The sequence below is a fragment of the Ostrea edulis genome, chromosome 2 (assembly GCF_947568905.1).
Source record: "Ostrea edulis chromosome 2, xbOstEdul1.1, whole genome shotgun sequence".
Classification (NCBI taxonomy): domain Eukaryota; kingdom Metazoa; phylum Mollusca; class Bivalvia; order Ostreida; family Ostreidae; genus Ostrea; species Ostrea edulis.
The window spans coordinates 91,613,992-91,758,170 of record NC_079165.1 but is presented as its reverse complement, the minus strand read 5'-3'; the positions used below and the strand labels follow the sequence as shown (position 1 = coordinate 91,758,170).

The 144,179-nt window shown below is 36.1% G+C and overlaps 6 protein-coding genes and 1 long non-coding RNA gene across 9 annotated transcripts; 3 read left to right on the top strand and 4 right to left on the bottom strand.

Annotated features, from left to right (window-relative positions):
• Positions 1 to 541: 541 nt before the first annotated feature.
• On the bottom strand, positions 542 to 15,545 carry LOC125681417 (uncharacterized). The gene is made up of 7 exons (XM_048921493.2): positions 15,482 to 15,545; positions 10,229 to 10,383; positions 8,866 to 10,081; positions 8,069 to 8,206; positions 7,168 to 7,266; positions 4,436 to 4,527; positions 542 to 1,131 (listed from the first exon to the last, which is right to left on the bottom strand). Exons 1-7 carry the CDS (start codon positions 15,543 to 15,545, stop codon positions 724 to 726), a joined length of 2,172 nt encoding a protein of 723 aa, XP_048777450.2. The 3' UTR covers positions 542 to 723.
• A 13,275-nt stretch (positions 15,546 to 28,820) lies between these two features.
• Positions 28,821 to 47,082, top strand: LOC125681440 (receptor-type guanylate cyclase daf-11-like). Its single transcript, XM_048921540.2, has 7 exons — positions 28,821 to 28,884; positions 39,988 to 40,142; positions 40,312 to 41,527; positions 41,683 to 41,820; positions 42,504 to 42,602; positions 42,789 to 42,880; positions 46,252 to 47,082. The coding sequence occupies exons 1-7, from the start codon at positions 28,821 to 28,823 to the stop codon at positions 46,660 to 46,662; spliced, it is 2,175 nt and encodes a 724-aa protein (XP_048777497.2). The 3' UTR covers positions 46,663 to 47,082.
• Positions 47,083 to 54,299: 7,217 nt separating this feature from the next.
• On the top strand, positions 54,300 to 59,724 carry LOC125679706 (uncharacterized). Its single transcript, XM_048919143.2, has 7 exons — positions 54,300 to 54,375; positions 56,094 to 56,251; positions 56,336 to 57,548; positions 57,673 to 57,810; positions 57,911 to 58,009; positions 58,108 to 58,199; positions 58,383 to 59,724. The coding sequence occupies exons 1-7, from the start codon at positions 54,300 to 54,302 to the stop codon at positions 58,731 to 58,733; spliced, it is 2,127 nt and encodes a 708-aa protein (XP_048775100.2). The 3' UTR covers positions 58,734 to 59,724.
• A 12,027-nt stretch (positions 59,725 to 71,751) lies between these two features.
• On the bottom strand, positions 71,752 to 85,188 carry LOC125679707 (nucleolar protein 58-like). Of its 2 annotated transcripts, XM_048919144.2 has the most exons (14): positions 85,069 to 85,175; positions 84,839 to 84,915; positions 84,443 to 84,495; positions 84,156 to 84,280; positions 83,908 to 84,044; positions 83,751 to 83,815; positions 81,310 to 81,444; positions 80,850 to 80,995; positions 73,681 to 73,807; positions 73,353 to 73,516; positions 73,022 to 73,156; positions 72,805 to 72,866; positions 72,488 to 72,687; positions 71,752 to 72,024 (listed from the first exon to the last, which is right to left on the bottom strand). In XM_048919144.2, exons 1-14 carry the CDS (start codon positions 85,111 to 85,113, stop codon positions 71,951 to 71,953), a joined length of 1,545 nt encoding a protein of 514 aa, XP_048775101.1. In that variant the 5' UTR covers positions 85,114 to 85,175; the 3' UTR covers positions 71,752 to 71,950. The 2 variants fall into 2 exon arrangements, with proteins under 2 accessions (XP_048775101.1, XP_056011440.1); XM_056155465.1 differs by having other exon boundaries at positions 71,752 to 72,687; positions 85,069 to 85,188.
• Positions 85,189 to 88,165: 2,977 nt separating this feature from the next.
• LOC125680666 (uncharacterized) lies at positions 88,166 to 117,226 on the bottom strand. Its single transcript, XM_048920365.2, has 54 exons — positions 116,561 to 117,226; positions 116,204 to 116,293; positions 115,148 to 115,224; positions 114,854 to 115,027; positions 114,504 to 114,647; positions 114,291 to 114,404; positions 113,889 to 114,149; positions 113,644 to 113,767; positions 113,380 to 113,566; positions 113,127 to 113,267; positions 112,669 to 113,023; positions 112,280 to 112,583; positions 112,052 to 112,175; positions 111,773 to 111,979; positions 111,463 to 111,675; positions 111,107 to 111,375; positions 110,858 to 111,008; positions 110,408 to 110,626; positions 110,136 to 110,289; positions 109,771 to 110,027; positions 109,642 to 109,668; positions 109,359 to 109,556; positions 106,327 to 106,462; positions 106,199 to 106,236; positions 105,940 to 106,081; positions 103,860 to 104,083; positions 103,606 to 103,767; positions 103,283 to 103,475; positions 102,925 to 103,170; positions 102,608 to 102,828; positions 102,385 to 102,490; positions 102,184 to 102,300; positions 101,949 to 102,087; positions 101,650 to 101,827; positions 101,290 to 101,563; positions 99,562 to 99,748; positions 99,249 to 99,466; positions 98,744 to 98,988; positions 98,443 to 98,596; positions 97,654 to 97,841; positions 97,402 to 97,545; positions 95,729 to 95,900; positions 95,418 to 95,550; positions 93,919 to 94,040; positions 92,867 to 93,006; positions 92,335 to 92,482; positions 92,001 to 92,204; positions 91,585 to 91,794; positions 90,684 to 91,460; positions 90,390 to 90,602; positions 90,203 to 90,298; positions 89,787 to 90,112; positions 89,416 to 89,626; positions 88,166 to 89,064 (listed from the first exon to the last, which is right to left on the bottom strand). Exons 1-54 carry the CDS (start codon positions 116,707 to 116,709, stop codon positions 88,775 to 88,777), a joined length of 10,293 nt encoding a protein of 3,430 aa, XP_048776322.2. The 5' UTR covers positions 116,710 to 117,226; the 3' UTR covers positions 88,166 to 88,774.
• On the top strand, positions 104,866 to 114,863 carry LOC125680668 (uncharacterized). Of its 2 annotated transcripts, none has more exons than XR_008800265.1 (5): positions 104,866 to 105,197; positions 105,889 to 106,045; positions 110,835 to 111,709; positions 111,787 to 111,952; positions 114,302 to 114,863. It is a non-coding gene; the product is annotated as an uncharacterized LOC125680668 (long non-coding RNA). The 2 variants fall into 2 exon arrangements; XR_008800264.1 differs by having other exon boundaries at positions 105,889 to 107,029.
• Positions 117,227 to 120,759: 3,533 nt separating the features above from the next.
• On the bottom strand, positions 120,760 to 136,779 carry LOC125680884 (MAGUK p55 subfamily member 7-like). The gene is made up of 17 exons (XM_056155464.1): positions 136,670 to 136,779; positions 135,792 to 135,910; positions 134,836 to 134,913; positions 133,879 to 133,962; positions 126,720 to 126,851; positions 126,553 to 126,634; positions 126,226 to 126,311; positions 125,674 to 125,748; positions 125,382 to 125,578; positions 124,796 to 124,851; positions 124,617 to 124,703; positions 124,450 to 124,536; positions 123,576 to 123,656; positions 123,189 to 123,282; positions 122,938 to 123,046; positions 121,153 to 121,293; positions 120,760 to 121,034 (listed from the first exon to the last, which is right to left on the bottom strand). The coding sequence occupies exons 1-17, from the start codon at positions 136,710 to 136,712 to the stop codon at positions 120,858 to 120,860; spliced, it is 1,728 nt and encodes a 575-aa protein (XP_056011439.1). The 5' UTR covers positions 136,713 to 136,779; the 3' UTR covers positions 120,760 to 120,857.
• Positions 136,780 to 144,179: the final 7,400 nt, after the last annotated feature.

Sequence of the window (144,179 nt, the reverse complement as noted above, 5' to 3'; positions counted from 1 at the left end):
CAAAAATGCCTGCATCTCGTCATTTCCAACTTCTGTCATGTAGCAGAATTTTGGAGCGCTTCCGCTTTGGGAAGCATTCCATGTGTATCTAAGAATAATTCTTAAAAATCATGAGATATTTCTTTCAGTTAGAGAGATATCTCTTTTAAACTCACAAAAAGATATCTTTTTCTGTTTTAAGAGATATCTTTCATTCAAGATCTTATAAAGATAGTTCTTAAAGTAAAACGGTACCAATTTTAAGTGAAAGAGATATATCGTTAACTTAAAGAGATATGTCTCTAAATGAAAGAAATATCTCTCAAAGTCAAAGAGATATCTCTCTGATCTAAGTAGAGATATCTTACTTTAAAGAGATATGTCTTAAGATTAAGACATATCTCTCAACTTTGAGAGATATATCTTAACTCGAAGAAATATCTTTTTTTTTAAATTAAACAGATATTTCTCAAAGTTAATGAGATATCTCTTTTTAGAAAAATATCAAAACGGCTTGCCATATATTTAATGGATCTTCACTTGAATACAGAAAGGGGTGTAATCAATGGTTCTTTATTCCATTCTTTATCGCATTTTTAATCAGCGGGTGATTACAGGTCAATGTCACGATTCACTCAATGACGACATCAATTTAATGAAAAGCTACTGTTTGGATACCCGTAGCACTTGAACAAACTACGTCTTCATGGTCAGCCTATTTATTTTGGCTCCTCCTCGAAGTACCTACATTGTAGACGTTTCAATATATGTATAGTCATCGAGGCCAATGTTCATACCAAGTTTCTCGCCTTTTTCTTCTGTTTGCGAAGCCCCGTTTCCGTCTCCATTTTCCTCGCTCTCTGTTCCATCTTCAAGTATTTTTCTCGTGGTATTTTGTTTAACAATAGTATGTTTCTTGGCGGCAACTTTCGTCACACCGCTAGGTGGCACTCTCGCAGTAACTTTCTCTTCTTTCTTTGTTTTTCTTCCAGGCAAAGGATTGTAACTCAGAGCGCCAAGGGCATATTTATTGTGAGTTATCTCCCCTGGGAGATCGTTGTTGGCGCTACTGTTAGACACGGGACTCTGGGGTAGACTTTCGTTGCTGGTGGAGGATCCTGTCAACCAATACGTCATCATTTCTCCTTTACCCTGGACATTTAAAAGAATTAGGATAATGTGTTTAATACGTGTATTTCAATTATACAGAATTTTATATTTTTCTTGTAAAAATGGCCCATTCTTCAAGGTGCTTTGTGATGTCATATTAACTGCAGTATCTTTTTTCCTTTCAAAACAATCAATTATCAACAACTTATGGAGGGATGAGAAAGTTTGTCTGAAATACTTTTCAAACAAGTTATCTATATCTTAGCTATGGGGCTGTTAATCAAGTATACCAAAGTGATAGTGGCAGTTTTTCAGGACACTATGGATAATCTTCATTTTTCAGCTAATGAAGAGCAAACACTAACTCAAATGTGTGATAATTGGAACGAGCTCATCGCGTTGGTTCCCGATACATATATTTTCAAGAAATAAAAGCTAGTTTGAGGTCATCTCCAACATTAACTAGTCTATTGTGCCAAAATGAAACAAATCTCCTAAGTAGATCTCCCAAGTTCGCACATTTAATTCTATATACCTTTACTGGAAATTGTTACTATGCGTGGAGAAATCAAACTCAATAGTTCATGATTTCAAATTCAAAAAGTTTTTTAAAGTTAATTATCTCCCTGCAATTTACAAATTATTGACGTGGACTGAGCAAAATTTTTATTAAACTGTATCTTTTCTGACTATACTTTGATGATTATTATGAAAATATGTGGTGTCATTTGTAGTTTTAAAATCTGTAATTCTTTGTCTTTTGACGCTTTACACCATGATATGTGACGTTCTGTCTAAAAGGCTTCTATGGAAGTTAGGTTAAAAGCAACCATGTTCACTGGTCCGATTGGAGATACACCAGATAGCATATAGACAGAGGATATCTATATTGCGTATTTTGATATTTGGTTTATCCAACGAGCTGATATGGTGTATTTATTCGCGGAGCTTGCCGAGCGAATAAATACACCATATCAACGAGTTGGATAAACCAAAATACGCAATTATAGATGTTCTATTTATCTCATATGTCTTCTTTTTGCTTACTTTTGAGATGATCCCCAGTATGGTAGAAACAGCTGATTGAATTTGTTTTGAATCTGTGGCTCAGACGTCGTACTTATTAATAATCCTTACGCGGAAAAAAAAAGTGCGCTTATAATCGATTCATGTATTATTACAAAGGACATTTTTATAAAAGAAACCATGTATGAAAATTGTTGTCGAAGGGATTATAGTTTATAATTAATAGTGGCTTTGCCATTCCAACAAAATAACAACTAGTAAACGAGTATTTATTTTTTGACGTAGATCTGACCTTCTCATAAAAGTTTGATGTCGCCGTCTTTTTTAAATAAACACGTGTAACAACGATCAATGAAAATAATATTTTAATCCAGCGTTATTAGAATGTTCAACAGTTACAATGAAAAGTAGAAGTGTTTGTGTATTTGGATTTTATTCGCGTGGTTTCTTTTTATCTGAGGGTGAGAGGAAATCCTGAGGCACTTCAGTAAGTAAAGCTGTTGGTATTTATTAATTCAATATGGCTCCAAAGAAAAGAGACTGTGCTTGTGATGCTTGGTACCGCAACATGTCGAGGTAATTTCGATTAGGCTTGTCCAGCAGGCGTTTGATTCATTGTTGATGATAATAGTGTGAACATCTCTTTGTTTTCTTATCGTAATTTTTGAGTAGTTACAGACCGAGTTGGCATTTTTGTGGCCGGTAACTTGCATTATATGTCAGTGGGGCAACATCATTTTAGTTTTGCTATAACACAAATTCTAAATAAATACAGAATAATAAGTTTTACGCTTTATTTCATGCATGGATATGCATAAACACAGAAAATATGTCATCCAAGCGGGGACAGTGTCAAAAGTAGTTCGAACCGGAAGTGCTTTATCAAACGGGCGTGTGATAAAGCTAATGCTTTATCTCACTTTCAATATACACCACACGTATGAGATAAATATTCATCTATATATTCTTATCATTCTTGACTTTGTTTTGAAAATGCGTTAAACTAATGATATCAATCTGTAATTTCATTCCAACAGTTCTACCGATAACATTCATGATTATTAACAATTATTTTTTCGCCATAGAGAAAAGTTGTTAATAGTTATCAATGTTGTAAATCAAAATTTCGATGTTCCACAGAATCTATTACAATTAATTATGGTAATATTTTATTGAAGAAGCTGAGAGGAATCAAAAGCATTTTCAGTATCAGCGTGGATATGTACAACCTCCGGAGTGATCTTTGACTTCCACTCTAATAAAGACGTCGGTGAGATAGTGAGCTTGAGAACTCGGGATTTCCCAGTAAGCAGACAGAGTTGTCACAGACGCCTGGTAATCAATGTCCTCCTGACATCGTTTACGATTGTCCTAAAATTAATTTAACTTAGTTATTGATCGAATTGACATTTTTATGGCCGGTAACCTCCATTATATGTCAGTGGGGGGAATATCATTTTAATTTTGCTATAACAAATTCTAAATAAATACAGAATAACAAGTTGTTAGCCTTAAACTATGTCATCCAAGCGGGGACAGTGTCAAAAGTAGTTCGGACCAGAAGTGCTTGGTCAAACGGGTGTGTGATAAAGCTAGGCTTTATCTCACTTGCAATATACACTACATGTATGAGATAAATGCATGTATTTGTTTAGGCTCATTTGGACAAAGGGGCTAATATAAAACTTATACGGTACCAATTTTGATGCACCAGATGCGCATTTCGACTAATAATGTCTCTTCAGTGATGCTCAACCGAAATGGAATAAAGAAAAATGATGACGTTACTAAATTATGATTTCATTTTTGAAAATACATGAGGCTATGAACTACACCGCTTCTCGCCGGCGTACTTCATAAAACGCATTAGTGCTCTATGAAAAGTATGGCGGCGTGAAACCTTTGTGCCTCAGGTGATAATGTTATAGAGAGGTTACTAATTTCGTGTACCACATCAAATATAGTTATTGTGTTTGCCCAACTATCTATTTTGTATTGCTTATAGGAGTTATGAGATTGATCACTGTTCATTATCTTCACCTTTCAAATGTCATCAACCTTGAGTGATTTGATGATGTCAGTAGTAGCAGTTAATGTTTCTTATTCACTTCAAATATGAATTTTTGAAAACTGAATCAAATACTGTTACTTTAGAAAACCTGTTCTTTTATACATTATATTCAATTGTAACTACTTGTATTTATGTCATAATATTTTCTTGAATCGTTTTATAACCTCTATCCTTATTTAGAACGTAACACATATCCCATTATCTATATCAATGTATTAAGAAATGTAAGCATTTTCTAAATCAATTCACCTTAATATCAATGGTGCCCCGTTTCTTCATTGTGTAGCATCCAGTCTTTGAGAGAAGCACGTAGGTGGTATGACTGATATGTATCTTGTTTGCTGTAAAGACAGGTTAATAGTACAATTGCGAATATTTGTCAGTTGTTTCCCCTATTTCAAACATAGGTGACGCAAGACTCGTTTACGTCCTTGTTGACTTCCGGTGTACATAAGATTTATAAGAGAGTGTAAGGTTTTTGTTGTGCAAATAGGGAGCGGGGGTAGAATTCCCGAGATATGAAGCTTTTAAAAAATTCAATTGGTTCATTGTCATCAAATGTGACAGCGACAACGATCATTTTAAGTTCCACTCAGCGTCGTGCACTATAAACTTCGGTCTTCAGTTCAGTCCGACTTCACAGAAATCAGATGACGACTTTGTTGCAGAAAGTATTTAACGGGGGGCTAAACATTTGCTCTGTAGATCGTAAAATTCTGCATGAATGTTTTATGCTAAAATTTTATCTATCCTTAGTGATACAGTCATCAATGATCTTATAATTCTATGACTCTCACCCCCCCCCCCCCTTTCTAGACTAGATCTATATAATCGAACAGGGGAAATTTGAGTCATCAATATATAAACGAAGTATGGTACAAAAATACATTTCAGATGCCATTTAAAAATTAATTTTAGAGTTAACCAAGGTCGTCAAAATATGGACGCGACTGTAATGGAAGGGTGGCTATAATCAGACTGTAACTGTAAGGCAGTGAATATTCCTAGATCTTGTTTTCGTTTTTGATGACTGGATTGTAAATCAATTTCAACACTTTACTTTCATTGTTAATTTTGTTATAATTCAAAAAGTGTTGTAAAATATTGTTTGAATTTCAGGGAAAACGAGTCTGGATTCTTCAATAGTCAATACGTATGAAATTAATCAAAATATGGGATGAAATTAATGTCAAACTTTCATAACTTATCAAAGTTTGCATTATCATAGTTATGTTGTTATGTCATGTTTATCAACTGACCCACGGAAGTACAGTCCAATACGTCAAAGAAACGAATACCAGTCCTAGCCTATTTTAACTGTTGACGCAAACCAGAAGAAAAATGCATCTCAAGAGATTAAGATATTTCTGAATTTTTTAGAAATAAAATTTGAATCATATCTACTTTTATCAAAATTAAATGCAAATTCATAAAGCTATAAATTTATCCAAGTGAAGTAAATTACAAATTTCACTGTCATACAATGTTGTGTTTATAATAAAAGCCACACATAGGCCTATTGTTCATTGTGGTTTTTATTTTAAAAAATCATTGCATTACGTTTTTCAATATTCACTTGTAACTTCGATTTCAATCTGAAGTACGAACATTCAAATTGACCTTCAAATTGAAAAGTGTACTACATTTGTTAAGTAATGTATTTTAGTATTAAATCATTCATATCATGAACTGTCATGGTACATATAAACATGATAAATCCTTATACATGAAAGTAAACACGGGTCAAATTATATAGGCCTACATCAGTTTCCTGCAACACCATGGACAAACGTCATTTGGATACAACCATTCCTATACGCAGGATACAGTCGTGCTTTTCACGCAGAGTACAACCAACTCATAGTATATCAATCATAGTATATGGATGGAGACGTGAATTTAGAAGTTGAAAGAAAGCTTGGACTTCCGTCTTAAACTTGCAATCCCAATTGTAATATTCAATTAAAATGTAAAAACTCGAAATTTTGAATCATTATTGTACAGCTAGCATATGGGGTAGTAAAATTTATTTGACCTGCCAATTTTTATGCTCTCGCTTGCCCTATGGACGAATAAAAAAGTTAATCGCAAAGACTGTTTACCTACCGTGACGTCATCACGTAAGTGATATAAGTTAAAACATGCAAATAAACTGTTTAATGTGGTATGATATATCATGTACTTTGTATACATGTGCCTTCTCTATCGTGAATTTTATTTCATAAAGAGAAGTTATACATATACATTCACTATTTACTACACATTTTAACAGCTTAATAATAGAAATTCAGATATATATGGATATATTTAATAATTGATATTCTTAATCATCGATCGAGAGAGAGAGAGAGAGAGGGGGGGGAGGGGGGGGGGGTGTCCGCATCTTATTGTTTTAAACATGTAGTTCAACAACTTATAAAGAATTATGATGTATTGTATATTATATATTCAACCTAAACTACTGTTTAAGCATGTAAGCTTCACCACGGAAGTAGTTTATAATGAAAAACGTTCAATGTGTATTGAATGTCTTTATTTAATCGATGTGACAGAGAAAATTCGGTTACAGCTGAAACTCTCAACGTGCTTTCCTTTCCGCCCAGAGAGTCTTGTAATGCGTTTTCTAAGTTCGTCTCTAAGCGCAGTGAGGTCCTACGAACCGTAATCCGCCGTCGTTACTAAATATTCAACAACTTTCTAATCTAAACATGTCCTTCCGACGCTCTCTTAAACTTGAGGTTAGAAACGCCTTGGACGTTAACGGATCGTGCGCCACCTGTAATCAAGGGCGAGTAATTTGAAGTTTTATTTGCCATACCGTAATTGATTACTATTTCATCAACTATGACTTACGAAAATGTTTAAATTCTGAGGTATTCAGATAATGCTACCATGGAGACAGCACACATTGATAAACAACACAGGGATCCTTAAGGAATAACGAAAGTAGGTTACGAGATCGAAAACGAGGTCAGCCTTACCTTGACTGTGAGACTTCATCCTGGACGCTGTGTTGACGGTATCTCCGAAAAGGCAGTAGCGCGGCAATTTGGAACCCACAATGCCCGCCATGCAAGAACCTGTAGTAAAAATTTGATATTTGTAAAGGACTATGTATGATAAAGGTCTTTCTGAACCATCGCAAAACTCAAAAAGACTAAAATAAAATCTTTTTCAAAAACGAAATCAGGTCCTATAGTTTCACACAATGTGTCTCTGATATTTACAGTCATCATAGTACTGAACATCTAAAGTGACGCTATTTCTCAGTTTCAAAAAACAATCAGTCAAATTTCTGACTTTTGTCAATGTTTTTCTTTCAGAAAACTTAGAGTGTGGCTTTCGACAGATACAATATAAGGGTTTGTTGAAGAAACATGGCTTGAAAAATTGTTACTTTAAACTCAAAATACCGAAAATAGAGGCAAATTGTCACGTTTGATATTTCATTATTCAGGTTGTACGTCATTTTTATCAAATTAAAAATGAAAATGGAATTCCATCAGGATACCTGTACATAATACATGCAATGTGAAGATAACGAACAGTGATCAATCTCATAACTCCTATAAGCAATACAAAATAGATAGTTGGGCAAACACGGACCCCTGGACACACCAGAGGTGGGATCAGGTGCCTAGGAGGAGTAAGCATCCCCTGTTGACCGGTCACAACCGCCGTGAGCCCTACATCTAATTTTAAAACAAAGGCACTAATGTTGCATTTGGTTGCCAAATCAAGCCTTTATTATCTTTAGACACATAATAAAACCTTATTCTTCGGTCTTGAAATGTTATAAAATCCTTTTCATTGGTATTTTCGTATCAATATTGTTCTCCTTTATCTCTAAATACTTGCTTTTTTAAAAGCTATTTTGCTTACCTGTGTTTATTCCAATTCGCAATTGGACGCTTCCCTTTTCATTGTTGATAAACATTTCTTCCTTCATCATCCTCTGAATAGACAATGCAAATTCAGCGATCTCATAAGCATGCTTATTGTTGTTGCGATGTGGAAGACCTTCAAGAGATGTCCATCGATAAATGAATTACACCGAGATGAATCACAAAAAATCTTAAACATAAACATGCATTTTACACTTTTGATTACTTTCGATCTCTAACAAAGGAGGGGCGCTAAGATTTATTTACCGAAAAAATAAATAAATCGATAAATGAATTACACCAAGATATTTTTACACTTGCATATTATTAGTATTATAGGTGGTTAAATCTTTATAGTTTCTCTACCATCAATTTTAACATGACTTTTTTCAAGTGTATATTTTGTAAATTTATTTCAACTATTGTATTTTATATCATTTGATTGTACGGCGTGGAACTTTCATAATGCACAGCATGTTTTAAATTTTAGTAATCTAACTTAAGATTATTGATGTTTTGCTAGCATTGTTTTGATATTATCTGTCTTAATGCTATTGTAATTTCCTTTTACTTCTTTTATAACATGCTGTATCATTTTTATTGTGTGCAGCGCTTTAGAGTGGTTATCTATAGTCATATAAGGCACAATATAAATAATAATTATTATTGTTATCATTAAGATTGATCACAAAACCTTAAAGTTAAACATGCATTTCACACTTTTAGATTACATTCTTTTACTAACTGCAGAGTGGCGCGAAGATTTATTTACTGAAAAGGTTCACTAATACCAACCTGAGACGACCATGTACGAATCGTTGATGGTTTCAACTTTGTAAAGATCTCTGTTGTCAAGTAGAATGTCGATGGCACCATAAAGTGCATTTAACAGCTGGACAATCTCCAGCGGCTGCAAGGTGTTGGAGAAGACGGAAAATCCGTGAATATCCGAAAATAGAACGGTGACTGATTTGAAAAATTCGGCTTCAATCCCTTCCCTCTTCTTCAGTTTGTCTGCCACTTCTTTCGGTACCATTTGATACAAAAGAGAGTCAGTTCTTTTCTTCTCGAAATTCAGTTCCTTAGTTTTGTCCACAAGAATAACGGCATACTTTTGAATGTTGCTGGTCAAATTTTCGGTGCTTATGATTACTAATGAACACGAGATTAAAACAAAGACTAGGACACAAGAGCTTATGATCAGATCTCTGCTGGAATCGTTTAGTATTGTTTTGACTTTTCCCAAACAAATGTTGCCCAAAGTTGTTTGAAGGTTGAGAAGTGTATCCAAATAAAGTGACGTGTTGTCATAAAACCAGCGGGCACTTGACAGACTAATTTTGGTCGGATCTTGTTCTACTTCTCCGTGGTTTTGGATATAAGTGCGATAGTTATCTAAAATGATGCTGACGTTTCTACCGTTTGAAAAGATGCCATATGATCCGATAAAGTCGATATCAGGGGAGTACAAACGGGCGGTTTTGTAATTGGACTGAAAACCAAATATTTTCATGTTGTACCTCTCATACTGAAGGTGTGTTTCAAACCCACCGCGTGCGAAGAACATAGTTCCCAATGCTCTCTCTAGTCCCATGTCCTCTTTGGCAGCTGTCATTTTCTGGAAACCAACGAGAGACTTCCAAACCACGGCAAACTTCGACTCCACAATGGATGAATAGCCCCAGTATATGATGACATCAATAACGGAAGTGTAGAATAGCATTTCCTTATTGATGCTTGAAGACTGATGGTTCAGCTGTTGACGATGTTGACCTATATGTTGCATCATCTTGCTCTTGGACTTGAATTCCTCTCGATTATACCTATCCAAGTTACCAGGCCATCTAGCAATGCTTTCAATTGAATCGTCAGTGATTTGGTACTCCTTGATCAGGAATGTTTTAGTTTCTGGTCCCAGAGCGCTTAGATACAGAATACTTAAATCTCGTTCCTTCTGAAGATGATGTATCAGTCGTCCAACTTCAATGCTGAACTCTAGAGATTCCTTCATCTGTAGAATAAAACACAATCAAAGATTTTATAAGTAAGGGTTTGAAACATTACGAAAATGTCATAATCAATATGCCAAGTCAGTTAATTGTCACATAGTTCATATTCTTTCACTTATTTTCTGGTGTATGCTTTGCACTTATGCCACCTTTTCGTTATCCGTTTTGGTGGCGATGAGGTCTGCTAGCTGATACACACAGTAGCTCCACAGCGCCAGTATCGGTAGGACAGTCAGGCACAACATCTTGACCATCTGAATCCTTTTCCCGCGGTCACTGACTGGCACGGTGTTGCATATATTTCCTGAAAGGTTACAATCTTGTATATGAATTGGAACAAAACTATTCTTAAAATCCAACAGAAACCCAACATGAGAGATATTTAAGTGTAAGGGACTTTCAAATATTTGAAATATTGTAAATTCATTAATTCAGTCAATATATTTTCTCAAACAGAATATCGATTCTTAAACACATCCATTGTAATTCACCCAAAAATTTGTTTAAAATCTTTCTTCTTTCTTTCTTGGCCAATAATTCACCATTTTGATTTATAACCCCAACTTTCTTTCATCTTAAATTTTGAGACAAGTCATTGCAATCTATAAGCAAATTCAAAACAGACGACAGTTCTCGATTCCTAGTTCTGTATAAAGAAATTTTGGTGAATTTTAGGTGAAAAAAATGTTATTACTTCCAATATGCTAGAATTAAACGGGTTTCTTTTCAAATCTACATTGTTTGAAGATACGAGTGCGTATTTCTTCATTATTTTCATATTCAGAGGAAAAAGTGCATTCACAGAAATTCAATGCGAGTGTTGAGAAGATAAAATGAAAACATCGATTTTTGTGCGATGTAGTAAAAGTAAGGCGTTTCACCCCCTCGTGGGCCTCTCGATATCTTCCAAAATGAGGCGACGTATGCACTAAAGTCATTGTTTATTATGGAGGAAAATTTGACAGTGGAAAAGATGTATTATTTGAAACAACGACTATTATCAACGATTTAGTGTGAAAATGAATGGTTTCAATTGGGTTTACTGGTGGACTATTCATTCATGGATTGAGTTAGGTAAGTTTTCAAACAATTCACATAAAATGTAACCTGAAATAAAATCGAACCGAAGCTGATTTCTAACATACTTTATGAAGACCTGGACGAAATGAGGGGGTAGGACAGACCGAATATGAAATAACCACAGGAAAACTATTTCTTAAACAACATATCTTATTTCCTTTCTCATCAATCATCGTTGAACGCATTTTTTTTTAAATTTCAGCTTGCCTAGATTGACGAGCTATCGAGCGTGCTGGTCACGCTCTGCTGGGAGTTTTGGTTCCGCAGGTGATGAGTTCCACCCCTTGGTAAAAATATATAGTTAAGAAAAGAGAGATTTCAAACGTTTCGGTTGAGCATCACTGAAGAGACATTATTTGTCGAAATGTGCATCTGCTGCATCAAAATTGATACCGTATAAGTTTTACATTATGACCCCTGGGTCGAGGCCTCTGCTGGTGGACTGTTAGTCCCCGAGGTTCTCTACAGCCCAGTAGCTAAGTACTTCGTTACTAGCTTGAAAAAACGGATATATATTTAATTGCTGTTATAAAATTTAGAAATTCATTTCAAAATTAAGGATTATCTCCCTCATGCATAGCTCTTATCCTTAGACGAATTTGACTCCACTTTTTTGGCACGCTGTTTTTGGCTATAATAGCTCTAAAACTTCATTGTTATTTCGGATTTCAAACATTTCGGTTGAGCATCACTGAAGAGACATTATTTGTCGAAATGCGCATCTGGTGCATCAAAATTGGTACCGTATAAGTTTTACATGAATGAAGTCTTAAAAAACATATTTTTTCAATGCTAGTTTTCAGGTGTATATATGTGTGTGTGTTTGCTGCTTTGAAATATCGTGAACAACTCTTATCTCGCACAAAGTTTGAGTAATTGACTTTATGTTGGTTGCGTTGGTCATCCCCCTAATGAAAGGTGACGATAACGAGCAGTGATCAATCTCATAACTCTTACAAAGAATACAAATTGAAGAGTTGGGAAACACGGAACCCTGGACATACCAGACGTGCGATCGGCTGCTTTGGAGGAGTAAGCATCCGTTGTCGACAGGTCACACCAGCCGTGAGGCCTATGTCTTGATCAGGTAAACGGAGCAATCCGCAAAATAGATCATTATAACGACCTTAGAATTTTCAAAATGCTGACTTTAAACAAGACTTTTGAAACCTCTGTAACATCAACTTGTTTGTAGGTAGCCTGTCTCGATTTAAAAACTGACCATATGCAGAACAAGCTCTTGCATATCGAATCAGTTGAGATACATAAACACCATATGCAGGTGATAGTGGAATATTGCTACATAAATATGGGAAGTTCACGATGGAGAAGCTAAAATCATCCCGTTTGTCATAAAGTTGAATTGTTAGTTTCCCGTTGATATTCATTTTCAATAAAATATTTAAGTACCAAGCAAATGCGGAGGACTCTGTGGTGTCTTTTATCTCGAGTTCACGGGGATTTATCGAATCAATATATAAATGAACATGGTTATTGGTAATAGATAAAGTGTCGTCGATATGTTTAAACGTCGAGCTGAAGACCACAGCAAGCTATTTTTTCTTCTCATGTAGAAACTTATAAAGAAACTGCTTCATACGAATATAAAAACAGGTCAGCCAAGAAAGGAGCACAATTCGTGCCCATGTGAATTCAAACAGACTGTTGAAAGACGACTTGATCACCAAAGACTACGAAGGTATTGTTAATGAGGAACTCCAACACATTTTTATCTTTCAAACTCAGAGTACTTGTGTGTGGAATCGGAGTGGTGTTTAAAAAAGTAATTTTTTGGATGATTGATCGCTAAATACGTATAGTTCCTTTTCCCATTTTTGTTAAAGAAGCAACTGTCTATGATGTCAAAAAGTCCAGTCTTTGATTTATCTTGAGGAATGGTCGGGTAAAGTGTTGAAAAGTCATACGTATTGATGTTGTTGATTTGAGAAAAGTTTTGCAATTACAGATTTACTAAGTTCTTTAGAATATCTTAGAATCCTTATTTGATTTACACCACTTCTGGCATATGTAGTGGCACAGTACGTTTGAAGTTTCTCCTTCGCAGCTATTGATATTTTCGCGAGGAGCTAACACAGATTTTTGTAGTGATAATTAAAAGCACATCTACCTACATTAAATACAAATATCACGTTCCCCATACTTTCAAAGTACACCATGTCATTGATCTTATCTATACACGTATACTCTGCAGGGAATACATTGTCATTATACTGTGTAGTGAGTATGTCGACATTATCAGGTCGGAAGTTACGAACTCTCTTACAAAACAAATGCAGGTGCTCCCAATCCTTTACTGTAAAGTCACCTATCAACTACTGTGTATGTACATTTCTTATATTTAAGAGGATATTGATAAATATTGTCTTGAGTTTATCGACATCGAAGTTTAAAGTGGATTCCTGCATGTAGCAACATCTTAATTAGATTAATGTAATTCTAATCTGGTAACATATTTAAGAATTTATCATCGATATTGATCAAGTGAATTAGCTAAATCGTATTAGATGGTCCTGTAATTAACAGGAGAGAATTAATCAAAGTGGTGTTCTTACAAGTTCATCACATTACCTGGACTTTTCAAAATGACGAGAACATATATTACTGTAGCAGACAGTCCAGATCAACTAATTGATTAAAGAACTATCACATTATTTGGCCCTGCTCATTTCTTTTTCAAACAATTTCTGGTTAGTACTTAATGATGTACGCATAACTGTAAAGGGGAGACCTAAGAGCTTAGGAAGCTAGGGATATTTTCTTAAATGAAGTTTATATATGGAATAACAGCACATAAAAGTGAAAAGTGCTTATCCTTATGATAAAATACCACATAAGCACATCCCTTGATCCGATACTAAAGACAGTCATATTTAGTGTCAAAAACAGCTGAACGAAGAAGTATAAACGCAATCTTTAAAAATGTCGAAAACTGTTTTTCAAGAATGAAAATGGTTATGCTGAAATAATTTGTGATATCTTGATAAACAAACTACCGTGAAAGTACGTGAATTACGCTTTATTTTCTAGATATTACCAACATGGGATTAGGAAAAAATGGCAAAGCCAAATAAGGTCCTATATTGATTATTCGAAAAATGTCATGATTTTCCAAATGGATGCGATCAAACAACCAAGGAAAATTCACCTGGACGTGTCTTCAAGGGTAATATAACACATTTGATTTCTCCAACATCGGGCCAAAAATAAATTGGGAATTGGAAAATGGATCGCGTCTCTACTCAAAATTGACTAGCTTGCACTATAATTGTAAGAGAGGATTACTAGTTTGCCTATACAACCTATCATTGGGTCAAATGCTGTCTGAAGTGTTTTATACCGATTTTAGGCCGTTTTTGGCATATTTATTTTGACTACGGATTACTCCGTTTACTTCATTAAGATATAGGGCTCACGGCGGATGTGACCGGTCGACAGAGGACGCTTACTCCTTTGGTTGTTATAATGACTCGAGAAAATTTAACAGACTGAGTAAAATCCACGGTAGACGAAATAAAAGTTACTTACTAAAATTTATTTTTGTTTGGCTATCCGCTACCAAACATAAGAAAAATCTACAAACTCATGATTTTAGTACTCTGATATATACCCTGTATGCTTTCTATAAAAAAAAAAGATTCATCTTTAGTCATCACTAATTTATATATGCAAGAGTTGCCCAAATGTTCAACGCAAAATTTGTTCTTGTGAAAAGTTCCATATAGGTAAATTCTACATATTCCAGTGGCCGGATTTGATGTTTTGAATTATCAAGTCCTATAAAAAAAACTTCACGTCTCTAATCACTTTCTACCACTCTTCCAGTCTAGCTGTATGCAAAGACGGCGAACTTGGTATCGTTTAAGCAGACAGTTTCAATTTTTTGAATTATTCAATCTTATAATAAAACATACTGTACTTCTCAAGTAGTAAAATCATCCCATTGACCTAAAAATATCAATAATTGTATAATATGAACCTTGTTCTTTAATGGGCAAATGTTAAAATCCGTGGTTTACCTGTTGTCATGGTTTTATGATAAACCTTTCAATTTCCAAAAATACATTCTTTGATTATCTTAGTATATATTGATTGAAAATATAGTGGATTAAAAATTTTTGCTTTACTTTATTTCATAAAACAATAATATCATATTCAATACAAACACGAAAGAGAAAGATAGGGGTATTTTATTTGCGTCGTTCCTTATATGCATATAATGAGAATGAAGAGGAATAAACCATTTGATAATAAATATACATCATACTGTGGAAGAGAGGGTGAGAGGGGGTATTCAATTTTACCTTTTCCATTTAGAGTGAGGTTCGTAATGGCAAAGGAACTCAAACTTGAACTTGAGTTGTCCATATTTCAAATGAATTGCACTGGACCTATAAATTAAAATTCACCATCTCGATTTACAAAATACACCGGAAATAAGATGCAAAAATCAAAATATTTTGTTTCTTTGACAACAATGAACTGTTTACCTTGGGAACTGTTGACTTCGTCGTCTGTTCTTCGATAACATTCATTAGGTAATGGCATGTGATATTAAAGACCAGGAATTCATCTGTTAACTTGATAACCAATCGTTGATTCTGATTGGTGGAAATTTGAGACTTATGCTAAGAAAATACTTACATACCAGGTAAAGGAATATGGGAATAGAGAATGTTGATGATTTTGAAAATGAGTTCGCAAATGTTTTCCTGGAATCAGGGAAATAATGAAATACATATACCCATTATCCAATGAACAGTTTTCAGGAATTGATGAACATACATGTACATCTGAGTAATATAAGCCTGCTATTTTTAATTTGTAGACAAATACATTCACAACATGAGACTGTCATTCAAAATACATTTATTATTGATATTTTTCTGGGGAATTTGTGTTGACTTAGAAATGTAAATGGTTTTATTACATAATTTAATAATTTATATCATTTAATACGAGGGCGAGTCAATAAGTAACCAGCCTATCCCATTTCTGATTGATCGAGACGGTCACGATTTTCATGCCTTGTCTCAGTACATGTTTTATACCTGGATACAAAATTACACACGTATCGAGTCATTCTTTAATAAGATATTGAATGTCAAACATGGCTAGTGTTACAAAGGCATACGTTTCATTTAAAGTTGAGTACCGTGCTATAATTCGGTAGATGTATTTAAAACAGGTAAGGAAATACAAGGCGAGTTAGCCGATGTTTAGGAGTCTTCTGCACTATCTTATGATCAGGTTAAATTCTGGGTAGGGGAATTCAAACGCGTTAGAACGTCTTTAGAAAATGAAGCCAGGTATGGACGCCCACTGGATGTCACCGACGAAGAAATGCGCAAGGAAGTTCGGGATCTGGAATACTCTGATAGACAAATTCAGGTGGAAGAAATAGCGCAGGCATTAGACATTTTACATGGTAGCGTTTCAACAATCTTACATGATCGTTTAAATATGCGCAAGCTAACAGTCCGCTGGGTCCCCAAATCCCTTAGCGATGAGCAAATGGCAACCAGAGCATCAGTATGCAGTGCCTTGTTGAAGCCTTTTAGGTCAAAAGATGATTTTCTTTTGCGTCAGGTGACTGTAGATGAGACTTGGGTTCATTATTGTGATCCAGAGAATGAAGCCCAGAGTCGTCAGTGGGTAGGGCCTGGGTCCCCGGGGCCAAAGAATTTCAAGACGCAACCATCTGCTGGCAGGGTGATTGTCACAGTATTTTGTGACGCAAAAGGCGTTATGGTATAAGTTGGACTTTTTACCCAAGAGAAGTACAATAACTGGGGTGTAGAAGTACAATAACTGGGGTGTATTATGCAAACTTGCTAGACCAGCTGAGAACCGTGAAAAAACGCCGAGGTAAACTCTTAATAAGGTGTTTTGCTGCAACAGGACAACGCGAGAGTCCACACTTACAAAGTTGCAATGGATGCTGTAAAGCGAAACGGGTATGAATTAATACCACATCCTGCTTACCCAGGGTATTCGCCTGCCCTAGCTCCTAGCGACTTCTTTCTAATCTCAAACTTGAAAAAGGATATTCGTGGACGTCATTTCCGATCTGACAAAGAAGTCGTGATGGCATTTGAGGAGTGGGTCAGTTCTGGGCTGATGGTACTTGATCACCATTGGTCTAAGTACATTACACTAGAGGGCAATTGCATCGAAAAAGAAGAGGTGGATCTCAACCGGAAATAAGTAAGGCTGGTTACTTATTGACTCGCCCTCGTAGTTAAAAGACACAACTAAAACGCCTACAATAGCCTACAAAACGATAACTGATCGGCCATTTTTGTTGATTGTTTGTTTGTTTTACGTCCCGTCGAGAACTTTTCACTCATATTGAGACGTCACCAGCTGTAGGTGAAGATAACGAACAGTGATCAATCTCATACCTCCCATAAGCAATACAAATTAGATAGTTGGGCAAACACAGACTCCTGGATATACCAGAAGTGGGATCAGGTGCCTAGGAGGAATAAGCATCCCCTGTCGACCGGTCACACCCGCGTGAGCTCTACATCTTGATCAGGTAAACGAAGTTAATCAGTGCGCCAAGAACGGCCTAACAATCTGCATGAAACAAGTCTTACAGCGTTTGACCCAATGATAGGTTGAATTGGCAAACTAGATTGTTATAACGACCATGCTGACTTTAAACGAGACTGTTGAAACCCCTGAACCATCAAGTAAAGTACTATGCATAGTAGTGAGGGCTCTTTAACGGGCCAACGCCTGTTGCGATATGGGACCTCCGTTTTTAAGGTCATATCCTTAAGACCCGTGATTCTCACTTCTGAATGCCCAGTGTTTGGTGAAGGAGCAATCACTACCTATGTTAACGTCTTAGATTTGACGGGTTCGAACTCACGATATCTAGGTAACGAACCGAACACTCGAACACTGTGGTACCGAGACAGATGTCATCTTTGTTTTAATGAGTATTATAAAAATAATAATAATAACTGGACATAAAATTGTTGCGAGTAACGAATAAGTCTTCCGTTCGATATTGAGACGATCAAACTCCATTTTCTCCCTCTCCTTTCGACGACCGGAGATTTTAAAGACAATTTTGCTGAAAAAGGAGGAGGGGGGGGGGGTTAGAAAACAATCCTGTGAAATATGAACCACTGTGTCAATACACACTGTGTCAATACACACTCTGCATTAAGGAAAAGCATGTTTTATCTACATTGTCTAGCGTATAAAGGTTACGGCACAGGGGTCACTGGAACAAAAAGTGTGCGCGTGGAACTTCTTTTTTTTTTTAAAACTAGGGTGCAATTTCTTCACCTTTTTGACCTTCGCTTTCTTCTATGTTTTGTCTTTCTTTCGATGCCCGGATGTGTGTGTGCCTATTCAGCAGAACCTATACCGGTATTTCGAAGAGTATGTAAATCCGGAAACTGCTAGATGCTTGTCGCATTTTTCAAGATCTGTCTATAGAATTGGACAGCATTGTAGCATACCTTTGTACTTTTAACAAATGCAACAAAACTAATATGTATACGGTGTGACCGTTGGACCGAGCGAAGCATGTAATGGTCATTGGAGTGTCCCAAGTGCAGTCTGATTAAAATCAGACCCCATACTCATATATACACCCAACGATATGATAATGAGTATGGGGTCTGATTTTAATCAGATTGTCCCAAGTGGTAATCATAATTCCGTTAAGTACGGTAGATTATGATTCATTTAAAAATATATATTTTTAATGAAATTTTCGTTGCGCTAAACACCCAGTAACATCTCAATATTAAAGGAGTTTATATGGGGACAACAGTTTTACAGGATCCGCCTATTCATTGAACGCGGGAAATAAAACGCAAGGCGACGTAAAGTATGCATTGTGACGTCACATTTAGCCTCAACCTTTTTCTCTTTTTCAAAGCAAACAATTATAAACAACAATAATACATTCCGTATGCAATGAAAAAGGCCGTTAAAACTAAACAAAGTTAACCAATCAATTAAAATTGGTAAAAAAAGTAACGTAATATTTTATCGTATATTCTTATTCAAAGAAACTCATGAACTCGTTCATCTATTTAGTCGTATTACGGTTTTATATGTAATTATTTGCTAAAACCTGTTACAATGATAATTATACTATTCACTTTGAACAAACTGGGTGTTTAAATTACGAATTGCACGTCAGAGTCTTCTATTATTGGCATTCAAAATAAAACACGAATAACTGTTGAAACAGGTAATAAAAAAATAAATGGCGGCGCCCATATGGATCACGAAAATTTCAGTGAACGTATATAGAGATTATCTCTTTTTCTTTTGCTGATTTTGACTTTTTTCTTTTACATACGTGTTACCTTTAGAGCCTTGCTTCGCGGACGGGCCTTCGGCCCGTCCGAGCTTCGCTCGGTATTGACGTCTAAATAAATACGCTTTCCAGATTTTGAACTGGACATTTTCAGCTTGTTACAAGACGACACTGCTTATGTTTCATTAAATACATGTATGGGATGAGTGCATTAAATAGATAGAAATTCTACAAGATTTGTCATTGCGACTCTATTCGTATAAAGATGGCAGCCAAAAAGGGAGTGCAAAATGGCCGGTTTCTCCTTTTGTTTAAATCTGTTATGAACACTTTTTCTCCTATTTTCAAGGAATTTAAACTAAAACCATTTGATTAGTCTTCATTCACATTGTTCGCAGCACAAAATTTCTCGAAGAAATAAATCGCAACTGAATTAAAGCCGATTTAGTGAATTCGAAATATTGCGCATACTTTTTTGCTCTAATTTGTGTCAAAAGTGTATCGCATTGAAATTTTTTGCTAATTAGTAGTTTATTTGCCTATACTGAATTGATATCAAGCTAAATAAACCAAACAACACTTGTTTTCTAAACAAAACATAGGATAATGTATGTTGATGTTTAATTCCCCTCGGCCCCTTATTTAAGAGACTGGGCCCTAAAACTTGATATGGTCGAGTAGGTCTCGTCATAATCTACAACTTGTGTTCCATAACGTTTAACAAACTGTTTTTAGTTTTCAAGATAGAAAGGATATTTAGTTTTACGGGCCATCCCCTGAATTCCTTAAAAGGGAAGATAAGACCAAATTTAAGGATTGCATATTGTTTAGAGTTACATTCTGACCAATTTATATTATATAACGCTTTACAAAATATTTCTTGTTTAAGAGATAGAAGGCATCAAAGTTTCGTATATCATTCCTCTTCAAATCCCTTATTACGTAATCAATGTAAATTTGCAATTGCAAAACGTCAAAACGAACTACTTTGCTTCAATAATGCTTAACAAATTCTCTTTAGTTTTTTGAGATGTCTAGAAAATATTTTTGACCCCTCTCGGCCCTTTATTGGAGAGACTGGCCCCTAAACATCGTCGAATAGGTATCGTCATTATTTACAAATTTTGTTCTACATGTCTTGTCAAATTATTTCTGCATAAAAAGATATGAAAGAAAATGTGTTCAAAAATGCAGTTAAAAATTGTGACGTTCTTTTTGGGCCCAAGTGAGCTCTGATGTTTTTGCGTTAAACAAATTTGAATGCTGTTCTGCACAACTATGAAGTATCTTCTACAATCGCTGAAAAGTTAAAGTTGATATCTTTAATAGTTTCTGAGAACACTCTCGGACAAAGTGACCCTCCCCCCAAATTTCACTAAAACGTCAATATCTTACGTTATAATTGACGTAGAAAAAAATCTTTTAAAAAAAAACCGTGTCGCGTTTAAGTGAATATCTATCAATCCTGAAAATGTGACGCTAATCGGTGGACCCATATTCGAGAAATCGCGTGCACAAAAATTGTAAGAAAAAAATAATAATAGAGAACTAGACTCGATCTCGTTGCGAGAACGAGTAGGTCTTCCGTCCGCTTTCTGCCGAGATAGATCTTGACTGGAACAATTCAATTAGCAAGAACGACTATACATGAAAGGAATAAACACCCAAATTCTTAAAAATAGAGCGATAAACACACAAGAAATATGATTTGTCAATTATGAACAACTTCCGGTTTTCTTTTATTCACCTCCGGTATCTCAGAAGTTCATAAAACAACTGAAAAGTCCTCATTGAGCGTGCAGGAACCCCCACTAAAAGTTTCGATGAAAAATAATGATTTTTCGGACAACTTCTGGTTCCTAACAACTAACTTCCGGTTGAAATATAATGACCTTTTACACTCTTTTAGACGATGTTATGAGCATTAGAAATGAAAAAAAAAATGAAAAAATTACATAATATTTCAACACATTTCCTGTGGACGACAGAAGTGACTGCAACAGAACTGAAACACGTCTATTACATTTACGAGTCACCATTTAACAATTCTGAAAGTTTCAAGACTCAATCTTTGATCGTTTACGTGAAAATGCCTGGACAAAATCTCAACGGATGTTGGACGTATCTCACGAACGGAGGTGAATATTGGAAAAAGATTTTGACGGTACTTTAGAGATTGATAGTGTTAATAATATATGTAAAATTCATATCAAACACTTGATTTTTAGGCTATATATATAAGGACAAAGAAACAACAATTTTTCGAAGTTTTTCTCAATAAACCGGAAGTTGCTGTTTTAACTTCCGGTAAATGTAACATTTTTTGAAACGACAAAAGAGACCTTATTTTACGATACAAGTTTCATTTCTAGCGAATAATTTTGATATTTGACGTTTTCTTTCTTCCCTTCCGGTATAGACCAGAAGTGATGGCGTAAAAAAACATGCGTATGTCACATCTACAAGTCGAAATCTATCATCCCTGAAAGTTTCATGATTATATCTTTAATCATTTATAAGAAAATGCCTGGACAAAATCTCTTTTTAAAAACGGAAATCAGACATATCTCACGAACGGAAGTGAACTTTAAAAAATATTCAATGTTACTCTAGAGATCGACAATATCAACAGTATATGTGAAAATCAAATCAAACACTTGATTTATAAGCGAGATACATGGAGACAAAAGAAAAACCAATTTTTCAATTTTTTTCTCAATAAACCGGAAGTTACTGTTTTACTTCCGGTAAGTATCACATTTTCTAAAACTACAAGAGAGACTTAATTATGCTATGCAAGGTGAAGATAACGAACAGTGATCAATCTCATAACTCCTACAAGCAATACAAAATAGATAGTTGGGCAAACACGTACCCCTGGACACACCAGAGGTGGGATCAGGTGCCTAGGAGGAATAAGCATCCCCTGTTGACCGGTCACACCCGCCGTCAGCCCTATATCCTGATCAGGTAAACGGAGTTATCCGCAGTCAAAATCAGTGTGCCAAGAAGTGTGCAAGTTTCGTTTTTGACGGATAATTTTGAAATTTGACGTTTTCTTTGTTCACTTCCGGTGACGACAGGAAGTGACGGACGAAAAAATGACTTGCAGATCTACAAGTCGAGATGTATTATCCCCGAAAATTTCATGACTCTATCTTCAACCTTTTATGAAAAAATGTCTGGACAAATTGTCATTTTAAGAACGGTAAATCGAACGTAACTTGCTACCGGAAGTGAGATTTCCAAAATTGAACCGGCGGTATAAACTTCAGATAGCTACGCATCAACTCTGAAAATTTGAAGCAAATATCGATCAAGCCATCTCCTAGAAATCCTCTGCACTATATCGGTAAGGAAAAAAAAAAGAATAATAATAAAAGTGAAAAAGAAATAATATAATAATAGAAGGGTCTTCCGCTGAAAAAAAAACTTAAGAATAACAATAAGGTATTGGAAATGGAAGGCCTTAGTAATAATAAGCTTTATTCAGGAATATGAATACAAATTTGACATGGTAGCAAAATATCTTATAATAAAAGATATATGAGTGCAAGAAAATAGATAAATTAATAAAATAAAACAGAATAATTTAATTCTTATTGTATCCTTGTCTCTGATTGGTCAATTTCAAATTGAGGAACACAAGATATTTTTTTATAATCTGGTTTGTTATGGGGACACACCTCCTTGACAACCAGATGCCGGAACTATCCCCCCCTCTCTCTCTCTAAATTTACATCGCAGCACTGTTTTCAGCCTTCTATGGAATAGAAAGTCAACTTGTACAATAAGATACTTCGGTTTGATACAGATGTTATTTTCTCGTTGTCAATATTAGCATCTACTTGTACGCAAATCACTGTTGTAAAACATCTTTCTCTGTATGTATGGTCGAATGATAGATTGAAACAAAGATATTATATTCGAATTAAAGATTTGCCAAGTAAGCATTACTTTGTTCATTTTGAAATACATTTCTCACTGGGGAAAAGGAGGGGGGGGGGGGTGCTTCATTGCTTGTTCCGTCTTTCAACACATCAAACAAAAATTCATACGTCACATTTTATTACATGACGTCAGACACATTGACATGTGGATCACGATTTGTCACTTGCTTACATAGTTTCTTGTGTTGGATTTACTATTAGCGACAACGTTGCATACAAGGGTAAGTTTTTATGTAGTAGAAGTTTTCACAGAGTTAAAGCCGCAAATTATTGCAATTTTGTTTTTATATTTTAAGATTTATTTTGGGTAGGCCTAAGCAATGCAATTTCCCGTATTTTGTCAATTTGTCGGAGATGAGCGACTTCAAAGTCGATCTCTATATCTAAAGGGCAGCGAAATACGCATTGCATGCATAATCTACACATATTTTCTATCATGACAAACTTCACTTTCGATACAAATATTTTGATAAATGGCTAGGCTCTGTAGAACTAAGATTAAAGATGGCGACCTTCACAGCTAGAGGTTTTTTGTCGTTGTTGCTAGTGAATCATTGCGCGGCTCAGTTGTCTTGTATTTTTCCGAGTTTATGTACATTTTGATAAACGAAGGTTAGCATCTTTGTCTCTTGTATTAAATTATAAGGAATGACTTTAATTCTGGGGCAAGTTATATGAGTATAACCTGGTTTGGGTCAGTTTACGTTTTTTTTATATTCCGCTTCGCGGATTATAAAGCGTAAACTGACCCAAACCAGGTTATACTCGTATAACTTGCCCCAGAATTAAAGTCATTCCTTAAATACATCGGGAGTAATATGACATAGAAATAGTTTTAGCTACATATATATTCTACTACTGTATGTGAGGAAATTCTTAAACTCAAGAATAACAGATAACTTTTCCAAGTCTTATGACTTATTTTCGAAAGTGTCCTTATTCTATGAAAAATGAAAATAGCGAAATGTGATCAATCTCATAACTCAGGTACCTAGGAGGAGTAAGCATCCCCTGTCGACCGGTCACACTCTCCGTGAATCCCATGTCTTGATCAGGTAAACGGAGCAATCCGTAGTCAATATCAATGTGACACAATATTGTGCTGAGGGTGCAACTTCCCAAACATACAATTTGTTCTTCGTTTGTTTAATTCAATAGTACATTATGTTCAACAATAAAAGAAATTACCCGTTTAGTTTTAAAAAACCTACAAACTTATATCCATCTCTTGTAATGTATATAGGATTATATAAAAATTATGTACTTGTCCATTTAATCTTCATCTAAGAATAGATTTTAGTTACAAACATAAAGGTTTTCTAAAAAGTTGTTTAATATATATCTGATGTATTATATTTAATGGTATGTAGACTGGAGAAAAAACCCACATCCCAATAATTATATTAGTTCTTTTCACTTCTCGTCCTGCATTCTAAAAATAAAGAATATTTTTAATCGAAGAAGCTGAGTTTTTCAAGGAAAGGGTCCATATCTTCTTATTTTTCTTTTTCTGATGAAGAAACAGACTGCCTAGTAACTATTTAGGAGAAAGTTAAGTTTCTACCTGAAAAAACGGTAGATATTACAGGTAGATATCTAAATCTGAATCATTTAATAACTTTTAAACTTTCAAACTGACAACCCAACTGTATGACCATCGTCGGAAACCCACGGTTGATTACGCTTCGTTCCTCTCTCCCGTAGGTCCATTCATTCCTACTCGCTCGTTCTCATGAATAAATTTTTTAAAATATCGTCCAATCAAAGTAATCGTAATAGTAATGGAACTCTTCTGTTTTTAAAGGTAGCGCTAACTTAACTTTGCTATCACAGCAATTGTATACCGAAATTGGGCTGAAAGCGTCTTTTTGATTGAACAAATTCGTTTAGGGTTTTCCATGAGCGCCCAATAAAATTGCCTCATTAATTATTCATGAGAACGAGCGAGTAGGAATGAATGGACCCACGGGTGATGGAGAGAGAGGAACGAAGCGTAATCAACCGTGGGTTTCCGACGAAGCTGTATGACAAACGGGGTGATTTCAGCCTCTCCATCGTCAACTTCCCATATTTATGTAGCAATATTCCATTATCACCTGCATATGGTATTTATATCTCGCAACTGATTCGATACACAAGAGCTTGTTCTGCGTATGGTCAGTGTTTAAGTCCAGGCAAATTACTGACAAACAAGTTGATGGTATAGGGATTCAAAGATTCTCGATGAAAGTCAGCATTTCGCAAATTCTATGGTCATTATTACGATCTAGTTTGCCAATACAACTTATCATTGGGTCAAATGCTGTCTGACGTGTTTCATGCCAATTGTTAAACCGTTCTTGGCACACTAATTTTGACTACGGATAAATCCGTTTACCTGATCAGGATATAGGGCTCACAGCGGGTGTGACCGGACGATAGGGGATGCTTACTCCTCCTAGGCACCAGATCCCACCTCTGGTGTGTCCAGGGGTACGTGTTTGCCCAACTATCTATTTGATTACACGAGTTCCCGGTATGTAGGCCTATCATCTGCTCACGAGTTCGATAACATGACGGAGCAAGCAGCGACTTTTGATCTGCGAGATATTAATGAAATTGAACTGCGTTATATGGGGCTCAGTCAACGAAGGCAGTTCAGATGAAGAGGTGGTGAGCTTTTTACTTGATTGAAGTGGAGCCGAGTCGCATTCCACCGTTCCTACGATACAACTATTGTTCAACGTCTCCTCGAATGCAGCATGCGTTCAGTTACCCCTTGTTCTCTTCCTTTATTTTAGCCATCGCACCTTTAATTTGGCGTATAATCCATTTAATTCTGCAAAGTAAACTCTACCTGACCTGAACGCACAGTCAGTTTTGTTATTTTCATTGTTACATGTAGGTATTCCGACACGCCATTTTAAAAACGTTAATTCAAGCTTTTTTGATAAGAGAAACTATTTGTTTTTCTATTTTAAAAACATAGTTAAATGGTACGAAATAAAACTTATAATTCTTTATTTGATGCATGTATCAAACGAAAAATTGAAGGGAAATCTTTTTCATCAATGCGCTACGCATTCTTAAGGAATTATCAAATAAGACCTCGGTAGCTTAACGAAAAAGAGGGAATCATCGAGGGTAAGAGATATATGTGTGGCTGGGGCCAAAGCAAGGGAGGAAGTTCTATGTTAATCATTGCATATTTCTTTCAGAATATTTATTTTTGACTGTATGCTAATAAATTACGTGTACATGTGAAATATATGCGGTATTTTTGTACAGCTCATTGACACATCATCAAGAAGTTCTGAATGCATTGCTGTGTAGGTACAGCGACATCACGTAGGCTTTGTTTTTTGATGGAAATCGATAAATGAAAATTTAAAGCAATTACATATAAAAAATAATCCATATTATATATGACAATACATTTATACTTTCTAGGTTTTTATGAGGCACTTTTATTCCATTTGGTTTGTTATTATGTAGATAAAACCATTGCACTTCTAAACTTTTCACCCATGCATCTATATTTTAGAAATATCTTATTCTCTTTAATTCGTCTTTTGTCAATGAAGCACCCTGAAATCGATGGTTGTGGTGGTTTCCAACATGCTAGTATATCAAGTGGTATGATGCAATACTATAATATTTCACTTTTACGAAGCATTAAGATTGTATTATATATCCCCTTGAACTCGAAATAAAAGACACCACAGAGTCCTCCGCATCTGCTTCGTACTTAGATATTTTATTGAAAGTAGATTTTAACAGCAAACCAAGAGCTCAACTTCATGACAAAACGGGACGAGTTCAGCTTCTCCACCGTCAACTTCCCATATTTGTGTAGCAATATCCCATTATCACCTGGATTAAAAGTGGATATAATGTTTATATCTCTCAACTGATTCGTTACGCAAGAGTTTGTTCTAGGTATGATCAGTTTCAAAATAGAGACAGACTACTGACAAACAATACTGACAAACAAGATGATGTTACAGGGATTTAAACAGTCTCGTTTAAAGTCAGCATTTTGCAAATTCTATGGTCGAATGCTGTCTGATGTGTTTCAAACCGATTGTTAGGCCGTTCTTGATACACTGATTTTAACTACGGATGACTCCGTTTACCTGATCAAGATATAGGGTTCATGGGGGTTATGACAGGTGGACAGGGGTTGCTTACTCCTCCTAGACACCTGATCCCACCTCTGGTATATCGAGAGGTCCGTGTTTGCCCAACTCTCTATTTGGTATTCGTTAAAGGAGTTCTAAGATTGATCACTGTTCGTTATTTTCTTCTTTCATAATATCATATATTCAACTGAAATATTTCTATAGATTATCATTTCTATGACATTGGTTTTATTTGATCAATTTATTTATTTTCTTAGACTCATTATATTTGTTTCATATGAAAGAACATTTTGTCATCATGTCAAATATCCATATTCCTGAATAAAGACGTTTATTATTATTATTATTATTTTATCATTTTATTATCATTATTCTCTTCGAAAGAAAGATATCACGTGGGAATCCTAACTAAAATAGGTCTTTAGTTTCCCTTGCTTGTCGTAAGAGGCGACTAAATCGGGTGGTCCTTCGGATGAGACAACAAAAGCCAAGGTCCCGTGCCACAGCAGGTGTGGCACGATATAAGATTCCCCTCTGAAAGGTCCGTAAGCGCCAATCATAGATGAAAATCTTGCTGTTTTCACCGGTAATGGACGTCTCTATATGAGGGAAGAATTTTCGAGCGGGAAGTTAAACAATACACAATAAATCAACCAACAACCAAAACAGGGCTGGCTGATCAGGGATCGTTTCGTAGGCTATTGTAGGAGGTTTCGATTTTTTCGTATGCTATTTTGAATGACAGTCTACTGGCATGTATGTCTCCGCCTACTAATACAAAAATAGCAAGATCACAATATCAAAATGTATGTTCATCAATTCCTGAAAACTGTTCATTGAAGAATGGGTATATGCATTCATAATTCATAATTTCCCCGACTCAAGAAAAACATTTCCGAACTTATTTTCAAAATTATCAACGTTTGTTATTCCCATATACCTAGATGATGGTGTAGATTTATAGCCCAGTAGGGGCCCTACTACACTATCCATATACCTAATTGTAGGCATTTTCTTAGTATATGTCTAGAATTTCTACCAATCAGAATCAACGATTGGTTATCAAGTTAACAGATGAATTCCTGGTCTTTAATACCACATGTCATCACCTAATGAATGTTATCAAAGAACAGACGACGCAGTCAACAGTTCCCAAGGTAAACAGTTCATTGTTGTCAAAGAAACAAAATATTTAGATTTTTACAACTTATTGAAGGTGTATTTTATAAATCCTGATAAGGTATTTTAATTCACAGGTCCAGTGCAATTCATTTCAAATATGGACAACTCAAGCTCAAGTTTGAGTTCCTTTGCCATTACGAATCTCACTCTAACTGGAAAAGGTAAAATTAGACTCTCCCTTCTTTCCATCCTTTCTCTCTCTCTCTCTCTCTCTCTCTCTCTTGTGCACGGAAGTATGATGTATATGTATATTCAAATCTTACGGTACCTGTTGTCATTTCAAGATGGTTTATTTCTCTTCATTCTTATTATATAAGTAAATAACTTATAAATATCATTTCTTTCAGTTTCGTTAATCCCATTTCGTGCTTGTATTCAATATCTTCATGTCGAAAGTTCATTAGCTGTTTAAAAAAAACCCTTAAAACAAATCCTTTTCAAACTTGCATTTAATCTGTAATTGGGTATTTATGGATACAGTTTTTACAACAACAAAAACAAACCCAAAAAACAATTGTTACTGTGCTAACCTCAGCTTTAGTATTATTGTGTTCCCTTTTCTGTGTATTTGATGTTCTTTCTTTTAGATTGTCTTTATTGCACTGTATTAGATGTAAAGCGTTTTAGGGTAATTGTCTTGATTAGATAAAGCGCCATATAAATTTACAATAGTAAAATATAATATTACTTTTATAAAATATAGTATCATTTTATGAAATAGATAAATGCGTAAATTCTCAAAATTCATTATAATTTAAATCAATAAATCATGTTATTTAGGTTAGTGAGTATATTGGAACTTATCTATTTATATAATGGGGGCAACTGACTCGATAGAATGGCAGTACTAAACAGAGGTACCCAAAATAAGATGAACAAAGATTGTATTTTTGGAAATCGTCGCGTTTATTTTAAAGCCATAGCAACCAGTAAAATACGAATTCTATCATTTGCTCACTAAAGAACAAAATTTCATATCATACAATTATTGATATTTTTATATCAATGTTATTGGTTTTGCTGCTTGAGAAGTACTGTGTGTTTTGTTTTATGATTGAATATTCAAAAAATTGAAACTGGCTACTTGAACGATACCAAGTTGGCCGTCTTTGCATACAGCTAGACTGCAAGGATGGTGGAAAGGGATTAGAGACGCGAATTTTTGTGGGTTTTTTTTTTTATAGGACTGATTCAAAACACCAAATCCAGCCACTGGAACATGTAGAACTTACCAAATGATGTCTGATTCGTCATCTGTAGATTAGGTTAGACGTTACTATCGAGATATCAAACCTGATCCGTCATCTGTAGATCAGGTTAGATGTTTCTATCGAGATATCAGACCTGATCCGTCAGCTGTAGATCAGGTTAGATGTTTCTATCGAGATATCAGACCTGATCCGTCATCTGTAGATCAGGTTAGATGTTTCTATCGAGATATCAGACCTGATCCGTCAGCTGTAGATCAGGTTAGATGTTTCTATCGAGATATCAGACCTGATCCGTCAGCTGTAGATCAGGTTAGATGTTTCTATCGAGATATCAGACCTGATCCGTCATCTGTAGATCAGGTTAGACGTTTCTATCGAGATATCAGACCTGATCCGTCATCTGTAGATCAGGTTAGATGTTCTTTTCGAGATATCAGAACAATAAGGATCTTCAGATGTCATTCTATCGCAGAAAACGAAGTTACAAAAACACATGGGTAACTCATGAATCTATAAACTAATGATGACTAAAGATTAGTAAATATTTATACAAAGCGTATATCAGAGTGCCAAAATCATGAGTTGGTAGATCTCTGATGTTAAAGTAGTGGATAGCAACACTGAACATCGCAGTAACTTTTATTTCGCCTACCGTGGATTTTACTCAGTCTGTTAGATTTTCTCGAGTCATTATAACAACCAACAGCTATGCGACGATGTCATTAAATTTATATCCATCAATCTCTAGGCACGTATCAACAGGAGGGAGAACACTTTCTTGACAACGTACACATCTCGTCGTTATTACATGCAAAGGTTCGTTATTTTTACATGTAAAGATCGATTTATTGGCTGGTCACTTTTTATAGTGGTGAATGATGTGGAATGTGAGGTGGAAGCAATAAAATAAACTCATGTACTGTGTGTATTGAAGTGTACACCCATACACACCATCAACGATTTTCAGTCGGTGACAGACCTTCTTGTTTTGCTAGTCAAAAACTTTCAGATAAATGTGAAATTAACTTTCCCTCCGTCTGTTTCCATCCCACTTTTAAAAAGGATACTACTTGTCTGAACTCAATAGATTTTGTAGTTATGTGTACATGTTTACTGAAAATAATCGTTTCCACTATCAATAAATATTATTTATAACTCGCGGAAGTGGCTGAGTTACAACGGTTGTACTGAAAGTTGCCCAAGCTAACACAAAAAACGAGATCTTATCGGACATATCCACGACATAATGGTTCTAATCTACCACATTGTTTCTCCAGTTCGTGATACAAATTATTCTTATCTACAATTATAGTGCAAGAAAGTCGAATTTGAGTAGAGACACTAGTTTTCGTTAAGTGGCCAAAATTGATATCCATTGTGTAATTTCCAATATATTTGGCCCGATGTTGGAGATATTAAAGATGCTATATTACCCTTAACGGCACGTGCAGGTGAAGTTTCCTTGGTTGTTATCACTGTTCGTTATCTTCACCTTTCATATGCAAGGTGAAGATAACGAAGTGATCAATCTCATAACTCCTACAAGCAATACAAAATAGATATTTGGGCAAACACGGACCCCTGGACACACCAGAGGTGGGATCAGTTGCCTAGGAGTAGTAAGCATCCCCTGTTGACCTGTCACACCCGCCGTGAGCTCTATATCCTGATCAGGTAAACGAGTTATCCGCAGTCAACATCAGTGTGCCAAGAACGGCTTAACAGTCGGTATGAAACACGCCAGACAGCATTTGACCCAATGATAGGTTGTATTGACGAACTAAATCGTTATAACGACCATAGAATATCATATTCTAATGTCGAGTGAGGTTTATACGACCATATATATCAGGCAATCGGAAGAGCACGAGAATATTCGAATTATTCGAATATGCAATCTAGGACCTTATTTGGCCTTGTCTATATCCATTTTGTCCATTTTTGTTCACGGCAGCGAAACAGATTTCGATATTTTTCAAGATTGTGTGTTTGCTTTTTAGGGCAGCTGTGTTTGATACTTATACGCATATATTCAGTGTCGGATCAAGGGTTGTGCTTGTGTAGTATTTTCCCATAAGGATAAACACTTTACATATCTATGTGCTGTTCTTCCATATATAAACTTCATTTAAGAAAATATTTATACCTTATAAAATTGTGAGGCATCCACTTTACATTTATACTTACAACATTAAGTATTAACCAGAAATTGTTAGAAAAAGAAATGAGTAGGGCCAATTTTCGTAAATAATGCGATTTAATTAATTAGTTGATCTGGACTGTCTGCTACAGTTATATATGTCCTCGTCATTTTGAAAAGTCCAGGTAATGTGATGAACTTGTAAGAACACCATTTTGATTAATTCTGTCCTGTTAATTACAGAACCATCTAATACGATTTAGCGAATTCAGTTCATCAATATCGATGTTACAATGTAGATTCTTAAATATGTTACCAGATTAAAATTGCATTAATTTGGTTAATATGTTGTTACATGTAAGAATCCACTTTAAACTTCAGTATCGCAAAACGTGAGACAATATTTATCAATATCCTCTTGAATATAAGAAATGTACATACACAGTAGTTACTAGGTGACTTTACAGTAAAGGATTGGGAGCACCTGCATTTGTTTTGTAAGATATTTCGTAACGTTCGACCTGATAATGTCAACATACTCACTGTACAGTATATTGACAATATATTCCCTGCAGAGAGTATTATAAATAAGATCAATGACGTGGGTGTGCTATGAAAGTCGGGGGAACGTGATATTTGTATTTGACAATGCAACCAACATAGAGTCATTAATCCAAACTTTGTGTTGTTCACAATACATGTATTTCCACAGGGGGTAAGCCCGTTTTGGGCCCGAACTCTGTGATACCATAAATATAGAAAGGGGTCTAACACTGTCCCAAATTTAAAAAAAAAAACTTCCCACTCGCTTCAAACGCCTAAGAAATTAGAAGCTAGGTGTGATATGCATAGCGTATATTTTATGTGAAATTTTAATTGACAGATCCGAAATCTTCCACACTAGTCTGAATTTCGCTGCTGTCAAAGGCGAGAAACCACCCGATGAACTGGACCGGTAAATGTTCTAGTAAAAATAGACACGTGAAATCGAGAGAACGATGACGTATTATATCACGTATATATATATTATTTTAAGAACCTGTGGCTTGATATTTGGCATGCAAGTAGATAAAACATTAATCTAGTCAAAGAGATTGGCAAATTACGCACATCACACATAGTTTCTGATTTTAAGGCATTTGAAGCGAGTGGGTAGTTTTTTTATATCTGAGTCAGAGTTAGACCCTTTTCTATATTTATTGTATCACAGAGTTCGGGCCCAAAACGGACTTAGCCCCTGTGCACATTTCGAATTAGGAAAACACACACACATTTCTTTCTCCCCTTTTCTTAACCATATATTGGTACAAAGGGGTTGAACTCATGACCTGCTGAACCAAACCTCCTAGACGGAGGATGACGATCGCTGAAAAAGTAAATGATGAATTTTCAGTTTTGAAAATACATGAGGGTATGAACTGCGGCATGCTTTTCAGCGCTAAAAATGAAGTTTATTTCTTATACAGAGTATTTACATTCCACTTTCATTTCTGTCGGAATTTCCAGCCGTTGAAATAGACGTACTATATCTATCAAGATTCATACGCGCATTGTTCACGACTGCAACACATTAATGAGGAAATGGCTATCATTACAAATTGTAAAAAAAAAAAAAAAATCATTGGAAATATAAATATTTTAATGTATATCGAAAAGGATCATGCATGATACACACTGTTTAAAAAATCTTTATGGATATACATGTACGAAGTTCTTGATATTACAAGACAAGTTACCTAGTATTTCATAAAGGGTGCACGTGACAGGACCGATGAGAGTCCTGTGTTTGCAGAGAAGACATCTGACCAAATTTTGCAGAATTGTAATGTCAAACACTCATTTAATATTAAATTATCGAATGAAATAGATCCAACACAAATTAATGATAACACCGGCGTTAACAAGTTAGTATATTCTGATTCTGATAAAATAGAAGCATTGAATGCATATTTTTCATCAGTTACCAATATTGATGACACCAATGAAACACTACCAAACATGTATAGCTTATGTAATGATTCCTTAAATAGCATTATCATTGAAAAACAAGAAGTATCAGATATTATTACAATACTCTCAGTTAATAAAGCTGTCGGCCCAGATTGCATTAGCCATTAAATGTTCAAATCAACTAAAACCACCACTGTCAAACCATTTACTATGTTATTCAACAGATCATTGTCAGAAAACATTTTCCCATCTTTTTGGAAAATTGCTCATGTCATTTCTCTATTTGAAAAGGAAATGAATACTATAATACTATCTAATTATAGACCTGTCTCACTATTATCATGTGTTAGTAAAATTTTCATAGTAATGATCTATTTTATCGATATCAAGCTGGATTTTTACCTGGACATTCTACAGTTTATTAATTAGAATTTATCATAGTATTGTCTTTTACATTGGTTCAGAAGCTACTTATGTCACAGATCACAAAAAGTAATGTTTAAGGACCTTTTATCTTCAAAACTTGATATACTTGCTGGTGTACCCCAAGGTTCTGTTTTAGGACCTTTACTAATTTTGATTTATGTTAATGATGTTGCTGTAAATACTATCGATGTGTAGATTATTTGCTGATCTGTCAAAATTGTATATAGCATTTATTAGACCTACTCTTGAATATGCTTCATTGTTTGAGATGGCTGTTCTGTTCACGATATTGATAAGCTTGAAAAGGTACAATTATGTGCAGCTAGAATTGTTACGGGTCTTCCTATTTTGGCATCTAGAAAATCCCTTTATTCAGAAACAGGCTGGCAAACTTTACAAAGTAAACATTATATACCCAAAAATGACTACCATGTTTAAAAAATTTGCAATGGTAGCGCCCCTGATTATTTAAATGAAATTATTCCACATAAACATGGAAATATATCCCTTTCTGATACTAGAAACAAAGATCAATTTTATATTCCAAAATGCAGATTAGAATTATTTAAAAAAATCATTTGTACCTGGCTCTGTAAAACAGTGGAATTTATTAAATGTAGAAGCCAGAGAAGCCATCTCAATCAATTCATTCCACAAAATATAATAACATACATTACAAGACCACCACCATCTTACTCTTTTGGAAAACGATATATAAACATTACACGTATTCATACAAAGCTAAGACACAACTGTATACTTAATTATGATCTTTATAAAAGAAATATTACAAATTCTCCGTTTTGTACATGTAGACATATTAATGAAGATGTATATCATCGCTTTTTCGCTTGTTTAAATTACTCTATAGCTAGAACTAATCTTTTTAATCGTCTTTTCATGCTTGACTTGTCAATATTAATACAAAATTGTTATTATGCGGTGATGTCAATTTGCCTCTACAAACTGATATAAATATTTTTTTCAGTTGTTCATCAATTTATAGAAGAAACTTGTAGATTCGTTTAATCATTGTACACAATTTTGCCTGTTAATTATTACCTTGCATGACGCGACAGACATATTGTAATATTTTAGGAGAGGGATTTGTAAGTTGTTAGAACTTGTTCCCAATCCTTTTGATTTCATCAATAAAATATGTTCAAAACAATAATGTCAAAAAATAATATTCCTTCCACTACCAAACTGACAATTGTACTGTACATTTCTTACTTTTTATCCACTCATTACCTGTTTGTTAATGTTTGTACTTTCATGCCTCATGTGAGACCAAAAAGTGAAATAAAAGTTTCAAAGCTTCAAAGTGATCATTACTGGTTTTAAAGCCTCTATTCGGTAATGGATTGTCTAGTCTGTTCTTTTAAGGTCCTAGGACACAAGGGTATATCTTCGAAGACATCTACCATTTGTTGATTCTTGTGCAGATCCTGCGGATCTTATTCCCACCCGTGAGATCATACTGCTATAACATGTAGTAGATCTAGCCTATTAGCATATTAGTATTATGGTAAAAAAAATTAAATTATTCTCTTGTAATACGAGAACATATCTTGTAATTACGAGAACAGATCTCGTAATCGTGTTATAGAAAAAAGAAAATATCTGGTAATTGCAAGAAAGAATCTCGTAATTACGAGGTAATATCTCCAATATAGGAAAAATCTCGTAATTTGGCAAAACATCTCGTAATTACGAGATAATTTTCTTGAAATTAGGAGAAAAACAAAGAAAATATTGATCACATGATATCTTTCTATATAAAACCTCTTCTCTTTCCTGTTTTAGATATAGGAAACCACTTTCTGATCGAAGCATGCGAAGTTGATCATTAGAACACGCATTGTTAGGATGTTAATTAAGTTACTGGGTGAATTTACTTATGCATTTGAAGTGCGAATAAAAGAAAACACGATGATTGATTATTGTAAGATGTTGAACCATATACAAGTTTCACGATAATATAAACTTATAATAAGTTCATAATGTTAAATAGGACTGTGCATGAAAATTCTAGATTCTTGTAATTCCGGCGTTGAGCACATACGAACATCCTTTCAATGTATTGACCAAGCAATGCAGAAGGAAAGAGTAACTTGTAGAGTTTTTATTTTTGAAATCCTAAACAACTGAGAATTTTAACATTATCCCAAAATAACGTTTCGATAAAATTATTCACATCGCACATTTTCCAATTCCGTTTACCAAATGAAACGCTTCCGAGACTACACATAAGTTGTGCAACTCGGCTTTATATACATATTCTTTTCTCATAATAACGAGATTTTTCCTTGTAAATACGCGATAATTGTCTCGTAATTACAAGAGCTTGTTCTGCGTATGGTCAGTTTTTAAATCGAAGCAGGCTACTGACAAACAAGTTGATGGTGCAGGGGTTCCAACAGTCCCGTTTAAAATCAGCATTTCGCAAATTCTATGGTCGTTATAATGATCTAGTTTGCAAAAACAACCTATCATTGGGTCAAATGCTGTCTGGCGTGCTTCATACTGATTGTTAGGCCGTTTTTGGCACACTGATTTTGACTACGGATAACTCCGTTTACATGATCAAAATATAGGGCTTACGGCGGGTGTGACCGGTCGACAGGGGATGCTTACTCCTCCTAGGCACCTAATCCCACCCCTGGTGTGGCCAGAGGTCCGTGTTTGCCCAACTATCTATTTTGTATTGCTTATAGGAGTTATGAGATTGATCACTGTTCGTTATCTTCACCTTTCATGTAAAACTTGTACGATATCAATTTTAATGCACCAGATGCGCATTTCGACAAATAATGTCTCTTCAGTGATGCTCAAGCCGGAATTTTGGAAATCCGAAATAACAATAAACTTGTAAGAGCTAAAAGGAAAAACAGAGGGCCAAAGACTGGAGCCAAATTCGTCCAAGGATCAGAGCTATGCATGAGGGAGATAATCCTTAATTTTGAAATGAATTTCTAAATCTTATAACAGCAATTAAATATACATCCGTATATATACATGTATATATTCATGTGAATAATTATAAAGTTAAAAAAAATGAATATATTTAATCCAAACGGTAAATCTTATCAAAATGAATTTCATTTCTTGGGCACACCTTTGCAAACTGTTAAACAATACATATACCATGGAATTATTATAACGTCCAATGGAAATTTCGATATTGCTTTTTTTATCTCTTACTGAGAAAGGACGAAAAGTTCTCTTTAAGATTGAAAGAGTAATTTGCCTCAATAATCCATGCAAACCTTTTGATATTATGGTTGTTCCCATCTTCCTATATGAAAATGAAATTAGGTGACTTTCTTAAACTAATTATAAAGAATCCGAATCTGACGAAAAAGTTCATTGAAATTTATGAAAGAAATTGTAGGAGTTCATTGTAATGTTTCTAATGATGCATGCGAGCAGAGCTCAATCGTTTGCCTTTAACAAATGTAATCTTGCAGTCTTGTGTTAAATTCTTAAATCATATTCAAATTCAGGATGAATCTTTAGTTAATAAGATACTCCATTAAACAAAGAAATACTGATCAATTTTTGCGAATACAAAATGCAAATATCCATAAATCTGACAAATTAACGCTTTTCAGTAAATGGCATAAACGACCAAACTATGTTGATAAATTAACAAATACTCGTTTTGTAACATTAGAGTAAGCGCTCATGAGTTTGCTTTAGAAAAAGGAAGATATCCAACCATCCCAAGATGCAATCGTTAATGTGATGCCTGCAAAACTAAATTTATTGAAGATGATGAACACTATTTGTTACATTGTACTGCATATACAGAAATACATGACAATTTGCTGAAAGAACTGAAATTTCATATTAAAAATATTAACTTAATTGATATATATGCCCAACTTCAAATATTGCTTAATGATAACTCATTAAAAATCCTGAAATTGTCTTCATCGTTCATCTTTAATTGTCTGTTTTGGAGGACACATTTACATTATATATATATAATATATTATATATACATTATATGAAGCTCCGCCGGTATGGTAAAGATTTTACAGTAAGCAGAAATGTATACCAACAATATCATATGATATCGTTTTGACATGTTTTCCTTCATATTCGTCAGGTACTTTGATATCAAAATAAATAAAACCTTATTTTGCATTAATAAAAACATTTATATATATTCATTTGTTCTTTAATCATGCTTAGATAGGCATACACAACCAAGTTCCGATGATGCTTTACTATCGCAAACTAAACAGAACACAATGTTACGTCGCTTTACCCAAAGCAAAAAATCCAACGAATGAGTAAAACAATGTTTTAGAGTAACTTTACACAAAGAACAAACTCGAAAAATTTAACAGTCTGTAGATCTCTAAATTATGTATGAAACTTACTCTCTCGTTGTCAAGTCAAAACAAATTAAAGATTTTTTTCATAGTCGGATTAAATGTACATGTATATATGAATTTAATCATCACGACACGAAACCCCAGTGCAAGGGGTAAACTGACCGATTAGCCAATTATATACTCAAGAGTGTCACCGCCACAAAGAAGCATGGACGATGTTTCAACTATGTAAACACCTAATTACCCCTCCGTCAGTCGACAAAATCCAGGTAACGCCCAAGCGGAAATTATTACACGCCTGGGTAACGGTGGGTATACGCTACCACCACTTCGAGAGATCGAGAGTGAAAAACAATGAAATGTGTTGTACGGGACCCAATTTCACTTCGAGAGATCGAACGTTCGAGAGATCGATAGTAAATTTGCTTTGTTATATAGAAAGAAAAATCGGGACCATGATTTCACTTCGAGAGACCGAGAACTTCGAGAGATCAAAGTTCGAACCATCGAGAGTCACCTATATATATATATATATATATATATATATATATATATATAACATATATAATGTAACTGTGTCTACCAATGTGTTTCAATGTGTAACTCGGTTTACTTTGTTTCGGAGTATTGACTTTGTGTTTCTAAATCGTACCATTATTAAATCTTTTCATGTTTTTCTGTCATTTAAAACAGCAATTCAAGCTTCGTTTCGGCCTTGAGTTTTCAAATCATATAATTATTGTATTGTTCCAGATTCTTGCACGTAATTTTATATTCCTAAACAATGATTCATTCAAATCTAATTTAGTTCAAGATACAACTTACTTTATCGGGCTCACGGCAGGTGTGACCGTTCGACATGGATGCTTACTCCTCCTAGGCACCTGATCCCACCTCTGGCATATCCAGGGGTTCGTGTTTGCTCAACTCTCTATTTTGTACTGCTTATAGCAGTTATGAGATTGGTCACTGTTTGTTATCTTCGCCTCTCATATATGTTTATGGGTATAGACATTGACAGTATATCAGATGAATGCATACATTATGTGAAAGCCCCAAAAATCATATGTGAACGTAATAACAAAGAGAAGTCTCGCTCATAGAGTATAAGTATATCTCTTGTTGGGCTTCTGTTGAATTATAAAATACTTTAGTTCCAACAAATTCATATAAAAGATTCTAACCTTTCAGGTAATATCTGCAACACCGTGCCGGTCAGTGACCGCGGTAAAAGGATTCAGATGGTCAAGATGTTGTGCCTGACTGTCCTACCAATACTGGCACTGTGGAGCTACTGTGTGTACCAGCTAGCAGACCTCATCGCCACCAAAACGGATAACGAAAAGGTGGCATAAGTGCAAAATATACACCAGAAAATTAGTGAAGGAATATGAACTATGTGGCAATAGAATATCATTGCAAATTATGTATAGTCATTAATTCGTACGTGCAGTCATTAATTCGTAATGTTTCAACCCTTAATTATAAAATATTTGATTGTGTTTTATTCTATAGATGAAGGAATCTCTAGAGTTCAGCATTGAAGTTGGACGACTGATACATCATCTTCAGAAGGAACGAGATTTAAGTATTCTGTATCTAAGCGCTCTGGGACCAGAAACTAAAACATTCCTGATCAAGGAGTACCAAATCACTGACGATTCAATTGAAAGCATTGCTAGATGGCCTGGTAACTTGGATAGGTATAATCGAGAGGAATTCAAGTCCAAGAGCAAGATGATGCAACATATAGGTCAACATCGTCAACAGCTGAACCATCAGTCTTCAAGCATCAATAAGGAAATGCTATTCTACACTTCCGTTATTGATGTCATCATATACTGGGGCTATTCATCCATTGTGGAGTCGAAGTTTGCCGTGGTTTGGAAGTCTCTCGTTGGTTTCCAGAAAATGACAGCTGCCAAAGAGGACATGGGACTAGAGAGAGCATTGGGAACTATGTTCTTCGCACGCGGTGGGTTTGAAACACACCTTCAGTATGAGAGGTACAACATGAAAATATTTGGTTTTCAGTCCAATTACAAAACCGCCCGTTTGTACTCCCCTGACATCGATTTTATCGGATCATATGGCATCTTTTCAAACGGTAGAAACGTCAGCATCATTTTAGATAACTATCGCACTTATATCCAAAACCACGGAGAGGAAGAACAAGATCCGACCAAAATTAGTCTGTCAAGTGCCCGCTGGTTTTATGACAACACGTCACTTTATTTGGATACACTTCTCAACCTTCAAACAACTTTGGGCAACATTTGTTTGGGAAAAGTCAAAACAATACTAAACGATTCTAGCAAAGATCTTATCATAAGCTCTTGTGTCCTAGTCTTTGTTTTAATCTCGTGTTCAGCAGTAATCATAAGCACCGAAAATTTGACCAGCAACATTCAAAAGTATGCCGTTATTCTTGTGGACAAAACTAAGGAATTGAATTTCGAGAAGAAAAGAACTGACTCTCTTTTGTATCAAATGGTACCGAAAGAAGTGGCAGACAAACTGAAGAAGAGGGAAGGGATTGAAGCCGAATATTTCAAATCAGTCACCGTTCTATTTTCGGATATTCACGGATTTTCCGTCCTCTCCATCACCTTGCAGCCGCTGGAGATTGTCCAGCTATTAAATGCACTTTATGGCGCCATCGACATTCTACTTAACAACAGAGATCTTTACAAAGTTGAAACCATCAACGATTCGTACATGGTCGTCTCAGGTTGGTATTAGTGAATTTTTTCGGTAAATAAATCTTCGTGCCCCTCCTTTGTTAGAGAACGAAAGTAATCTAAAAGTGTAAAATGCATGTTTATGTTTAAGATTTTTTGTGATTCATCTCGGTGTAATTCATTTATCGATGGACATCTCTTGAAGGTCTTCCACATCGCAACAACAACAGGCATGCTTATGAGATCGCTGAATTTGCATTGTCTATTCAGAGGATGATGAAGGAAGAAATGTTTATTAACAATGAAAAGGGAAGCGTCCAACTGCGGATTGGAATAAACACAGGTAATCAAAATAGCTTTTAAAAAAGCGAGTATTTAGAGATAAAGGAGAACAATATTGATACGAAAATACCAATGAAAAGGATTTTATAACATTTCAAGGTCGAAGAATAGGGTTTGAATAACTGTCTAAAGATGATAAAGGCTTGATTTGGCCACCATAATCGACAGCGGAGCTTTTATTTCAAAATTATATGTATTCTGTACAAGAAACCTGATGGAACTCATTCTTATTTTTAATTTGATCAAAATTACGTAGAAGCTGAATACATAATCGAAATATGACAATTTGCCTCTATTTTTCAAATATAAAATAACCTTTTTCAAGTAGTTTTTCTTCTACAACACATCGAGCGTAGACTTGGACAACCTTCATACTAATACCATAGATTTGTTGTCCCAGTACTCATATTGTGTCTGTCCAAAGCTACACTCTAAGTTTTCTGAAAGAAAAACATTGACAAAAGTCAGAAATATTTACTGATTTTTTTTTCAAACTGAGAAATAACGTCACTTTAAATGTTGAGTACTACAATGACTGTAATTATCAGAGACACATTGTGTGAAACTATAGGACCTGATTTCGTTTTTGAAAAAGATTTTATTTTAGTCTTTTTGAGTTTTGCGATGGTTCAGAAAGACCTTTATCATACATAGTCCTTTACAAATATCAAATTTTTACTACAGGCTCTTGCATGGCGGGCATTGTGGGTTCCAAATTGCCGCGCTACTGCCTGTTTGGAGATACCGTCAACACAGCGTCCAGGATGAAGTCTCACAGTCAAGGTAAGGCTGACCTCGTTTTCGATCTCGTAACCTACTTTCGTTATTCCTTAAGGATCCCTGTGTTGTTTATCAATGTGTGCTGTCTCCATGGTAGCATTATGTGAATACCTCAAGATTTAAATATTTTCGTAAGTCATAGTTGATGAAATAGTTATCAATTATTCTACTATTAACCTGTCTTTACAGCAAACAAGATACACATCAGTCATACCACCTACGTACTTCTCTCAAAAACTGGATGCTACACAATGAAGAAACGGGGCACCATTGATATTAAGGTGAATAGATTTACATTTTGTTTTGTATTTGCATGAATATAGGGATATGTGTAATAAACCATAATGTTACATTCCATATAGGAATAGAGGTATGCTATATTAATATAAAGATTGTGACATAAATTCAATTAGATTCAAGCACAAAAAATGCATGCATTGTCCAAAAGAACAGTGTTTTAAAGTAACAATATTTGATTCAGTTTAATAAAATGCATCTTTGACGTCACCAAGAAATACCAACTGCTACGAATGACATAAATCCATTCCTTTTTATAAGGTTGACATTTAACTATAGTTTTATGTGGTACACGAAATTAATTACCTTACCATAAAATTATCACCTGGGTCACAGAAGTTTTACGCCATCATATTTTGTATAAAGCACCAACGCGTTTCATAAAGTATGCCGTTGTTGTAGAGTGAGACTTCCCCCATAATGAGACTTCCTCCGGAAGCCTGGCTCTAGAGTGAGCCTGTCCCTTGGAGCAGGAGAACCCCCAGGAAGTCTCACTCTAGAGCCAGACTTCCCCGTGGGAAGACCTACTCTATCATTAGTTGTAGAGACAGACCCCCCCCCCCCCCCTAGCAAGAATTCCCCCTTCATTTATTCCTGGTAAACTACTATCTCCTTATGAAGATTGTTTAGATACCAAGACCTTTTTCAGCAGGGTATTAAATGATTTTGCTTAAGTCGTTCACATTAAACTCAAGAGAAGAAAACGGTGAATAAAACACATTGGAATTAATAAGTCACTTTAACTCACCAACTGAGAGAGAGAGAGAGAGAGAGAGAGAGAGAGAGAGAGAGAGAGAGAGAGATAGGTAAGTCCCTGTCCGATAAATTAAAATTTATTTCATAGTTTGCGCAGGAGGGGATGAAAGCAGGGGTCTCCCTCTTGAGTGAGACTTCAAGAGGGTGTTATGGCTCTATAGTGAGTCTTCCCCCTGGGGGTAAGGTTTACTCTAGAGCAAGTCTGCTGGGGGGGGGGGGAGTCTCACTCTATAGCGAGACTACCGGGGGGAAGGCTCACTCTTGAGCGAGACTACCGGAGGGAAGGCTCACTCTAGAGCCAGACTTCCGCAGGGGGAAGGCTCACTCTAGAGCCAGACTTCCACGGGGGGAAGGCTGGCTGGGGGGGGGGGGGGGAGTCTGGCTCTAGAGTGAGTTTTCCCCCTGGGGAAGGCTCACTCTGGAGCCAGACTTTCGGGGGGGGGGGGGGGTCTCACTATGGGGGGAAATCTGGCTCTATAACACCGGCACGAAGCATCGCAGGTATCTTTCAAAAATGAAATTTTAGTTCAGTGACGTCATCATTTTTCCTTTTCCCATCATCTCCTATGTAATATGTTATGTTTTCGGTATATCCGGTACACCTCCAACCTGATCTGTGAACGTGGTTGCTATAAACCTAACCTCCGTAGAAGCCTTTCAGACAGAACGTCACACACCACGGTGTTTTACGTAAAGCGTCAGAATCCAACAAAAAAAACAAACAACCAAAAACCCAACATTTTTAAAACTACAAATGATACAATCTATCTATAATCAAATCTTTTCAACCCGTTACACTGGAGGAGAATATGAGAACATTGCGTTTGATGTCATGTTATCACACCTTTCACATTTAACCAATCAAATGACGGCTTTCGCCACATGAAACTTTTGTAGTTATATCGGAACGGGGAAACACGGGAGAATAATCGTAGAAGATGGCGGCGGCCATGAGCGATTTTAGATCGCCACAGAAAATATATCCTAACGATAATGGATGTATAGTATCTAAGCTCCTTTAACGCTGATATTTGGAATTAGTTTAAACTTTTCAATGATCGACGCCTACAATCCGAATACGCATCAGTAAAACGATTCTTGATTGGTCCTTCATTCTTTATCAAGCTATTGTTATTGGTCGAATATTTATTGAATTATTCATGAGACTGGGGTCAATGAATTGACCTTCAATGCAATGCTGTTAGATTCTTCTCCAGCGTAACGGTTAGAGAAGATCTGATTTTAATTAGATTGCAATGATACCACATCTTTTCATGATAATGATCAAAATATAGTAAGAAAAAATACAGTTGAATACAGGTTTTTTCAGTGAATAAGTTGAGATATTTCGGGGAGAGAATTAACTTTATTAAAGCTTTAGTATTTGAAATCATGAACTATTGAGTCAGATAATTGATACCCAATATACCAATGGGTTTGCTTTCTCCATGCAAAGTAACAATTTTCAATAAGGTAAGATGGAACGAGGCTTTAAGATTTAAAAAAGATTTAAAGGTAACACAAATGTGAAAGGAAAACGACAAACTCGGAGATAATCTCTACATACTTTTGCTGAAAATTTTATGAGCCGTATGGAAGTCGCCATGTTATCTAACTATTGGTATCATTGTCTGTCTCCGTTTCAATTCTTTTGAAACCACACAAGAAGTTCCGATATATTAGATGCTTAACAGTTATTCAAGTTTTAAATTTGATTGCCAAAAACTACAAGACTCTGACGTACAATTTGTAATTGACATATTCGTGATTTTCTATAAATAAAAATGTTGAAAGACTGCGGTACTTCATCGAAATAACTAAATTGTTTGGAAAGTACCACAAGCGCATACAATTATTCTCAAACCTTCGTTGGTTGTTGATATATCGTTACAATGCACTGTTTATGTCAACTGCGGGATATTTCGTACTTTTAATGAATACGCGGATCAAATACCTGAAGTCGTGTTGCAAGATACGAAATATATTTTGATCATCCGTATGCAAATGCACTATAACATCTAAACAAGCAATCTTAAAACTGTAACATCACACGCTTTAGCATCCCCTCGAGCCGCAGTGGACCCTTTCCAGTTTTATATAAAAGCCAACACAAAATATTTCTAATATTTGGATGTTACTGGGCGTTTAGCGCCAGAGGAATTATATATGTGAAAATATTAGTTGTAGCGTTTGTATATTAATTGTACAAATCCATACCTGTAATTTGTGTTTTTTAAAAATAATTTCATACCATTTCACTTGATGAAATTATTAATTTTTTCCAGTTTTCCGCGAATCTTTAAGGAAAACCCAATATTTGCCTGCAAAAATTTTCCTTAAATTATAATTTTGTATAGTACTGATATGTCACTTGTAGAAATACATACCTTAATTAGCTTTGTAACAATTAGTTTGAGGTTTGGATTAAATTTTGACAGATTGGTTAGACTTTAATAGACGTTTATGTTGAACTGAATACATTTGAAGTAATCATATCAAGACCGATTTGAAAAATGGAACATTTTTACAAGAAAAATATAAATACATTTGTATTTGAATAATTACACGTGACACGTTATCCTAATTTTTACATGTCCAGGGTAAAGGAGAAATGGTGACATATTGGTTGACAGGATCCTCCTCCAGTAACGAAAGCCTACCCCAGAGTCCCATGTCTAACAGTAGCGCCAACTACGATCTCCCTGGGGAGATAACTCACAATAAATACGCCCTTGGTGCTCTGAGTTACCACCCATTGCCTGGAAGAAAAACAAAGAAAGAAGAGAAAGTTACTGCAAGAGTGCCACCTAGCGGTTTGACGAAAGTTACCGCCAAGAAACATACTATTGTTAAACAAAATACCACGAGAAAAATACTTGAAGATGGAACAGAGAGCGAAGAAAATGGAGACGGAAACGGGGCTTCGCAAATAGAAGAAGAAAATGGCGAGAAACTTGGTGTGAACATTGGCCTCGACTACTATACATATACTGGAACATCTACAGTGTAGATAATTAGAGGAGGAGACAAAATAAATAGGGTGACCATGAAGACGCAGTTTGTTCAAGTGCTACGGGTATCCGAGCAGTTAAAGTTTTTTTTGTCATTAAATTGATGTCGTCATTGAGTAAAATGTGACCTTGACCTGTAATTATCCGATAATTAAGAATACGATAAAGAATAGAATAAAGAACCTTTGATTAAACACAGCTCCTTCTTGTATTCAAGTGACGGTTCATTAACGTTTTCAGTTCTATTTCGGTCCCAATATTGTATGTAGTTACTGTAGTTTTTATTTTGTCGACTTTATTTGTTTTTTGTTTTGTGTTTTAATGGTGATTGTTCTATTAAGTGCAGTAATAAAAAACCTGAATTTCATTTAAAAAAATTATTTTGATTAGAGATCTGAATGCCGAGACACAGTATTGGATATACAAGTGTTGACTTAGGCCATTACTGTAGGATATTATTGGTGAATATTACTATAGGACAACTTTGTGCTCAGTAAAAACAAAGGCTTTAAAAACCGGTCATTCGATGAATATCAATAGAGATTCAACAAAAACAGGGGGGGGGGGAACGATTTCAAAAGACGGCATACGTGTAGCTCCTAATGTTAACGAAATTGTTAGTAGAATAAAATGCCAAACCTCTATTTTAAGGTATTAATGAATATCTTGGGGCATTTTGATGTTTTACTCAATCATCGGGAGCCGTATATCACAGCAAAAGTGGGGAGGCCCTTTGCTGAGAGATAGACCATGATATTTACAATGAATTGAACTAGTGGAGGCCAAAGCAATGATAGGGTAGTCGTCTCGAAATAAAGCAAAAGAATCGAAGTCCCAGTGGTTTGTCACAGTATTTTGTGATACTGCCGTGGAAAGAATGTTCTATACTTTAGATTTAGGAAATTTGATAACCTTTTCTGTTTTGGGAGCTTGAATGCTCTCTACTTCTCGTTTAAGAGATTCAATAAGCCTTGGGAAACTTGTCCGCTTTGAGAGTTAGTGTCCTGAATCTTTTCCCAATGAAATTGAGAAACGGAATCTGCTATAGCGTTGTTATAACCTGGAATGTGCACACATTGTATGTAGATGTTATTTATGATACACAACAGTACTAAGTGTCTTCTAAGGTACATTACTCTTCGGGATTTGGAATGGAGGAGGCATAATAGGGAATCAAAGTTTTACAAGTAAAAAAAAAACCCGTTGAAAATCTTTATAAGAACAGCAAGGCTAGTCATACTGAAATGCAAACATCCTGAGGTTGTTCAGATTCAAGTTTGTTCAAATCTTGGCCCCCAGGAGTAGGATGGAGTCTCAAAAGGGGATCAATGATTTACATGAAATTCAATGTCTATCTATACGAAAAAGCTTAAAGTTAAAAAAAATCTTCTGTGAAATAGCATAGCTATGATAACTTGATATGTCATTAATTTGCAAGCATCCAAAGGGAGTGAAGCTTCAAATGTGTTCAAGTCAACCCCCGAGGATGGATAGGCAACATAAAGGGGTTAACTTTTAACAAGGACATATACAGAAAAAAAATCTTTACAAATCTTCTTAAGAACAGCTAGCCCAGGATCAGTCACATCCACAGGCAATTGCATCGCTTGGGGGTCGAATTTACTATATAAAGAGCAAAGGTATAGAACTTAAATATAGGGTTCCCAAGTTAACCGATGTAAAAACAATAAATTGATTGATATAAAATTCTACTTTGTATTTTAATTTATTCATACATAATCAATCTACATTACTACCAAGGGGGCCTCCGTGGTCGAGTGGTTAGAGCATCGCGCTCAAAACGGCCTCTCACCTCTGTCGGCGCGGGTTCGAATCCCACTCGCGCCGGTAAGTGAGAAAGTTTCCCAGTTTACTTTCGAAAGGTCGGTGGTCTCTTCCCAGGTACATTGTACCTGGGTTCTCTCTTCCACCAATAAAAACTGGGCGCCACCAGATAACTGAAAAATTGTTGGGTGTGGCGGTAAACTTCAGTCAATCATTACTACCAAAGTTCATCCCGAAATTCCGTATACTTATCAAGATATGCAGAAATGAACTTGGAAAAATGCCTATTATTTTTTGGTTGACTTTTAGCTGGGCCCTGATACTATACGGCTACACAGAGTGTTTGAGCATTGCAACAAGCTATCAAATAGAATGTGCAGCATAAAATATCATTTCTAAAATGAATTTCTTACCCCAATTCATAAAATGAAGTCCGTAATAGCTCCAAGTGACTGAATTTTTTTAAACCGTCTGTACTTTCACAATCCCAGCCATTAAGGTAGTTATGACTAATTACCCAAAAGAGATGGAAGGATCCATAACGATTTAGAAACTCAAAGCTAATATTTATCAATATTGATTCATTATAGTACATAAATTATGCTAATAACAAGTCTTTATAAATATGTCAATGTCTTATTATGTCTATTTTTATCTAAATCACATTATCACAGGTGTTTGACGATTTTTAATAATGATGTCAATGTGGGTAGTTAGTGGCACCGATGAAAATGACTGTGATAAGTGAAAGTACAGACGGTTTAAAAACAGCTTAAAGTCAACCAAAAAATAATAGGCATTTTTCCGAGTTCATTTCTGCATATCTTGGGAAGTATACGGAATTTCGGGATGAACTTTGGTAGTAATGTAGATTGATTATGTATGAATAAATTAAAATGCAATGTAGAATTTTATATCAATTAATTTATTGTTTTTACATCGGCTAACTTGGGTACCCTATATTTTGAATTCCATATACCTTTACTCTTTATATCGTAAATTCGACCACCAAGCGATGTCATTGCCTGTGGTCACATCAATATGCAAGCTTCTTAAGTAGCACAGATTCAGTGTTGAATTTAAGAGAGGGCCCAGCCGGCGCCCCCCTAAAATTTTCAAATTTAAGGTAAATCGTGGTATCTTTAGATAAATGTACTAAACAATAAAAGAAGCAATAATTTCTTCCACTCCCGGATAAATATATGACAAAATCTTTTGATTTCTTGAATTACTTTATTGGGAATACTTAGTTTTTTTTTAAAAACCTTACAATTTGCGTCATTTTACTAATTTCACCTTATTAGAAAAGATAGAAAATTGTACAAATGACTAAAATAGGAGACATATTTCAAGCACTATCAAATCTGTAAAATCCAGGAGCTTCTCCCCCTGGGCCTCCACCTCAAGGCGGCCCCCAGACCCCCTGCCTCATAAAATGGCGCTTCTCGTAACCGCAATTCCTGGATCCGCCCCTGAGATTCAAGTTTCTTCAAATCATGGCCCCCTAGGATAGGAGTGGGCCACAATAGGGCCTTATATCAATATGTAAGCACCATCAGGTACAGCAGACTCAATTCTTCAGCTTATCAGAGCTGAAAGCTCAAGTGAGCTTTTCTGATGAAACCTTTCTGACACAATGTACATTCTAAATTATTCAAAGCATGCCCCACCCAGGATAGGGTACGACCAGAATAAGGGGTTATATGGGAATATGTAGGGAAAGAGCTTTAAACATATTCCCCAAAACAACAGTGTCGCATCATGATTAGTCATTTATGTAGCAATATTCCATTATCACCTGCATATGGTGTTTATATATCTCAACTGATTCGATATGCAAGAGCTTGTTCTGGGTATAGTCAGTTTTTAAATCGAGGTAAGCTACTGACAAACAAGTTGATGGTACAGGGATTTCAACAGTCTCGATTGAAGTCAGCATTTTGCAAATTATATGGTCGTTATAACGATCTAGTTCGTCAATACAACCTCGCATTGGGTCAAATGCTGTCTGACGTGTTTCATACCGATTGTTAAGCAGTTCTTGGCACACTGATTTTGACTGCGGATAACTCCGTTTACCTGATCAGGATATGGGGCTCACGGAGGGTGTGACCGGTCAATAGGGGATGCTTACTCCTCCTAGGCACCTGGTCCCACCTCTGGTGTGTCCAGGGGTCCGTGTTTGCCCAACTATCTATTTTGCATTGCTTGTAGGAGTTATGAGATTGATTACTGTTCGTTATCTTCACCTTGCATTAACATGTAAGAATTCTCAGGTAGTGCTGATTCGAATTTTTATTAAGTAATGTTTGTTGAGAGTAGGGACGAAAATTAGATTGACGTTTCTGTGGTATGTTTGGATGATAGGTTGTGTTCATTTTTCCAATAGTGGATGCGTGAATGATTTTTATGACAATACCTGCATGGGTGTTGGTATAGGCATGTGATTTTGCACACAAGAAGCCTTATAATTGTAACAATAGCATTAGAAAGTTTTCTCAGGTACATGTTGATGAATTCAGATATAGAATCTTACACATTTTAATCAAAATTGTATCTCGTATTCCTCAGTTACCAGTTGGGTTGCGACTAGCCCCAAGACGGATGATTTGTACATACATCATATATACGATTGTCCAGGTATAAGATAGTGGTTAACGCACTCACTTCTCACCATTGCGACCCGAATTCAATTCCCGTTATCGGCAGGGTTGTATGTTAGAAGATGTGGTGGTTGCCCGCTCGGAAAAGCGGGATCCCTCCGGGTGCTCCCATAAAATGACACCCTAGCGTCCGTGAATGTTGGTATATAGCTAGTATATGACTAATTTTCATTATTGTGAGGTACGACTTTTTCATTATCTGAATGTCGTTTGGATGTCTAGTCAAATAGATACTAAGGAAAATAAAAAAAAGTTATCAATTTAATCATCAATTCATGCATTTTTCTTTGCAATATTATAAATCTTGACACACTGATTTTGACTACGGATTACTCCATTTACCTGATCAAGATATAGGGCTCACGGCGGGTATGACCGGTCGACAGGTGATGCTTACTCCTCCTAGGCACCTGCTCCCACCTCTGGTATACCCAGGGGTCCGTGTTTGCCCAATTCACTATTTTGTATTCTATAAAGTTATGAGATCAATCACTGTTCGTTATCTTCCTCTTTCATCTGATCTACCAAGCCCCTATCTTTGTTCGTCATGAAAATATTAACAGCTGTGAAGGAGAAACTTCAAACTTACTTTGTGACTATATTTGCCAGAAGTGTTGTCAATCAAATGTGGATTCTAAAATATTCTAAAGAAATTTTAGTAAACTTGAAATTTGCAAAACTTTTCTCAGATCAACAACATCAAAACCTATGACTTTTCAACACTTTACACGACCATTCCTCACGATAAATTAAAGACTAGACTTTTTGACATAATAGAGAGTTGCTTCTTCAACAAAAATGGAAAACGGAAATATTCATATCTAGTGATTGGTCATCTAAAATTACTTTGTTAAACACCACTCTGATTCCACGCACAAGTACTCTGAAGTTGAAAAAAAAAATATGCTAGAGTTCCTCATTGACAATATATTCGTGGTCTTTTGGTAATCAGGTCTTCCTGGAATGTTGGAATTCCTATGGGCACGAATTGTGCTCCTTTGTTAGCTGACGCATTTCTATATTCATATAAAGCAGAATTTATTCAAAAACTTCTACATGAGAAGAAAAAATATCTTGCTGTGACCTTCAATTCGACATTTAGATATATCGACGACGTTTTGTCTAATCACAATAATAACTTTTATTCATATGTCGATTCTATATAAAAGACACCACAGAGTCATCCACTTCTGCTTCATACTTAGATATTTTATTGAAAGTAGACATTAATGGCAAACTAACAACTCAACTATATGACAAATGGGATGATTTAAGCTTTTCCATCGTCAACTTCCCATATTTATGTAGCAATATTCATTATCACCTGCTTATGTGGACTGGGTGCTTTTCCGCATGGGACTAATGTCTGCATCTTTTGATGTACTTGAGGTACATTTAGCGACCAGAATAGTACACTGCCTTTATATTCTAGGTGTTACAGGTACCGGTAGTCCTTCAGCCGAATTTCTGAGCTGTTTCATTCAATTTCTAGTTCTGTTGTTTGTGTGGAAGCAACTTCCTTTCATAAGCTGCTTCTTCAGGACTTCACCATCCATCGTTCGATTTTTTTTTCAGTCTCGTAAAATGTCATTTTTTGAACCGTTACAATACTTACAACATGTCTCCACACCTGCTTCATAAGGACGCTTATAAGATCTGTGAGCCGAAGTAGTCAGATTGCTCAAATTCAGTTTATTCCTTGCCTAGGTGAGGAAGTGTTTTTGTTTTGTATCATTCAAAAGCATTAAATCTTGTGGGAATCCGGGTTAGAATAGGTACGCAGTACCCCTTGCTTGTCGTGAGAGACACTAAATGGGGCGGTCCTTCGGATGAGACCTTAAAAAAACCATGGTCCCGTGTCACAGCAAGTGTTGCACGATAATGATCCCTACTTATTCAAAGATCGTAAGCGCCAAGCAAATTAGAAGCCCTTCATCGGCAATGGTCACGTTTCCATATGAGTGAAAAATTCTTGAGAGGGAAGTTAAACAATGAACAACCAACCAAATAAAAGCATTAATTTCTTGATTGAGAATTGTATTTTTGGTTTTGTAGAGCAGATTTGTAGATGCAACCTTTCCTCTTCATAAACCACCTGATATTGTCAATGAGGAACTCTCGTTAATATCAACTTCAGAGTACTTATGGGTAGAATCAGAATGTTTTAACAAAGTGATTTTTAGATGACTGATCACAAGATATGAATAGTTCCTATTCATTTTTACTGAAAATCAGCTATCTATGATGGCAAAAGAAATAGTCTTTTATCTATTGCAAGGAATGGTGGACTAAAATTTGAAGAAAAAAAATATGATTTCAAATTACTTGAACTTCTTTGGAATGTTTTAGAATCCAAATTACACCATTTCTCGCATATGTTGTGGCACACTAAGTATGAAGTTTCTACTTTATAACAATTGATAATTTCATGGGGAGCAACTATTGGGGCTTATTAGAACGTTTACCGGATCCTGCAATTTAAGGGGTTCTGTGACGTTGTAGAGTCAAAGTAATTCAAATTCACTTGTCCCATTGACTGGGATTTCCTATTTTGAAAAGAAGCGTTGAGTATTCATGAGTGGATTACCAAATGTGGAATGAGAGCAAAGTTCTTTTAACATTCAGTTGTGATAACAAGCCTCAGAAACAAAGACAATGTTGTTAAAAAATTTGTCTGCTAGAAATGAGATATTTGTCGAACATACATGCATCACTATCCGGTGACTTCGAAACGGATGCAGGTTCACACATATAAGGTTGAATCCCTAAACTCAATTGTATCTCCGATATTTCACCGTCACTATATCCACGACTGGTTCCGAATGACAAATGTTACAAAAATACTATCAATACCCTTTCCCATTGAGCTTGTTTGCTCAGGATTTTTGAAAAACTGCAATAGAAATTCATGATGATATAAAGTATGCACTTTATGATACATGTAAACTTTGATAAACAATTCAGATTACTTATACTAATGTACAAAAGGATTCTTATCTACTCCATCTTTGATTTATTACGTCAATATGTATTTCAGCAAATCATTCCTTGGTGATATTGGAAAAGTAATTAGCATATTTTTAACCCCAGCAATGTTTAAACATAAACGTTGTGATATTTCAAAACTAAGAACAAGGATTGTACGACTGATAATTGTTGATAGTTCTCGCAGATTTAACTCATACAGGATGGCAGCCATCAATATATCCTGTTCCAGTTTGGGTTCTCTAGATGCACCCTCCTTAGTGTTTCCTGATGGAAAAGGTACTGTTTCAAAACGCGATAATCTTTGTTTTATTTCAAAAATTTTAAAAGGTTGATATTAATTACCGATGTCTGATACTTTTGCTCGATTCATCTTTCTATTCATCATCGTTTCAATTGTAGTCGTCTTTCTACAGATCATTGTCAGATACTCTTTGTTGATATAATCGTCTGTCTGCTCATAATCGTTGGACACAGGTTGATTTCATCTTTTCACTCACCATCATCACTATACAGTTTCGACTGCAGTCGTCTTTCTACAAATAATCGTCGTATGTTCTTCGTTGTTGTCGTCTTTCTATATACTCACAATCGATTTTATCTTTCTACTTGTCATCTGTTGAAAAACCGTGAATTAGATACAATTTTAAACATTTTCATATTTTAAAAGATAAGAAGGTATGAAAACTTTGTTTAAAAAGATCATAAAAGACAAATGTTGATGTAAAACAAAGAGGCGGGAACAGCAGATTCGCACATCATCAAACAGTCGTCATGTTTTGTTTATTTCGGTAAGCCATATTATAATACATAACTTGATTTTAATTCTTCATATCTCTTTGAGGTTTATCGATGGCTTCAATGATATCAAAATAAAATGAAATGCCCATATCTTGTGACCAGTCATTCAAAAAATTACTTTGTTAAACACCACTTTAATCGGAAATTGATATCATAATGATGCTGGAGTTCCTCAATGACGATATATTCGTAGTCTTTGGTGATCAAGTCGTCTTTCAACAGTCTCTTGGAATTCCCATCCGCACGAATTGTGATCCGTTCTTAGCTGACCTGTTTTTATATTCTTACGAAACAGAATTTATTCCAACGCTTCTATATGAGAAAAAATATATTGCTGTGGCCTTCAACTCGACATTTAGATATATCGACGTTTTATCTATTAACAATGATCATTTCCATTCATATGTCGATTCGATATATCTCTGTGAACTCGAAATAAAAGACACCACAGAGGCTTCCACATCTGCTCCATACTTAATTCTTTTTATTGAACATAGACGTTAATCATTGCCAAACTAACAAGTCAACTTTATGACTTTATAACTTCACCTCCGTCGTCAGCTTTCCATATCTATGTAGCAATATTCTATTACCACCTGCATATGGTGTTTATATCTCTCAACTGATTCGATTTGCAAAATCTTGTTTTAAATCGAGACAGGCTACTGATAAATAATTTGATATTACAGGAGTTTCAAAAGTCACGTTTAAAGTAAGCATTTTGCAAATTTTATGGTCGTTATAACGATCTAATTCATCAATGAAAGGTGAAGATAACGAACAGTGATCAATCTCATAACTCCTGTAAAGGTGAAGATAACGAACAGTGATCAATCTCATAACTCCTATAAAGGTGAAGATAACGAACAGTGATCAATCTCATAACTCCTATAAAGGTGAAGATAACAAACAGTGATCAATCGCATAACTCCTATAAACGATACAAAATATTTGGGCAAACACGGACCCCTGGACACACCAGAGGTGGGATCAGATGCCTAGGAGGAGTAAGCATCCCCTGTCGACCGGTCACAACCACCGTGAGCCCTATATCCTGATCAGGTAAACGGAATTATCCGTAGTCAAAATCATTTTGTCAAGAACGGCCTCACAATCGGTATGAAACATGTCAGACAGCATTTGACCCAATGATAGGTTGTATTGCCTGTTACTAACATTAGCTAATTTACATTCAGGCTTTTGTCAAAATTCTTTGACATCAAACCGAGGCCTAGGAAAGCAGATCCAGCTGATAAAGATGGTGTCCCTTACGCTGATTCCCATCCTCGGATTGTGGACTTTCTGTGTGTACCAGATAACCGAAGAAGTTAAGATCAGACAGAACCACGAAAACGTGAGAACTACATTCAACTTTTCTTTCTATATTATCCACATGTGATTTTTATTATGTATAGCATATGGCTGTATATCTTTTCAGTCGATAGACTCGCTGGCGTTTAGCATCAATGTAGGAAAGCTTGTCCATCATCTGCAGAACGAAAGAGATTTAAGCATGCTTTACCTCAGTCTTATAGGTCCAGAAACTAAAGTTTTCCTGCTCCATGAATATACAATTACAGATGAATTTATAGACAGTTTGCAATATTGGCCTCAGAATCTGGATCGGTATAATAGAGAGGTATTTCGTTCGAAAAGTCAACTCTTAGCACACATTGGGCGTCACCGTCACGACATAGAGAGATCCACAATTGACCAAGAACACAAATTTTACTCCTCTATCATAGACACAATGGTTATTTGGGGTTACGAATCCATAAAGGAATCTAAATTTGCTGTTATATGGAAATCAGTAGTTGCCTTTCAGAAAATAACAATGGCTAAAGAAAACCTTGGAGTGGAGCGAGCTTTTGGTACCATGTTTTTTGCACAAGGTGGATTCGAAACTCACGAGCAGTACGAAGTTTACAACATGAATTGCTTTGGTTTCCAACAGAATTATGCTTCTGCAAGAATTTATTTTCCCAATGTCGATTACCTATATCTCTATACAATGGTAAGTGTTGGTATTAATGCGTCAGTTGCCATAGACAATTATCGCAAATATATCAAGGGGTTTGGTGAAGAAAAAAGGGACCCAATTAAAGCAGACATTATAATGGCTCGCTGGCACTACGACAATGTCACCAAGTTACTGGACGCGCTTCTTAATCTGCAGACGACACTTGGGAACATATGCATGTCACATTTGACTAGTCTCGCCGACAAATCCAGAACAGCTGTTATTATCAATTCCTCTCTTTTAGTGTTTGTTCTTCTCTCATGTACCTTCGTAATTTTCTATACCGAAAATCTGACCAGTAATATTCAGAAATTTGCTGTACTTCTGGTAGATAGAACTAAAGAGCTCAACTATGAGAAGAAAAAGACGGACTCTCTCCTTTATCAGATGATTCCAAAATCTGTGGCTAGAAAACTGAAGAGGAATGATAGCATTAAGGCAGAATATTTTGATATGGTAACAGTATTCTTCTCCGATGTCGAAGGTTTTGTCGCCGACATCATTCTCTCACTTTCGCCATTGCGTATAGTTGAGTTTCTGAACGTTCTCTATAATGCAATCGACAGTCTCGTGGATCAGAGAAACCTGTACAAAGTGGAGACCATCAACGACTCTTACATGGTTGTATCAGGTATTTCAACAATATTTTACACCCTCATACAAAATAGCAAGCTCCAATTTCATCTCAATATTACATTCATGTATGATTTCCATTTGTGGAATGATGTAACAGTGTTATAACTGTATATATGTAGGTTTGCCAAGGAGAAATAAAGGTCTTCATGCGTCAGAGATAGCCAACTTCGCACTTACGTTACAGGAGATGATGAAAATGAAAACATTCTATGAGTTTGGCCGACGTCATATACGACTTAGAATAGGGATCAATTCGGGTAATTGAATTACTTTCCTTTACTTTCAGACAAAGTTCGCATCTAAACGTACACATTTCTCAGACTCCTTATCTTCATGCTTTTTCTCCCTTTTTCACAGGTCCATGCATGGCTGGAATAGTTGGATCAGTACTACCTCGTTATTGCTTGTTTGGAGACACCGTTAACGTGGCGTCTAGGATGAAATCAACTGGTTTGCGTAAGTCCATGCATAATTCGCTGAATCATGGAATGACAATTCCGATTAATACAAGTTATAGACTCTGAACTCTAACATGCATCCGTTTTTCTTGACAGCAAACCAAATTCACATAACTCATTCCACGTATGCTTTGCTGAATGAAACTGAAAAATATACCATGATAAAGCGCGGAAATACCAATATCAAGGTTTGTTCTTACTGTCAAGCGGAAAATTCTGAAGTATTTTGGTTTCTAGAATTTTAATCATTATATGCATGTAAATAGATATCGCTTTTTTAGATCGATAAAGTTAAATTGTATTTAAAATCGAATACTATAGTAAACAAATACTATAGTATATTACTTGTCATGTCAAATTCTTTCTGACAGGGTAAAGGAAAAATGTGTACGTACTGGTTAAAAGATGTTATGCCATCACTCAACGGAAGTACACAATTAACAACTGCTATATCACCAATCTCTGATACGAGCTTAAACTTTGTTTACGAGATGTTTCAAAATCGCACCGCATTGAGCCAGTCATCAGAGGTTAACTCTGTCCTTCCAGCTCGGTCTTTGTCACATAACGCAAGTGTACCACAATTGCCAGAAAGTACTACCGGTATCCCCAACAAAACGCCCCCGCCAATCAGTGTAGAACCCCCTGACTTCAACGCCTTCAAACACGTTATGGGAAGGAGAAAGACTGATGTATGCATCGACGAACAGGAGAGTGGATGAAACTCAAGATTATCTGGCATATAAGCGTTTCATCTACATTAACTTTTACTGGAGAATCCACAATCCTGTTTTGATGTAATCTTATCTTTAAATGGTATACACAGCGTTTCATAAATGCCACGCGATATCACAAATGATAAATTGTAACATATTAATCTGCCTAAGTACAAAGTTCGTATGAAAATAGAATGATCTCACTTTGGTTTCGTTTAAAGGTGATGCTTGACTTGTTCGTATCAAAAGACATTATCATCTGTAGTATAAAGGCGTTGAGAATAATGAGGAATTTATCCGGCAGTATCAAAAGAAAAAAATGAAGCAGCTACATTTAAACGGCGATGAAACTATTTCGTGTATTTGTCAAAGCACGTGTAACTCAGTACAGCATCCCTCTTTCCCCGATTGTCTCCCTCTTTCCCCGATTGTATCCCTCTTTTCCTGATTGTCTCCCTCTTTCCCCGATTGTCTCCCTCTTTCCCCGATTGTCTCCCTCTTTCTCCGATTGTCAGTTGTGATGAGATTTCTATACATAATGCACGACAGAAGAACGGTTCAAATGGATTGCATTAGCGGGACCTGAGGACGGTTGATTCGGAAGGTAATGCTGTTTTGATACGGACACTTTCCTGTATAAACATCCGTGGAGGTAATTAACAGTACTCAGCAGTTTCCTTCAAGCTCAGACAAATAATTCAAACAAACAAATCTAGAACATGATAAAGCAAATATCGACGTCGATAGTACATGTAACAACAACAAAAATGCGCCCGCCAATTCCCCTCACACGGTCTGACTGGAAACGCTATCTGGATGACTGATTTAAATCCCACTCCTCAAGACCATAAACTGAGAATAGACTGAAGTCTAAATTTCAAATCCAGCTTACTTTTGAAATAATTTTCATAAAAAAATATTTTTTTTAGTGTATGTTTGAATTTGATTTTTTTTTTCATATATATAAACCTGTATTTTTTTAAACATCTGTGCTAAATAAATCTTGATATATAAGCAATCAAAATTTTGACTTAAGTCTATTCTCAGTTTATGATCTTGGGGCCTGGAAGACTTACAGGAATCCCATATGTTCTGAATGATCTACTACATGTATCTAATGAACCATGAAAACAAGTGAAGAAGGAAGGCTGTAAAAACATCACGGATTTGTTTTACGACAAAACGGATTCAAAGAGGAAAATGGACAATCACGGAGAGCTAAAGAAGACTACTTTTGTAAAATTATTTGAAACTAAACTCAATGTCAATGTAGTTTGATTTATAGTCATTTCCTTGTCGATCTATTAATATTCATTACAGTTTGTACAATTCATAAAACTGTTTTTGGCGTTCAACTGTGTCTTATCTGGCATGCTGCTATGACGTTGTTTTCAACAGATTTACGTCAAATGACTATATATATATCTCAACTGCTGTTGCGTGCAACACTCAATTGATGTTGCGTTACCTCGCTCTAACCACCATTCAAAACATGGGTTTAAGACGGAGGAGGACGCAATACGTTAAAATCAAATTAGCCAATGATAGTCCTTGTTTCAGATGCAAGTTTGGTTAAGAACATAAAGAGAAAGTAAACATGGTGTCTATTGACGAACAGACAAGTGGAAAACATCTAAAACTTCGTCTAATTGTTACCTTAAAAAATGAATTTCCGAAAATCTTTTGACGGTACCTGTCCACTTTGCTGCGTGTAGGAAGCAAATGAATGAAATGCCCCAAGCGCAACACAAATCTGTTATATGGTATGTCAAAAGCCACATACCAACTATTGTACAGTGAAGTTGTGGTGATAACACGAGTAGCACTGTCTTCCTTGGAAAAAAATTCCATTCTAATTTTCTTGGTGTTTTTTTTTTTTTTAAGGCGTTGAATGGTGGGACCTTTCATTGTAACAATTCCATGTGCAAGGTGATCATTTGTATGATTTGTTTACCGTATGGAATTCTTGAAAAGTAACCCACATGACTTTATATTTCTCCAGAATAGCATATGCACTTTTCTCAGTTTCACCTTTTTAAATCATTATTTTGGAACATAGCCAATTCAAAAAATGTGTTACTGTACGAGGTGCTTTCAAAGCAAAATCATAAGATGAACAAATGAAGCTGACCAATCTCATAAATAGTACACAGGTCTGTCGCAGCTTGTAATCGTCAGCTCATAAATGTTCATACAAAGCACACTAGCATTGACTTTTCTTATGAGGGTCGAAGTTGTTCCTGAAATTTGTGTCTTTAGGGGTACATGTATGTTCCTCAGTTCTTGAGAGAGAAAAGTCAAATCTGAATTGTTCATCCCTGCAACACAAATACATGTATATTGTTGTTTAAAATAGCTTTCAACTGAGGAGTCTGTGTATAATAGTGTATAACATTTACATGAGAAGTGTACAGTTATTGACGGGCAAGAACATATTAAATTTATGGCATTTAAATTAGTCATATTACGTGGAAAACCTTATGACGAAGGGTGGAATTCATACCCGTGAAGTGGACTTAGTTTGACGCGATAAAACAATGATAGGTGGTCATTATCACAATATCTTTTGATTATTATTCCCGATAATATTCAGTACACAACCATTCAAGTGATGCTACAATCAGGTGAAACATTTGCACACTTTGAATGCTTCCAAACACCATGCAGAACTTTTTCTTCCCACTTTAAAATCACATCCAACAATTGCATCCACCCAATTTTCACAACATTGATTATACTTTCTGTTGCCTTGTTAGTGATACCTGAAAAGGGATCATATAAAGTTCTGGGAATTCTTGAATTATCCACTTTTCTGCATGCTCTAAAATGTCTGTTTTTAAACATGTATTAAAATAATTCGCAACCGATTGTGACCATTTTAATAATTTTCCCACCTTGTCCTCCATCTTCACAAGTCAAGGGTTATTCATTCGTTACCTCGCACTAACCTTTGACATCACCATTCAAAACATGGGTTCGAGACGAAGGATGACGCAACACGCTAAAATCAAACCAGCAAATGATAAGATGCAAGTTTAGTTAAAAACAAAGTAACAAAGGTCATCTGTTGACGAAAAAATATTGAGGAGGAATGCTACTTATGTACACCAGAGAAATTTCATATCGATGAAAAGTGGGGGAATATGTACAGCAATATTTTAGAATTGAATAATTTCAATTATACTGTATTTACTCAAAAAATGCAGTTTTAGTTGAAATCAATCGGAATAAAATTTAAAACCCCTCCTGGACTCGAACCCGCGATCTACGGTTTAGCAGTATAGACATGCTAACCTACTGGGCTACTCAATTAGCAGCTAAAACTGAAAAGACTAGACTAACATTGCTGAAATTTAATTTTCATCCATGTGTAAAAAGGAAATCAGCCATTATGACGATGTAGAGTACCTCCTTAAGTGAAAAGCATCTAAAACTTCGTATAATTGTTTCTTCAAAGAGAAAATGAATTTCCGAAAATCTATCGACAGTATCAGTATCAGAAGAAAATATCAACTAGTAGAACAGGATATATAGGAAAATATTTGATGCCCACTCTAAGGAACCAACTTTTTTCCATCCCATCTCATTCCGGCAGGGATTTGAATTAGTTGTCATCTTAGATCTTGAAAATCGTTATAGATATTCTGAAAGGTATTGCCCCATAGATTATGGGATTTTTACCGAATAAAAATATAAAAAGTAATAGCAGAGATATTGGTACATGTACTTTTTGTTTTAGTTCGACTACATACTTTCCGGTCTTTAGTCAGCTGCTCCACCAACTGAGCTATCCAGGCAGATATCCACGGGTCGTACAGCCCTAACTAATACACAAACGCTACCCACCATAAATAAGTATACACACAAGCTATTTACACATTTTGGCATGAAATATATTCAATATAATGAAAAATATCTTAATTCACTGTATAACTTTCATTTTATCTCAATTGTAAAACAATAATTGCCATGCAATATATTTGGCATAGTCTGTCAAACATGCATTAGCTGTCATTTTGTCACCCAAAATCGGTATCATAATGAAAATTACCCCCATCTTATACATATTTCAGCAATGTCACCGTGTACAACCCCACATTTGGAGGTGCGGAATAGTGACCTTAGGGGGTACGGAATTCGAAGCGTGTTTTACTAGACAAGTTGACATATTTAGCTTGGTTACAGCTATAGAGATAAAACTAGTCTTATATTAACATACGACGGAAACACAGTGATGCCCCCGCTTACTCTTACTCGTTTCCCATTTCGCAGTTCGTGTCAGAAATAGGTGAACACTTAACAATATTCGGCAACCACACGTAAAGATGCAAATTTGATCGATATTTGGCGAAATTTTCAATTATACTGTCACTCCACATAATATACCTAATTCGCATGATTTCTGCACATAACACTGTACATAGCAGATACTTCCATGATTTCCGAAATTTCACGTCAAATAAATGGTGAAAACTGCAATTTTAGTGTGTGCCACTAGGGGGTACAGCTTTCAGTGGAGGCAGGGGGCAATGAACCAATCTCTGAAGTTATTGGTTATTAAGGAAATATAAATCATTTTCAAAAATACACATGGATCACAGTAATGAATTTATTCAGACGTTATGCCTATGTTTACTTTTTACGTTCTTTTAAATTACCACACATAAAAGTTTCTTATACAAAACGCTATTAATGTTTGGTATTAAACACAGTAACAATTTATCCATAACCACGTATTTTCATGCATGTATGAAAGGATCTAATGTAAAATGAATAATGTTATTTAAAGGCATAGGGTCTAAGATATTGATAAAAATTTGCATGTTCCAAAAAGGTGGAGAAATTAAAGACCATAACTAGAAAATCACAAAAAGTTCTTCAGAATATTTACAAACACATTGGATGCGATACTAATTACAAAATAATTTCCTTTTCTCATTTGCCTAAACTGGTACCCTATTAACTTCGCATCCCTTATGTTTGTGTGTAACCACGAATCAGCGGGGTACCAGTTTAATATATTGTCCTCCACACAAACATTTTATAAAGGGCTAAAACATCAAAATGACTTCAATTTCAAAGCGCTGCAGCTATAGATAACTCATAATTAATACTACAAATTTGTTTTTTAGAGTTCTTCTTGCAAAATATTGTGATGTCATTTTTGAGATAAAAGATAAATTTTGATTTTGAAAATTCAACATGTATAAAATATACTTATCTGTTTATTATCTAATGTGTATAATTCAGTTGTTTATTGTCTTTAAATGAAAGAAGAAATGGTTTCAATACGAAATTGGCCCTGTATTTTTCTAAAATATGAAATTGTTGAACCCACTTATATCGTGTCTTCTTTTGTTTGGCCAATCGCTCTTGGACCGCCCCTAAATTACAAGAATTTAGCGTTGTAAAGTATATACCCAACATTCCAATACCTCTTTGTAACTAGCCTGTGTCACATATCGCTACTATTTTAGGTCACCTGAGTCGTTAGTATTAGTCCGTTAGCAAGTTTACATGTTAAACTTCTTGAAAGCTACAATGCCAATTGTTACCATTTTGTGGTGTGGAACTTCTTTAGGATAAGAGGAATGTAAATCGTGAAATTTATTATCTTAGCTCCCAAAATGCCACAAATGCTAAATTTAAAAAAAAAATCTTCTTCTCTACTCCCACACGTGTGAGAAAAAAACAAAACAAATGCATAGTTATGATGTACATGGAGCCCTTTACCAATAATGTGAAATTCGCGGCCCCTTAGTCTGGTGTTCAGTCTCTAGGGTGGGACAAGTTTGGCCATTTATTATAGCTATGTTATATCTGGTCACATTGCCCACTGCAGCCTTTTTTTATTTTGGTGTACGTGTATGTTGTAACATTCTTTTCGGTAGGTGTAACCAGTGTTTACTTTTTCTTCGTCATCACTCAGCAGTTAACTAGTAAAATCAATTATAATTGAACTGAGAGTCTAAATTAAATTTCAAGCCTGAACATCACAAACAACAAAGTAAATTTTTATCAGTAAAGTTTGCAACTCCTTGATATTCTCACTTACATATATTAATTAAATACAGTGAAATATCTTTTCTGTGACAACAATACAACAAGCATTACCTCAAAACAATGTCCCTTTTCTTAGATGACGTCAGTTTTGAAACCCAATTTTGGAACATCTTTAAGAACATAACAAATAATTCTCTGATCAGAAATGTTAATGTACCGACATTTCAAATCAAAGAATGATTACATGGCAAAGATGGTTTGATATTATCGCAATTCACCTTTGAATTAGAACGCTTTACCCGATATAGTATTGCGTTGTGTGACGACACAATTGAATGAGACGATTGAACAATTTGAATGACATGTTTGATGTAATACAGCAAGAGTTTTCATTGGCCAATTACAGCCCGCCCACTTTCTCGAGCGGATTCAGTGTAACTGGAGAAATGTACATAGCTCTCTGGAAAGATCCACCTCTTATAAAAACCTTCGATTTACGGGTCACAAAAAGCTGCGGACGGTTGAGGCCTGAAATTGGTGTATTCTTGTGTTGCTGTCTCACAAACTCAATATAAAAAAATCTTAACATATTTTCCTACTATATACTTGCGTCCAAACATACCTTCAAATATTCATTAAAGCCACACACCACCCGAAAACTCGCAGCTTCAAATGATTTCGTTTGTTGACGTAGCCATGTTAGGTAGCTGGTCAATTTGAACTCTTGCTATTGGTACAGTGTATCTATTCATAAAATCGGTTGTAAGTTATGTATTCGCTCTTCATTTATTATCAACACGAATAATTAATAGAAATTAAAACATTTTTGTACCAGTTTTTGTAAAGGTAAAATAAGCTCTAGATGAACAAAAATGCTACATAAGGACATTAGATGGAGACCGGCCGGCGCGGCCGCTCATGACTAATGAAAGCCGCACTGCCGTGAGTTTAGCTATTTCAATAATTATCATTTAATAGGACTGGGGTGGTATATTATTTAAACAATTTAGCTAAAATATGTGTGGGGTATTAGTACACATCTAGACGCTATTGTGCCAATATGGAAATGAACTGAGATTCGAATTGACTGGCTACCTAACATACGTCTACGAACGAAATCATCAAAAGCTGTGATCCGAGTTTTTGGGTCGTATGGGGCTATAATAAATATTTGAAGGTATGTTTGGACACAAGTATAGTAGGAAAATATGTTAGGATTTTTTTTATATTAAATTTATGAGACAACAACACAAGAATATAACTTTTTCTCTTTCTTCCTTTGAAGTTTTTTTTTTTTTTTTTTTTCTCAATCTAGCATCTGGCCGTCATGTTTTCAAATGCTGACTACTCCCGTATAAGGGAATTTGGGCGGACTTATACATATGAACCAATGAGAGTTTCTGTTGCATTTCGCAATTGTATTACAAACAGATTCAATTGTGTCGTCACACAACGCAATGCTATATCGGCCAAAGCGTTCTAATTCAAAGGTGAATTGCGATAATCTTAAATCCAAATGACACTTTCTTAAACTGATCACATTATGATTGGTCCATTGCCCCCTACCTCCACTGAAAACTGTACCCCCTATTGACACACACTAAAATTGAAGTTTTCACCATTTATTTGACGTGAAATTTCGGAAATCATGGAAGTATCTGCTACAGTGTTATGTGCAGAAATCATGCGAATTAGATATATTATGTGGAGTGGCAGTGTAATTGAAAACTTCGCAATATATCGATCAAATTTGCATCTTTACGTGAGGTTGCCGAATATTGTTGGTGTTCACCTATTTCTAACACGAACTGCGAGGTGGGAAACGAGTAAGAGTAAGCGGGGACATCACTGTGTTCCGTAACCAAGCTAAGTATGTCAACTTGTCTAGTAAAACACGCTTCGAATTCCGTACCCCCTAAGGTCACTATTCCGCACCCCCAAATGTGGGGTTCTACACGGTGAATGTCCAGTTTAATGATTTCAATAACTTTTTACCAGCAAAGCAGGCACTTGAATAGGCGACTAGATAATTACTGTCTTGCTAGATTATAATTCTTCCATACATCTTTCTTTACACTAAAAGTGGTTATCTAACGTAGTTTTATTAGGCTTCTCTTATTTTTGTACAAAATAAATATTCCCATGCCATTGAGAGATTTTGAAGGGGGAAAAAATGGTTGCCATCACTTTCACAGCTAATGCCCTTTTAAATTGCGATATTGATTTACTCAAGGTGAAAAATTAAAGGATCTTAAACAAGATGTGTTTGTGAAACACAAATGCCCCCGATAATGGCCAATTCCGAAGATGGCCAAGGTCACAAGGGCAAATATCTTGGTACTAGTCGAAAGATCTTGTCAAAAGAAATGCTCATGTACAATATGAAAGCTCTAATATTTACCATTTAGAAGTTATGACCAATGTAAAAAAAAAAAATTAAAGTAAGTCAGATGTCAAGGTCAAAAGGTTCAATACCAACGGAAAGATCTTGTAACAAGGAATACTCATGTGAAATATCAAGCTCTATCTCTTACTGTTCAAAAGTTATTAGCAAGGTTAATTTTCAAAAAGTAGGTCAAACTCCAAGGTCACAGGGTAAAAAATGTTGGTACCCACGAAAAGGTCTTGTCACAAGGAATACTCATGTCAAATATCAAAGCCCTATCACTTACTGTTCAAAAGTTATTAGCAAGGTTAAAGTTTTCAAAAAGTAGGTCAAACTCCAAGGCCAAGGGGTCAAAAATGTTGGTACCCACGGAAAGGTCTTGTCACAAGGAATACTCATGTGCAATATCAAAGCCCTATCACTTACTGTTCAAAAGTTATTAGCAAGGTTAAAGTTTCAGACAGAATGAAAAAATGACGGACAGGATAAAAACAATATGCCACCCGATCTTCGATCTCGGGGGCATAAAAATATACATCTAATACACAATAATACGTATTAGTAATTGATTGAAAGTAAAGATTCTTTAGAGAATTAAAAAATCCAGCATTTTAATAAAATAATCCTAGCGTCAGCTAGATATTCAAGAGTTAAATAATTTGCATCGCAAGATCTGTATCTATGATGTAACCAATTTTTTTAAAAGTAACTTTTGTTGGTGCGTGTATACATACGATAGGCAGTGTACAGATCAATAGCTACGTGCACGACTGTGGACTGGACATTCCACTTTGTAAGCCAATCGTCTCGTAATTGACTATGACATCCAATACTGTTAATTTTCAACAGTAATCTCAAATATCATGACAACACCTTTTTAATGACTTCGTTAATTCTGAGCTAGATCCACCTAGCTATTATTTTCTCAAAATCTCTCAATGGCATAGGGGTATATATTAATGACTAATAAAACATTTATTTTGTACAAAAACCCATAAAAACCAAATAAAACTACGTTCAATGAAGGCTTTTAGTATGAAGAAATATATATATATATATACACATACATATGTACAAAGAATTATTGTCTTGCAGGACTTTTATTTAATCACCAAAATTACGTAAAGTGGGGTTGAAATAATTTTAAAAGTACTGTTGTTATTACAGAAATATATAATATAGAGCAATTTTCATTGAATTCAATTTTTGGTTGACAAAATGACACCTAATGCCCCAGAAATTAAGTCACGTGGAAGGCAGCGGGGTTTATCCAACATGTCGTTCCGTGGAAACAATACACAGACTGTCCCTCCTTCATTGACTCGATAAAGGCCTAATTATCAATTTGTGGCAAGAGTAAATTTCCATTTTATGCTTATCTAATCCTTTTTCCAGGACCCCCCCCCCCCCCTAAAAAAAAAACCTCAACCGAATCTACACGCAAACATTTCAATGGGAAGATAGTCAAGATACACTTTGTCAACATCATCGAAAATCTATTCACTTTCTTTCTACAACTGCACAACTTGATAATGAAGAACGTTTCCTAATGCTTTGTGATGGACATTGATCATTTAACAATAAATACACCAACATTTCTCATGTAGCAATATACATACATCTGTCCATCCAAATGACATCTCATCTTCAATAGCAATTCCAATACATTCATGTAGCAACAATTCCCAGATTGTTCATTCACATCAAATTTACAGAAAACCTTACAAGAAGCCTGAGAAATTTTGCATTGTTTTTCAATGCAGATGTGCAAAACTAAAGCTTTAACATTAGCAAGTCCGGGCTCTGTCAATTCAAAAAAGAAACTGGCCAATGCCATAAGTCACTGAAAGTCTGAATATGAATCGTATTAAAGTAAATTATTATTCATATATTGGTATAATACTGATACAGCTGCAATAATGTAGCCCTATCCGATTTTTTATTCTGACGTATTCGGGAACCAACTTTGTGCTTGGGCATGTCTAATAAAGGTGTTTTTCATTAAACATCATGCAAAATTCTTCGTCTGCTCCGCCATGCCTGTTATCGCGAGATCTCGTAGATGGATCTACTGAAAAACCTAAATATTTACAGTCTGCGTGAAAATGTAGCTACTCCAGCCACTCCGACAAAGAGAGGGAAATCATATACCTGCAGAAAGAATTTACACTCTGTTCGTTTTTTAACTCGATATTAAATCTATACCTTTTAATACCGACGAATTAGCTTTCTCCTCCGTACTTATCCATTGATGTAAATACCGTATATGGCATATAGTGGTGGATTTATGGACATTTCCCGGAGAAAAAAAAAAGACAAAATCTTGTGATTTCTTGAACTACTTCATTGGGAGAACTTATTTTTTTCACCTAAAACCCTTAAAATTTGCGTCATATTATTAATTTCACTTTATTAGAAATGATAGAAAGTAGTACAAATGACAAAATAGGAGACATATTTCAAGCCCTCTAAAATCTGTAAACTCCAGGAGCTTCACCCTGGACCCACTGGGGGCCTCAAGGTGGCCCCCAGCCTCATAAAGTGCCACCCCCCCGTAACTGCAATTCCTGGATCCGCCCCTGGCATGTGCAAAAAACTTGACAATCGGAAGTTGAAACTTCAGTACATCAAACATGGTGCACAGATATGAATCTAACTGGAATATATCTAAATCAGTGGTATAGAGCCTTAAAACTCTTTAAGTTGTATATTGACTAAGAAACATAGAATATCATTTTATTTACGTAAAGAAAATCAGCAATTGTTTAGAATGATCGAAAATGTTATCCACTCCCGCATTTGCACCAATACAGAGATCCTAAGGAGTTTATCTGAACTTATACAATGTACGTTTCTATTAACAAGAGGCTCAGGGGCCTTATAGGTCACCTGATTATCATGTAACAACCTTCCAATGTTTGTATTTAAATATAAGAATTCTACTGTTGAATGGAAGAAACATTGAATAGCTATGTGGTCAGCCCCACCTTTGCACCAGAACCCCTGACCCAGGGGCCATAAATTTCAGTTTTGAAAGAAGCATCCTTGATCATCATTATCATACTATTAGTTTGTCTACTTAATACCCAGCAGCAGAGAAGATTTTCAAAGAAATAAAATGCATTTTCACTATATGATCAATAGGGCCCCACCCTAATACCAGATCCCCTGACCCAGGGGCCATGAATTTCACAATTTTGAAAGAGGCATCCTTGCTCATCATAACCATGCTATTGGTTTGTCTACTTAATACCCAAGGACAGAGAAGATTTTCAAAGAAATAATGCATGTTCACTATATGACTTATAGAGCCCCACCCTAGCACCAGAACCCCTGATCCAGGGGCCATGAATTTCACAATTTTTAACAAGAGGTACTGTGAGCAATGCTCACTAAGAATACCCCCCCCCCCCCCCCAATCTCCCAAAGGGTGTTGGTAATAGGTATAAACTACCTCTTTTCTGAGTGTTGCTACTTCGATGTCCAGTGCGCATGACCTTTGACTTTTTGACCCCAAAATCGATAGAGATTATCTTCATCCCATGGGTAGTCCATATGTTTGATATGGTGACTGTAGGTGGAAAGGATAACGCTTTAGAGCCCGGAAACCATATTGCTACTTCAATGTCCAGTGCGCTTGACCCCAAAATCGATAGGGAACATCTTCATCCCATGGGTAGTCCATATGTATGATATGGTGACTGTAGGTGGAAAGGATAACACTTTAGAGCCCGGAAACCATATTCCTACTTCGATGTCCAGTGTGCTTGACCTTTGACCCCAAAATCGATAGGGAACATCTTCATCCCATGGGTAGTCCATATGTATGATATGGTGACTGTAGGTGGAAAGGATAACACTTTAGAGCCCGGAAACCATATTCCTACTTCGATGTCCAGTGTGCTTGACCTTTGACCCCAAAATCGATAGGGAACATCTTCATCCCATGGGTAGTCCATATATATGATATGGTGACGGTAGGTGGAAAGGATAATGCTTTAGAGCCCGGAAACCATTGCGTCTACAGACAGACGGACAACCCGATTCCAGTATACCCCCCCCACAACTTGTTGCGGGGGTGTGTGTGTGTGTGTATAAAGAGGCATCCTTGCTCATCATTACCATGCTATTAGTCTACTTAATACCCAGAGACAGAGAAGATTTTCAAAGAATTTCTACACTTTCACTATATGACCAATAGAGCCCCACCCTAACACAAGAACCCCTGCCCCAGGGGCCATGAATTTCACAATTTTGGTAAAGGGCTCAACGCTCATTATAATTATGCCCACAGTTTGCCTTCTTGATGTCCAGGAGTAAAGAAGAAGATTTTTTAAAATTACACTCATTTTGATGGTTTTTGCCCCACTCCTCAGGCCCCAGGGACCACGAATTTCACAATTTTTGTTCCCCTCCACCCACAGATGCTATATGCCAAAATTGGTTGAAATTGCTTCAGGGGTTTCAGAGAAGAAGCTGAAAATGTTCAAATGTTAACGCACGACGACGGACAAAAACAGATAGCAATAGGTCACCTGAATGAATTCAGGTGACCTAAAAATACTGTAAATTTCACCAGAAAATGAGGAATACTTCGTACTACAAAACTGTGACTAAATTAACAAAAACAACATGTAAAATCTGTCTCTTTAATTGAGGTTCAATTAAAACATAACAATTTTCTGTAACGATAAAATGATATAGATGACTATTGATACAACCCGCACACACTCTCACTCCTCTTCCTGCTGCACTCAGTCCCAATATGAACACGTTATGGTCGATCACAAGATCTGATGACATCAGTTATGGTCGATCACAAGATCTGATGACATCAGTCACTAACTGGTTCTTCTTTAATCTTTTTCTTTTTCTTCTTTTTCTTTTCAGAATCTCCAGATGGTAACACTACATAAAAACAATAATGTATATGTAGTTCAATATATCTTTTCTTTCGTATCATTATTTACAGGCATCAATTAACAATCTAGACAGTCCCTCTTTCTGAGCAAATCAAGAGTAGTCCCCAAGTCTCCAGAAAATACCAGTTTTGATATATTTTGATCTACAGTAGTGATGGGAATCCATGAGAGTTTTGCGTATTATAAAGCGTAAACTGACCCAAACCAACCAGGTTATATTCGTATAACTTGCCCTGGAATTAAAATCATTACTTAATAAAATTTTCATAATCAAGTACTTAGAATTTGCCAACAATTGATTGATTATCAATTATAATCGATGATTGGAACACCAGTAATATACTTGTTTTTTTTTAAAGCAAGTCAAATAGGAAACAAGCCACATCCCGCTGACCTGTCATTGACCCTTGGACAATATTTAATTATTATGTGTCGGAATAACCCCATACTTTGCTCTACTGGTTCTTCGCTTTTCCTCTTTTCCTTCTTTTTCTTCTTCTTCTCAGAATTAGGAGCATCAACATCTGCCTCCACTTTTGGAATTTTAGGCTTCACATCTTCTTCAGTGTCTCCATTCTCTTCAAATTTCCTCTTCTTGGAGGCACTTGGCAATGTGGAGTCAAAAGATGCGTCGTACGTCTTCACCTCACTACAACAGAAAAAGGGGGGAGGGTTACTGTCTGAAGCTTCCATACAACTTATCATCGATGTACTGGCCTCTGTAACATATGAATAAGACCAACATAAGACATGCTCAAATTCTGACCTCTTGTTTTGGTATTTTTCCCATTTTGCAGGAGTCTTCCCACTTCCTGTGCTTTTCCTTGCCTAAGAAACACAACACAAATCTAGGTGAAGAAATTCTTCATTTTCAGATCACTACCCTATCTATTACTGTACTATCTCATCAGAAATTCTTTTCATCTAACCAGGTACTTTCAAACCTTGCAAATCTTGCATACCAACATGCCCCCATCACTCACCTTTCCCTCCTCTAGTGCCCTCATCCGTCTCTCCAGCATGGCTCTGTGTTCCATTCCAAGTTCCACATTTGTGTCTTCACCTAAGGCATCCACACGAATTGCCAAGGCAGCTTTGGCCGCTAGCATTCTAGACATCTGACAATAACATACAAAAATACTTAAAACACATCCACGTTCTGTTATTGTATTACTATTGTCAGAAGAACTGCGATAGCTTATATATGTGGCATGTATTACCTTCTCAAATTTTTTTCGAAATATATTTTCTTCCTTCATGTAACAATACTCTTGTTTTATAGACCTATAGGATATAGCAGAGCATGGAACCCACCTTTCCTTTCAGTTTCTGGTTGGCCTGACCCACTAGGGAGGCATGGTAAATGAGACCATATTTGGGCGTGTCATGTTTGGTTTTCAGGGCTCGGAACAAAGCCTTTTCAGCTCCAAGAATCTGAACTGTGGATGAGGGGTGCTTAGCCAAATTCAGCAGTGAGCCTACAAAACAGGCATCAACCAGGTCTACATAAAGAGGAGTGGGCATGTGGAAAATCTCCATGCAATTGATCTTAAATGCCAACACACACACTCCTCTTATGTGGGTGAATGAAGAGCATCATAATTTGGTTAAGCACAAGTTTGTAACACGTTATGATATTTACCTGCATGAGATATTAGTCTAGCCCCTACTAGTTCACCAACTAGAATGGTTAAATTGGGAGCTACGGCCATCATCCTGTTTTTCACATACTCGTACAGCTGTTGTCGATATTCGGTGATTTCAATAACCTGCAAATAGATTGTTTCACACAGGATTGTACTATATGTGGTAATTTCATTGATATTCCCTATGCTTGAATCGTGTGAAAAACAACTTCAACTGTAGGAAAACTAGGTGTGTCAGATTGACATGAATGCACCCAAGGTCCATAGCTGTGTCATCTAGAAGCCCATACTGCTTAACAGTCACCCATCTTTAGGTCTTTAAAAGTTCATTATCTAAATAATGGGCATAATGCCCATAATAATCTTGGTAAGATTTTGCATCCTTGATTTCCGGAAGATTGTTCAAGATATTTTTTTTTTGAATTTTATTCACATATTATCTACTTGAGTCTTTAATTTTTCAATGTTAAAATTTTATGTCAGAAGGGGGGAGAATTTTCGTATCAATACACTCAATCAGCATTTAATAGTTTATCACAACAGTCTCAGATATAATCCGACAATATAAGAACATCCTCATTTACTAAATCAGATGATCAGAATATCTCCACATCATCGACTGTGGAAACTAATTAAGGTAGAGGCATCAACAGCCTTCAATGTGGATCAGTCAATTACAGATTTAGAAATTTATCTTTTAAATGCTGGAAATTGAATCATCAGAATTTTCATTCCTGGTTTGGCTGAGACAGTTTTAGTGATTACTGATGAGATCCATCGCCTCAGAAAGTAAACAAATGACGACAGCATTAATCATCAAAGTAATCAGGTCAGAATACTATTTCCTCATAGGCCGATGGAAATACCATATAACTTTTCTGTACTTCAGACAACATGTCTATCAAATTTCAAATCCTAGGCTATACACCCAACTGATTTAAAATAGACCCCCCCCCCCAAAAAAAAATTCAACTTATCTTTATTGAACTGTTCTTTTGTCTTTTATTTCTATCTTGAAACAGATTTATCACTTATCAAATTTTGAATGTGCATTGATCATTTATTAACACTGTTTATTTTTATCGCAATTCACCTTTGAATTTGAATGCTTTGGCCGATATAGTATTGCATTGTGTGATGACACAATTGAATCTGTTTGTAACTAATACAATATTGCGAAATGCAACAGAAACTCTCATTGGTCTATATGTATAAGTCCGCCCAAATTCCCTTATATGGGAGTACTCAGCCAAATGGAAACAAACTTCAAAGGAGGAAAGAGAACTTAAAACACAGCTACAGAGCTATAGCAACAAAAACCGCGCGAACCATAAGTTCATGTGTTGGTGTTGTTAAGGAGTATTTGCGAACACATACCATAAAATTGAAGAGAAAAGTTGTATTCTTGTGTTGTTGTCTCATAAATTTAATATCAAAAAATTCCTCACATTTTTCTACTATACTTGTGTCCAAACATACCTTCAATTATTCCTAAAAGCCCCATACGACCCGAAAACTCACAGCCTTTGATGATTTCGTTCGTTGACATTGGTTAGCCAGTCAATTTGAATCCCGGTTCATTTCCAAACTTGCACAATAACGTCTAGATGTGAAATAATATCCCCACAAATATTTTAGCTAAATATTTTAAATAATATATCATCCCAGTTCCATTAAATGATAATTATTCAAATAGCTAAACTCAAGGCAATGCGCCTTTCATTAGTCTGGTCCGGTCTCCATCCCTACCACACGAGTGTTAAGGACCACTATATTTTCTAATTTCTATTAATTATTCGTGTTGATAATAAATGAAAAGCGAATACATAACTTACAACAAATTTTATGAATAGATACCAATAGCAACAGGGTTTGAATTGACCGGCTACCTAACATGGCTACGTCAAGAAACGAAATCATTTGAAGCTTTGAGTTTTCAGGTCGTGTGTGGCTTTAATGAATATTTGAAGGTATGTTTGGACACAAGTATAGTAAGAAAATATGTTCCAATGAAAACTCTTGTTGTATTACATCAAACGTGTCATTCAAACTGTTCAAATATCTCATTCAATTGTGTCGTCACACAACGCAATACTATATCAGTTAAAGTGTTCTAATTCAAAGGTGAATTGCGATAAGTGATACATTTCCTAAAGCCTAATTCCCGTGGGGATCAGGGTTAAAAAAGATCCTCAGACAACAGTACCCCCTTGCTTGTTGTAAGAGGCAACTAAATGGGGTGGTCCTTAGAATGAGACCACAAAAACCGATGTCCCATGTCACAGCAGATGTGGAACGATAAAGATCCCTCCCTGCTCAATGGTCATAAGCGCCGAGCATATGCCTAAATTTTGCAGCCATTCTGATTCATCAGTAGTGGTGATGTCTCCATATATGTGAAATATTCTCGAGAAGGACATTAAACAATATTCAATGATCAATCATTCAATCAATCCTAAAGCTAATTTGTGCAATTAGCGACGACAAATGATAGTTGTACTACGAAATGGTAAACAAGACGTCTTTGTGAAACACTGATGCTCCTGGATTACAACAAAGTGGAACCAGGTCAAAGTTAAGGTCACAAGGTCAAAGATTTCGGTGTCATTGGAAAGGTCTTACAAGAAATACACATACCAAATATGAAAGATCTATCTCTTATGATCAAGGTTAAAGTTTTTGGCCACAGATAAACAAGCCACTAAAATATATATGCCCCAAATCTTAGATTAACACCATTTGACTATTTTGGATCCAGCCTAAAGTCATAAGCCTGGGGTTACGAAATTCACAACTTCGTAGTATCATGAAATTTACGTTTTGGAAGATGCATTCCTGCTCTACATCACTATGCATTTAGTTTTTCTTAAAGATGTCCTGAAAATTACGATTTATGTGTCCCTTGTCCTAAAGTAGCTTCATACCAAATTTGAAATGAAATGAAGGGCAATTATCAAGACTGTTATGTGATGCACACAGACCAATAGTAACAGGACCAAAAATAGCATTATATTGGTTTGCCATCGGTGACAGACCTGCTGAAATCATTGCACTCTGAGGAAATTATTGATCTTTTATACCAATAATGTTTTTTGTGTGTATTAATCCAGTATTCTTGAAATTTTCCATTCAAATACTATACAACATAAATTTATATATCTGTGTGCTTTCAGATCTGAACAATCTTTATTCAAAGCATTTCTATGACTTATCATGCAAAGAAGGCAGACATACCAAACTTAACCTTCTGCTCAAACGTGTTGCTTGATGGGAAAAGTATTGTGTCAAACAGAATACACCACTTTAATATAGACTTTACTTAGTACAATGATCTAGCAGACTCATTAAACCGAAATGACCACATATGAAATTAAAAGTTTATCTATTTGGGTCCTAAAATTCCATTCAGATCCACTGAAATTTATTAAAATTGCATACAATTTTCATAAATCACTTTTAAAAAGTATGTCATCTTAAGAATAATAGAAACCTAAAGCTAAGCTTAGCCACACACCAGTGATTCATTTTGAAAATGGTTACCATGAGTCCAGCGGACTCCCCTTGTTTACAATAATGAGTCCCATGCTAAAATCAATGAGTCCAAAGTTACATTCATTCAAACAAACAGCCTGACAATCACAGGTATAAACAAACCAAGTTAAGGAAGAAACTTACTGTCACCCCCCTCTAGAGAATAAATATTTCACTTTTTATTACAAGACATCAAATAATTCACTTGCAGAAAATTCTTAATCGTAGTTCATATTGCAAAATGATTTTTAGAAAAACATTTCTCAAAACCCAAGTTATTGCAATAGATCAATCAATGATTTGAATTTTGAGAGTGGTACAATGCAAGTTTTCTGAAACCATCCAATCTACATACATAAGTTTATGATCCGCCAAGTTTATGTGTCTGCTTAAAGTTGAATGCTGGATGTTTTTATTTCTAGCTACTTTGTTCATGCCATTTAGTTTTGTTTTTTGTTCTGTGCAAATGCTGCAATAAATTTAGCTCCATTTTCTTAATTTTTCTCAAATCTTAGCCAAGAATAAAGTGTAAGCCATTTTTGTTAGAATTTTTTTACCTTTCGAATTTTCTCAACTTCTACTTAAATTTCAGGACCGACGTTGATTTCAGGGACTCTGTGTTTGCTTTTTTACCTGTGGTTACTGGCAATATTTTCATTCACATCACTTTGCAAAAATGTTATCTTTCCCTGATTAGGAAGTTTTATAAAATAAAATAAAAAATTTGGTGGAATCGGGATATATGCAAGGAAATTCTAGTTCCCAGTTTTGTTTACCTGCTTTAATGCCATATATATCATTTGGTTTTATTGGTTAATGCAATGCGAGTTGACCAATGAAATATCATAATTTTTCATTCGGAATATCTTGGGTGTGCAATACAACTTGGTGCTTATATTTAGTACTTATTACCAGGGGAAAATGAAAACATTTTCATATAATTTAAAAATTTTATGCGTCCAATGGGATGCAGTTATTGAAATAATGCGTCCTGGACAAATTCAATGCACAATTCACACAGGACGCACACCAAAATGAATCAATGACACTGGTAAATAATTGTTGGCTTAACGTTGCCAATCCACATTTAAATATCACAAAATACTAAGGACAGACTTTCTGAGTCATGTTCCATATAAATGAAACTAAAGATGTTAAATACATGCTAGAAATGTCAAATCCTTGTTAGAAAAAAATACCACTTCACAATTTTTTCGAAAATATTTTCCACTGAAATTTTAAGCATATTAAAAGATATATGACATTGTGAACAACGAAAGTCATACTTCTTTGGTAATGTTTAAACTTTTCTGGTTCCAGAATAAACTTCGCAACAATAAAATAATGCAAAGAAAACAACACATATTATCAATTATTATCCCAGAGTTTTGTTTTAGGGTGATTTTGTATTGTCACTCATCTCCACCAAAAAAAAACCCAACCATCCTACCAGTAACCTACCAGCCCAGCAGTTTAAAGTGTGGGTTGGCAATGCCAAACCAATAATTTTTCAATCGAGGCCTTGGTCCCAAGTGACTAGGGTGGCCTAAATCATAGGTTCTTGTATTGGCGTTTAGATGTTGGAGTTTAAGGCATATAAAAAGTTGACAAATATCAGAGTATCCAACCAACAAGCAGGTAAGAATGTTAAAGTTGTTAATTTAACCATGTCAACTTTCCCATGCTAAATATAAGTCATGATTAAAATACTTGGGAGAAAACTCTGCATTCGTAATGTGTTTGTAATGAGAAATATTCCATACCATTTTGGATAATTTTGGCAAGCTGGAATGTTAACATGGTGGATGAAGAAATTTTACCAAAATTTCTCATCATACTATCGATACACGATGTACAATTGTTAAATTAAATTGCTCCAAAAAAATAAAACAAATCCGCTGAACATGGATGTTGCCAAAGTCACCCAACATGGATGTTGCCAAAGTCACCCAATATAAGGTAATTGCATTCTTTATTGTTTCAATCCAACTTGCAATACATAATTCTATTGATAATGAAATACCTTCAAAACCTAGCACTTAGTATGACCAAACACAAAAGAAACTAAATCAATACGACAAATCACAGCTATTCAAATGATTTTCTAAATGTGGTGATGTACATATTGAAACAAAGAATGCCTCTATTTACAAACTGCCAAGAGCTATTTGTGTTCTTGTTGACAACCTCAGTGGTAGTGACGAAATAATGATACATCAGGTATTCATCAGATATTACATTCAGTTATGCATCATCGGTTGTCATCAAAATTCACCATTCATTGTACCAGAGCTGCCAACATTATGAAATGGGAAATAGTAAAGTGGGGGTCAGGGGGCTGCTGGAGATCTTTTATGAATAAAGATGTAACCTGAGCAATTTTAGACATATTTCAAATCCAAATTTAATGAATTTAGACATACTATTTGTTATGCATTATACAACTGCAGAAGGTCAAATACATCTTTTATTGATTTTACTTTCTAAAACTTGTGTATAAAACCTTGTTACATTAGTATATTATAATTTTACAGTTACTGTGTCAGTTATTCTGGCAAGTTCTTTAATGTCATTTTTCCCGCCGTGAAAAATGTTGAAAGTTTATCAAATAGATTGTACACTTGTCATACAAACTCCCCCTTTCTGACTTTGAAACAAATAGATGTTTACAGTGTAGTTGCATGTTGTTCTTTGAATTGCTGGCCCTATCAGGTTTTCTTCTTTGGGGGAGTATTGTTGTTATTTTCATCAACACATGCCTTACGCTTAGTAGCAGCTGCCATATTGTTTATTTCGAAGCATTAAAATGATGGGAGATTTTGTATACATATAGTCTATGCAAACAAACGTAGTAACGACGACGGCTTGTTTCTTATAAAAGTAAAAACCAATGACGGACAGCTCTAAAACTTTCAAAATGTCAAATAAGCGAAAATTGGAAGATATATAGTGAAATCGTAAGGCGTATTTTCGGCCCTAAAATCGTAAGCCTTACGCCAAAATCGTTAGGGTTGACAGCTCTGTTGTACATATGGCAGGGATTTTTGGGGTCTGTAGACTAAGAGGGCCCAATGCTGAAAACCAGGTGTTTTTCCCAAAATGATACCTAAAAATTCCCAAATGATGGATGCTTTGATGAGAATATGCCATGAGGGGCCATCCAAACTCAGTGCCACTCTGAACATTGCAAAAAAATTGTGACAGTTTTTTCTCTGCCAAAGAAATTAAAGCTTGTTTAAGCCAGCCACATTGATAATAAAATATCAAATGGTAAACTTTTTGCTTGTTTTTCTTATTTATTTCTTAAAAACAAATTTCCCAATTTCAATCAAACATCGCTATTTTCCCCAAACTTGAAGGCCCTCGCCCCTGGATTCAAGGGGTAAAAAAATCCCTGTATTGAAACAAAGAACGCCTCTATTTACAAACTGCTAAGAGCCATTTGTGTTCTTGTTGACAACCTCAGTGGTAGTGACGAAATAATGATACATCAGGTATTCATCAGATATTACATTCAGTTATGCATCATCGGTTGTCATCAAAATTCATCATCAAATGATGATGTTTTGTATACAGTTAACTGCAGCTTTGTACTTCAGAATGAGTTCAATAGTTAATAATCTGGATGACGAACCTGATCACAGAGATAAGTGATGTTCAGAATGTCTTCCTCCGAGATTTCTGTTCCCATGGAGATTTCTGCTGCCTGTTTAACTTCCTGTTCGATATCTTCCGGCAAAATATCCGAGAGATCAGTATTAACTGCATTTGTTCTATATCCTGTGAAATTTAATGAAACGTTCCAATGTTTGTGATATTGAAAGATATATATATGCATTCTTCATAGAATAAATAGCCTGAAATTTCAGGGGTCAATATTACAAAAGGTGTTACAACCAGACTTTTTTCTTCCAAAATTATTTAATGTTGAGCAAATGAAATTTCATTACATACCTGAAGAAATGAATAAAATCATAAAACGTATCCATAGTTACACAATTTCATGCACAAATGAAAAATATTTTTGAATAAATGAAAACACTGATGTTTGTTGTTGCCCCCTGGTCTGTTATTTTATTCTAGTATATGATTACCCATTTTCTTGACAGTCTTAGAATATGCCAGGTTATCCCCGATTAACTTGGTGAGTTCCGGAAAATGCCAGCCGTACCACTCCCTAGCCCTCATGATGTAATTGTTCAATTCCTTGTCAAGATCATCCAGCAGTGCTGAAATACAATAAGGTTTGACACTATTGCCAGTCCAGTATCCCGTTATTAGTAAATTATTCCCCGGACCAGTGTAATATCATTTACAAATGTGACCCGTGGACCTGGTCCCACAGAGGGGAGAGTGCTGATGCTTAATCAAGCTTACTTTTCTTTTGAAACATATTCTAAATTAAAACGCGTTTCAACACTCGATATATTTACAAAACTAATGTACATTAAATGACTGCAATGTATGTATTCTTGAGATACTTTATGAAACGTACAACAATGAAAAAGTGGCTGCAACATTCAGACCGTCACCAACTTGATAAAAACAAGTTTTACAACAAACTGTAAATTCAACAAGAGATGTTTGTAAAACACATATGCCCCCCCATGGTGCAAAATTGAAAAGGGTTATACACACACACATCATTTAATTGATAGTAGTATCATCAATTCAAAATATTGAGCAGACAATATCTTCCTATGTCAAGAGTGAATTGACCATGTGACCTAAATAACAATATGGGTCATCTACTCCTTATGCTGTACCAGTGTACCAAGTTTGGTGTTAATCAAGCAAACAATTCTTAAAATATAGGAAACAAGATATTACTATGTCCAGTTCAACAATTGACTTTTGACCTCAAAATCAATATGGGTCGTCTTCTCCTGAAAATGTACCAGTGTACTAAGTTTGATGTCCGTCAAGCAAAAAGGTTATCAAGATATTGAGTGGACAGTATATTACTATGTTCAGTTTGACCTTTGACCATGTGACCTCAAAATCAATAGGAGTCATCGCCTCCTGAATATACACCACTGTACTTAGTTTGATGTCTGTCAAGCAAAGGGTTCTCAAGATATTGAGCGGACAGTATATTCCAATGTCCAGGTTGACCCTTGACCTTTAAACATGTGAAATCAAAATCAATAGGGATCATCTTCTCCTGAAGATGTACCAGTGTACCAAGTTTGATGTCTGTCAAGCAAAGGGCTCTCAAGATATTGAACGGACAGTATATTCTTATGTCCAGTTTGACCCTTGACCTTGACCATGTGACCTCAAAATCAATAGGGGTCATCTTCTCCTGAAGACGTACCAGTGTACCAAGTTTGATGTCTGTCAAGCAAAGGGTTCTCAAGATATTGAGCGGACAGTATATTCCTATGTCCAGTTTGACCCTTGACCATGTGACCTCAAAATCACTAGGGGTTATCTTCTCCTAGAGACGTACCAGTGTACCAAGTTTGATGTCTGTCAAGCAAAGGGTTCTCAAGATATTGAGCGGACAGTATATTCCTATGTCCAGTTTGACCCTTGACCTTTGACCATGTGACCTCAAAATCAATAGGGGTCATCTTCTCTTGAAGACGTACCAGTGTACTAAGTTTGATGTCTGTCAAGCAAAGGGTTCTCAAGATATTGAGCGGACAGTATATTCCTATGTCTAGTTTGACCCTTGACCATGTGACCTCAAAATCAATGGGGGTTATCTTCTTCTGAAGATGTACTGGCGTACCAATTTCGATGTTTGTCAAGCAAAGGGTTTTCTAGACATTGAATGGTCAGTATATTCCTATGCCCAGTTTGACCCTTGACCTTTGACCATGTGACCTCAAAATCAATAGGGGTCATCTACTCCTTAGGATGTACCAGTGTGCCAAGTTTGATGTCTTTCAAGCAAAGGGTTCTCAAGATATTGAGCGGACATTATATTCCTATGTCCAGAGTAGATTGACCCTTGACCTTTTGACCTGAAAAACAATAGGGATCCTCTTCTACTCATAACTAACCCACATATGAAATATCATTATCATCAAGTGAATGGTTCTCAAGATATTGAGCAGACAACACGTGGTCTACAGACTGACCGACCGACCGACAGGTGCAAAACAATATGCCCCCAAAGGGGGCATAAAAATGAATTCATTTGTTTTCATAGACCTGTGATATATCATAATATGTATTGACTCTCGTGACAGGGTATACGTATTCTCATGACGTCATAGTACACATGTGGTCAGTAAACCATGTAGAAGGGGCATATTGAAAATATTATGTTAGTAAGAGACATAACATCTTTGTATGTAGTATTGGTTTCAGCCAATGAAATTCTAAGATCAGAGGCAGGATAGAGAGTTTACTAGCCCAGTATGTTTTTATGAGTCTCAGACTTATGGACACCAGGTAATTTTGAACTCTGTTACAATGTCCTTATGAATTCATTGGAAAAAAAAAAATTACTCATCACAAAGATTTAAAATGTTACAGAAGAATTTTTCCTCACATTTCAATGGTTGCTAATCTATAAACTTACAAATAGCTTGAACAATCATGGTATCGACTTTATCTGGACTGAACTTCAGCTTGTAGCGGGAGAGACTATAATAAAAATAAAGTAAACAAAAGATATTATTAATTAGTCTGCATGATAATCCTTAAAAGTTTCCGATGAATATTTGATGTTATCACACCTGTGGGCTAATCCCAGGGCCATGGCAGCCATTTCCTTCTGAGGTAATCCTGTTATAAGATTGTCCATCTGGGAACGGATTCCCCTCATCAACTCGTGGACAGCAGAATTCGAGACACAGCTTACGTTGAACTTTTCCTACTCAAACAACATATTAAAATAAAAAATCAATTTCAATGTACACTTCATGCTACTACTATTTTCTTCAACTAGGGTAACATCTATTCAGCAGTAATCACATTGAATTACCTTAATAACATTCCCTAATTTGGCATCAGCCACTGCCAATTCTTCTTGTGCATCTGATGCAACAACTTTCTTCATTAGTTTCTTTAAAGTCTTGTTCATTTTCCCCTCAACAGAAGCAGTGGCAGCTGGAAACAAAACAAATTCAAGAATGCAAGTAAATTCTTTGTAAAATGATTGTGCATTCATGATGCATGCATCTTTAAGTCTAACTTAAATTGATTGATTGTATCTTGCTTAACATCTCGCTCGAGAAGAATTTCTAAGACAAAACTAGATTAAGGACATACCTGCAAGAGCTTCTGTTGTGTCTTGAAACTTCCGGAAATGTTTCATTTTTAATCTGAAAAATAATAAATTGGGAATTTCAACTACTTACAACCTAAAAAGAACCTTATTAAAGCTACAATAAATAGCTATTGCTGCTAAATATAGGTACTGTACAGAAGCATGCTTTAATAGGACTTACACATAGTATTAATTATACAACCAAAACTGCATGAAAATAGGCAAATGACCAATCTCTGTGTCAAGTCCAATCTCATAGAGGTTTCGAACCACCACCACCCCCACACACACACCTCTTCTGTATGTCGTCTTTGCCGAAGACTAGTAAGAGCTCAAAATTCTTAAATATTACAAAATCTGGAATATTTCATGAACACAAGCGATTATGCTGAACTTACAGTCGATTGGCTTTCTCTGGAGATTCAAAATCTAGGTATAAATTTTCTGTTTTCTTTAATTTCTTTTCATCAAGCAACTGCAAGTGAAATGTAAACGAACTTTAGTTTCATATGATCCACGCCAGATGCAAGGCTCTCCAAATGATACACGCGTTAAATTCTGTGCATAACACTTGACATTTCAAAGAAAAAACGGTGGTACATATAAAATAGCATATTCGTGAACTAACCTTAAACACGGCATATCCAGCCGCTGTTTCAAACAACACCAACATTTTTCAACAACACTAACTGCACAGCACCGAGACCACGAGGTTCCACTATTCTGTTATGCGCATGTGCGGTTTGGCGTATTTCGACCCCGATCAAAATTGCAAAGTTAGGCCCTAACACTGGCAAGCAGTGAAGTTTCTTTATCGTGACAAAACCTGCCATGATACAGGACATAAAAACATTCACTTCTCATAAAAGTGGTGATTGTGAGTATAAGGGGGAGGGGGGTTCAAGTCGGAAATCGGTTTGATTTACAAACAGATTGGGGGGGGGGGGGGGGGGGGGGGGGGGGGGGGGGGGGGGGCTTTCCATAGTCTTACAGTAGCAAATATCACAAACTTTTCGCTTCCAGAGACCTTTACACTTAGATCCAGGTATGATTAAAAAAATTCCAAAAATGCATTCCAATGGTTTCTCATATATCTGCATTTAAAAAAACAACAACAAACACACTTTTTTAAATTCACAATTTCATTTGATCCAGCCCACCAATCCACTCATATTATCATTACATATCTCTCTATTATTATTATTACCGTATTACATATCTCTCTTTTTCGCATTTCAAATAATGATTTGGGGGGGGGGGGGGGGGGCTTTCCATAGTCTTACAGTAGCAATATAACATATTAATATTATTAAAAGTCTCATGCCAAGAAATTCTTAGCAAAATCTCCGGTATAGAAAAACCGTTATAAATCAGTGACCGCAATTAAGAGATAAGCGACGGCTACTATTAATCAGCATGTAATATGGCCCTATTGAAGCCAACGAATTCAGACCGGACGGGATTTCTTGGCATGAAGGAACTTTTTAAAAAAAATACTTATGTATTATAACGATATGAAAATGTTAAACTTACATCTTGGATTCATTTCCAACATTTTTATCTATTACTCGTTTATATCTAAAAAAAAAAAAAAAAAAAAAAAAAAAAAAAAAAAATGAATAAATAAATAAAACTAAAAAAAATTAAGGACAGACAGGGCACTTATCACATGACTGAAATATATTATCAGAGACTCTCCGTTATATTCACTTTACAAGCGTTGACAAATAATTTTTCCATGACACTGACATGCCTATTCTTAATTAATCAATTATTTCGTATTTCATCCCTTAATCTTTATATTTTTTTTAAATACCACGAAGTTATATATGAGGAGTAGTACAACTTCGTCATCTGGAATGAATCGAATCCAAAAACTGTGATTTCAATTGGTTAATTCTTTGGTCGTCAGGAAAACAATCAAACCGGCCGAATTAGTAACCCACGACACATCAAAAGCCCGCATGTGTTTACCTAGCGCATTCATTTGGTTTTCAAATTTCACAACTTGTCTCAAGATGGGTATGATTTATTTGATCTCTTTTAGGTGTCATGCACCTCAGATAGCAAAAATTCCCAAAATTTGACTTTTTCTTTTGTCAAAAAGATATATGTACACCAGTTAGTGTCCAATCATCCATGACTGATATATTAAAAGTGCAATTTAGTGCCCATGCAATCATCCGTGGCTGTTATATCAATTAAAAGTGCAAGCTAGTGTCCAATCATCAGTGACTGATATATTAAAAGTGCAAGTTAGTGTCCAATCATCCGTGGCTGATATATCAATTAAAAGTGCAAGTTATTGTCTATAAAACAGAGTAACAAAGCTCTGAGACTGAGTATAAAGTTAATGTCTATATAAAACAGTAACAAAGCTCTGAGACTGAGTATAGAGTAAGTTAATGTCTATATAAAACAGAGTAACAAAGCTCTGAGACTGAGTATAGAGTAGGTTAATGTCTATATAAAACAGAGTAACAAAGCTCTGAGACTGAGTATAGAGTAAGTTATTGTCTATAAACAGAGTAACAAAGCTCTGAGACTGAGTATAGAGTAAGTTAATGTCTATATAAAACAGAGTAACAAAGCTATGAGACTGAGTATAGAGTAAGTTAATGTCTATATAAAACAGAGTAACAAAGCTCTGAGACTGAGTATAGAGTAGGTGATTGTCTATATAAAACAGAGTAACAAAGCTCTGAGACTGAGTATAGAGTAGGTTAATGTCTATAAACTGAGTAACAAAGCTCTGAGACTGAGTATAGAGTAAGTTAATGTCTATATAAAACAGAGTAACAAAGCTCTGAGACTGAGTATAAAGTTAATGTCTATATAAAACAGAGTAACAAAGCTCTGAGACTGAGTATAGAGTAAGTTAATGTCTATATAAAACAGAGTAACAAAGCTTTGAGACTGAGTATAAAGTTAATGTCTATATAAAACAGAGTAACAAAGCTCTGAGACTGAGTATTGAGTAAGTTAATGTCTATATAAAACAGAACACGAAGAGCGAGATGAAAGGTCTAATTTTAATTAGATTGGGATATTTCACACGTTAACTACACATTTTACTATACCTCGGGAAAATTATTTGAACCAATCAGAAATGAACAGTGTAACTGCAGTTCTTGAGAAGATGGTTCAAGGTAAAGCGAATTTTAATGACTCTGAAAACAAAAGAGTTTTTGTAGGACAGATAGACATACTTTTATTGATAGTGCTGTGTAATGAATTTGTACTCGATATTGTTGATTGACACATGTGACCCAGAAAAGATTCTAGAAGGTCTATTTTTAGAACGATGTTTGGGAGAGTTCAAAATAAAGGTGATGCAATACTAGTTCACTGACACTGTGTATCTTCTAACATTGAAATTATCTAGAAGTTTGTCCAAGTATAATATGGTAATAGGAATTCTGGCGAATTACACTGGACATTGTATTACTGGGGACTGGACTTCAAGACCAATTTCAACAGCGTTATAAACAGCCTTGTTCTCGTGTGTGAATGCAGCTCAGCGGTGAACAAACAAGGAACTTTGAATACCATAAGTTAGTATTTTATAATTGATTTATATATTTTTCTGAAAATGATTGTAAATAAATTGTATAATCTTTGAATCGTGTAATTCATTTTTGCTGGTCGTGGGTTATTCTGACTTATAACAACAGAAAGACCATGCTCAAAACATAACACTGAAGGAAATACAATGTACAAAACCATGGCAATTCTGAAAATATTTATTAAGGCAACAAAAACAACTTGCAATAGATGAAAGACACGTAGTGATACATATGTATGACAGAAGAAATCTTCACAAATATAGCCCAAAGAAATCTTTCTATTCACACGTCTGAATTTTGATAAATAAACGTACTCATTTAAAACCAAAATACTTAATCACATAGATAACAATGCATTGAATAACCAAAGCATGTGTACAAGACAAAGGCGAAGATAACGAGCAGTAAACAATCTCATAATTCCTATATAATGAATACAAAGCATGTATACAAAAAAAAAGGCGAAGATAACGAGCAGTAAACAACCTCATAAATCCTAAAATCACAATGGAGGATTCGATGCATAGTTTAAATTACACTGCAACGATCTAAATGTGAAATGTATTTAACAATTGTTGTAAGTTTCTTTGTTTTAAGGATATTCGGTCACGTGAATGACTGCTATTGTAGCTATATGTAGGTTACTTTTGTTCAGATACACTAATTAAAGATCCACGTACAATTCATTAAAATGAAATGTCAATGTCCTTTTGGAGATGATATGATAAGCATATTCATAAATATCAAACATCATTCATTCAACAGATACTATGACGGTAAAGTCACTTTCCCTTTCACACCGGCGAAAAGTCCTCCTGCAGCAATAGCCCGTATGTACACAAAAATGTCATATCCATTAAAGTCCGTTATACTTTTGGGCATTTCGAACTCTAGTTCGGTGTTTAACGTCTCCGCCCACTGTAGAATTTCAGCTCCACCCTCAGCCAAACCAGCGGAAACCTCAAACCTCATAGAATACAACGATGTGAACACACCAGACCAAGAAGCCTTCAACTTCAATGTAGTCGGATTCCATGTCACTGTTGGGTTGACACTGCCTATGAATCAACAGATTTCAGATTACTTTTTTGTTTCAATTTTCGTATGAATCTTGTCGAATTTCAGAGACTTGAAATTACCCTTTCGGGGACAAAAGAAAAACTGTACCAGTTGCTTTGGTTCCAAGGGTGCTAACATTTCACGATTTGTTGCAAAGGTACAATCGCGATGGTTTTAATTTCATGTTATAGAAAAATAGACTTTGAAAATTTCGATCACGAAAGCATTTAAATATTTTCTGATATATCATTTACTATGAGTTTAATTTCGCGGGGGGGAGGGGGGGATAAATCGTGGATATGGTGAAATTAAAGCATTCGTGTTAATTTCCCAATGCACAGTATACTTACTATTAACATTTGGAGGCGAAGTATGCAGTGAAATGTTGTAAAATACGTTTTCGCTTGAGATTCCAAGTGCATTTTTTGCATTGATCTTGACCTTCTGTATTCCATCCTTTAAGGACAGTCCGGTCACGTGCATGAATTGAATTGTTTGATTCTGTGGAAATGTCACGGTTGTAAACAAGTCATCAGCCATTTCTGCAAAGTCGATCTCCATCTGCAAATAAAATGTTAAAATGAAATCGAAAAAAATGTAGAAAATGCAATTTGAAGAGTTTTGAAACCTCAAATGTTACGCATTTGGTCTGTAATCAATTGATGCACTATCACAATTTCTCTCTCTTCCAAATATCTCGCCGGTCAAAGCTAATGCTTACTCTGTGAGAACTTAGTTCTACCGGATCGCTGAATCCGTTCCAGTGTAATCGGATAGAATCCGTAACTCCCTGGAATCCGTCAGAAGGTGAGTACACAGTTTGTGAGAGGGTCACATGACTAATTTGAACGTTGGAGGCGTTCGGTGCATTCTGTGATATTTTGATTCCATCCGAGTAAGCGTAGGTGGTTAGCCCTGCTCGGTTGGCACAGCGGACTGTGCTGTACAGGGTGTTGTTTTCCGTGTCCGTGAAATTAACATCAATGTATCCCGAGTAAGTGGTCATTATACTAAATTTCTTCAGGTCAACGGACTGAGGAGAATAGCCTAGTTAAAACAGAGTAAAACTACGTGTGTATATTCATAGAACTGTTGAACGAAATGTTATATTCTGTTCATAAAAAGATAAACCTTTACCGACTGCCCATTCACAAGAACGTATTCCCGACTCCTGGTCATCAGCTTTCCAGTTTACAAATACTGTGCTTATTCCACTGAAATCCTCATCAGAACCTTGGAGATAAAGGTATTCATTTATTGCTGCTATATTTTCTACAAATTCTTCAAGAGAATACAAAATATCTCAAAATTGTTTGAAACCTACCTCGTCCATCATTGACTTCCGTTATCAATGGAGGCGTTAAATCAACAAGGATTTTATCCGAATACGAAACAGCGGTTTTTCCAACTGCATTAGTAGCAATAGCGGTGAAATATACAGAGGCATTATGTACCAGATTCACATCGTTTTTGGAACCAAATGGAAGAAGGCCAGTGCTTTCAAAATTTTGTATCTGAATCCCCCCGAGAGAGAAACCTACAACAATCAAATGGAATAAGAGTAACGACACACGAGGAAATAGTGGAGAGATTCAGCCACTAGTAACAGTATACATACCAATAGCCCACATGTAGTGTGTAATCGGACTAGGTCCTGGATTGAAGAAGCTCCATCCAGCATGTACGGATGTCCATTCGTGTAAAAATGTTGTATGTCCATGTACCGTTTCATTACTCGAAACAGAAATTTGGCTTGTATTTATAAACTGCACCCTAACATCGTCGAGGTATATCCCACTGTATTGCCTCATTGAACCCACTCGTAGTGCATGACTTCCACTTTCAGTGATGTTAAAATAGAACGTATGATTATGCCAGGATAATATCGACCTCCCAGATTCAGAACCGTGACCATCTTGACGGTATGGTTTTATATACAACATGAATATGTGTTTTTTATCTCCGATTGAAACAAATCCTTCCCTGTTCGCTGTTCTTGCTTGATTGATATGTGGATGACTAGACACAAACGTCAGTCTGTATAAACCTGCAGTTAATGATACATCTTGCTGAACGGCACCTCGCACGTGTAAGAAAGAATTTTCAGTCTGAGATAAGCTTGACTCCACTACAACAGCGCATGCATCTGAAGACAAAGACCATCCCGTTGCACCAAATTGATTACCGGCGTCACATATATCTGTAGTGTTTAAATCATCGAATTTAACATAGCGAATGTATTTGTTAAAAGCACCGTTAGAAACCACGTCGTTCTCCAACGTTGTGAGATACAGTGGTGTAGGTGACGTTACATCGGAACAATAACCATTGGATACAGCTACAGCGGAAGTAAATCCAACCACATCAGACGCATATACCTTGTTGTAGACACATTCTAAAACAACAAATATCATTTATGGCGAAGCATATTCTCTGGACATGCTGCACCTATATATTCACATGTCCCATTAGTGAATAACGAATTAATGTATAACAAAAATTACCCAAGAAAAACTTACTTGGAAGCGTTTTTGAGAGATCCAGTTTGATTCTGGTATGAATACCCACGTTTCTCCACGACACGACATCGCAGACGTCGCTGCCAGACGCTGAAGGAGTAGATCCAACACACCAGTGGTACCACTTAATGCCAGAGTCCAGATCGATAAATCCGTGCCACCGCGCAGCAACAGTTGTGTCTGAATCCTGAAACTGCAAGTCCTCTAGTCCTGCAACGATAAATAAATATACAATTGAGTTTGTTCACTGTTTTATATGATTTTTCTTCGGGGATTAATTTTTGCAACTTCCATTCTAAAAACTTTAAGTATAAATACAAATAAAAGACAATTGAAAACGTGGTATTATGGGGTTCCTAGATTCATAAGAATTTGAAAGGAAATTATTACTGAAGCACGAACTGAATTTTTGTTACCTGTACCATCGTATACAACTCCTTGGATTGGTGGACTGGCGTCCAAGATAAAACCGTCCGAGGTTTCCGTGCGGTGCAGCCCGGCATGGGTGTAAGCTATTACATTACTGTAATATCGAACACCACTCTGAACAGCCATACTGAGGATGTTGAATTGTGTGGCAGAGGGACTCAGTTCGGTGTCCACAGAATGGATATTGTGACCTGATATCAAATGCAAATATGTTTGATATGTGCCTTAAAATTCTAGGCACAGCACTTTTTTGATTAATGTATCATTATGGATGGTAAAACCCAGAGATACGATTGAATTTCATACAGCAGCTTTCCATACCTCCAGGCTGGGTGCTGATATACAATTGGAATTTTGCCAAGGAAGTGGAGGCGTCCACAAACTTATTGGCCCAGTCCACGGTGATCTGTGAGCCATATTTGATGAAGTCCATATCTTTGAATGTACTATATCGCCGCACCTCTGTTACCTGGAACATACAATTGTCGACAGAAACAATGCAACAGGCACTTACACTGACATATAATAACATACAAATGTAGTAAGCAGTCGCCCACGATGGAAAACAATTATAATTCAAACTTCTGGATGAACTTAAACTCCAAATCCTGTATGCTTTATCCACACAACAAGTTAGGGAACCTAAAGGGATGTGTACCTCCGTAAACAATATCACAATTACTCTGTGATTATCATCTAGTACTGATCGACGTGTATAATTGTTATAAAATGATTATCTAAAACCATTTGTCATGGGTGATGCTTTCAATCAAAGTGGAAGTACATGACTGGTTTAGCGAAATCACAAGAATGGACAATGACGATCTCCATTTGATTCTTTTAAAACACATACCGTAGCACCGTTGTTTAGACTGGTGATAGGAGGCTGACTGGAGATGATGACACCATCAGATTTGAAATCCCCAAACACTGTTGTGGAGTACCATACCCGAACAAAGAATGAATACTTTCTTCCCTGTTTTAGAGTTTTACCTGGAATTGCACAAAATGTGAAACAGATGGTTTGTTGGTTGCTTTTTACGCCCCGTCGAGAATTATTTCACTCACATTTGACTCCACTTTTTGGAACTCTGTTTTTTTTCTAAAATAGCTCTAGCAAATTCATCGTTATTTCGGATTTCAAACATTTCGGTTGAGCATCACTGAATAGACATTATTTGTCGAAATGCGCATCTGGTGCATCAAAATTGGTACCGTATAAGTTTTACATAGAGACCTCACCAGTTTTAGGTAAAGTACCACAAATTTAGACCTGAGCATAGCGCTTACGGTCGTAGCAGTGTCGTACCATCGCCTGTCACAACACTGAATATCCGTTTTAAAGATCCTATCCGAAAGATCCAAGATGGTCACTTCTGAATGCCGAGCGTTTGGCGAAGGAGCAATCACTACCTTTGATTACGTCTTAGGTTTGACGCGGTCACGGCACGAGCGGGGCTCGAACTCACTACCCCCCAATTACGAAGCGAGCGCTCTACCACTGAGCTACCGCGACGGGTAATATACACTAAAACTTTATTTCCAAGACTAAAAAGATAAGCGAGATCCGCTGCAGATACTACCTAAGAGACGCTTGAACTTCGCTGACTACGACTGTTCCAAGTATGACTGGATCATCTTTCGAGTCAGTCAATAATACTAGTATTTCTGAATACAGAGGTTATTGGTTGGGTAACAATATCATAAAATTGTGAAATACAGTGTATCGTAGTTTTTTTTTTTTATGTTTCTTTACTACAGAACTAGAATTTCATTTTTGCAATTGAAAGTTATATGTGCTTTATAATCAAATTAGAAATGGGTAATGTAAAGAGAACATTTTAAAAGGATGATACACCCCAAGCAATCAATCAACACTATAGATATTGAAGAAAAAAATCCAACCTTTGTTGGTGGTGAATGTCATTTGGGTGATAGATGCTGCGTCATGCCACACCAGATCTGTTGACGCATCAAAGACGCCCTCGGGAGTATCCCCACTCGTATACCCAACACTCCACTGATACCTGTTTGTTAGTAATACACGAGACCATGTGAGAGTTTGCCGTATCTACGTCACTATTTGTTAGTAATACACGAGACCTTTTGAGAGTTTGCCGTATCTACGTCACTGTTTCTTAGTAATACACGATACATTGTGAGAGTTTGCCGTATCTACGTCACTGTTTCTTAGTAATACACGAGACCTTGTGAGAGTTTGCCGTATCTACGTCACTGTTTGTTAGTAGTACACCAATCGTAACTACCCGGCTATTTCCGTAACCGCAAATGAACCTCGTATGTAGATCGACGCCATCAAAGTCTGTTACCATGTATACACAAATGCAACTATGACGTCACAGTTGTACGTTACAATATGAAACGCGAGCTTTTAAATGCATCTTATATATCATACATATCTAAGGTATTCTAATACTATCAATTTCCAGTTATATGTTTATGTATTAGAGTGAATAAGAAGTTAATGATACCAAAACTGAATGTCTGGTGAAATTATAAATAATACATTACACAGGTATTCAATTCTAGCCTTTTAACCTCATTCACAGGCTCACTTCCGGCGAAGAAATGCATCGATTTGATGCAATTCTTGCGCCGATCCACGTCCGAATCTTCTTACCTGTTACAGAAAAAGACGAGCGCGTGATCCGATTGGTAGTACACGAGACCTTATGAGAGTTTGCCGTATCTACGTCACTGTTTGCTTATTTGCGTGTTTGTTTACGTCCCTGTGAGAATTTCACACTCAGGTTGAGACGTCACCAATTGTGCGTGAAGTACATTAAATAATATTGAAACGTCACAAATTGTGCGTGAAGTACATTAAATAAAATTGAGACGTCATCAATTGTAGATAAAGTACATTAAATAATATTGGGACGTCATCAATTGTAGATAAAGTACATTAAATAATATTGAAATGTCATCAATTGTAGATGAAGTACTACCGATTCAGACCTATACAGAATGTTCAGAGCTGTAGCAGTGAGAGCACTGATAGAGTTTCATTTTGTTGCATTAAGTAACGTACTGTTAGTAACAAGTGATGTTCATTATTGTTAAGGCAACAATATTACAACTTGAAAACAGCATCTACCTCTGATTATATGATATTGAAATATTAACCCATAGAACACGAGGTCAGTATGTTTTCGAAAAGAAACATCTAGAAATCTTTTCGAGAAGATGTTTGTAGTTATTGATCATAGGGCAGATACAGAGTGTTGACTGTAAACCCCATTTCCAAAATGTCTTTGGTTATCATGAAGTTTCTACCAGATTTCTAACCAATGACATATTTTCTGTAAAACACAATAACATGCTATTTCAAGTACATCTATGTTGAACTCCTTGTATAAATGATAATTATAAAATCCGTTTACCAGACCGGTTTGTAGCCTTGTACAAGAGTGATCACCCATGAACCTTGTAACACGGTGTCTGACGGTGTATAATCTACGTCATTGGATCCAAAACCAAGGTGGTCCTTTACCATGACAACACTATTTGAGTCAGCTTATAAAAGAACATGTTTGATAAGTCAACATAAGAATACAAAATCCTTAATGTTTCATAAATTTTCAGACAAATAACAGGGATTGTACTTTTTCAGTAGGTGTTTAAAGACCATTCACGTGTTTCATGATGATATAATGATGAAATTGAAAAACATATGAGAAGGGATTGATCTTACTTTCTGTGTCATTGACGCATGTAACGGGAGTGGTGATGGCGCATCGTTCGTCCTGGGGGGCGCAGATACAATAGCCCTCACAAGTGTAGGGCTCACAGCGCCGTACCAACTGGAGCGGACCACCCGCCTCTTTTTTAAATTTGAAATGAATGATGGCACTTTTCAGACCTGCCTGTTGAAAGGAATTTTTAAAAAATAGTCCATGGGTTATTAAATTGAGTTAAGATGCAGAACTGTTATCAAGAAATCTAAAGAAAAATGTAGACCTTTCTAAATTTGACTTTAATTTGTGTTGCTGTCGCTGTTTATTGTTGTTGCAAAATCCTATTTTCGGTTTCGTAAAATGGCTGGAATATTGCCAAAACAGCGTAAAACCATAATCAATCAATCATAAACACTTTTCAATTAAAATGACTCCATACAAAAGCTGTCATTCACTGGAGATGATTAGTTTTTCTATCCTATATTCAAAGTGGAACAGGCCGTAGTCCATGTTTGAACTTGACTCCTCTTTATGCATTTATTTGAGTAAGCTCTATTCTAAAATATGCTAGTGGTCCTCATAAAGAACTTGATCTTGCTAAGACTTAGAAATGAATATATGGACAAAGGGAAACTCCGATCAGATATCTCGTCTCCAACAAGGTGAAGTCGAAACTTTCTTCCGTCGATATCTTAAAATTTTGATATGAATAACTGTTAAAAAAGTTTTTTGATACTTTCAGTAAAGCATCTCTTGAACGCGTGATAATTTGCGTAAACTCAAAATTTCAGAAAGTGCCTATTCACTCAACCATATTTGTATAAAGTGCTAACGGGAATCATAGTTCTACGAGTTTCAACAATCGTTTAAAGTCAGCATTTCGCAAAATCTATGGTCGTTAGAACGATTTAGTTTGCCAATACAACCTACCATTGGATCAAATGCTGTCTGACGTGTTTCATACCTATTGTTAAGCAGTTCTATATACAATGATTTTGACTACGGATTGCACCGTTTACCCAAGATATAGGGCGCACAGCTGGTGTAGTCGGTCGACAGGGAATGCTTACTGCTCTTAGGGACTTGATCCCACCTCTGGTATATCCAGGGGTCCGTGTTTGTCCAATTCTAAAGTTTGTATTCTTTATAGGATTTATAAGATTGATTACTGTTCATTGTTTTCCCCTTTTCATGAGATACAATGTAGTTTCAGGTTGATAACATATTAATATTTAAAATACAACGGATATGTGCCTTTCTTTATCTGGTTTAAATATCAAATTTTTCTTTGTAATTAAAACATGTCGTTAAGAACTATAAAACTAATACTGTAACAACTGGGCACAGCCGTTGTATTGATTTACATGTATCATGACAGAGTTAACAGGGCATCATCAGGTTTGCAGCTAGGAATAAATCTTAGTCACGTCACACTCGAATGAAAATTATACTTGACTAAAACATAAAAGAATCCATGGAAATAAAAATGCGAAGATAACGAACAATAATGATCAATCCATAACTCCTACAAGGAATGCAAAATAAAGAGTTTGGTAAACGCAGACCCCTGGACATACCAGAGGTGGGAACAGGTGCCTAGGAGGACTGAGCATCCCCTGCCGACCGGTCATACACGCTTAAATTACCACCTGCACATGTAAATAATGAAATAACGTAATTTGAATGATACCATGTTTTCGGCCCACATGTGGATGAAAATATAGCTGTGTCGGGTCAGGCTCTGGGTTGGGAGGGTACTGGTTTGCACGATCCCCTCGTTACCTTTCTTGATACCAGTGTCATTGTGGGATATAATAAAGGGGGTTCCAGGATCCTAAATAAAGGAAAAATCAAGTATTTAAACACACACCTCCTTGACTTTGAGGTCATAAATTCCGCTGCTTATCATATATGTACATTCAATTGATTGGATTTGACACACCTGATTCAGGTCCGATGAAAAGAACCCGGACCCTATGTTGATGCTGTAATGGCGGATATTCGAGTGACTATCGTCAAAGCCAATCCAGGCAAGCTGTACTGACACCGTCTTCTTGTAGGTCCATGTCATGTGATCATTGACATGACGTGACAGATTCGCGGCATGGTCAGTCTGGATGGCGAACATTCCTAGAAATTAAAAGCGAATTGATAGACTTGGCCTCCAAATAGTTTCATACTGTATTCATCAAACTATCAAGTACCGTGAGTTATACGCGCCGATGAGGATTATTTTTATATAATCGATCAGAAAGAACTTTGAATGGGCAATAATAAAAATCGAATTTTAGAGTTATTTTGAATCGAAGTTTTGAGTAAAATTTGTTTCATTCCTCGTGTTTTTATTAGGGGTGGTATGGTATAGGCCCGAACCATTACAGACAAGATTACTGGTTCCTGTGTACCTTTTAAATCAGTTGATTTAATTCAATGTGTCGATGTAACGCGCTACACACAGCATCTATTTCAAACGTTTAAACGCAATTTTTCTTAAAAACCAACGGCGAACCGTCGTGCATCAAATTGACACATATGATAATTGATCTTTTATAGTATCCCCGTTTTCAGCGATGGTTCTTGTTGCTAGATACTATCACCCTGGAAGGTGCGGATTTTACTCACACAGGAAACCATATTTTTTCAAACCGTTCTTCAGTCAATCAGACAGACTCGAGTATTTAACATGAAAGTATCATAAAACATAAAATGAAGAGTGGAATTACATAACGACCTCTATTTGGGGGTGTGCTATCCACTAAGAGAGGCCTGGAGGTGGCGTTTGTACATAGCCCCGCCCCGTTACAGCTGATCAACGTGACGAAATATTCCACCCCATCATGGAGATTCAGGTTACTGAACGTGTAGTCCCGCACGATGCCATTAATCTGTAACAAATGAAATATCTACATTTACGTGCCAGATTCTTCATAACTTATTCACAATACCCTTTCCATTATCGGATTAATTTTATCTGACAAACATTTCGTGATTTAGATTGCCATAATTACACAAACAGGAATATTTTTAGTAACCTGTGTAGGCGTACTGCTAAATTCGCCCCCAACGTGCGACTTAATGGTGAGGTACTGCCGCTCGATGTGGGACTCTGAATCTGTAACCTGCCACTCCACCCTGAGCGTGGTCCTGTGGACCTGGTAGTACTGGTCAGTTCCAGCATCATACGTCACAAAATCCCCGGGAAATGAAGGACCTAACACGATTACAGGCCCTGTTTCGTCGACCCTAAAACCGTTGGATGAAGTTTCCACGTACAATCCTGTGTTGAAAGATTGTGGTAAAGAAATTATCCCCATAACAACTCTTTTATACCTTTATTTCTTTTGATTTATGTGCAAAAAGCTTACCTTAATCAATCAACAGACATCGATTTTGACAATAAAATTAAAATTGAATTTGAGAGTACATGTAAATATATGCTAAAACAAGATTTAAAAATGACAGTCGTCAAAATGTCATTTTCTTTCACTGCATATCGTTGAACTTCATGATTCATGTAACAGTATTGAATGTAATTACCAGCATTATTGTAGCAACCAACAGTGACGTAAATCCTTTTTCCGGTCGGTAGATCTCCAGGAAGAGGTAGGCTGCGAGCGTAGACATTCAGGTGAATGTGCTGAAATGTCACATTGAATATATCATCTCCACCTGGAGCAGTTCCCGCCTTCCACACAAAATTCCCCAATCCTGACTGCGGGTCTGAAAAGCCGTACCATGATGCAGATAAGTGCGATCTGAAAGGAACGAAAAGAGAAATGGTTTTAATCACATGAAAAAAAAATTCTAATCCATTCCACATGATGCATTTAAAGTTCTACATATATTTTACTTGGAGGACTGGTATTCCAAGTCTGTCGTCCCTGCTCCGTCTCTCACTTTCCCTGGAGTAGGCGGGCTGTTGTCTATGATTACCCCATCTGACGTCACGGTAGTGCATAAATCTGCCGTGTTACAGGCCGTCACTGAAGTGAAATACTTTATCCCAATGGTGAAATCAACTCCAGAGAGACGGTATTCTATAACAAAGTGGAGTGGTGGTTATATGTACTGTGTATTGATATATGTACAAATGTAACTGGAACTTATTTGTTATTGTTTTGAAAGAAACAGTCCAGATCCATCAAAATCCCCATCATATCAGAATTGGGTCGTAATTGTGTGCATTATATCGTCGAATGTAGATTTTCAGATAGGATTTTCTTTTTTCGTAATAGAAATTGTTATCCAGTATCTTTTTCAATTTTTATTTCGTGTCATTTTTTATTAATTTATTCCTGTAAATTTCATTTTTAAAACTTGATAGTGAATTGCATTTAGGTAACTCACTACACCAAACTTTTATGCCATGGCTCATAATGAGGTATGATTTCACCATCGAAAGCGTGATACAAGCTCTAAATTATTTTTATGAATCTTCTTCATTTTACAGGTGTTTTGTTTGCAAATAAGAGATTTTAGAGTCCAACTTTTGCCGTGATTTGATGCATGATGTGAATATCTAGTAAAACATGCCTAAAAGACTCAGACATTCTAATTTCTTAAATAAATATATCTAGGAATATCATAACAGTTATTTTTTAATATATAACTTTAATCTACGACTAAAACCTTCAAGAAACATGTCAATTAGAAATAAAGATGTATCAGACAAATATATCTTAAGAAGAATTCTCATGAAATAACCAAAATAGTGCGATTTTTCTTTGACCCAACTCCGATTGGAATTATTTTGAAAAAGCGGTTACATGTATAAACAACATTTTATTCTATTCCCTTGATATAAACTGGTTTACAAATTTTAAAGTAGATCGATCCTTATGTGGTGTCATAGGCTTTGACAAAAATCTTTATCAATTATGCTTATTCGTCATAGGTACTTGGTCCCACCTCTGGTATATCCAGGGATCCGTGTTTGCCCAACTCTCTATTTTGTATTCCTAATAGGGGTTATGAGATTGACCACACTTTTCGTTATCTTCACCTTTATAGGAATTATGAGATCTATCACCGTTCGTTATCTTCACTTTTCATCCAAAAGACTCGTGACTTTCACTTCTAATGCCCAGCGCTAGGCAAAGCAATACATGTATGTATTACGTTTTAGACGCGGCGCCGGGATCGAGATTTGAACTGGTCACGAAGTCAAGCACCCCAACAAGCAGGCTTCTGCGAAACGATATTTGTTACGTATCATTAAATAATTAATGGTGACTCCATCCTATTATTGAGTTTCAGCGCTAGGACACCATTACAATGTTATTTCAGCATTTCTGAAATATTTTTATATAAATACTGTTATCACATGTTCGGAGGTCATGCGTGCACAATAATGGAAAGTATAATGCATATATAGGAAAGGGCATATGTATATAGGGAAGGGCATATAAGCGTACTGATATTTGGTTAGTGTTATTGCTTATAGAATGAAAGGGTAAATTTTAAGTCAAACTTATGACCGTTTTTGATAGTTCATGGCCCAATTTCTTTGTCATTTTGTGAAAGTGTGACAAGAACCACTGTTGATTCAATTTGTGGATGACGTAAATTTCAAATTTACCATTGACAATTCCAACTGGCTGATGTTGTAGTATATTCTGACAAAGAGGACACGTTCCCACGCTGATGTAATATCCCTTGATAGTGGACTGTGGATCATAGAATCCCTCCCAGTAAGCAGAAATGTAATTCAGATGTGTTTGAAAATCCAGATCTCTCTGCTCTGACGTTCCTGATTTCTCGCCATCAAACACGTGACCAGCTACTGGCGGCGATGATTCCACTACAAACGCCCATGACGTTATCGTGGTAGAGAGACCAGCTTTGTTATATGCCTGCACAATTCACGAAATAAGATTTATTTCAACTATATTTCAATTACTTATTGCTTGTAATCGAAAATATAAACAACACTACTTACCCTAACATTGATGTAATAAGCATGTCCTTCTGTCATACTCAATGTGGAGGGACTATTTGTCACACAAACGTCACTGACTTTTGTAAACCCCATCAAGTCACTGTATCCAGGCATTGAACCCACGGACCACAAGTAGTAATCAATTCCACTTTCTTTATCATCAAAAATATTTGACCAACTATAGAAAATAGAATTGAAAAAGTTGATCTATTTACTTGTAATCTAATAGAGGGGGGAAAAAAGAGAGATTAATGAATGTCATAGGTGCTGTAAATGTAATTTGCATTGGGAAAACTTACCAAACAGATACTTCAGTTGTGGATGTAATGTGTCGACCTGTCCTTAGTTTTATTGGTTCATCTGTGTTTGTAGGAGGGGTAAAATCGACAATAACAAAGTCAGAGGTTTTACTAGCCTTCCTTCCGACAAAGTCATAGCCTGCAAATCACGTAGTTAGTTTAGGAAAATCCACTTTCAAATTCAAATGATGAACGCGTTTTATTCTTTTTTTTTTTACTTTAATTGTACAATTACCTGTGACGGTTGCGTAATATTTATGGCCCGAATGTAAGGTTAGGGATCCAAAGTGGGCGTGGTTAACCACCCCGACGTTCGTAGTATCCACCACGTCATTTCCTCCATCAGTGGACCCTACAATGGAATGGTATTGTTTTAGCTGTCTTTATATCATACGTATTAAACATTTGACTTTGTGATCCAATATAATGAACTTACCAATATTAACTTCATAATAACTGATCCCTGTATGATGTCTCCCGATTCCAAGTTCCTCAATATCCACAAATGATTTCCAGTTCACATAAAAGTCAGAAGAATCCACCTGCAAATGGATTGGCTTAATTTCCACTTACCAAAGTTGTAAAATAGTATATTCTCTTATCTCATTTTAGGTGTCTGAGAATGGATCGTCACAGTGAAGAACTAATTGTGTGCCTACCTGATATTTTGTATTCTGGACAATTCCGAGCCACACGGCATCAGTAGTAGGGCTTGTGAGATCCACAATTATCCCGTCAGTACAGACACTTAGCTCAGGCAGAAGGTTTGTCCACAGTTCATTGGTTACATTCTCTTCATCAGCATGGATACATATCATGTAGGTTTTACCATGTACCAGATACTCACTCTCACCAAAAACAACATTAACATACTCTTGTGCTGAAAACCAACCACGGTATCTCGTTAGAACGGGAATGATAGTATACGATTTTCAGTTAAGAAAAATGGGTACTTAGATGCATGTTCTTCACTTACTCGTAGTCCCACATTTGGAGTGAACGACATCTGTGTGAGTACATGGATCTCTCAGTAACAGTGGGCTATTCTGTCTGTTGTACGTTACAGATTCCGGAGACTTGTTCTCTATGACGGCCCACTTGTACGAAGAATATCTTCCAGAGTGCCAAACAGCGGATAATATTGTCCTGAAGGGAGTGTAATCAGCATCCGCAGCTGTCCAAACAGCATTCTCGGCTAAGTTTACTCCAAGACCTTTCGTATCTGTGAATAATGTTTATGTTGTAAACTTGAGCAAATTGCATTCACAACTTTATTTACATTAACATGGATTGGATATTATATAGTAGCAAATAGGGTAGTTATTCTACATTACCATCTGAAGGATCTGGGGTTCCAACAGCGTCAACGATGACATTGGGAACAATTAGAATGGGATTGAATTGGGCGCAGTCTTTAATGCCGGCGGACACGGTGTTGTAGAGGCCTGCCTTGTTATAGCCTCTGACAACAAGATTCCGACACTTACTGAAGTCCATCGTACCATTCAATGGGACTGTGAATGATATCTGAAGATATGAAAAGTTGGTGCAGAAGAATTGCTAAGCGTTTCTTGAGGGTAAAAAAATTATTTCATTTGTGGGTTATCATAGGAGTGCTCCTTTAAAACCAACATTATCTGTATGGAAATAAGCGTACCTTCTGCGCAGATGGAGATGCTGTGATTGTCGTCCATCTTGTGTGTACATTTCCGTTTGTGGAGTTGTCTGAGATGGCATATTCATATTTATCCACAGCAGCATATTTGTCAGATGGAGAGATTACGTCGGGATCGTAAAACTGGTCTAATTCAACGGACACCTACCAACAATATGTATACGCTTCATAAATATCGGAATGATTACAAATCATTTCAAGTGAATCCTGAAAGTCAAAAGCAGTTTTCTTCCTACCGTCTCAGTTCCAGAAGTCTGGTGGTTAAGGGTTAAACCTCCTGTTACTGGATTATTGGCCAATACTGTAACGCCATCGCTATTAATGGGAACGAAACAGAGGAGCCTGGCACAAAATTTGACAGAAGATCTGTAAGTTCGCCCAGGGGAGAGGTTCAGGTTCCTAAAGGTGTGATGGTGGTTAGTCACTAGGTACATCCACTCTGTCACTCCGCTCCACGTGCCTAGGTAGCATAGTATACATTTATGTGAAATCAATGTCTTTTGTCTAATTATTTAACGGAGAATGTTATTCTATGCCGTTTGAACGTTTCCAATATGATATATTTAAAAAAAATATAGTGTCCACTTATCTACTCAGTGGTAAGTGTATACGATTTGTTCAAAAGATATCATTTAGCTTTAAAAGCAAATCCAGTTATTTTATAGAGGATATCTATATTGCGTATTTTATCCAACGAGTTGATATGGTGTATTTTATGCGAGGCTTGCCGAGCGAATAAATACCTCATATCAACGAGTTGGATAAACCAAATATCAAAACACGCAATTATAGATGTTCTATTTATCTCATGTAAAACTTATACGGTACCAATTTTGATGCACCAGATGCGCATTTCGACAAATAATGTCTCTTCAGTGATGCTCAACCGAAATGTTTGAAATCCGAAATAACTATGAAGTTTTAGAGCTAAATATAGTCAAAAACAGCGTGCCAAAAAAGTGGAGCCAAATTCGTCCAAGGATAAGAGCTATGCATGAGGGAGATTATCCTTAATTTTGAAATGAATTTCTAAATTTTATAACAGCAATTAAATATACATCCGTATGCGTTTTCTTTTCACTTAAGTTTGAGATTATCCCCAGTATGGTACAAAAATCTTATTGAATTTGTTTTGAATGCGTGGCTTAGACGTCGTGCTTAATCTGTCGACCTTACTCGGGAAAAAATAGTGCGCTTATAAACCATTAATATACAATACAAAAGGGCATGTTTATAAAAGAAACCATGGATGAAAATTGTTTTAGAAGGGATTATAGTTTATAATTAATAATGGTTTTGCCATTCCAACAAAGTAACAACTATTGACCGAGTATTTATTTTTTGACGTGGGCTTGACCTTCTGATAAAAGTTTGATGTCATCCTCATTTTGAAATAAACATATGTAGGCCTAATAACGATCAATGAAAGTAATATTTTAATGCAGCGTTATTAGAATGTTCAACAGTTTACAATGAAAAGTAAAAGTGTTTGTGCATTTGGATTTTGTTTACGTAGTTTCTTTGGATCTGAGGGCGAGAGGAAATCCTGAGGCACTTTAAATAGGCCTAGCCTAGTAAGTAAAGATGTTGAGATTTGTTACATTTAATATGCTCCAAAAAATGAGACTGTGCTGATGAATACTTGGTACCGCAGCATGTCGATGTACTTTCGATTAGGCTTGTCCAATAGGCGGTCGATTCCTTGTCGATGATAATAGTGTTTACATATTTTTGTTTTCTGATCGTAATTTTTGAGTAGTTACAGACCGAGTTGGCATTTTTGTGGCCGGTAACTTGCATTATATGTCAGTGGGGCAACATCATTTTAGTTTTGCTATAACACAAATTCTAAATAAATACAGAATAATAAGTTTTACGCTTTATTTCATGCATGGATATGCATAAACACAGAAAATATGTCATCCAAGCGGGGACAGTGTCAAAAGTAGTTCGGACCGGAAGTGCTTTATCAAACGGGCGTGTGATAAAGCTAATGCTTTATCTCACTTTCAATATACACCACACGTATGAGATAAATATTCATCTATATATTCTTATCATTCTTGACTTTGTTTTGAAAATGCGTTAAACTAATGATATCAATCTGTAATTTCATTCCAACAGTTCTACCGATAACATTCATGATTATTAACAATTATTTTTTCGCCATAGAGAAAAGTTGTTAATAGTTATCAATGTTGTAAATCAAAATTTCGATGTTCCACATAATCTATTACAATTAATTATGGTAATATTTTATTGAAGAAGCTGAGAGGAATCAAAAGCATTTTCAGTATCAGCGTGGATATGTACAACCTCCGGAGTGATCTTTGACTTCCACTCTAATAAAGACGTCGGTGAGATAGTGAGCTTGAGAACTCGGGATTTCCCAGTAAGCAGACAGAGTTGTCACAGACGCCTGGTAATCAATGTCCTCCTGACATCGTTTACGATTGTCCTAAAATTACATTATATACATGTATCTAAACATGCAGATATCGGTAATCACACTGAAATAGGACTTTGAATATCAATGTTCCAGATTGTTTGTGTTAATAGATACATCTCAACTTACCATATCGTGATGAGTGAACACAGTCACATTGTTGTCGACTGAAACAAGAAATATTTCATACCGGTAAATCTATTGCAACGAACCACTGATGCGTTCACAATTCCACTGATTTGTCATCTATAGCTTACCAGCCATGGTACAGTTGGACCCATCATAGACAGTGATGGTGGTTAACGCTGTATTTTCCAGTACAACTGTCACTCCATCCGACGTCACGGTCACGTCTTGGTACGCCGTGGAGGCTGTTATACTCACGTAGTATGTCTGAGCAGAAAAATCAAAGACGGACTGTTTTTATCTTGCCATTTACCGAGGCTTTTGGTTATAACCCTTTCAAGCCATACTAATTCTCTTGAAATTTGCCAAAAAACGTAAGATAATGCCGCATGGCATATATCACCTCTGAATGAAAGCAATAAAGTGAAGGATTGACTTCAAATCTAACAGGAGATAAAAGGAAGAAAAAGGTGGAGGACGCTTAAAATCATGAAAAAAGATAAACACATTTTCAGCAACGTAGATACCTAGTTGTTTGCATTCACGATAGCAAATAAATGATTGATTGATTGATTGATTGAATGTTGTTTAACGTCCCTCTCGAGAATATTTCACTCATATGGAGACGTCACCATTGCCAGTGAAGGGGGCTGCAACATTTAGGGCTATGCTCGGCGCTTATGGCCTTTGAGCAGGGAGGGATATTTATCGTGACACACCTGCTGTGGCATGGTACCTCGTTTTTTGCGGTCTCATCCGAAGGACCGCCCCATTTAGTCGCCTTTTACGACAAGCAAGGAGTAATGAGGACCTATTCTAACCCGGATCCCTACGGTACACAAATAAATGAATACTTGGTATTGTTTTTAGATTGGTTACAAAAAGTATACAAATAAATGAATACTTTTTGTAACCAATCTAAAAACAATACCATATTACAGATATCCAAATTGGGCTGAAATTAGATTGTGTCGATCCTATGAGCAAGTATAAGATGTTATGGTCGGTAAATAATGTCGAACATCAGAGAACACTACAGTATTAAAGTCATTTATTAGCTGAGATCCTTTACAGAAACATTTTTGATCGAAGTCAGAAAGAATGGTACAAAATGATATCTGTATACAGAGAGACGGTCTCAGTGTGAAGGTAGTGCATATACTAGCATTATATGATCTTATTAGTAACATTTTCATTCTTTAACGGATTAATTAACAGATATGTACACACAGTTTTGCCCTTTTAAATCAGATGAGATTCACAATAGGTCCATTTCATGGTCGATGATATCATATTTTTATCACATTGCTATCATCTACATGTATTTCAAAAAGGCAGGGATCGAAATTAACTTTTTCACTACTAGCAAATTTTAGCTAGTGGATTATTTTCCAACTAGCAAAATTGAGCTTTTACTAGCATTTTTCAATTGATTGCTGTTTTACATGCATTTAATAAAACAAGCATGTCTCTTTATCAAAATATAGGGAAAATCTTTAAAAATCTCCTTTAAAGTGCAAAAATAAAAATAAGATTGCGAATTATTTCATTTAAAATCTAATGAATTATCATACAACATACATGGTGCATGGTGAGGGTCATAGGGTACACTTGTGCGGCGTACTCGCTGTCCAGAGATCTACCACCTATTTACAACATCATGTGGATTGAAATCTTGAAGACTGTTTGCGCCAATTCAAACTATATGTTCAAAACTTTTGGAAATTTCATCTAAAAAATTCTAGTTGAAAAGAAAACCCCGCGAACTCGGAAGTCTTTGACTATAGAATACAGAAGGACACCGCGTGAAGCGGTGACACACTGTCATGTGTTGTTTCATGTAGACACGGACGAGATCAACATGCTTGCTATTTAAATCAGACGTCACTGAGACGCCCGAAGTGTGCTTGAAGTAGGCCGTCTTCGACATCACTGACTGAGATAATCTTGGTCTTAGTTCTTTATTCGATCCACGTTTACTTTTTCAATACTTGTATATTGATTCTGTAAAACGTTTCTATGCACAAGACAAAATTATTGTAAACTTCAAAGTACAGCCAATAAACCGAGGAAATCCGGGAAAAGATCGTTTTTTCTTCACTCGCAAAAAGTTGCGATCACTTGTGATTTTTTACTCGCAATTTCAATTTTTAACTCGCATTTAGCGAGTATTTCCCCTTAATTTCGTTGCCTGAAAAAGGAGAGGATTTCGTTTGAATAATTTTTCTCCTGTGTACCCATTGATACTTTATGCTAAGTTTGATTGAAATTGACTCCTTTTTCTGAAAATGGACATCACTAATTTTTCCTATCATCTCTCCTTGAAAAGGGGTGTGGTACTTCATTTGAACTCGCACCAATTCTCTTTACCCAGAAATCCTTTGTTCCAAGTTTGATTGAAATGGTTCTAGAAGGGATTTTCAAAAGAAACCGTCATATGTATACTATTTTACAATTATTTTCCTCGAAAAGAGGTGTGATCCTTCATTTGAAACTTGAATTATCTAACGAAAGGATATTTAGATTTAAATTTGATTCAAATTGGCTAAGTAGTTCTGGAACAAAACGATTTTAACATGTTTTCCCATTATAATCTTATATAGAACTATGTAACCCTCATGTGATCATTTTTTTTATGTAGGACATGCTTTCTATGTAAAGCGCTTTAGAGATTTTTAATTGATTAGGTCGCTATATAAGTCTTAGTATTGTATTGTATGTGATCCCATTATTGGACTGGGGGTCACGATTTGAAGAAAGTTGAATCTAAGATATATCATAACAAAGCTTTTCTTGTAAATATTGAAATTTCTAGTGCTGTGGTTCTTGGGGGGAAATGATACTCACCCTATGTTCATCTTTGTGAAAAAATTAACCCCTCCCACCTCTGTGGACGTGGTTCTTCATTTGAAAAAACTGGAATACTTTGGGCCAAGTTTGATTGAATTTGGTCCAGTGGTTTAGAGAACATGAAAATGTACAACAACGACGGCAGACAAACTTCCATAAGAAAAGCTAACTTGATCCTTCGATTCACACGAGTTAACAAGAAAACCAAATTTCTTGTATCGTCAACACAGAGAGAAAATTATTTTGTTAATATGTTGAGAAAGTCTCTTAACTATATCATTTTTCTGCATCTGTTCTATGTCATTTTCCTTACCTGTAAATTGGTTAATGTGATTCCAGTAATTGTATCTGTTGTATTTCTCCCGACATTTCGAGCATTCACCACATTATTTCCGCCTTTTGTTGTACCGATGGACAGCGTATAAGAAATGTTGGAATGTGGATGGTAAAATCCACTCCAACGCGCTGAGATCCTGTCTGTTTCGTGTTGAAAATCTATGTCTTCTATATCCTAAAATTAATATATAATCATGACAATCTAAGAAATCACTTTTTGTTAATACATATAAATGTTAAGTTGAGAAAAATACCCTCACCATCACTGGAACGTACGATGTGATGTTCTACAGAAAAGAGAAGAAAACACGAAAAGATAAGAATTTACATACAGCTAGTATGGAAAGCGTATTTCATTGATATAGTTTATTTTGTACGAATTTACTTACTGCTGATGCGATTTCTATGACTATACCAGCCGTAGGTTTTTGTATACCATGTGTATATGGTGTAGACACAGCCAATGTATATAGCATTGCTCTGTTCGTAGCCTTCACGGTAACATAATAGACATGGAAAGAGTGCAAATCCCAGTCTAGAGACCCCAGAGCCACACCTGTACAGACAGCAGGGGACAGAGAAGCACAGGTTCCTCCCGTCTGCAGGGGACTGAATTTCTGAATCTGTGTTCCATACATCTCTGAGCCTGTAGCCAAATTCCACACAGCAAGGAAATGATTACACATACACGTACGTGATCTATTGATATCACAAAAAATCTACATCATAGAAATATATATATTATAATTCTCACCGATTGCAAATTCTACATCTAGTGAAAATGGATCTTCTGAGTCGGTGAATGCTGTTGGCCATGATGCAACCATAAATTCGTTATTGTTCGTTATTGAAACCGATACTTGGCCGGTAAAACTTGGTGCTGTGGTATCCAAAATGCATTTCACGCTCTACAAAAACAAATTTGCGTACTTGAGTTCGTTGATGATAACGAATGTTCCTAGCTTTTGTGAAATCTTCGATGATACATTATATAGTATCTTGACATATGATATGGATGTTCCATACCTGAATACTTTCTTTATTTGCCTTGGTGATCGTTTTTATGGTGAAGTAAAAGACTGTACCGACAGGAAGAGTATTTGCCGAGATCTGGAAGTTTGGGTTGTGTTCTGTAGAAGTGAACGGTAGGATGGAAGGACTGACGCTGTTTGGTGTTGAGTCTATCCCAATCTCATAATTGTACACCCCACCTTTTCCAGCATTTTCACGCCATTCAAGTTGATACTTTAAATTGTTATCAAATTTTACGTCATAGTCAAAATATTTAACAATACGATCACTACGCAATTACTCATACCACATAAATTGAATATTTTATTAATTGCAAAATTCTTCAACACTTCTAAGTACGTAAAAATATTTCTCCCATAATAAAAATCTGAACAACGATACATAAAGCTGGTGCAAATTTACATCAATTCTTTCTTTTTAGAATGAAGTACTCGTAATTCTTACCGATGTGGCACTGGAGAGAACTGGGGTTAATTCTGAAGGGGCACTTGATGCACTGGCACAGACCTCCTCACCGTCAACTTCCACAGTGTTCCCATCCGCATCTCTCTCAATAGGAATCAAATCCAGGCTTGCAATAGCCGTGGCTTTAGAGCTTTTAAAAATAAATCACTTCTCTCAAGAAACTGTCTAAGAGTAACCTCATTCTAAACACAAACTTGAGTGATATGGAATTTGAAATTGCATTAATACCTGCAGCTTGTGGTATTGTAAATTTTCTTCCTGGTTCTTTCCTCAGAAACAATCCAAATTTCCCCAGAATTCTGCACTAGACCGCCTTTAATTCTGGAGTTACTGATCGACAATTCCTTGATAGAAGACTCGCTTGAGTCTATCGTAACACCGTCAGAACACGCCGGTTCAGAGGCTTGAAATGCTGCGTTATATGCAACAACTGTTATATGATACGTATTTTCCGATGTCATCGTTATGCTTGCGTCAGTAGATGTTGTGGTTTTAACCTGAAATTGAAAGCAAAGATTTCCCTAACCATGGTAGGTATAGTGAGAATTGATAAGATTCAGTGAGGAAATTATGAATATCGTTACTGTTGTGCTACTGTTGGAAGTCAGGGAAAAGTTTGCTGACGTCAGACATTCCGTGGAAAATCCATACTGGTAGAAACGGACACCGCTTTCTCTGTCAAAGAACCCCGACCAATGAGCTTGGAGTGTCATCCCTTGTTGATAATCAACCTCTTTCTGACCAACAGAACCGTCCATAACAAACCCAGCATGAGGTGGAGATGTATCAATACTGATCTATTACCAAGAATAAAGGACAGAAAACATTGAGGTATTGTTTCTCCACAAATTTCATGCATTCATTCATTGAAACAGGTTGCTAACTTGTACTAACTCTTTTCCGTTCAGTAGTTTGTAGCTGAGCCTTGTTGGTAGCCACCACCTCTATGAAATAATCTGCATCATGGACACCCCGAAGACCGTTGCTAGGTACAGTAGGCGTGACGACAAAATGTTTGTGAAAGCAGCCGACAAATGTTGTGCAGTAACAGTTTACTCCACGTGAGGCATTCTGGTACTTGTTATTACAGTCAGTCATGTTCTAGAATGAAATATGTCAATGTTTACTCAACTTATATCGATAACAAAGATTTGGGCATGTTCATTATCCTACCTGAGAATCTCCTTGGGGAGGTACGTTTTCTATCCCATGTTGCAAGGTATTGTCATCTGTGTCGTAAATCCTCCAGGCCATACTGTCAATTCCGCTGTGTGGGTCCTCTGCAGACCATTCTATACTACAAGTATAGGTGAAAATCTAAAACTCTGATCTCTTCAGACGTCATAATTAAGTAAGGATAAAAAAAAGTACCACGATAGTAAAAAATGCGATAACAATTACGTCATTTTATTAAAATCAGTAAATCCAAACACGGCAACATCAAGCTCATCTTCCTTGGTCAACCACAGATCAGTGATTTGAGGTGGCGTTGTATCTTTGTATAATGTCACCTGATCTTCTTTCGTTACATTCATTATATCGAAAGCGGTTATCGTGATTTCCATGCGGTCCCCGTCACTCCAACTTAACCCTGTGAATGTTTCCAGCTGCTTGTGAATGTTGAAAACCGAGTACTCGGCAACTTCCTGTGTTATTGTCGTTTCGTCGCTGTTTATTGCAAGCTTAACTCTAAAGTTAATTATCCCTATAATAGATATAAGATACATTCTGTAGATCAACGTCATCATGAGGAAATGCTAAACTTTTTTAAGATTGATACTGCTACTTACCATCTTCATTGTCAATGCTATTCATGGTTATCTTTCCAGTAATATCATCGTATTTAGAAGTTGTATCAATTCCCCCGTACGCTGCCGCTCCATTCAGCCATTGGTTGTTTTTATGGCGCGAATTTATGAAATGTCCATCCCATTCCACACTGAGAGATGTAACAGAGGTTACGACCCACGTGTTCGAAGTATTTGTTGTAGACACGGTATCAGAGATTTTGTGTCCTGGAGGTATTTCTACTATAGAAGAGCTATCGAACAAAAATATTCGCCGAGCAGATTTGTAATTTCCTGCCAAATCGTGACATGTTAATATTACTTGGTAAAGTCCATCTGCAGGAGCAGTGAAAGTCGTCTGAAATCATAAGCATGTCGTGCGATATACTTATCGTACCGTAATTCACTGAAACAACAGTTAATTAATACACCAAGCCATATTAAATCAACGTCAAACTTACCGATTCTGTGTCAGCAGTAATATTAGATTCCGTTTTCACCAAGCTTGTTGTTCCGTAACCGATGTCTGTAAGCTCGTAATCAAATTGAGAGAGTCCAGACAAGTCATCCGTCCAGTTGCTCCAGGAGATTGTTATTGAAGACTAGGATTGATAAGATAGTTTTCAAAGATAACAGATATTGCAAGACAAATCATAGGAAATGAGAGACGAATTATCTTCAGTATATACAGTCTATGAATGCTTCAGTACCCACCGAGTCTGTTATATCAGGTGCTACCAACGGTTCATCGCTACTGGATGAGGGTTTGACCGTGTCAAAGTGGTACATGTAGCTGGCTGTAGATTCCTGACCTTCGTAGTAAAACGTTTCTTCAGCCGACGTTTCCTTGTTCATAACTTTCACATAACCACCATTCTTTATGCGGTAGGCCCACTTCAACCTATCAAACACATGGAAATTTTATCAACTGCACTTCAAAGCATCTTTCATAATCGAACGATATTTTCATAAACATACGTGTCGTTGTGGCTAAATAGGCTGGCAAATGTGAAGTCCAATTCACATGTATATGCAGACGTCTTTGGGGCGAGGAGAGAAAGATCACCACAAGTTTTTGTTCCTGATGTAACGACACCAATTGCTGAAAATACATAGAAACTGTCATTTGAAGATGCGGAACATTCAGTGTTATGAACGTGTAGCCAACTATTGTTTCATACTTATATGTCTATCAATGATATCTTTAACATGTTATCACAGACCCTGTGTAAGTTCATAATCCATGGAGCCTTCCACGAGACCAACTTTAAAGTCTGTGACGTAATGATTTGTGATGTCGGGTGGCGGTTCCCTCTGAGTCCAAGCTGCTATGAACTTGGCCTTTAAGGTGTTGAACTGTAGTTCATTAACCCAGATCTTTGGTTGTGGTTGAGTGATATTGTTTGGGTCAGTTGGATTTTTGCTGGTAATGACTCCAAACTCTAACAGAGCTTCATTATAGGTCACAGTGACAGATTCAGTAACTAAAAATAGAACCAATTAGAATATACCCTTTACCCTGATCCAAGATGGTTAATCAAAAGGGATACTTAATCATCAAGCTTTCCATCGTTGAAATGTTCAAATTTTTCAATATTCACTCTCAATCATTACTTTCTTCTTACTTTTTTCACAGTGTGTCCCATCGAAACCGGTAGAGCAATTACAGTTGGTGGCAAGTTCATCTTTACAGGTTCCGGGATAGCACCTCGTACTGTCGCTTCTCCAGGAACAGGCCACTGAAAAGGGGGACAGTTGTAATTAAATGTAGATATCCATGACAATCACATTGATACCCCTTCCCAATACGAACCAATCAAACAAAACATTCATCTCACCTTGACATGACTGGCCATCGTCGGCAGCCGGGGTCAGCGCTCTGCCGTACACTTGATTAACAACCGTACCCTCACACTGAACACATTTGGCATAGGTTCCATTCGAACACTCCGTATGCTCGCATTTTGTTATCTCGGCACAAACTGTAAGAAATATCAAATTACTGTATGACGATCTGAACAAATTCCTCTCATTGATTGTATATATAGGGTATGATTCTAAACATTTAACATAAGTTTAAGGTACTCCTCCATGAAAAATTGTCTTCGATATATACCACATATGAAAATGAAGAAAATGTATGCTTTAGTACTGTACAGATATTTCTATATTTGATAGCGCTTCTCACTTTTGCACTTTGGACCATCCGCGTAAAATCCGGAGCCACAACTGGAACACACTTCTGGCTCGTTACACTGCCCACTACTTGTAGTGACGGTAGTCCCTAGAATAAGCTGGGAACGCCCACCATCTGCCGTATTCTGACAAGCACCTGTCTCCGTGATTTGATTGTCACAAATAGCTACAACGGTCATATGAGTTTTAATCAATGGTCGATATCACTACATGCATTTAATTTAGATGTGAATTTTGTTTGAACCGACAGAATTGTGATTTTCATTATAAGGTTTGTGATACCTACCAGCCGGACAACTCGTATCTGCATCAGATTTTGTGGAATATCCGTTACAACATTTATAGCTGGGGCAGATCACAGTTCTATGATTTTAAAAAAAAAACGTATCAAAACGTGTGTTGGACAGTTTAAACTTTGTTATATCAGAACAATAAAAAGAGTAAGTTATGGGCAGGTAGTAAATGTATAAACCTAAGTTTTGTTTAAAATGTACTTACACAACAAGCAATTCTATTTAACTAGAGTAATATTACACTACAATTCTATTTAACTAGTGTAATATTACACTACAATTATGTGTAACTAGTGTAATGTTAAACTATAATTCTGTGTAACTAGTGTAATATTACACTACAATTCTGTGTAACTAGTGTAATATTACACTACAATTCTGTGTAACTAGTGTAATATTACACTACAATTCTGTGTAACTAGTGTAATATTACACTACAATTCTGTGTAACTAGTGTAATACTACACTACAATTCTGTGTAACTAGTGTAATATTACACTACAATTCTGTGTAACTAGTGTAATATTACACTAAAATTCTGTGTAACTAGTGTAATATTACACTACAATTCTATTTAACTAGTGTAATATTACGCTACAATTCTGTGTAACTAGTGTAATATTACACTACAATTCTGTGTAACTAGTGTAATATTACACTACAATTCTGTGTAACTAGTGTAATATTACACTACAATTCTGTGTAACTAGTGTAATATTACACTACAATTCTGTGTAACTAGTGTAATATTACACTACAATTCTATTTAACTAGTGTAATATTACGCTACAATTCTGTGTAACTAGTGTAATATTACACTACAATTCTGTGTAACTAGTGTAATATTACACTACAATTCTGTGTAACTAGTGTAATATTACACTACAATTCTGTGTAACTAGTGTAATATTACACTACAATTCTGTGTAACTAGTGTAATATTACACTACAATTTTATGCAAATGAACACATTATAGGGCTCTGTCATAGGACCTATCACAGTCATGCTAACCTTAACCATGTGTTAATTTTGTGACAATCGTACTCACACTTCGATAGGACAGTTTGAGGCAGGTACTCCAGGGCATGGTTGGTCCTCCGTTTTAGTCCTAGTGTAATTCACTGAACACACGTTTATACTGGAAACACCAAGGGCATTTAATCGTATCAAACACTAAATAATGTTTAAATCAGCATTTACTTTCAAAGAAATGAAACATTTTTAGAGATAAATAAAACTAAAAAAAATTATGGTGGAGAGTTTTTATAGTTGCCAATTCATAAAAGGCAAGCGGCAAATTGTCTCACAACCATAATGTTGAGGACGTAATGATACTACCACACTACTGCCACATACATGTTATATAAATTGGTAACTAGTATATCAAAACAATTCCAATCCTTACCCTGGAGGTTCAACATTGGCATCAAGGAACACACTGCTTGACCCCGGGGGATCGTACGGTAGGCACTCCGGTTCTATTGTAAGAGTGGTCACGTGCCCAATGAAAGATAGAACAACTAAAAATATACAGATGGTCAAGTGTATTCCCATACTGGAGACATGACACTAAAATTCCAACACTGGGGTTCTCGTCCTCGTCCGTGTCGACATGATTGTAGGGATCTACGATGTCAGGTTTAATTAAGGTTTAATTGTTTACCAATTATCTGTCATCTACTTTAAATACACTTTGTCACGCTTCAGTCCTTCTTATCGAAAATCTACTTTGTTGAAACATTTAAATTTCATACTGTATCCTGCGTTATCTCCAGTGTGTGTTATGGGGTATTATATACATTTCTTATTATGGATCAAGTGTTTGACGCAACTAGAAATATTGTATGTCTAAATATGTTTGCTGTATGTATGTTCTGTCCATTTGAATAAAAATGAAACATTGTATTGATCCTTTTTCTTGTAGAGTTTTCCTTAATATATCAATTTCGTATCCGACTATCCGTTTGTATTTCTTTGGGAATCCATTAATTTGATCGTCGTGTATCATCCTCACGGTCCATTACCTGGCTTTGTGTCAGTGCACAGCACGTGCCGTGACGTATGGTCCTCATTTTTGGTGTTAAGGTGTTAAGCAATGACCATTTAAAACTCTGCGGGATTCCTGGATCGAATGTATGATAGCGTTTGTGTCTGAATAAGTAGACGTGCACTATTTCATTATGATGTAAGACTTACAGGCACATGTCACATTACAACTTTTAGACAACTTATACCGAAGTTTACCAAGCATTCTGTAGACACTGAAGTCTAATTTAAAAATCAAAAGAAATCTGCTCTCACAACACATAGACAACATTATGTTAACGCACATAACGAACATCTATACTTATAGATTAATAAATTTCGCCAATAAAACAGAAACGCTTGCTTCAGAGTTACTGCTTGCACCTTTAATATTGTTTCATATGTGAGGTGAAGTCCGTAAGCTATAACAGAATCTTACTTGATTAGTAAATATCGTAAAATGAATTAAAAACCTACTTTTGTTTTCGATCAACTACGCTGAAATAGCAAAAACTGAGAGTATAGTGGCGGACACGCTTCATAGCCAAAATGGCGGACCAAAGCCAGTTCTCTTTTTTCTTTTTTAATGACAATATAGATAATACGATATGAAGTAAATCCGTTGTTTATCAATGCTTGACTTACAGAAGAAATACGTTTTTATAATTGTTGAATGAACAAGAACTGCCTGATCATTTCTTCATTCCATGATTTTAGTCTTGAATCAGCCTTATGGAAATTTCCAGAATGAAGCGAGGAGCCGAACAATCGCACATTCTCGGGACTTTCCGGCTAGCCGAGAAGTTGCGATTGGTTTTCAACATGATCAGCATAAAATTGTCTAGGTGTTCAGTGTTAGTTATAAATTTAATAGTTTTGTCTAGGCCCATATTTATCATTTTATGAGGTGATATACATCTCATTCAACGAAGGACACACCCCCTCAAGACCAACGATCTGACACATCGATTAATTTTAAAATACGATATCCATCTGATATTTTCGATGTTCTTAATTTTTTCCTTGATTATAGAAGTCACTGTTACGACTTTTTGTAATAATTTATCAACACAGCTATTGTACAAACACATGGATAAACACAAAAATGTTTTTATCTTGGTTGAACATGTAATGTGATGACACAGATCTCGAAAGTTAGTTATAAGTAGAAAACTGTTCAATATGTCAGATATCGAATGGTCCGGTGTTGTAGCATAGACTTTCCCCCCGGAAAAACGGGCCCGGGATAGATTTTCCTCCATATGGGGGAAAAAGCGCCCCAGCATTGAATTTCTCCCTATGTACAAAGTCAGTATAAAGTTTCTCCTTCCGTGGAAAAACCGCTCCTGTTTCCGGATTTCATTGTTAGTTTGCAGTTAGCAACAATTTTCAATAGAATATCCAAATACGAAGCAGATGTGAAAGACTCTGTAGTGTCCAGTTTTATTTTGAGTTCACTGGGATATATCGAATCGACATATGAAAGAAAATGATCATTGTTGATAGATAAAACGTCGTCAATGTATCTAAATGTCGAGTTGAAGGTCACAGCAAGAAATGTTTTCTTCTTATGTAGAAGCTTTTGAATAAATATAGAATGAAGCAAATCCACGGAATTTGTTATTATTGCTATAAAGAGGTGCATGTTATTTTAAAAAGTTACAAAAAAGAAACATATATGTGAACATTGTTAGATTGTTATAGTTTGAAATAGATATGCGCTCATTGATATTACGATATTCATAAAATAAACGATTTTTTTAAGATGTTGAAGTTGGGTTTACACGCTGAAAACTTTGAATTGCATATAGTAAATACAATATGCTTCCCAAAAGACTTTAACGATGGTCAATATCATTAGGATTTTTCGTAAAAATTCGACTTAAAGATATACAATTAGAATATCTGTAAAATAAAATAGATGCATTATATAAATAAAAGTAATTTAATTTTCCCGTTTATTTAAATTCGAAATTTTTAATTTGAAAAAACCCATTAACTTCTTCCCACCTTTACTATTTCAAATGTTAGATACTAGTAAATAACGGCAAAGACTTGAGATGTCTGAATGAATTTTGATATATCATTACAAGATTCGAAAAATTTCTTCTTCTTTTTTTAAAAAAAAACCCATAAGATGATGATTGTTATACACAAGACCCTGTTCAAAATTAAAAAAAAAAAAAAAAATAAGAAGAAGAATTCCTGGGTCTAGATAAGCAAGAGAATTTTAGTTTTAGAACTGTCTATGAACAGACTTGATCCAGCGTAGGGCTGATTAGTTCAGTTCAGGCTTGACGCTCGATCAGAACAGACTTTTCTATTGTCACATATTACACTCAATAATTTTAATATGTAGACGTTTTGTTTGTTATCAGCTTTTGTAGTTTAGTTGTAATGTAATTTCTTTTTTCTATTTAGTTTTCTTTTCTATGTAAATATTCCATCGTCCCGAAAGACAATTCACTGTTGTTCGTGTCGTTGGTCATTTTTAGTGCTTTTTATATCCTTATCAATTTGACTTCGTATCTATTATTAGATCCGACACTTTGGAGATATAATATATATATATATATATATATATATATATATATATATATATATATATATATATATTATGTTTCTTATTGAGAAACTATGCTACACCAGAGAAATTTAATATGGATGAAAAGTGGAGGGTATGTACAACTGAAAACTTTCAAATCCACTTTATTTAGTCAAAAAATGCAGTTTTAGTAGAAAGCAATGGGGAAAAGTTTTCATAACCCCTGCTGGACTCGAACCCGCTACCTATAGTTCAGTAGTCGACATGCTTTTTTTTCTCTTTTATCAGTCGACATGCTAACCTACTGAGCTACTCAGCTAGGCGATGATGTTTGAAAGGAATAGACAAATATTGCTGGTATTTATATTTTCATTCATGTTTTAAAAGGACGTCAGCCATTATGACGAAGTAGAATACCTCCTTAAAAGTCCTCACTCCTATTCAGACGAGAAAGTGTCGATAGAGACCATACATACAATGCTCCCTCGATATATTGCCAGCTTTTGTTCAAGACCAATTTGGGTAATAAAGCGGGGTGGCAATATAACAAATTCACCATTACAGGTAATTCACTGAGCAGTCAAAAGAGATTCAATTCTGTAAGTTTATTTGGGCTCCATTCTGTATAAACATTTAAATAATCTTCAGTTGAATTCAGGGTTTAGGTTAACCCTATAAAATTTGACCATTCGTTTGTGAAAATTAGTGGCATATGGCATTAAGCAGGGTTGGAATTATAACGGGGGTGTTCACATGGGAGGAAATCCGTTCTTCAGGATTTTCAGGCAATAAGCGGGAGTGGCATTATAACGGGGGCAGTATATCGAGGGAACACTGTATATCATATCTTGTGTTTCCTATAAAAGTCCTCACTCCCATTCAGACGACACAATGGATTCATTCAGGAGAGTTTTTGAACTTGAAGAGATCCGTGTTGTGTTTCCTTTGGTTGCAAATCGTCTAAGAGTTGCATTGCAGAAAAATTATAATATTAAAGCATTCTATAAAGATATTAAGAAAATAGAAACCGAACACAGAAATATTAACATTTATTAAGATGGTCTTTATCATCCGTAACAGACATTTTACAATCACTGACAGTATTCCCTGTCATTCCGGAATCACGTATTCCCTACTCCACCCACGCCGCCGGTACCCACTGGCGATCCTTCTGCACCTTGTCCGCCACTTTGATAAGTTCTTGTGCTGCTCGTGATATGTCGTCGTTCACAATTGTAAAATCGAAAAGATGTCCATATATTTCCTCTAATTTGGCACTTTTGGCAATTACTGATGATATGATAGCATCCTGTACAAAGTACACAGACATTATAGGGTAACTATAGCCAGTCTAAATTTCCTCTAAACTTAACAAAAGTAGTTTATAAAGAAGATTTAGTTCACTATTACAACGGTAGGTAACTCACGGAACACGAGGTGGCGCTGCCATCTTCACCAGTAAATATGGCGTTGTATTTGAGCCGTGTTTCTCGAAAACAGGGAAAAGGAGGTGGTTTAATGTAGATGATGAAAGGTTTGATGTCAGATATTCTTAAATACCGTAAGGCCTGAAAATAAAGTTTTAATTTTGGAACTTTTTTTATTTTGTGCATAATTTGTCTAAATAACATGCCTTAAGATAATGGTTAAACCATACACATGTAGTCCATATTATATCACTTGAACGCAAATCTAAGTAAAAGAAATGGGTCAAATAGAATTTTCAAAATAGCGCAGACAAATGTTCCCGGATGTAAAGACTTGTCTGTATGGAGGTTACGACGCCCTGGTTGGATCCGCGCCAGTAATTCGTCAGCATATCTGTGTACAAGAGACACTAAATCAGTCTGCTTGTCTTAAATTTTATCTGAATTTACAAATAATCCCTTGTTATCAAATCTTCATATATAATATCATTAATGAAAAATACTGATTTTTTTCATTCCTTTCAGCAAGTCAGATTACAGATGTGTTACATTACAGAGGTTGTCGTCCTGGTTCGTCACAGAACAATAGTACAATGAGGTTTAAATGATAGAACGAGAAGATAAGATTCATATTGTACATACTTGTTCAAAGTCTGGATACTCTTTGACATTGTGAACAGTATTCCGTGTAGATTTAAGATAGTAATGAAGGTCATATGCTTTTGCTTGTTTGTTGTTGCATCGCATTAGAAAATTGTTTTCTCAACTAGATGCGACACCAGCTGTCGACAGCAGTGAGAATATCGTGTCAGAGGTCACATCCGAGAGACCCGTGACTTTCACTTCTAATGGCCAGACGCTTGGCCATGAAACAGTCACTACCTATGTCAAACTTCTCAGGTATGGGGCGGCCCCGGGATGGAGGATCGAACTCGGGCTCTCAGTGGCGACACGAGCGTCCTAACCACTAATAGGCACTAGGCTACTGCGACAATAGGCACTGTGCTACTGCAATAATAGGCAATGTGCTACTGCGATAATAGGCACTGGGCTACTGCGATAATAGGCACTGGACTACTGCGATAATAGGCACCGTGCTACTGCGATAATAGGCACTGGACTACTACGATAATAGGCACCGTGCTACTGCGATAATACGCACTGGGTTACTGCGATAATAGGCACTGTTCTACTGCGATAATAGGCACTGTTCTACTGCGATAATAGGCACTGAACTACTGCGATAATAGGCACTGAACTACTGCGATAATAGGCACCGTGCTCCGGCGATAATAGACACCGGGCTCCTGCGATAATAGACACCGGGCTACTGCTATAATAGACACTGTGCGACTGCGATAATAGGCACTGGGCTACCGCGATAATAGACACTGTGCTACTGCGATAATAGGCACCGTGCTACTACGATAATAGGCACTGGACTACTGCGATAATAGGCACTGGACTACTGCGATAATAGACACAGTGCTACTGCGATAATGGGCACCGTGCTACTGCGATAATAGACACTGGGCTAATGCGATAATAGGCACTGGGCTACTGCGATAATAGGCACTGAGCTACTGCGATAATAGGCATTGTAATGACGTTTCAATTAATTCTACAGAGTTGAAAATTATCTTCAAAACAATTCAGTTTCCAGTAATAGGTATGCGAATGAAACTGCCTAACGGAATTATCTTGTGAAAACATGACACTGTATTAAAACCGCCTGTAATGAAAAAACACAAAACTGTATTAGTATCATCCGCACTTCAAACCTACTTTGGCACTGGGTGTTAAGATGGGAACCCGTCCGGACTTAGCGATAGATAATATGGAGTCTCTTCTGGTACCGTATAGATGGCCTTTATACTCTCCATGCTCTACAAACCTAGGAAAGACCCTGTACAGTTAAACATATTCTTTTTTACAATAAAGGGAGAATACTAAAATAGGCCATTGTTTAATGTCCATTCACAATCAGTTATCATTTTCGAATTTCACATAAAATGCAAAGACAGCAGTCTGAAAACCTTCTTGCTAATATGGCACTTTCGATTTCCCGCCTTGTCACAAAGTGATATTCGCGGCCCTGGACTTCGTAGGATTTGGGAGGTCTAGAAGTATCTAAAAGGGTGGCATTTTATATATAACATGTCTATGGCACTGGACAAATTTGAAATAACATACATGTATGCAAGCTGGTAAGTCGTCTATAACTTTGTCTATTTTCATTACAGATGGTGGCATGTAACACAGAACACATTCACATTTCAGGATTGTATGGTTTTGATCCCACAAGAATACTGTAAAGCTTTTTCTCAGATGAATTCCGTAAAAGCAATAAACGTAACGACCAAGAAAGAAAACAGATATCATTAAATGAAGAGAAGGCGCCATTAGCAATAGGGAATACGTACATGGCACAACATCCACGTAGTGAGCAGGATTACTTCCCATTAGTCGCTGTTTTAATTCGTTTCTTCCAACATTGGAAACACCTAAATAGAACAAAGATCTCTATAAAGTCATCCAACTTCCCCCAATTGTCCAGCTGAAACAGATTGTCTGTGACATCTTAATTCATCCTGGTAGTTTTCAGAAACCACAATCCAATTGATGTACGGGTTATTGATGAAAATGTCCGTATTCCATATCACAGACATCTACAACTGATTTGTAAATCAATAGTTTAAATTGCTTTAGATTCTACGGATCTTGATTGCAATTTCGTATTGAGATGGTTTTTCAGAAATAAAAAGAAACATGCAATTGATTAGTGGACTTCCTTAACGGCATTCATTTATCTAAAGCATCAGTGACAAAAGTACAGTTTTTGCGGTTGGTTGGTTGGTTGTTTTACGTCCCATCAAGAATTTTTCATTCATATTGAGACATCAATAAATTTGTGAAGTACCACAAATTTAGACCTATGTTCAGCGCTCAGGACCGAAGCAGTGAGGATTCTTTAACGTACCAACGTTTGCCGCGACACGGTTTTTAGTTCATATCCGAAAGATCCGTGATTCTCACTTCTAAATGATTAAGCGTTTGACGAAGGAGCAATCACTGCCTATGTTTCTGTCAGAGTTTGGCCTGGACATGGCACGAGAGGGGCTCGAACTCACGACCTCCCGGTTACGAGGCGCGCACTCTAATTTGTTTTGTGGTTTTACATCAGGTTAACAAAGAGCTTTTCATTTCCCATTATGAATCATATTTAACATTAATTCTAACCTCCAGAAAAAGGCTAGATATGAATATTTTCTCGAAGTTCAACACTAATGATATCACCTGCCAGAATCAAAGGCCGACAGTGCTCGGGGTCGGGATTCAGCAGCTCCACCTCTTCATATGTAGGAATATCACCCATTTCAAATTCTGAAAATATTTAGAAATACTTAAACATCGACAAAACTTTTTGTTGTACAAGAGTCGTTACAGGTGGAAATGTTGCATACCGCCATTCTGAACTGCTTGGTACATGACCTTCTTCACACGTTTTGACCTTGGGACACGGGGACTGGCTTTACACGGACTAGCAGACCCTGTAACACAATGTTTACATTTCTGTAAGAAACATTTCATACCGTGAATTCACACACAGGCTACAGCTGACAAAAGCGCTATATGTACCTACGTGCCCTTCTGCATTTCACGTCTCTCTTGGTCATGAGGTCTTGCAAGAGTTCTCGCCTTTAAATAAAACATTAACAACAACAGTTACTTCTTGAAAATTTATATATCTTTTTTAAATGTGAAGAATTGTCCGCTGGAGAAGAGGTATCAACTACACGATATTTACCGACATTTAAAATTAAAACCTCGTTGTAAAGTCTAGAGCAATTGTGATTGATTACTGTTGGTTGGTTGTATATTGTTTAACGTCTCTCTCGAGAATTTTTCACTCAAATAGAGACGTCACCATTGCCGGTGAAGGGCTGTAAAAGTTTGCATATGATCGGTGCTTACGGCGTTTGAAGTGGGAGGGATCTTTATCGTGCCACCTCTGTGACACGAGGGCCTCGATTTTTGCGGTCTCATCTGAGGGACTGACCCATTTAATCTTACGACAAGCAAGGGGTACTGAGGACCTATTTTAACTTGGGTCCCCACGGGATGGAACAACTGTGATAATACACATCTGTATTACTGTGCAGGTATATTAGTTGAAGAATTTTCAACGTGACAACAAAAGGCTTCATAGTGCATCAGGGGGTGCTCACCTTTCTTGTAAAAGTTGAGAGGGTATAATACCCGTCATTCCCTCTGCTTCCTTTTCCGGTCTAGCTTGCCACCACAAGGGGTCTTCCTGAGATACGATGTGCAGAATGTCCCCCCTACTGAAGGACAGTCCGGCATTTGGACAAGGTATCAATGTGTCATCTTTTGGATCGTAGGAAAACAAGGCTTTGACTCGTGTCTGCAAATAAAACAAAGCAAACAATTGAGAAATGTGCTGCTCTTTCTTCAGCGATTCAAAATCAGAGCACACGATCACTAAGGAGTACGTCTTACATTACTTGCCCGTGTTGGGACTGGTTCTTGCTGTCGTTGTACTAATTTGAGTGTAACTGGGCCCGTTATTCGTGTCTACAAGGAAACAATGTCTGTAGTAATAGAAGTGATATTCAGGAGACTCCCATACATGTACATGTTTTAAAAGTGTTCATTTGTTGTGAATGGTTTCTGTAATGTTGAATATCGTATGGATCTAGATATAAATGAGAGAAAGATTTAGAATCTATTGACAACTTTCGCTTAGTAGCACGTAACCACCAAAATAAAAGAAGAAACAAACGGGAGATCCCTTTAAATTCGGATAAATTAATGGCTCCAAATATATGTACTACCCATGCATAAACTTTTGTAATAAAAATGAATTGAATTGTGTTTATCAGTTAATTAAATGACATGTAATTCTACACCCTTTAACCTGTGTGTATGTGGATGATGAATGCAACGTTAGGAATTTCTCTTTTGACTGCGGAAATCTATTGTATATTGGATCCCACATCGGAATGATTTGAGAATATCGAGTACAAAGAAAGACAAATCGAAAATAATCACCAACAAGTTGGCCATGTCGTCTGGATTGCGACCTGTGAACTTGATACCATTAATTTCGTGAATCTCGTCTCCAACGTGAATAAGACCTAATACAAAATGTAAGAAATTAAAGAATTGTTTTAATCTTTTTTATAGGAACTTATTCCCATAATATGGAAATTGTAGTTGCTATATTCACATCATGTGCTATTGAATCGCAAAACATCTGTCATCTAAAACGATTTTTCCCGTCTTCTTCGGCTAATTGAGACTCCAGGGAGCATTCTACGGAATAATAAGTTTAATTGCTAGGTTTGCTTCGTTTGCAGTTACAGAAAAACCCAATACCACTCCTAAAGGCAGCACCACCATGCAATATCCGGGCAATTTCTATGATTCCTGTATCTTCGTTTTCTTGTATTGTCACTCCCTGTAAGAAAACGGCATACATTAGACTTTCTGTCGTGTGAATTTAAATGTAACAATAGATTTGTAAGAAGACAGTCTTTTCTCACCAGCGGTTCGTCTTTTTTTACCAACTGAACGACCTTGACGTTATTGTCCTCGCTATGCCTTAGCGGCTTTGAGTTGCAACTTCCGGTTTCAAAGTCGCGTTTGGCAACTACGTCATGGGTGTACAGAAGAGCCTGCGTAATAGGAAAAATCCAGTCATCATTGATTGAAATATTCCAGAAGGTTGATTTAAAAGTAATGGGGCTTAGAGTTCAATTACAATTATCATAAATCATCGAAAGGAAGTAGAGTGCTTGAATGTTGTGTCACGGTCTGTTGAAATTTGCCATCCCTTTACCAGATAGGACCATCATTAAATCAAAGTATCGCAGTGCCAATCCGCGCTGAGCTCTTTTGAAACCAGTCAATGACACCAATGACAAGTATTATCTAGAATCTTTCTCTGGCCTGGTTTTTAATGTACTGAAAAAACCGGGTTGATTATAATGTACCGTTTTACAATAAGACGCATTTCCAATCGCTAACAATATGCGGTGCTAATAGCGCATACAATTTATTTCCGAAAACCCGGCTACGCAGATTTGAATTCCAACTGCACACTTTGTGGAGTTCGAGTTTTTTATTGATTGATTGAATGAATGAATATTGTTTATCGTCCCTCTCGAGAATTTCTTAGGCTTATGGAGACGTTCGAGTTTTTTAAATCTCTTTCTACATTTTCGCCATTTTATGAAACTGCTTGAATGAAATTTTGCTATGCTCTCTAAATTATTCAACCTTTCAATCAAACATTAATTTCACGTCTAGCAAATAACAAAACATGAAACGTACACTGTGTACACATTAATAAATCTGAAATTTCAAAGATTTACTATATAGTATCTAGTAGATGAAACATCTGACGATATGCAGCTTGAAATTGCATTGATTTAATAAAAGAAAACGTTCTAGCAGTCTATTGAAAGCCTCCAACTTATTCAGGTACAACAAACTGTATTCTCCGTAGAAAATAACCCCTCTGTTATCAAATTTCACTTGCAATTTAAATACAATCGCAAATTATATGGTCGTTATAACGATTTAGTTTGCCAATACAACCTATCATTGGGTCAAATGTTATATGACGTGTTTCATACCGATTGTTAGGCTGTTCTTGGCACACTGATTTTTGACTACGGATAACTCCGTTTAACCGATCAAGATATAGGGCTCACGGCGGGTGTGACCGGTCGACAGGGGATGCTTACTCCTCCTAGGCACCTGATCCCACCTCTGGTGTGTCCAAGGGTCCGTATTTGCCCAACTCTCTGTTTTGTATTGCTTATAGAAGTTATGAGATTGATCACTGTTCGATATCTTCACATTACTAAGGTCTTTAGCAGCACAGGGGCTCGGTTGTCAGATATTGAAGTTTTGTATTATTTGTTCCCGAATAATAAATTGAAGTTTTGCATGATTTGTGTCCGAATAATAGATTATATAAATAAAATCCACCACCAAAATCCGCTCTTTTTCGAGGTTTTAAAAAAGGTGTATCATGTGTACATTAAAAAAAGTAAAGGGACGACACTCGCCATCTTGGATTTCTGGGGGGCCCTCGATTCACGGCTTGTTTTTAACAATTTCTACTCTCTGTCTACCGGTTTCTGGCAAGATCTATGTTGGAAAAAGATCCAACGACTTCTCCCTATCGTCTGCTTATGTCTACATGTCGTATTAAAGATCCAGTGACCCGAAACATCCTCGATACCTGCCCCTACTTATCGAAAGCAACGGAAGTTTGCATCGAGTGACACGACGCCTACCGGAGCTCTCCATATAATCACTGGGGTGTTCCGAATGTATAGGATAAATCTAGAGAAGTCTAAGTTGAAATAAGCACTGAATTTAAATTGAGTTGAGTAAACGAATGTTTTCCACGGAAGAACAAAGAATTCAGACAATGTCGTAGCATAGTAAGCTGTAAATAGTAAACTATGTAATTTTTGGGAGAGATTTTATATACCAATAACTGAATGATTCTCATTAGATTAGCTTACGCACAAAGTACCACAGGGGCACATGGATGATCAAAAGAACACCTGTATATCCACATATTGCTATATAAATATCAAATTGAAGGACGATATACCATACAAGTATTGTAAGTGTATTGTCGTTAACTCATCAGTGTTCGTTCGATTACACAAACACAAGTTGCAAGCCCACAGGAGGCAGTGGGGGGCGGGGGGGGGGGTCATGCAAACCACCCCCTTCCCCCATTTCAACTTATCTTGACCAATTAAATGTAAATCCACTTTTTTCCCTATCATTAAGGGAAATTGATTAAGAATAATCTCGCCACCCCCCCCCCCCACCCACCCCCTTTATGGGCTGTCTTTCTCCTGCTTTAGCCTTTTAAGAAGAGAAATATTAAAAATCCCCCTCCCCCATTTAGAATCATTCTATGGGTCCGATATGCAAAACTGTACACTGTGTGCATTGTTTAAAGAATGTTACAATTCAACTTAAATACGACGTGCAAGAGCTTTATTCAAAATAACGAAACAAAATATCAGTAAATATGAAAATGGAAACATTCCATTGTCAGCAGCTTGGCCGTTTATCAATAAATTGTGACCATTTTAAAGCAAAGTCAACACTTTTTATTAAAGAGCTGCTGATTTTGCGGTGTTGATTTCTCTGGACTTACCGTATGCATTCGGAACACCCCAGTGATTTTATGGAGAGCTCCGGTAGGCGTCGTGTCACTCGATGCAAACTTCCGTTGCTTTCGATAAGTAGGGGCAGGTATCGAGGATGTTTCGGGTCACTGGATCTTTAATACGACATGTAGACATAAGCAGACGATAGGGAGAAGTCGTTGGATCTTTTTCCAACATAGATCTCGCCAGAAACCGGTAGGCAGAGAGTAGAAATTGTTAAAAACAAGCCGTGAATCGAGGGCCCCCCAGAAATCCAAGATGGCGAGTGTCGTCCCTTTACTTTTTTTAATGTACACATGATACACCTTTTTTAAAACCTCGAAAAAGAGCGGATTTTGGTGGTGGACTTTATTTATATAATCTATTATTCGGACACAAATCATGCAAAACTTCAATTTATTATTCGGGAACAAATAATACAAAACTTCAATATCTGACAACCGAGCCCCTGTGTTTAGCAGTGCTCAATTTCTCCAGTGCAGTCTGGGGTAAAGAGACTGTACATGTACCTAATGTAGCAAATTTAAAATTGCATTATTTGACATAATCATGATTTATCGCGTGTTTTGTGCTTGATAACGGATAAATACATGTTTTCACATCTTAGCGCAACCATAAAATGGCGCTCTTGCTTCACTACCAAAAGCACCAAAATATGATTGATTGATTGAATATTGTTTTACGTCCCTCTCTAGAATGTTTCACTCATATGGAGACAAGGGCCTCCGTGGCCGAGTGGTTAGAGCATCGCGCTCAAATCACATGGCCTCTCGCCTTTAGTCGGCGCGGGTTCGAATCCCGCTCGCGCCGGTAAGTGAGAAAGTTTCCCAGTTTACTTTCGTATGGTCGGTGGTCTCTTCCCAGGTACATTGTATCTGGGTTCTCTCTTCCCCCAATAAAACCTGGGCGCCACCAGATAGCTGAAAAATTGTTGAGTGTGGCGGAAAACAGCAAAACAATCAATCATATGGAGACGTCACCAATGCCGGTGAAGGGCTGCAAAATCTCAGCCTATCCTCGGCGTTTATGGCTCCTTTGAGCAGGGAGGGATCTTTATCGTGCCAGACCTTCTATGACACGGGGAATCGGTTTTTGCGGTCTCATCCGAAGGACCGCCCCATTTAGTCGCCTTCTACGACAAGCAAGAGGTACTGAGGACCTATTCTAACCCGGATCCCCACGGGATTCAAAATATGAATCTTGCTAAAATAAAAACATGTACAGTATATGAGTAAAATTTTCTAAATTGGAATGAGGAACTATGGGTAAAAATTTTAAAATGTTGCGTCGTTTGAATAAATACAGAAGTATTGTAATCGGATCTCTATAACCGGTTATTTGCGGTTACGGAAATAGCCGAGTACATACGATTGATAAGTGGTGATATCTATTGAGAAAAAAGTATTCCAGTGATCCCCAAACCTGTCTCAATTAAGAACAAGGAATTTCGTGACAAAATCAGTTATTTCTGAAAGATGACACGGAAGTGCAAGTCCGTATAAACGGAGACGATTTCCCATTCATTATTATGAAAGCAATGTTATCCTGATAGGGGATTTCTTTTAAGAACCACGGTTTTGTTTTGGTTTTTTTTTTTTTGTTTCTCGGTTTATTATTGGGGATTAGATTGTGTTTTTCTTACAATGCTCGCGGCCTTAGTCACCTCGATGATCATGAACTATTCCTAGAGATTATTACACTTTGTCACGAGACAAACAGAAGATTAGTTCTTTTCATGTATTTATTACTTTTGTACAGCGTTTCAGACATTAAAACTGTAGGTTTAGTTCATTATACCTGTATCTATGGTATTTTATACTTGTATGGTTAATTACTCCGTTCACCTGGTCAAGTTATACGGCTCACGACGGATGTGACTGGTTGACAGGGTATGCTTACTCCACCCAGGCACCTGATCCCATCCCAGGTATATTCAGGGGTCCTTTTGCCCAACTCTCTATTTTGTATTATTTATAGGGGTTCTGAGATTGATCAGGGTTCGTTATCTCGTAGTTGTATACGGTATTACCTGTATGTTTAGTATATTATACCTGTATGTTTAGTATATTATACCTGTATGTTTAGTATATTATACCTGTATGTTTAGAATAGTATACCTGTATGTTTAGTCTATTATACCTGTATGTTTAGTATATCATACCTGTATGTTTAGTATATTATACCTGTATATTATACCTGTATGTTTAGTATATCATACCTGTATGTTTAGTATATTATCCCTGTATATTATACGTGTATGTTTAGTATATTATACCTGTATATTATATGTGTATGTTTAGTATATTATACCTGTATATTATACCTGTATGTTTAGTATATTATATCTGTATATTTAGTATATTATACCTGTATGTTTAGTATATTATACCTGTATATTATACCTGTATATTATACCTGTATGTTTAGTATATTATATCTGTATGTTTAGTATATTATACCTGTATGTTTAGTATATTATATCTGTATGTTTAGTATATTATACCTGTATATTATACCTGTATGTTTAGTATATTATACCTGTATATCATACCTGTATGTTTAGTATATTATACCTGTATGTTTAGTATATTATACCTGTATATTATACCTGAGTGTTTAGTATGTTATACCTGTATATTATACCTGTATGTTTAGTATATTATACCTATATATTATACCTCTGTGTTTAGTATATTATACCTGTATGTTTAGTCTATTATACCTGTATGTTTAGTATATCATACCTGTATGTTTAGTCTATTATACCTGTATGTTTAATCTATTATACCTGTATATTATACCTGTATGTTTAGTATACTGTACCTGTATGTTTAATCTATTATACCTGTATATCATACCTGTATGTTTAGTCTATTATACCTGTATGTTTAATCTATTATACCTGTATATTATACCTGTATGTTTAGTATATTATACCTGTATGTTTAATCTATTATACCTGTATATCATACCTGTATGTTTAGTATACTGTACCTGTATGTTTAATCTATTATACCTGTATATCATACCTGTATGTTTAGTCTATTATACCTGTATGTTTAATCTATTATACCTGTATATCATACCTGTATGTTTAGTCTATTATACCTGTATGTTTAATCTATTATACCTGTATATCATACCTGTATGTTTAGTATATTATACCTGTATGTTTAATCTATTATACCTGTATATCATACCTGTATGTTTAGTCTATTATACCTGTATGTTTAATCTATTATACCTGTATATTATACCTGTATGTTTAATATATTATACCTGTATATTATACCTGTGTGTTTAGTATATTATACCTGTATGTTTAGTATATCATACCTGTATGTTTAGTCTATTATACCTGTATGTTTAGTCTATTATACCTGTATGTTTAGTCTTTATACCTGTATATTATACCTGTATGTTTAGTATATCATACCTGTATATTTAGTATATTATACCTGTATGTTTAGTCTATTATACCTGTATGTTTAGTCTATTATACCTGTATATTATACCTGTATGTTTAGTATATCATACCTGTATATTTAGTATATTATACCTGTATTTTTCATACGTTGGTATGTTATATTTGTATGTTTGGTACGTTATCTTGCTATATGCATGTTTGACACATTATTAACTGTATGTCTGTTTGGTATACCTGTGTCTGTTTGGTATACCTGTACATTAATTGTACGTCTGTTTGGTATACCTGTGTCTGTTTGGTATACCTGTGTCTGTTTGGTATACCTGTACATTAATTGTATGTCTGTTTGGTATACCTGTGTCTGTTTGGTATACCTGTGTCTGTTTGGTATACCTGTACATTAATTGTATGTCTGTTTGGTATACCTGTGTCTGTTTGGTATACCTGTGTCCGTTTGGTATACCTGTGTCTGTTTGGTATACCTGTGTCCGTTTGGTATACCTGTGTCTGTTTGGTATACATGTACATTAATTGTATGTCTGTTTGGTATACCTGTGTCTGTTTGGTATACCTGTGTCTGTTTGGTATACCTGAACATTAATTGTATGTCTGTTTGGTATACCTGTACATTAATTGTATGTCTGTTTGGTATACCTGTGTCTGTTTGGTATACCTGTGTCTGTTTGGTATACCTGTGTCTGTTTGGTATACCTATACATTAATTGTATGTCTGTTTGGTATACCTGTGTCTGTTTGGTATACCTGTGTCTGTTTGGTATACCTGTACATTAATTGTATGTCTGTTTGGTATACCTGTGTCTGTTTGGTATACCTGAACATTAATTGTATGTCTGTTTGGTATAGCTGAACATTAATTGTATGTCTGTTTGGTATAGCTGAACATTAATTGTATGTCTGTTTGGTATACCTGTGTCTGTTTGGTATACCTGTACATTAATTGTATGTCTGTTTGGTATACCTGTGTCTGTTTGGTATACCTGTGTCTGTTTGGTATAGCTGAACATTAATTGTATGTCTGTTTGGTATACCTGTGTCTGTTTGGTATACCTGTACATTTGGTTTGGACAAAATATCCAGCAGCTCTTCAGATAATTGAGAATTTTCTTTGCATCTTCGAATATCACAGAAAATCTGAAAAAAGAACTTCAAATGAGAAACCATCAAACGAATCAGACCCAGATCCTTAAAAGACTTTAATAGACACCACAAAGAGTTCAAATTGGATACCACTGAAGTCATAAAAGGGTCAATAAAATTGCAAATTTCTCTCCAAGGAGGGCAGTGTCACGCGATGTACAGAACCGTTTCCTTTCAAATCGGTGATGAAATTGTTCGAATAATTCAAGAAGAACAGCACTGCGTGCAACAAATAGCAGCATAAATAGATTACCATTTCCCCAGGATAGTATGAAATAATATCTCTCTCTCTCTCTCTCTCTCTCTCTCTCTCTCTCTCTCTCTCTCTGTCTGTCTCTCTGTCGGTCTCTCTCTCTCTCTCTCTCTCTCTCTCTCTCTCTCTCTCTCTCTCTCAGCTACGGCGTACGTATTTTGGATTATTTTGAGCTCTGTTTTTTTGCTGTTAGATTTTTCCCGGTCTATTATATGCGTCATTATTTTAAGGTCGAGCTCATCATACCCATTGATATCAGAATTATCGGCTGACAGTCAATAATTTCCACCTATTGTTCGTACCCCATATAAAGCTGGATTTATTGAACATATAAAAAGATTACAAAGCAAATCTAAATTATTGTACCGCCAAACAGAAGTAGTGGATCCTCGGATATAGAGTATAGTTATGACGTGACCATATTTCAATGTCGTTTGTAATAAAAGCCGTATTCCTTATTTGTATCACTAACATCAATAGTTTTCTAGCGATTAATCTCTTTCTGCGTTCATACCGCCATTTACGAATTCTATGTGTTAAAATCATTCTTGAACGCACACTTTTCAGTTTTCTATGAAAATATACCAATTGTTGCATTTTAAAAAACAACTTACATTGGCGGCCAGAGCAACGGCTGCCAGAGACACAGGACGCAGTTTTCGATAGCTTAGAATCGATATACTTTTATAGGACTGAAATAGAAAATCAAATCATTCATCTATTGTAGGCATTTGTTGTTGTAAAAATAAGTATTTGTGTACAAAACAAATTTTCTGGTAGTTTTGTTTCTAAGCATGAGCTACGTTTGTGGTAGTTTTGTTTGTAAACATGAGGAACGATTGTGGTAGTTTGTAAGTATTACTTATTTTTGTTTCATACGATTTCATCCAATATACACTTTTTAATGAAAGTGTGTTTGAAGTATACTTTTATGTGTGTCTGTTTGAAGTATACCTTTATGTGTGTCTGTTTGAAGTATACCTTTATGTGTGTTTGTTTGAAATAACCTTGATGTGAATCTGTTTGAAGTATACCTTTATGTGTGTCTGTTAGAAGTATACCTTTATGTGTGTCTGTTTGAAGTATATCTTTATGTGTGTCTGTTTGAAGTATACCTTTATGTGTGTCTGTGTGTCTGTTTGAAGTATACCTTTATGTGTGTCTGTTTGAAATATACCTTTATGTGTGTTTGTTTGAAGTATACCTTTATGTGTGTTTGTTTGAAGTATACCTTTATGTGTGTTTGTTTGAAATAACCTTGATGTGAATCTGTTTGAAGTATACCTTTATGTGTGTCTGTTAGAAGTATACCTTTATGTGTGTCTGTTTGAAGTATACCTTTATGTGTGTCTGTTTGAAGTATACCTTTATGTGTGTCTGTTTGAAATAACCTTGATTGAATTGTATAGATTTATAATTTATACCTACATGTTGTAAGTTTATTAGATACATACTTTAGCGTGTGTTACTTGCGATGTACACCTAAATGGGAATTTGATAGATATACATCCTAATTAAAATTTGTAATATATTTACCTTAATGGGACACACACACTATATGTGTACATACCTTCATGGTTGCTTGCACTTCCTTCCGTCGAAGAAATCTCCTGAGGAATGCCACATCTTCCTCTTGCATGAAAAGCTGCGATTGTAGGTGAGGTAGATATTCCAGTAGAGTCTGAGCATCTGTACAAAAAAAATTATTGACTTTAAAATTTTTCCCATCAAACGCAGCCAAACTTTTCAAAGATGAGATTCAGGAACACAAATAGTCAATACTGTAAACCAACTTTTCTTCGCGTGCCAAAAATATTTGAGAGAACCTCATCATCGCGAATATTTCTCACCGCGAATCAGTCTTTTAATGTTTCTTGTATGTTTAATATATCTCGATCGCGAATATTAGTCGTCGTATACCAGTTCATCACTGGTAAATTGCAAAATAAAGTTGTTGCTAATGGAAGTTGGTTTACAGTAGCTGATTCAGTGCCGGAAGTTGGTTTACAGTAGCTGATTCAGTGCCGGAAGTTGGTTTACAGTAGCTGATTCAGTGCCGGAAGTTGGTTTACTGTAGCTGATTCAGTGCCGGAAGTTGGTTTACAGTAGCTGATTCAGTGCCGGAAGTTGGTTTACAGTAGCTGATTCAGTGCCGGAAGTTGGTTTACAGTAGCTGATTCAGTGCCGGAAGTTGGTTTACAGTAGCTAATTCAGTGTCGGAATTTGGTTTACAGTAGCTAATTCAGTGCCGGAATTTGGTTTACAGTAGCTGATTCAATACCGAGTATTGCCTTCCCTGTAGTCTATGTACATTAACTTCCTAGACACAGCATAATGCATCTGACACATAACGTCCGCTTAGGTACTCTTCCATAGCACTTCCTCTCTGTTAGTAGCTGCTTAATACTATGATCAATTGAAAGTTAATTCAAATTTCATTTCACTTACCCTGATCATGATAGCTGCTTTTGATTGGTAGTGTCATTGGCATATTGATGCATGCTCCGTCGTCTAATCTACCAAGGAAAATACATGCACTTAGGTTAAGTTTGCAAGTGCAGAAAACATTAAATCGCTCATTTTCAATACATTTTTCAGAAACATTTCATGAAATGCACATATTAACTATAACCTATGTTTTGGGGGTCAATGCAATCAATTCTGCGCACATTATGAAACAATCACTTTTAACACATGAATACTTTTATGAGACTCCTATCATTAGTAAAATCTTCAAGCAATAGACAAAAGATTCCCGATGCTTTAATTCTTCGTTGAAAGCGTTCCTCCGGCAAAATGTTAAATACATTGGATCCGTAGGGACTGCTCGGTTGATGGTGGTCCTTCGTCCTGTCAGTGAGTACCCCCTCCCTATGACCCTCTAGGGGACATAACTATGATGGTCTCGCTAAGATGTGTTACAGAGAGCAGTCGTAAAATGATGTCATTCGTTCATAAAACGCATCAAGTGAATACTAAAGAAAAGCAGGAGCGCTCTATTGATTGTTAATGTATTTATCCTTTACAATTTTTGAGATTGTATTGCAAAAGAGCAATGTTCGTTATAATACCAACGAAAACAAAGCGACGGGTTTCTCGAAGCGAATCATTTAAAATCATCATATGTACAGGTGTTTCTAAAATGTAATTAAGTTTCAATTACATGTATATAAAATGATAAACTTAAGAATGGATTTTTCTCATATTATTGGACACGTATATGAGGCTGGGGTTTTCACTAACTTTGGTTCCAGGCCGCACTATTTTCATGCCAGACAGCACTATTTTCAGGCCAGAGGACTGTTTTTATGGTATATAGCAGACATAATTTTATATCTACTAATTTTTATTACTTTGTAAGAGATAAAATATATGTAAACATATTTAAATCTCTTTACAAACCAAAACCAACAAACACCAGTCTGGCAAATTCAATAAAATGAAAGATGGACCAATTTTCCTCAGAAATTTTAACATATTTAGCATTGATTGTTATTTCTTTTATTCTTAAAATATTATACAAGCTTCGTATTTTTCATACAACGCATTTCCATTGTTTTTGCCTTTGATGTCCCTACAAATTGTAAAGATGGTCATTTCCTTATGAATGTGTTGCAGTTGTAAGTGATGTGAGAAGGAATATAGATGAATATAGTATACGGCTATTTTAACGGCTGGGAATTTCATCAGAAATGAAAGGAGAATGTAGATTTAAGAAATAAACTTTATTCTTTAAAATATATAGGACATCAACTGCTACGCTGCAGGCCAACATATTTCATTAAGTATGCCGGCGCGAAGCATCGCACTTCATACCCTCGTGTATTTACAAAAATGACATTTATTTCTTAGATATTAGTGTAATAAGGTGTGTCTTCGTATTGATGTAAAATATGGCAGAGGCAGTGAATGAGTTGATAAAGACAAAAAAATCTTTTTAAAAATAACGGGTGTATGATATCAAGAGGACAACTCCCACCCCAAAGGATATAGTTCATTAAAACTAGGATACGGCTAATTAAAACTAGGATACAGCTAATTAGAAATATTGAAATTATTACGTTACTCTTATTCTTCGTTTTAAACTGAATTTGCACGATTGATGCATTTTTCTGAACTGTCTAAAGTCTGACTAGTTCTGATTTCATGTTTCAAAAATCGTCCATCCCTGTTCGTAAACATAGAATTAGATTTCATCTGATTTGAAGATGTATCTATGCGTTATGTTACCAAAAAGTTTGTTTGTCTTGGGTTTGTGGGTGTGCGAGTTTTCTTTATGGGTTCATTAAAATTCATTAAACAATAATTATTTGATACAGAATATTGCTATTTTTCGTGGGGTATTAAATTCTGTAAAGAAGTCGATCAATAGAATGGATAAGGGTCATTCAATTTTAGACGAACATACACGGAATAACTTAAGGAGGTATACGACATCGTCATAACGGCTGACTTCCTTTTCAACATGAATAAAAATATAGATATCAGCAATGTTCGTCTATTCTTTTTAGATTTAATTGCCTGGATGAGTAGCTCAGTGGGTTAGTGTGTCGACTACTGAAGTGGGAAAATTTTTATCTGAGCGGGTATAACTCACATAAAAGATATTACATATGAAATAATTTCAAATTTTGTGTTTTTGAGATTTTTCAGGAATGTAATCCAAATATCAGCGTAAAAATAATTAAGGACAATTATGAATGTTTATAGTTCATAATGTCATGAGAATAAAAACACCTGATGTTTGTATATATTGGAAAATGTTAAAAATGATTATGTGCCAAATGTGATTCTACGATTTGATAACCAAAATATTGTTTTTAATTCATGTACTGTGAAAATATTTTATAAAGTTTTTATGGACTTTTTTTTTAGAAGTCCTGCATCAAATGAATTTTGGATGAACGTTTTTGAGACAACAGATACAAGTCATATTGAGAAAAGGTAGATGAAGTCGTTACAATCGTCTAAACCACCCAAAATATTAGAGTTGAATTTCATTTTTTTTTCCATAATGTAATCTTCACTTATGAAAAATTATATAGGACTGGAAAAGTAAATTCTAATCTACGTCCTTTGTGTTCTAACAAATGTGAAGATGTATTGTTTCTATTTTTCAGAGGCATGCAGAACTGACTGATTTCGTTAGATATTATCTAGAACATTTATCGACGGATTGTGAGAATTCAGATTATGATAATTTTAAGTAGCCTTTATGTTAGCATTGCCACCTGAAACAAAAAAACGTCAATGTACTTTTTTTATGTTTTGTATATCACTCAGTAGTAGATTTAGTATAAATAGACGGAAACAAACATTTTTAAACGAAAACAAAAAGATTGACATATTTCGTTAATGCAAGAATATTCTGAGGCATTAGTCTTGTGGGGATCTGGGTTAGAATAGGCCCTCAGTACCCTTTGCTTGTCGTAAGAAAGCAGTCCTTCGGATGAGATCACAAAATCCGAGGTCCTGTGTCACAGTAGGTGTGGCACGATAAAGATCCCTCCCTGCTCAAGGCCATAAGTGCCAAGCATTGGCCCAATTTTGTAGCCCTTCACTGGCAATGGTGACGTCTCCATATGCGTGAAAGATTCTCAAGTTGGACGTTAAATAATATACAATCAATCAATCTGAGACATTATATTTCTCATAATCACTATCAACTCCGTGTTGCTAAAAACAAAAAAGATGTGTTTTATAAAAAAAAAAATCTTGTACTAAATTCCTCTAATAAAAGAAACAGGTGACATTTTAATGTTTATATTTTAGATGTTTCATTATTTTTAAATTACTTGGAAGTTAGTTGCAGCCATGATACACAAGTCTGGTAAACAGTGTTTTAGAAGTGATTATCGTAAAACTGATATTGAAGGAGTTAATTTCATTTTTGAAAATACATCAGAATGTGAACTGCTACGCTTCACGCCAACATCATGAAAAGTACGCTAGTGTGAAGCAAAAAAGGAATTTAGGTTATATATTCACATTCTTTTTTCTTTTCTCTCGGAAGATAGACGTAATATATTCATCAAGATTCATACGCGCTTGTACACATCTGCATTGCATTCATGAGGAAATGGCTATCATTACAACTGAGAAAGATAAGGAAGGCAAAAACATTGAAAATGTAAATATATACAGCTTGGGGATTATGCTAGGACTAAATGGAACATGGAATAAATGTTGAGAACTCCCACCTGTTACTCATTGTCAATAGTATACAATACTTTGCTCTCAGTTTCTATGCATACAAGAGGGACCGGAAGGACTCCCGCCTTTGACGTCTTCGGAAAGAAAACAATTTGTCTACGCGTATGTCATATTTCTCTTGCACTGCACCATTTATCATGACGATTGTAGTAAATTGATGATATTCATCTCTTTATGACAATATGTCTGTGCTTATAGATTCATATATCCATCAACAGCTGAAGCCTTATTGGTAATCGGAATGGTGGATTTAGTGATTATAGCCGTTTTGTAATGACAGTGACTGTTATCATATTCACAGTAGCGACTTTTTTCTAAACAGCGTTTCCGGTTTGTACCTATATTTGTTAGATATTTACATTTCACAGTGTTTTGTCAGTAATAATTCTGTACTCTTAGATATTTACATTTCTCAATGTTTTAGTGGTAATAATTCTATACTGTTTTATTGTACCTTATTTCTCAATGACAACTTTTTTTAAAAGACGGTAATGCGCATCCGTGTGAAAGAGGCATAAAAAAATTTAAAAGATTTTTTTAGATAACGAAATTTCAATAGAAAGAAAGAATATCTAGGTTTTATTCTTATGATGGGGAATATTATTACTTATGTATCGGGTCCATAGAAGATGAGGGGAAGTCGACAAATTTTCTTAAATGTATTTATTTCTTATACATATTTACATAAAAGATGTATTGGTCCTCGACAAAACAAAAACATTAGTTAGGTTTGTCACTGACTGTCTTCAGGTCGGGTTGTTAAAGTCCTCAAAAGGCGAGGCGAAAGACTCTCTGCTGTAGACAGCCAGTAACAAAACTAACAAGTGTTTTGTCGAGGACCAATATGTTTTATACGCAGATATGCATAAGAAAAAACTAAAACTAAAAACACCTTCCGAACGCCATGTTTTTGCCATTCGCCTTTTAAATATATTTAGACGGCAATCACGTGATGTATATTATCCAATGACAGAGTGCCATTCTAGTCCGAGGCCAACAAATAAATGGAAGGATGAAGATGATACAGACCATCTTTACGTATACAGTATAATTGTTTTCTAAACAGAGCTGGGTTTTCGCTCCCTCTATTCCATACTACGCCATCTAACAACGCAAGGTCTGTCAGCACCCAGGGCAAACCAAAACGATATCACCCAGGGCAAACCAAAATGATATCACCCAGGGCAAACCAAAACGATATCACCCAGGGCAAACCAAAACGATGTTACAAACCACCAGATAAATCCCATTAATTGTAACAAACGTATGTATGAGGATTTATGAAATGAATGAAATCAAGTGTTTATCACCAAGACGTACTCATAAAAATATTTGCTCAGCATTGATAAAATGAGAATTGGCGTGTTAATCATAAACATAGACATTCAGCAGACGACAAATAGCGTAACTCGACACGACTGGGACACAAGCAATAATTACTTCACTGTTTGATGCTAATCTTCAAGATGAAGACCCAAAAATGAATTCCACAAATTGTGTATCTGCATAACGGCCACGTGCTTTGATGGTCAATAGGCAGAATTTTCTCGTAGGTCCGGACACCGGTGTTTGTGGTTGAGTACAATGGAAGCTGTTCTTTATCACGAGCTTGATCAATTGACAGTAACAGAATTGCATGTCGCAGGTTTACGCGAGATTAAACAACAAAAAACTGCGGGGATTCATATACAGACAAGCCCTAAATTATAGCACAAAATTGTCGTTACAAAATTATGTTTGCGGAAGGAATTGGGTGTTGATAAGATTTAATCCAAGATTGGAGAAGCAAATTTTCATCCATGGTTTCTCTTTTAGAAAATGACTTTCTTTAATAGCGCCTATAAACATAACTACAACACTATATTAACCAGATCAGTTTCAACTTTTTTTCTTCATTTTACACTCCAGACTCGGTAGATACATTACTTTTTGTCAATATTTTTTGGATTTTTCAAAATATCTGTATTGCAATTAACATTTTTAAAATGAATAAAATCAAACGCTACTACCATCAAACCTGTCACACTGCACCATACAGTTATCGGTATATAACGAAAAACACGCCGACGCTCATCTGAGCGGTAAAGTAGACTCGTTAGAGAACACGACGTCATCTTTGCATAGGAAACATTTGGACAGAGTCGTCGCAACCATTGGGGTCAATCAGATAACGCGCTCGTCCTTTTCCGTAATCGGTAAGGATTGGTGCAAAAATTGTAATTCTTCACCGGAAGCGCGCATGTGGATGAAGTTAAAAGGCTAGAACCGAATACCTGTGTAATGTGTTATTTAGATTTTAATCACAAATTCAGTTTTGGTATCAGTAACGTCTTATTCATTTTAATACATAAATATATAAGTGGAAATTGATAGTGGTAGAATACCTTAGGTATATATGATAGATGCATTTGAAAGCTCGCGTTTCATATTTTAAGTACGACTGTGACGTCATAGTCGAGTAGTTACGATTGCCACTGGGTTCTGACGTGACGTCGATGACGATTAAACGGTCATACCCAATGCACCGCGATGCGGCTTGATGCCACAGCTCGAAGACGCCTTAGCACAGCATCTCGGCATATTCTTGGATGCACGTGTCCCTGGTGTATAACTTGCAGTTTTGTGCAGTTCTAAACTGATTGCGCAAGTGCTGCAACCTCACGAAACAGTTCCGACTAGGCGACATAACCTTCGGTGGCCCGGCAAGTTCGAAGGCGGTCGGCAGTTCTACAAGAGTAAGGAGTTTGTAGAGACGAGATACTGTGCTTTTGTGGACATTAAGAGCTCCTGTCATAGCGTTTTGGATGTTTCCAGCCAATAGTAACAATAAGAGCTCCTGTCATAGCATTTTGGATGTTTCCAGCCAATAGTAACAATAAGAGCTCCTGTCATAGCGTTTTGGATGTTTCCAGCCAATAGTAACAATAAGAGCTCCTGTCATAGCGTTTTGGATGTTTCCAGCCAATAGTAACAATAAGAGCTCCTCTCATAGCGTTTTGGATGTTTCCAGCCAATAGTAACAATAAGAGCTCCTCTCATAGCGTTTTGGATGTTTCCAGCCAATAGTAACAATAAGAGCTCCTGTCATAGCGTTTTGGATGTTTCCAGCCAATAGTAACAATAAGAGCTCCTGTCATAGCGTTTTGGGTGTTTCCAGCCAATAGTAACTGCACTGTTACGTACATCGTTGGGTAGCCTAACCAAGAAATCCTTAACCCAGAAATTAATTTCAGTATCGGGACTGTTCTTACCAGAGGATCCAATGATAACAAACGGGGCTGAGACACGTGAAATCCTGTTGCGTAGACCTATCCCTGCACGTGCTAATCGTGGTATGCATTGATGTCTGGTGGACACGAGAGCGTGTTGTGTAAAGGAGTTCAATCAACCGTGAATTACTTGGGAATGTGTATGATATCATTGGGTGCGTTCAGAGTAAACCCAATGGTACCATCACCAATTTGCCAATGGTAAATGAGTCATTGGTACTATTGGATCCTTGTGTACTCTGAACGAGTTTGGGTTACAGATGGTGAGAAATCCAACAATGGTACCATTGGTATACCACTAGTTGATCAGTTAGCACGAAATGACAAAGATATACGCTCATATTATCTTAGTGAAGAATTTTGTACCAAGAAGATGCTTTTAGAAATACATGTATGTTCTTTTAAAGTCCTGTTAATTGCTTTCTCCTGTTGATTGCTTTCTCCTGTTAATTACTTTCTCTTGCAGATTCGCTAGC

Coding starts and splice junctions, on each gene's coding strand:
- LOC125681417 (XM_048921493.2), bottom strand. CDS start 15,545: ATGGACAACTCAAGTTCAAGTTTGAGTTCCTTTGCCATTACGAACCTC. Junction 8,207..8,865: donor TTCGTACATGGTCGTCTCAG/GTTGGTATTAGT, acceptor CATCTCTTGAAG/GTCTTCCACATCGCAACAAC. Junction 1,132..4,435: donor GGGGCACCATTGATATTAAG/GTGAATTGATTT, acceptor TTAAATGTCCAG/GGTAAAGGAGAAATGATGAC.
- LOC125681440 (XM_048921540.2), top strand. CDS start 28,821: ATGGACAACTCAAGCTCAAGTTTGAGTTCCTTTGCCATTACGAATCTC. Junction 28,885..39,987: donor TCTCACTCTAACTGGAAAAG/GTAAAATTAGAC, acceptor CTAACCTTTCAG/GTAATATCTGCAACACCGTG. Junction 42,881..46,251: donor GGGGCACCATTGATATTAAG/GTGAATAGATTT, acceptor TTACATGTCCAG/GGTAAAGGAGAAATGGTGAC.
- LOC125679706 (XM_048919143.2), top strand. CDS start 54,300: ATGGCAGCCATCAATATATCCTGTTCCAGTTTGGGTTCTCTAGATGCA. Junction 57,549..57,672: donor CTCTTACATGGTTGTATCAG/GTATTTCAACAA, acceptor GTATATATGTAG/GTTTGCCAAGGAGAAATAAA. Junction 58,010..58,107: donor GATGAAATCAACTGGTTTGC/GTAAGTCCATGC, acceptor TTTTCTTGACAG/CAAACCAAATTCACATAACT.
- LOC125679707 (XM_056155465.1), bottom strand. CDS start 85,113: ATGTTGGTGTTGTTTGAAACAGCGGCTGGATATGCCGTGTTTAAG. Junction 84,496..84,838: donor CCAGAGAAAGCCAATCGACT/GTAAGTTCAGCA, acceptor ATTATTTTTCAG/ATTAAAAATGAAACATTTCC. Junction 73,157..73,352: donor ACCAGAAACTGAAAGGAAAG/GTGGGTTCCATG, acceptor TGTTATTGTCAG/ATGTCTAGAATGCTAGCGGC.
- LOC125680666 (XM_048920365.2), bottom strand. CDS start 116,709: ATGGGAATACACTTGACCATCTGTATATTTTTAGTTGTTCTATCTTTC. Junction 114,150..114,290: donor TGGGACACACTGTGAAAAAA/GTAAGAAGAAAG, acceptor TTCTATTTTTAG/TTACTGAATCTGTCACTGTG. Junction 106,082..106,198: donor TGTTCACTCATCACGATATG/GTAAGTTGAGAT, acceptor ATGTAATTTTAG/GACAATCGTAAACGATGTCA.
- LOC125680884 (XM_056155464.1), bottom strand. CDS start 136,712: ATGCCAATGACACTACCAATCAAAAGCAGCTATCATGATCAGG. Junction 123,657..124,449: donor TCGGCCTTTGATTCTGGCAG/GTGATATCATTA, acceptor TGTTCTATTTAG/GTGTTTCCAATGTTGGAAGA. Junction 123,047..123,188: donor AGTGCCATATTAGCAAGAAG/GTTTTCAGACTG, acceptor GGTCTTTCCTAG/GTTTGTAGAGCATGGAGAGT.